The following is a 121,770-nucleotide window of genomic DNA, read 5'->3' on the forward strand; positions in this document are numbered from 1 at the left end:
ACTTCGGATTCTCTTGTCAACATAATGACACTGGGGACAGGTTTGCATACTTGCAACTGTCGTGGGTGGCGATGCTGCACCGTAGCACCTTGCAGGGTTCAGTATCATGCGTTCCAGCCTGTTAGAGGTTTCTGACTGCGGCCAGGATTTAAGGAATCGCAGCTCCTCATATCCAGCTTGTAAGAAGTTGCTGTTTTACTGTTCTGTCCTCCTTATGTGTGAAGGTACATAGCTTGACAGACAGCTAAACCTTTCCCGGCAATGAATTGACAATGGAGTAACGTCCAACTTCGTCTTTATTGCAAGGATATATATCAGGTAAAACTGAGGAACTGAAAAATAATGCACTTACTAATGAAGTCTGACATACAGTCCTGATCAAAAGTTTAAGACCACTTGAAAAATGGCAAAAAATCTTATTTTACATTGTTGGATATTAACAAGGTTCCAAGTAGAGCTTCAACATGCAACAAGAAGAAATGGGAGTGAGACAAAACTATTTTTGAGCATTCAATTAATTGAAAATAACGATTAAACTGAAACAGGCTGTTTTTCAGCTGATCGAAATTTTAGGACCACATGCCTTTAAAAGGCCAAATCTGTGCAACAATATGGATTCATTGTCATTTTCTGTCAGGTAGTCACACGTTGTGATGGCAAAGGCAAAAAAACTCCCTTTTTGAACGTGGTCGGGTTGTTGAACTGCATAAGCAGGGTCTCTCACAGCGCGCCATCGCTGCTGAGGTGGGACGCAGTAAGACAGTCATTTGGAATTTCTTAAATGATCCTGAGGGTTATGGAACAAAAAAGTCAAGTGGAAGACCCAAAAAAATGGCTGTCCGTCAAGACACTGGACGATTCTCAACCCAAATTAAGGCCCTTACTGGTGCTGACTGCAGCCCCATAACCATCAGGCGGCATCTGAGACTGAAGAGCTTCAAAAAACAAAAAATGTCTTCAAAGACCTTGTCTCCTTGAGCGCCACAGAACTGCTCGTTTGGACTTTGCAAGAGAGCACCAAACATGGGACATTCAAAGGTGAAAGAAAGTTTTATTCTCTGATGAGAAAAAATGTAACCTTGATGGTACTGATGGTTTCCAACGTTACTGGCATGACAAGCAGATCCCACCTGAGATGTTTTCTACGCGCCACAGTGGAGGGGGCGCCATAATGGTCTGGGGTGCCTTTTCCTTCAGTGGAACAATGAAGCTTCAGGAAGTGCAGGGGCGTCAAACGGCCGCTGGCTATGTCCAGATGTTGCAGAGAGCATTACTCATGACTAAGGACCCTCGTCTGTGTGGTAACGGCTGGGTTTTTCAACAGGACAACTCTACAGTACACAATGCCCGCAGGACAAGGGACTTCTTCCAGGAGAATAACCTCACTCTTTTGGCCCATCCTGCGTGTCCCCCTGATCTAAATCCAATTGAGAACCTTTGGGGATGGATGGCAAGGGAAGTTTACAAAAATGGACAACAGTTCCAGACAGTAGATGGCCTTCGTGCTCACACTCACCTCATGGAAACGCTTGCATCAAGCATGCTGAAACAAATTTTTGAAGTGATAAACAATAACGGCGGAGCTACTCATTACTGAGTTCATGTTTGGAAGTTGGATTTCTGTTTTGGGGGGTTTAGGTTTTTTTTGGAGGTGTGATCCTAAACTTTTGATCAGCTGAAAAACAGCCTGTTTCAGTTTATTCGTTGTTTTCATTAAATTGAATGCTCAAAAAATGTTTAGTCTCACTCCCATTTCTTCTTGTTGCATGTTGAAGCTCTACTTGGAACCTTGTTAAGATCCAGCCATGCTGAATATAATTTTTTGGCCATTTTTCAAGTGGTCTTTGATCAGGACTGTATGACAATACACATAATACAATATGCATACAGATGCAAACCATGTGAAACATACCAGCGATGCTACTGTAAGCTTAGATATAGAGGATGGATCAGGACACTACCAGACCATGTGGATACCTCTGTAATGGTGGCAGTGCATGAGGGAAATGGCTGCTATGGACAGGGCTGATGCTGTCACTAGAGTTCATAGGCTACAAGTTATGGAAGCTGAAGCGGGTCAAACTTCTAGTGTGAAGAGCTGCAGTGTATGTAAACGGCCACTAGATGGTGCAGTTACACAATGAACAGAGAATTATGAATTATAAAGCATATTAACGATGAATAAATTAACAATAACAACCACTGAAGGCATGACAGACACCGTCTATTGAAAAAGTACACTTTATGTCAGATACATTTTTTCTTCCTACACGCTACACTGCAGATGTAGCACTGGTAATCTCACGGTCAGAAGCGTACACCGTCTATGGAAAAAGTACACTGTATGTCACAGATAAAAAAAATCAGCGCACACGTTACACTGCAGATGTGGCCCTGGTAATGTCACTGTCCGCAGCAGACACCGTCTACGGAAAATGTACGCTGTATGTCACAGATATTTTTTGGATGTGCACACTTTACACTGGAGATGTGGCACAGCTAATGTCACTGTCTGCTGTGGACACCGTCTACGGAAAAAGGACCCTGGATGTCACAGATATTTTTGGGATGAGCACACTTTACACAGGAGATGTAGCGCAGATAATGTCGCTGTCTGCAGCTGCCTAACTATTGCAAGCTATTTAGCGCAGGATACAAACAGTGTAGGGATTGATATACGAATATATTTATTAGAAAAACTTTTCAGAGACTCAAAAGTCCTTTAAAGGACTATTGTGTGTGGCAGCAGTAATATATATTTTTAGCGCATCCTGCACTAAATAGCTAAAGACTGAGCCGAACACGCGTCATCATGACGTGTTCCGGCTAGCCCATCAAGGTTATGCCAGTAACCAACATGGCTACGGCATTATAGTGAGGGCAGTACTTACCTGCACGTTTATTGGCTGCGTAGCAGCCAAGAAACGTGCGGGAAGGTGACTCCTGCATTGCGCTAGCGCACACGCAGTATTCAGCCGAATCCCGCCATGTGCCGAGCATTGAGATTCTCGAGCCGAATTAGTGTTCGGCCGAGCATGCTCGATCAAGACTACTCAGTAGACATAAGTATAAAAAAGTTATGGGCGTCAGAATATGGTGATGTAAAAAAATAAAATGTATCAAAGTTTAAATTTATTTTTACACTATTTAGACATAAAGAACCTATACATGTGGGGTATTGTCATAATCGTACTGACCCAGAAGAGCATAACCCGTAAAACGTTGGAGGAATAGATTTTTTTTATCAATTCCATCCCATTTGGAATTTTTTTACCGCTTCCCACTACATTTTATGCCATATTTAATTGTGGCATTAGAAAGTACAACTAGTCCCGCAAAAAATAAGCCCTCGTACAGCTATGTGACCCGAAATATAAAAAAGTTATGGCTCAAGTAAAATAGGGAAGAAAAATGAAAACACAAAAGTCTAGTCAACAGGAGATCCTGAGTTCCAATCTCAGCAGTGCCTACTCTTTTGAACAATTATTAACATTCCTGATACAGCTTCACCTTCTTATAGCCCTATTTGGGGGAAGGGGGGGTGAGTAATATCCCTCCCACAACAGGCGCTGACGTGTGTGTGTATTATGGGACCTAGAGCCTTCGCTGAATGGAAGAGTGGGAACATAAGTAAAGTATATCAGTGCCTCCACCCAGGTCGGAGCCTCTGTATTACAGGGAGGATCTCTTCCTGGGACTTACATATGAAGTATAGTTAGTAGCCTTAACAAGGATTACTGTGCTAATCTCACAGTCTGGAGAATACATATAGATACCACATAAGGTTTAACAGTAACTGCTCAACCCCAAACACTGTTGCGTGTTTATAATCAGGGGAGCAATTCCTCCGCGAGTGATCCGTTTCTAATGGATATCCCCAGCAAAAATGCATACAATGGAGGATGCCGGCAGCGGACCACATGCACCACAAAAACATCCTGCACAAGATGAAATAATGTGTGGATGAAAATATAACCATGTTGATGCTTTCAATTGAAGTTGTATAATCTCAGACCTACAGGTGTGACATGTTGTAATTCAATGGAGTGCAGAACTCTGGTTGTACCCTTTGTATTCATACAATTTGTTATTCACTATTCTTTGAAAAATTTCTATAAAATTGAATTTACAGAAAATATAAGAATACATAAATCACTGAAAAAAGGTGCACCACAATAAAATGCGACTGACCATACTGGCTAGACCCTCACGCTGATGTTAAAAGCTGAGACTCAGCCAGTCAGGAACATATCGGAGCCCTGAGCACCCCGTCAAGGTATCTCAATGTGGCGTGGATCCTACCGCTAAACTACCTATCCTGTGTGAACACAGTCTGATAGGTGCTAAGGACCGACTCACAGCCAAGCTCCTACATACCTCCATAGTAAGATCACTAATACAATGGGAGGGAGGAGGAGGCTGCGAGCCCCACGTATAACAGGCCATGTGACACAGGCTACCAGGTGCACCAGAATGTTACCAATGACAAGCATTAGCACATTCAATACATCAGGGCCATCTTTAACGCGGGGCAAAAGGGGCAGCTGCCCAGGGCCCAGTTGCTCCTGGGGGGCCCAAGGCAGTTCCCTCTTGAACCCTGCTGGCCACTGCCCGGGGTGTCAGGCTGTCAGCTACAAAGGGGGGTGCTGCCATGCCATGCCTGCCGGCACTCCAGGCAGCGAACTGTGAGAGCTGTGATTCTCTTAGGAGAAAGGACCTTAGATGACATCATCACCATGTGACCAGTAACCTACCAATATTGCTGGTCACATGGCTATGAGGTAATCAAAGGTCCTTTCATTTCTTTTCAATTATCTTTTTATAGATTTTTTTTAAAGTAGACAGAAAATTGAACAGGTGGTACAATGTTGCCAGGATGGGCAAGTGGCAGGAGTAACAAAGACATCATGTATCTAAGTATGTTGACACTGCACACAGATATAATAGACATATTGTACCAAAATGTTGAAGGCTATAAATGTGGGTGAAAGGGGGGGGGGTGCTAATAGGAGAGGTGGGAAGAGGACAGCATAGGAAGGGGGAGGGGAGGGAGGGCTCATAATTAGGGATGAGCGAACCCGAACTGTATAGTTCGGGTTCGTACCGAATTTTGAGGTGTCCGTGACACGGACCCGAACCCGGACATTTTCGTAAAAGTCCGGGTTCGGTGTTCGTCGCTTTCTTGGCGCTTTTTGAAAGGCTGCAAAGCAGCCAATCAACAAGCGTCATACTACTTGCCCCAAGAGGCCGTCACAGCCATGCCTACTATTGGCATGGCTGTGATTGGCCAGAGCACCATGTGACCCAGCCTCTATTTAAGCTGGAGTCACATAGCGCCGCCCGTCACTCTGCTCTGATTAGCGTAGGGACAGGTTGCAGCTGCGACAGTAGGGCGATATTAGGCAGTGATTAACTCCTCCAAAAGACTCCATCCATTGATCGATCTGCAGCTGTGGATGATTGAACTGCTGCTATTGAATTGCTCACTGTTTTTAGGCTGCCCAGACCGTTTTTCAGTCACTTTTTTCTGGGGTGATCGGCGGCCATTTTGTGTCTTGTGTTGCGCCAGCACAAGCTGTCACCAAGTGCATTTAACCCTCAATGGTGTGGTTGTTTTTTGGCTAAATCCTACATCAGGGTGAAGCTGTCACACCAAGTGCATTTAACCAGCAATAGTCTGATTATTTTTTGGCCATATACTACATCAGGGGCAAGCTGCGCCTGTCACCAAGTGCATTTAACCCTCAGTAGTGTGGTTGGTCAAGCTGTCACACCAAGTGCATTTAACCATCAATAGTGTGTTTTTTTTTTTGGTCATACCCCAGTCTAATTCTGTCAGTAAACGTATACCTGTCACCCAGCGCCTAAATACTAGGCCTCAAGTTTATATCCAGCTAAATCTGTCGTTACTGCTGTACTGTTGTGGCTGGTCAAGTTATTTAGTGTCCGTCAAAGCACATTTTTTGTTGTGGGTTGAAATACAATTCCCAATTTAGCAATTTCCTAATTTAGTGGTTTCTGCTGTATCAGAGCTATTTGAAATCTATCCCTAAAAGGGTATATAATATTCAAGGTGCACATAGGGTCATTCTGAATAACTTCACACACACGCTACTGTGCATTTCCAAGTCTAATTCTGTCAGTAAATCCATACCTTTCACCCAGCGCCTAAATACTCGGCCTCAAATTTATATTCAGCTAAATCTGTCGTTACTGCTGTCCTGTTGTGGCTGGGCAAGTTATTTAGTGTCCGTCAAAGCACAGTTTTTGTTCTGGGTTGAAATACAATTCCCAATTTAGCAATTTCCTAATTTAGTGGTTTCTGCTGTATCAGGCCTACTTTAAATACATCCCTAAAAGGGTATATCAGAATCAAGGTGCTGATAGGGTCATTCTCAATAACTTCACACACACGCTACTGTGCATATCCCAGTCTAATTCTGTCCATAAAACGTATACCTGTCACCCAGCGCCTAAATACTAGGCCTCAAATTCATAGTCAGCTAAATCTGTGGTTACTGCTGTGCCTGTATTAGTGTAATACGGTACCTAAATAGATAGCCATATAGTGTTAGGTGTCTGTAAAAAAAGGCCTGAATTTGAATTCAATACATTGGGCCAAATAATATTTTTGTTGTTGTGGTGAACGATAACAATGAGGAAAACATCTAGTAAGGGACGCGGATGTGGACATGGTCGTGGTGGTGTTAGTGGACCCTCTGGTGCTGGGAGAGGACGTGGCCGTTCTGCCACATCCACACGTCCTAGTGTACCAACTACCTCAGGTCCCAGTAGCCGCCAGAATTTACAGCGATATTTGGTGGGGCCCAATGCCGTTCTAAGGATGGTAAGGCCTGAGCAGGTACAGGCATTAGTCAATTGGGTGGCCGACAGTGGATCCAGCACGTTCACATTATCTCCCACCCAGTCTTCTGCAGAAAGCGCACAGATGGCGCCTGAAAACCAAACCCATCAGTCTGTCACATCACCCCCATGCATACCAGGGAAACTGTCTTAGCCTCAAGTTATGCAGCAGTCTCTTATGCTGTTTGAAGACTCTGCTGGCAGGGTTTCCCAAGGGCATCCACCTAGCCCTTCCCCAGTGGTGGAAGACATAGAATGCACTGACGCACAACCACTTATGTTTCCTGATGATGAGGACATGGGAATACCACCTCAGCAAGCCTCTGATGATGACGAAACACAGGTGCCAACTGCTGCGTCTTTCTGCAGTGTGCAGACTGAACAGGAGGTCAGGGATCAAGACTGGGTGGAAGACGATGCAGGGAACGATGAGGTCCTAGACCCCACATGGAATGAAGGTCGTGCCACTGACTTTCACAGTTTGGAGGAAGAGGCAGTGGTGAGACCGAGCCAACAGCGTAGCAAAAGAGGGAGCAGTGGGCAAAAGCAGAACACCCGCCGCCAAGAGACTCCGCCTGCTACTGACCGCCGCCATCTGGGACCGAGCACCCCAAAGGCAGCTTCAAGGAGTTCCCTGGCATGGCACTTCTTCAAACAATGTGCTGACGACAAGGCCCGAGTGGTTTGCACGCTGTGCCATCAGAGCCTGAAGCAAGGCATTAACGTTCTGAACCTTAGCACAACCTGCATGACCAGGCACCTGCATGCAAAGCATGAACTGCAGTGGAGTAAACACCTTAAAAACAAGGAAGTCACTCAGGCTCCCCCTGCTACCTCTTCTGCTGCTGCCGCCTTGGCCTCTTCTGCTGCTGCCGCCTCGGCCTCTTCCTCCGCCTCTGGAGGAACGTTGGCACCTGCCGCCCAGCAAACAGGGGATGTACCACCACCATCTCCGTCACCAAGCATCTCAACCATGTCACACAGCAGCGTTTAGCTCTCCATCTCACAAACATTTGAGAGAAAGTGTAAATTCCCACCTAGCCACCCTCGATCCCTGGCCCTGAATGCCAGCATTTCTAAACTACTGGCCTATGAAATGCTGTCATTTAGGCTGGTGGACACAGACAGCTTCAAACAGCTCATGTCGCTTGCTGTCCCACAGTATGTTGTTACCAGCCGCCACTACTTCTCCAAGAGAGCCGTGCCTTCCCTGCACAACCAAGTATCCGATAAAATCAAGTGTGCACTGCGCAACGCCATCTGTAGCAAGGTCCACCTAACCACAGATACGTGGACCAGTAAGCACGGCCAGGGACGCTATATCTCCCTAACTGCACACTGGGTAAATGTAGTGGCAGCTGGGCCCCAGGCGGAGAGCTGTTTGGCGCACGTCCTTCCGCCGCCAAGGATCGCAGGGCAACATTCTTTGCCTCCTGTTGCCACCTCCTCCTTCTCGGCTTCCTCCTCCTCTTCTTCCACCTGCTCATCCAGTCAGCCACACACCTTCACCACCAACTTCAGCACAGCCCGGGGTAAACGTCAGCAGGCCATTCTGAAACTCATATGTTTGGGGGACAGGCCCCACACCGCACAGGAGTTGTGGCAGGGGTATTGAACAGACCGACGAGTGGTTGCTGCCGGTGGGCCTGGTGGTGTGAGATAATGGGCGAAAGCTCTGGGACTAGCCGGTTTGACGCACATCCCTTGCCTGGCGCATGTGCTGAATTTGGTGGTGCAGAAGTTCATTCACAACTACCCCGACATGTCAGAGCTGCTGCATAAAGTGCGGGCAGTCTGTTCGCGCTTCCGGCGTTCACATCCTGCTGCTGCTCGCCTGTCTGCGCTACAGCGTAACTTCGGCCTTCCCGCTCACCGCCTCATATGCGACATGCCCACAAGGTGGAACTCCACCTTGCACATGCTGGACAGACTGTGCGAGCAGCAGCAGGCCATAGTGGAGTTTCAGCTGCAGCACGCACGGGTCAGTCGCACTGCGGAACAGCACCACTTCACCACCAATGACTGGGCCTCCAATGCGAGACCTGTGTGCCCTGTTGCGCTTTTTCGAGTACTCCACCAACATGGCCAGTGGCGATGACGCCGTTATCAGCGTTACAATACCACTTCTATGTCTCCTTGAGAAAACACTTAGGGCGATGATGGAAGAGGAGGTGGCCCAGGAGGAGGAGGAGGAGGAGGAGGAGGAAGAGGGGTCATTTTTAGCACTTTCAGGCCAGTCTCTTCGAAGTGACTCAGAGGGAGGTTTTTTGCAACAGCAGAGGCCAGGTACAAATGTGGCCAGCCAGGGCCCACTACTGGAGGACGAGGAGGACGAGGATGAGGAGGAGGTGGAGGAGGATGAGGATGAAGCATGGTCACAGCGGGTTGGCACCCAACGCAGCTCGGGCCCATCACTGGTGCGTGGCTGGGGGGAAAGTCAGGACGATGACGATACGCCTCCCACAGAGGACAGCTTGTTCTTACCCCTGGGCAGCCTGGCACACATGAGCGACTACATGCTGCAGTGCCTGCGCAACGACAGCAGAGTTGCCCACATTTTAACGTGTGCGGACTACTGGGTTGCCACCCTGCTGGATCCACGGTACAAAGACAATGTGCCCACCTTACTTCCTGCACTGGAGCGTGATAGGAAGATGCGCGAGTACAAGCGCACGTTGGTAGAAGCGCTACTGAGAGCATTCCCAAATGTCACAGGGGAACAAGTGGAAGCCCAAGGCCAAGGCAGAGGAGGAGCAAGAGGTCGCCAAGGCAGCTGTGTCACGGCCAGCTCCTCTGAGGGCAGGGTTAGCATGGCAGAGATGTGGAAAAGTTTTGTCAACACGCCACAGCTAACTGCACCACCACCTGATACGCAACGTGTTAGCAGGAGGCAACATTTCACTAACATGGTGGAACAGTACGTGTGCACACCCCTCCACGTATTGACTGATGGTTCGGCCCCATTCAACTTCTGGGTCTCTAAATTGTCCACGTGGCCAGAGCTAGCCTTTTATGCCTTGGAGGTGCTGGCCTGCCCGGCGGCCAGCGTTTTGTCTGAACGTGTATTCAGCACGGCAGGGGGCGTCATTACAGACAAACGCAGCCGCCTGTCTACAGCCAATGTGGACAAGCTGACGTTCATAAAAATGAACCAGGCATGGATCCCACAGGACCTGTCCATCCCTTGTGCAGATTAGACATTAACTACCTCCCCTTAACCATATATTATTGTACTCCAGGGCACTTCCTCATTCAATCCTATTTTTATTTTCATTTTACCATTATATTGCGAGGCTACCCAAAGTTGAATGAACCTCTCCTCTGTCTGGGTGCCGGGGCCTAAATATATGCCAATGGACTGTTCCAATGTTGGGTGACGTGAAGCCTGATTCTCTGCTATGACATGCAGACTGATTCTCTGCTGACATGAAGCCAGATTCTCTGTTACGGGACCTCTCTCCTCTGCCTGGGTGCTGGGCCTAAATATCTGACAATGGACTGTTGCAGTGGTGGCTGACGTGAAGCCTGATTCTCTGCTATGACATGCAGACTGATTCTCTGCTGACATGAAGCCAGAGTCTCTGTTACGGGACCTCTCTCCTCTGCCTGGGTGCTGGGCCTAAATATATGACAATGGACTGTTGCACTGGTGGCTGACGTGAAGCCTGATTCTCTGCTATGACATGCAGACTGATTCTCTGCTGACATGAAGACAGATTCTCTGTTACGGGACCTCTCTCCTCTGCCTGGGTGCTGGGCCTAAATATCTGACAATGGACTGTTGCAGTGGTGGCTGATGTGAAGCCTGATTCTCTGCTATGACATGCAGACTAATTCTCTGCTGACATAAAGACAGATTCTCTGTTACGGGACCTATCTCCTCTGCCTGGGTGCCTGGGCCTAAATATATGACAATGGACTGTTGCAGTGGTGGCTGACGTGAAGCCTGATTCTCTGCTATGACATGCAGACTAATTCTCTGCTGACATGAAGACAGATTCTCTGTTACGCTACCTCTCTACTCTGCCTGGGTGCTGGGCCTAAATATATGACAATGGACTGTTGCAGTGGTGGCTGACGTGAAGCCTGATTCTCTGCTATGACATCCAGACTAATTCTCTGCTGACATGAAGCCAGATTCTCTGTTACGGGAGCTCTCTCCTCTGCCTGGGTGCTGGGCCTAAATATATGACAATGGACTGTTGCAGTGGTGGCTGATGTGAAGCCTGATTCTCTGCTATCACATGCAGACTGATTCTCTGCTGACATGAAGACAGATTCTCTGTTACGGGACCTCTCTCCTCTGCCTGGGTGCTGGGCCTAAATATCTGACAATGGACTGTTGCAGTGGTGGCTGACGTGAAGCCTGATTCTCTGCTATGACATCCAGACTAATTCTCTGCTGATATGAAGACAGATTCTCTGTTACGGGACCTCTCTCCTCTGCCTGGGTGCTGGGCCTAAATATCTGACAATGGACTGTTGCAGTGGTGGCTGACGTGAAGCCTGATTCTCTGCTATGACATGCAGACTGATTCTCTGCTGACATGAAGACAGATTCTCTGTTACGGGACCTCTCTCCTCTGCCTGGGTGCTGGGCCTAAATATATGCCAATTGACTGTTGCAGTGGTGGCTGACGTGAAGCCTGATTCTCTGCTATGACATGCAGACTGATTCTCTGCTGACATGAAGCCAGATTCTCTGTTACGGGAGCTCTCTCCTCTGCCTGGGTGCTGGGCCTAAATATATGACAATGGACTGTTGCACTGGTGGCTGACGTGAAGCCTGATTCTCTGCTATGACATGCAGACTGATTCTCTGCTGACATGAAGACAGATTCTCTGTTACGGGACCTCTCTCCTCTGCCTGTGTGCTGGGCCTAAATATATGCCAATGGACTGTTGCAGTGGTGGCTGACGTGAAGCCTGATTCTCTGCTATGACATGCAGACTGATTCTCTGCTGACATGAAGCTAGATTCTCTGTTACGGGACCTCTCTCCTCTGCCTGGGTGCCGGGGCCTAAATATCTGAGAATGGACTGTTCCAGTGGTGGGTGACGTGAAGCCAGATTCTCTGCTATGGGACCTCTCTCCAATTGATATTGGTTAATTTTTATTTATTTTATTTTTATTTTTATTCATTTCCCTATCCACATTTTTTTGCATGGGATTTACCTACATGTTGCTGCCTTTTGCAGCCCTCTAGCCCTTTCCTGGGCTGTTTTACAGCCTTTTTAGTGCCGAAAAGTTCGGGTCCCCTTTGACTTCAATGGGGTTCGGGTTCGGAACGAAGTTCGGATCGGGTTCGGATCCCGAACCCGAACATTTCCGGGAAGTTCGGCCGAACTTCTCGAACCCGAACATCCAGGTGTCCGCTCAACTCTACTCATAATGAATAGAGGTCTTAGAATAGTTAATCATTTGTATTCTGAGATTCATCAGCTAATTGTTGGAGGGCAAATGAGGTTGAGCGGAAGGTAACTCAATCTTTCCAGATCGATTGGAACTTTGTGTGTAAACGTAATTCCCAAGCCGAGAGTTCCTCCATGAGGAATATATAGTTGACCTTTTGTAGCCATTGAGATATGCTGGGGGGGCTCTGATGATTCCATCGCAGCCGGCTTAGCGGTTTCACAGCTGCCGCGAGATAATGAAATAATATCCGTTTTGTGTGCGGTATATCTTCAAATTTTATGTTACGTAAGATAGAGATAGGGGAGGGATCTTTATCTAAAGAACATATACTCTTGGTTAGCTTTATCACTTCCGACCAAAAAGGTGTCAGCACGGGACAGTACCACCACATGTGGAAATAAGAACCTTGCGAAAGGTGGCACTTCCAACATATATCAGAGCAAAGGTCCTTTCTACCAGGAGTGTTGCTGCAGGAGAAGTTTGCCATAATTGTGGAGCTTTTTTTGTGAAGATTACATCAGGAAAAGGTGACAGGGGCTGTTATACTAATATACTGTAAGCTACTGTATACTGTGGGGGCCTGTATACTGTGGGGTTCTATACTGCTATACTGTGGGGTACTGTATACTGTGGGGTGCTATACTGCTCTACTGTATACTGTGGGGTGCTATACTTCTCTACTGTATACTGTGGGGTGCTGTATACTGTTGAGTGCTATACTGCTTTACTGTATACTGTGGGGTGCTGTATATGGTGGGGTGTTGTAGTGCTTACTGCATACTGTGGGGTGCTGTATACTGTGGGAGGCTGTATACTGTGGGGTTCTGTATACTGTGCTGTACTATACTGCTCTACTGTAAACTATGGGGTGCTGTATACTGTGGGGTGCTATACAGATCTTCTGTATTCTGTGGGGTGCTTTATACTGAGGGGGGCTGTATACTGTGGGGTGCTATACTGCTCTACTGTATACTATGGGGTGCTGTATACTGTGGGGTGCTGTATACTGCATACTGTGGGGTGCTGTATACTATAGGGTGCTATACTGCATAGTGTGGTGTGCTGTATACTATAGGGTGCTATACTGCATACTGTGGGGTGCTGTATGCTTAAGGGTGCTATACTGCATACTGTGGGGTGCTGTATACTTAAGGGTGCTATACTGCATACTGTGGGGTGCTGTATACTATAGGGCTCTATGCTGCATACTGTGGGGTGCTGTATTCCTAGAATGCTATATGGATCTTTATCTAAAGAAGGGATCTTTATCTAAAGAACATATACTCTTAGTTAGCATTATCACTTCCGACCAAAAAGGTGTCAGCACGGGACAGTACCACCACATGTGGAAATAAGAACCTTGCGAAAGGTGGCACTTCCAACATATATCAGAGCAAAGGTCCTTTCTACCAGGAGTGTTGCTGCAGGAGAAGTTTGCCATAATTGTGGAGCTTTTTTTGTGAAGATTACATCAGGAAAAGGTGACAGGGGCTGTTATACTAATATACTGTAAGCTACTGTATACTGTGGGGGCCTGTATACTGTGGGGTTCTATACTGCTATACTGTATACTGTGGGGTACTGTATACTGTGGGGTGCTATACTGCTCTACTGTATACTGTGGGGTGCTATACTTCTCTACTGTATACTGTGGAGTGCTGTATACTGTGGAGTGCTATACTGCTTTACTGTATACTGTGGGTGCTGTATATGGTGGGGTGCTGTAGTGCTTACTGCATACTATGGGGTGCTGTATACTGTGGGAGGCTGTATACTGTGGGGTTCTGTATACTGTGCTGTACTATACTGCTCTACTGTATACTATGGGGTGCTGTATACTGTGGGGGGCTGTATACTGTGGGGTGCTGTATACTGTGGTGTGCTATACTGATCTTCTGTATACTGTGGGGTGCTTTATACTGAGGGGGCTGTATACTGTGGGGTGCTATACTGCTCTACTGTATACTATGGGGTGCTGTATACTGTGGGGTGCTGTATACTGTGGGGTGCTGTATACTATAGGGTGCTATACTGCATAGTGTGGTGTGCTGTATACTATAGGGTGCTATACTGCATACTGTGGGGTGCTGTATACTTAAGGGTGCTATACTGCATACTGTGGGGTGCTGTATACTTAAGGGTGCTATACTGCATACTGTGGGGTTCTGTATACTATAGGGCTCTATGCTGCATACTGTGGGGTGCTGTATTCCTAGAGTGCTATATGGCATACTGTGGGGTGCTGCATACTATAGGGTGCTATACTGCATACTGTGGGGTGCTATATACTATAGGGTGCTATACTGTATACTGTGGGATGCTGTATACTATAGGATGCTATATTGCATACTGTGGGGTGCTATATACTGTGGGGTGCTGTATACTGTATACTGTGTGGTGCTGTATACTATAGGGTACTATACTGCATGCTGTGGGGTGCTGTATACTATAGGGTCCTATACTGCATACTGTGGGGTGCTGTATACTATAGGGTGCTATACTGCATACTGTGGGGTGCTGTATACTATAGGGTGCTATACTGCATACTGTGGGGTTCTGTATACTGTGGTATGCTGAATACTGTCAGGTGCTGTATACTATAGGGTGTTATACTGCATACTGTGGGGTGTTGTATACTATAGGGTGCTATACTGCATACTGTGGGGTGCTGTATACTATTGTCACCGCCAGCTCTCTGAGAAGTTCTGGCAGACGTTCTTCTGTACCTCTTGCATGATGTTCTTTGTTTTTGGTTTCACTTTGTCATCTCCTTTCCTTCTCCCAGCTGTCACCTATTCAAACTAATTGCCTCCCTTTATATTCCCTCCCATACTGCCTCACTTTGCGGTTTATACTACTTCCTGGATTGAAGTGATCACTGCTGGAGACTTCTGTTACTGCTTGTTCAGATAAGTCCTTTCTTGTATTGTGTTTCCTTGCTGGCTTGATTCTAGGTGACCCTGACTCTCTCTGTATTAAGTACAGGGAGCCGGTGGTCGTGTCCCCTCACTATTATAGGGTGTTCAGGTGTCACATAGTATTAGGTACGTGGACATGCAATTGCCTACCTCTGAGACCCTTGTATGTGCTTAGCAGTCCGGGTGAGCTCTTAGGGTTTTACAGGGGTCACCTTTATGCTCCTTAGTTTGGGATCAAGCCAGTCGGATGTTTATCCATAACTTCCAGCTATCTGCAATATCATCCGTGACATTATAAACCGCCATTACCGTCTTAAGCATGGATCCGGTTTCAGCCTTGATTGACCGCATGCAGGGTCTTTCACTGGAGGTAGTAGATCTCCGTAAAACTGTGTCTCAGTTTCAGGTGACCGGTTCTGCTTGCGTTCATGGAGTTTGTTCAGAGCCTAAGATCTCGCTTCCGGATACGTTCTCTGGGGGTAGTGAGAATTTTGTTCGCTTTAGAGAGGCTTGCAAACTCCATTTTCGCCTTCTTCCCCATTCCTCTGGTGATTAGGAGCAGAGGGTGGGGATCATCATCTCGCTGCTCAGGGATAACGCTCAGTGTTGGGCCTTTTTGCTGCCGGTGGGGGCACGGCCTCTCCGATCGGTGGATGAATTTTTTGTAGCCCTGGGGCAGATATATGATGACCCGGATCGTATTGCTCTGGCTGAATCTAAACTGCGTATTTTATGCCAGGGTAAACAGTCCGCAGAGATATATTGTTCTGAATTTCGGAGATGGACAGCTGATACTGGTTGGAATGATGCTGCACTCCGAAGTCAATTTTGCGATGATCTTTCGGAGGAATTGAAAGATGCATTTGCGTTTCATGAGAGACCTGCCTCGTTGGACTCTGCCATGTCTCTAGCTGTCCGTATTGACAGGCATCTTAGAGAAAGAGGAGAGACCACTCCTTCATGTCATATTCAGTCCAAGGACAGTGGGGCTGTCTCATTCAGTGCGCAGGGGCCTCAGTCTCTCTCAATCCCCTCTGAGCAGGAGACCATGCAGCTGGGTTTGCTTGCCTCTGATAGTAGAGGATTCAGCTCTCAGAGGAGGGTTTGTTTCTCTTGTGGGGGGATAAATCATCTGGCTAATGTTTGCCCCTCTAGGAGATTCAGGGAGTTTTCTGAGGGTAATGAAGAAACAAAAAGAAAAAAACCCTCTAAAAACTTTCCATTTGCTACTATTGGCAAGGTTGATGCGGAAATGTAAGGTTTGCCGTTTGCTTGTAGTTCCCGTTTTGTCCTACCTGCCAGGGTGGCGCTAGATAGCAAGAACATTGTTTGTGAGATTTTTGTAGATAGTGGAGCAGCTGTCAATCTCATTGATAATCAATTTGCTATAACTCATGGTTTCCAGGTATGCACTTTGGAAAAGGATATACCTGTTTTTGCTATCGATTCCGCTCCACTTTCTCAAAAATCATTAAAAGGCATAGTTCACAATATCCGTTTGACTGTGGGTGATGCTCATGTTGAGGATATGTCATGTTTCGTCCTAAGCGGATTACCTACTCCTCTAGTGTTGGGGCTACCCTGGCTCACTAAACATAACCCCACCATTGATTGGCAAGCAAGGCAAATAAATGGTTTTGCAGAGAGAATTGCCTCACGGCGTCTCTTTCAGAGGTTTCTACCAAGACTGTACCATCTTTTCTCTCAGAATTTTCGGATGTGTTTTCCGAGAGTGGTGTCCAGGAGCTGCCCCCTCACCAGGAGTACGATTGCCCTATTAATCTCATCCCAGGCGCCAAGCTGCCAAAATCTCGTTTATACAATCTCTCCCAACCTGAAAGAGTCGCTATGCGTACTTATATCTCTGAGAGCCTGAGAAAGGGACACATCCGACCCTCGAAGTCACCTGTTGCCGCTGGGGTTTTTTTTGTTAAGAAAAAATTGGTGATGCATATCCGCTTCCTCTGATCCCGGACCTGTTTAACCAGATTGTTGGGGCTAAAGTTTTTTCTAAGTTGGATTTAAAAGGGGCATACAACCTGGTCAGGGTCAGGGAAGGGGACGAATGGAAGACGGCCTTCAATACCCCTGAGGGTCATTTCGAAAATTTGGTTATGCCATTTGGTTTGATAAATGCTCCAGGCCGTCTTCCAACATTTTGTGAACAGCATTTTTTATCATTTAATGGGGAAATTTGTACTGGTGTATCTAGAGGACATTTAGATTTTTTCTCCTGATTTCAAAACTCATAGGGACCTCCTACGTCAGGTCTTGCTCATTCTGAATAGGAGAATAAATTGTATACTAAACTGGAAAAATGTGTGTTTGCGGTTCCAGGGATTCAATTTCTTGGTTTTCTTCTCTCCGCTTCTGGTTTTCGCATGGACCCTGAGAAGGTCCGCGCTGTGCTTGATTAGGACATTCTTGAGAATCAGAAGGCACTGATGCGGTTTTTGGGTTTTGCCAATTATTACAGAAAGTTCATTTTGAAATATTCCTCTGTTGTTAAGCCACTCACTGATATGACTAAAAAGGGGGTAGATTTTTCCTCCTGGTCGGTAGATGCGCTAAAGGCCTTTTCTAGTATCAAAAAAAGTTTTGCTTCCGCTCCCATTTTGGTACAACCTGATGTCTCTCTACCTTTTATTGTTGAGGTGGATGCCTCTGGGGTGGGTGTGGGTGCGGTCTTATCTCAGGGTCCCTCTCCTGCCAAATGGCGACCGTGTGCCTTTTACTAAAGGAAACTCTACTCCGCAGAGAGAAATTACGATGTGGGAGATAGGGAGTTGTTGACCATCTAATTAGCTTTTGAGGAATGGCGTCATTGGCTAGAGGGAGCCAGACACCCTATTACCGTGTTTACCGACCATAAGAATCTGGCCTACTTGGAATCAGCCAAGCGTCTGAACCCGAGACAGGACAGATGGTCTTTATTCTTTTCTAGGTTTAATTTTGTTGTCACGTTCCACCCTGGCGTTAAAAATGTGAAGGCGGATGCCCTGTCACGTTGTTTTCCGGGAGGGGGAACTTTGAAGACCCGGGTCCCATTTTGGCTGAAGGGGTGGTCGTCTCTGCTCTTTATCCTGATTTGGAGGCAGAGGTTCAGGCAGCCCAGACAGAGTCTCCTGATCTTTGTCCTCCTGGGAGGTTGTTTGTGCCTCTCGCTGTACGACACAAGGTTTTTAAGGAGCACCATGATACTGTCCTTGCTGGGCACCCGGGGAGTAGAGCCACAGTGGATCTCATTGCTCGGAGATTCTGATGGCCGGCTCTTCGTAAGATGGTTGAGGGTTTTGTGGCAGCCTGCGAGACCTGCGTTTGTGCCAAGGTCCCTCATTCACAGCCATCGGGTTCTCTCCTCCCGTTACCCATTCATTCCCGTCCTTGGACGCATCTGTCCATGGACTTCATTACGGACCTGCCTCGTTCCTCGGGGAAGACTGTGATTCTGGTAGTAGTGGACCGTTTTAGCAAAATGGTGCATTTCATTCCCTTTCCAGGGTTCCCAATGCTAAGACGCTGGTGCAAGCATTTGTTGATCACATTGTCAATTGCACGGTATTCCTTCAGACATCGTTTCTGATAGGGGCACGCAATTTGTTTCCAGATTCTGGAAGGCCTTCTGTTCTCGCCTTGGGGGTTCGGTTGTCATTCTCTTCTGCTTTTCACCCGCAGTCGAATGGTCAGACCGAACGCGTCAATCAGAATCTGGAGACATATCTGCGCTGTTTTGTGGCAGAGAATCAGGAGGATTGGTGTTCTTTTTTGTCCCTTGCTGAGTTTGCTTTAAAAAACCATCGCCAGGAGTCCTATGATAAGTCACCATTTTTTGGTGCATATGGGTTTCATCCGCAGTTTGGGACATTCTCTGGAGAGGGGTCTTCTGGTTTACCTGATGAGGAGTGTAATCACAGGAAAACAACCTGTTATAAAACGTAGCCTTTAATCTAATTTACAAATAAAATAACAAACTCCCACAAACAAATATAGAAAAGGAACAAAAAAAGAGAAAAAAAGAGAAAAAATATCACCATGACGACATGAGGGATAATGCTGTAACGCTCAATGGCATGAGTCAATAATAAACAGGGTGGACAGTCGTGGATGATGGTCTGTCCCTGAGTCTAGCCCTAGACTCAGTACCCCTGCCTGTAAATGGGACTACCGTCCTGACAAGGACGATCCCGTGTTCTGGAACCTCCTAGTGGGTCCTGGATTGACCCTAAAACGTTGGTGAGTCCCTGATGGGGGCCTACGCTAGGTATACAGAACAAAAGAAAAAGATATTAAATGTTACAGTATACAGAGCATTAAACCGCCCTTGCTCGTGGATGCTGCGTCTGCGGGCGGATAACTGCTCAAAAAATTACGTCATGGAAGATACTGAGACAACCACAGGTGTGATTATCTATAGTTATATATATCATCAAAGTAAAAAATATATTAATGTGTGATGTTCACACACCAGAAGATATTAATGTGTAATGTTCACACACAAGAAAACTGCCGTACATTTGTACATACGGGTGTATTTTATATATACAAAGTTGGCACCAGAGAACTGCCTCCTAGATTGGTGGCGTATAGTCAGGTGCCAAAGATCCAACGCGTTTCACCCTAATTGATTGCCGGGTTCCTCAGGGGACATATTCTAGTACAGTGCTATTTTTAGGCATCAGTAATCATTGAGAAGTGGCGAAGCAATAGGCCGAGCCCTCAATTATGATTACATAGTTCAGCTGGTTTTGATAACCTAGTAAATTCAATCATTCAAGCTATAACGGGTTAGATGCAAAGCCCGCAGAATAAGGACCATCCCAAAGCATATCATGTCCAGATTATTCTGGGCGTACAATACATGAAAAAGTGGCCCTATAGAGTGCACACTCCCACAGGGATAAACAAACCAATATAGGTATGTAATCCCAGTGTGGATAGTAGGAGTAGCGACCTCCAGGGACAACCATACACGTGTAATGACACGTAAGATAATGAACAAGTAATCAGATGCTACTTGCGTGTCTGGACACTGCCAGGCCGGCTCCGGACTGTCCGTGGGATTAGCAGTGTACCCACTGCCGCTTAAGCCATGGCCCGTGTGCATAAGGTAGTGGAGCCTCACTTTAAATAACCATCGCCAGGAGTCCTATGATAAGTCACCATTTTTTGGTGCATATGGGTTTCATCCGCAGTTTGGGACATTCTCTGGAGAGGGGTCTTCTGGTTTACCTGATGAGGAGAGATTTTCCTCGTCTTTGTCATTTATTTGGCAAAAGATTCAGGATAATCTGAAGAGGATGAGTGAGAGATATAAATGTGTGGCGGATAAGAGACGTGTGCCTGAATGTGGGTGATCTGGTGTGGTTGTCTACAAAGAATATCAAACTGAAGGTTCCCTTCTGGAAGTTGGGTCCTAAGTTTATTGGGCCTTACAAGATCTTGTCCGTCATCAATCCCGTTGCCTTCCATCTTGATCTTCCTCAGACTTGGAAGACTAGCAATGTTTTTCACAGGTCCCTATTAAAACCTTTTGTCCAACCCTCTCCTCTTTGCCTCCTCCTCCGATTGTTGTTGACGGTAATCTTGAATTTCAGGTCTCTAGGATTGTGGATTCTCGCATTATCCGCGGTTCTCTACAGTACCTCGTTCATTGGGAGGGTTATGGTCCTGAGGAGAGGATGTGGGTCCCAGTGGCGGACATTAAGGCCACTCGTCTCATCAGGGCTTTCCATGGGTCCCATCCTGAGAAGGTGGGCTCTGAGTTTCCGGAGTCCACTCGAAGAGGGAGGGGTACTGTCACCGCCAGCTCTCTGAGAAGGTCTGGCAGACGTTCTTCTGTACCTCTTGCATGATGTTATTTGTTTTGGTTTCACTTTGTCATCTCCTTTCCTTCTCCCAGCTGTCACCTATTCACACTAATTGCCTCTCTTTATATTCCCTACCATACTGCCTCACTTTGTGGTTTATACTACTTCCTGGATTGAAGTGATCACTGCTGGAGACTTCTGTTACTGCTTGTTCAGATAAGTCCTCCGTATTAAGTGCAGGGAGCCGGTGGTCGTGTCCCCTCACTATTATAGGGTTTTCAGGTGTCACACAGTCTAGGTACGAGGGCATGCAATTGTCTACCTCTGAGACCCTTGTATGTGCTTAGCAGTCAGGGTGAGCTCTTAGGGTTTTACAGGGGTCACCTTTATGCTCCTTAGTTTGGAATCAAGCCAGTCGGATGTTTATCTATAACTTCCAGCTATCTGCAATATCATCCGTGACAACTATAGGGTGCTATACTGAATACTGTGGGGTGCTGTATACTGTGGGGTGCTATATACTGTATACTGTGGGGTACTGTATACTATAGGGTGCTATACTGCATACTGTGGGGTACTGTATACTGTAGGGTGCTATACTGCATACTGTGGGTGCTGTATACTATAGGGTGCTATACTGCATACTGTGGGGTGCTGTATACTGTATAGTATGGGGTGCTGTATACTGTGGGGTACTGTATACTGTGGGGTGCTATACTGCTCTACTATATACTGTGGGGTGCTGTATACTATATAGTATGGGGTGCTGTATACTATATAGTATGGGGTGCTGTATACTGTGGAGTGCTTTATACTGTATAGTATAGGGTGCTATACACTATAGGGTGCTATACTGCATACTGTGGTGTGGTGTATACTATAGGGTACTATACTGCATACTGTGAAGTGCTGTATACTGTGGGATGCTGTATACTGTATACTTCCATGTGCTGTATACTTTAGGGTGCTATACTGCATACTGTGGGGTGCTGTATACTATAGGGTGGTATACTGCATACTGTGGGGTGCTGTATACTGTGGGGTGCTGTATAGTATAGGGTGCTATACTGCATACTGTGGGGTGCTGTATACTATAGGGTGCTATACTGCATACTGTGGGGTACTGTTTAGTATGGGGTGCTGTATACTGTGGGGTACTGTATACTGTGGGGTGCTATACTGCTCTAATATATACTGTGGGTGCTTTATACTATATAGTATGGGGTGCTGTATACTGTGGGTTTATGTATACTGTGGGGTGCTGTATACTGTATAGTATGGGGTGTTGTACACTATAAGGTGCTATACTGCATACTGTGGGGTGCTGTATACTGTATACTGTCGGGTGCTATACTGCATACTGTGGGGTGCTGTATACTGTAGGGTGCTATACTGCATACTGTGGGGTGCTGTATACTGTGGGGTGCTGTATACTGTGGGGTGCTATATACTGTATACTGTGGGGTGCTGAATACTATAGGGTGCTATACTGCATACTGTGGGGTGCTGTATACTATAGGGCAAAATACTGCATACTGTGGGGTTCTGTATACTATAGGGTGCTTTACTGCATACTGTGGGGTGCTGTCTATTATAGGGTGCTATACTGCAAACTGTGGGGTGCTGTATACTGTATAGTATGGGGTGCTGTATACTATATAGTATGAGGTGCTGTATACTGTGGGTTGCTGTATACTGTGGGGTGCTGTATACTGTATAGTATGGGGTGCTGTACACTATAGGGTTCTATACTGCACACTGTGGGGTGCTGCATACTATAGGGTGCTATACTGCATACTGTGGGGTGCTGTATATTGTGGGGTGCTGTATACTGTATACTGTTGGGTGCTGTATACTATAGGGTGCTATACTGCGTACTGTGGGGTGCTGTACCTATAGGATGCTATATTGCATACTGTGGGATGCTATATACTATGGGGTGCTGTATACCATGGGGTGCTTTATACTGTGGGGTGCTGTATACTGTATAGTATGGGGTGCTGTACACTATAGGGTTCTATACTGCATACTGTGGGGTGCTGCATACTATAGGGTGCTATACTGCATACTGTGGGGTGCTGTATATTGTGGGGTGCTGTATACTGTATACTGTTGGGTGCTGTATACTATAGGGTGCTATACTGCGTACTGTGGGGTGCTGTACCTATAGGATGCTATATTGCATACTGTGGGATGCTATATACTGTGGGGTGCTGTATACTGTGGGGTGCTTTATACTGTATACTATGGGGTGCTGTATACTATAGGGTGCTATACTGCATCCTGCGGGGTGCTGTATACTATAGGATGCTATGCTGCATTCTTGTAGGGTGCTGTATACTATAGGGTGCTATACTGCATACTGTGGGTGCTGTATACTATAGAGTGCTATACTGCACACTGTGGGGTGCTATATACTATAGAGTGCTTTACTGCATACTGTGGGATGCTGTATACTATAGGGTGCTATGCTGCATACTGTGGGTGCTGTATACTATAGGTTGCTATACTGCATACTGTGGGGTGCTGTATACTATAGGGTGCTATACTGCATACTGTGGGGTGCTATATGCTATAGGGTGCTATACTGCATACTGTTGGGTGCTGTATACTATAGGGTGCGATACTGCATACTATGGGGTGCTGTATACTATAGGGTGCTATTCTGCATACTGTGGGGTGCTGGGATGCACTGTAACGCTAGGGTGAGCTGAGCCCCGGTCTCCATCCTGCAGAGCGGTGCCCACTTCCTGCCTGAGCCCAGCTGCCCAGAGCACTGATCCTGAGCCGCTGGAGTCTTCGGAACTGGAAGTATTTACAGTAATTCACTGTACTCTACCAGGGGTGTGGATTTTTGTGTGTGTTGTGGTGGAGGGCGTGATTGCATGCCAGGGTGTGGGAAGGAGGGATCCAGGGGGCCCAAGTAAATTCTTGCCCAGGGTCTAATCAATATTAAAGACAGCCCTGCAATACATGTAAGGGAAAATCACTGAATAGAGTGGCCTAAATGGGAGGAAATGCTCAACCCCAAACACTGTAGCGTCTTTATAATCGGGGGAGCAATTCCTCCGCAAGTGATCCGATGCTAATGGCAATCCCTAGAAAAAATGCATACAATGGAGGATGCCGGCAGCGGACCACATGCACCACAACGGCATCCTACACAAGATGAAATAATGTGTGGATGAGAATATAAGAATACATAAATCACTGAAAAAAGGTGCAGCACAGTAAGATGCTGGACCCTCACGCTGATGTTAAAAGCTGAGACTTTAGCCAATATCTTCGAGTCAGGAACATATCGCAGCCCTGCGCACCCCGTCAAGGTATCTCAAGGGCTCCGATATGTTCCTGACTGGAATATATTGGCTAAAGTCTCAGCTTTTAACATCAGCGTGAGTGTCTAGCCAGTATGGTCAGTTGCATATTATTGTGGTGCACCTTTTTCAGTGAATTATGTAACTTTATAAGGGTAAGGCTACATGCACACGACCGTATGTGTTTTTCGGTCCGCAAATTGCGGATCCGAAAAAAAAAAACGGATGACATCCATATGTCATCCGTTTTTTTTGCGGATCCATTGTAACAATGCCTAAAACGGACAAGAATAGGACATGTTCTATTTTTTTGCAGGGCTACCGAACGGACATACTGACATTTTTTGCGCACCCATTGTAATGAATGGGTCCGCATCCTATCCCCAAAAAAAAAAGGAACGGACACAAAAACAAACAACGTTCGTGTGCATGTAGCCAAAGAATGATAATAGTACATACATGCAGTATACTGAGAACGCAGCAGTATTGCAACAACCAGAGATCCTGCAACCATCTTAAGGTATATACCCGGGTATATATATATATATATATATATATATATAGAGAGAGAAAGAGTCCTGTGCACGATACCTCCAGACAACAGAAGAGATGATCCAGGTGCAGGGGCCCCTGTGGATGACTGTAGAACGGAGCCCGTGTATTGCGGATCCTCAAATGCGGTCCGCAATATGGGAACAGGACACCAACGGTCGTGTGAACGAGCCCTAACACAGAGCAAAACTACCGGCTCTGTGTGAGGGAGATAAAGATGAGCGGGTGGCAATCTATTCTTATGCACTCCAGCCTCACTAGCTGATCTTAAGGATATAGATACTCGAAGCCCTGCTCATCTATTCCTCCTAGTTATAAAGATTACACATGCCACTTGCCTAAGGCTACTTTCACACTTGCGGCAGGACGGATCCGACAGGCTGTTCACCATGTCGGATCCGTCCTGCGGCTATTTCGCCGTGCCGCCGGACCGCCACTCCGTCCCCATTGACTATAATGGGGGCGGAGCTCCGGCGCAGCACGGCGGTGCACGGCGAAAGCCGCCAGACTAAAAAGCCTGACATGCAGTAATTTTAGTCCTTTCGCCGTGCACCGCCGTGCTGCGCCGCAGCTCCGCCCCCGTCCCCATTAAAGTCAATGGGGACGGAGCGGCGGTCCGGCGGTCTGGCGAAATAGCCGCAGGACGGATCCGACAGGGTGAACAGCCTGTCGGATCCGTCCTGCCGCAAGTGTGAAAGTAGCCTTAGACTTCTGGAGACATAAGATGTCTCCTTCCTGCAGTTCTGTCCCTCATGGCTCTGACTGTGTTTACAAAACAAACCTTGTACTGAATCTCTGGGGTTTCTCAAGCAAACACACTACATCTCAGCAGTATTAGCAGTTCCCTACATTCTCCCATCAAAGACAACATAAAGTCATGGTATACAGTCAACATTACCAATGACAACATCAATATGGTTGCTTTTTGCATTTACAGAGGCACAACAGGTTAATTGGTATACAAGCCAACAGGTGCGAAAATTGGTAACATATTGACCAAAGTGGACACTGCACCCAAGCATGATATAAATAAGGCTGAGTAGTAAATCTGGGGTCCCACAAACTATCATATGTCAAAATAGGTGGTGGGTGTCTGATTCTCTCTCCTCTCCGTACCTCTCTCTGAGGTAAACTAGTATGTCCAGGCCCTAAACTAGGGCTGTTTGCCATGAGAAGTGATGGTGCTGGTGGCATGGGAGAGCTAGATCTCTGCTCATCCGTAGACACAGATCGAGGCACGAATTATGGAGTTTGAGGGTTCATAGATCTCCCTGAAGGAGAAGATATTGGTGAGCTAGGAACTTCAGGAGCCACAGTCCAATCACTCTCAAGTTTAAGGAAGGTCAGGTGGAATATCGGCCAGGGACTGGGGAGAATCGCAGGCTGAATAATCACTGGAGATATATGTGCCATCAATCTGAGGTATAGGCAATAAATGATTCCTATGCCAAGTTCTGATCCTCCCTTCCCGTCCTTTAATTTTGTAGACTCACTGACGGATCCAGGGGGGAGAACTTCCCAGGCTGTGAGCTCTGCGCTGCGATTGGACAGCACCACAGCCAGGGAGAAGGAACGCCCATGGAGAAACAGGGTAGACTCCTCCCTGGTGTTCCGATAGTAGCAATTACCATACAGCGCGGGAGAAGGTAACGGGGCCACAGCAGGTGAACGGAGCGGCGCCCAGGGTTAATAGTAAGTGCAGTGAAATCCCTGGGCGCCGCGCTACATATACATATAGTTATCTTACAATGTTTGGACCCATTAAAGGTCCTCTTTAATAAGTTTTTCAGGGCCCCTTCACATACACTGGTGTGGTGGCGGTGGTGCCGGCGACAGCGGTGGCCCACCCTGCCCCTCCCACCACCCCCCGTGCATCCTACTGCAAGCCAGCCAGAATCAAGCAGCTACAAGCAGGTGCCGTTCTAATTAGGCCCGCCCACCAAGTTCCGGGCCCAGGAACTGGAAGTCTGGAACAGAGGAGCGCCGCACAGGAGTCAGGACAGGGACGGGACCTCACAGGTTGCGGACAACTGCGGTGGTGCAAGTGACAGTCTGACAGACTGTGCCCCTCCTGAGACCAGGCACTGTATCTGCCACTGGTATCCCAAGCAGTTGATCCACCACTGTAAAGAGTTCACTCTGCCATCTATCGGCCAGCCTATGTTTTGCAGATGCTCACAAATTCCGTAGCAGAACACAGTCACCAGGGCTCAATTCTCGGTATCTTACCCGAATATCAAATCTCCTTTTATTTCCCTCATTCACTTTGGATGCATTCTCCTCAGACAGCTGATAAGCACTCTTAAGCATTTCTTTCAAATGTGCCACATATTGACATATTGGTAATGATTTTGATGACTGATACCATTGGTGGAGACCCCCAACAAGATGTCAATAGATAACCTAGGCTCTCTTCCAAACATCAGAAAATATGGTGAATATCCTGTGCTCTTGTGCCTTGTACTATTATAGGCATTCACCATAGCTTCCGCTTTTCGACTCCAGGAACGCTTATGGTCAATTCGTAAAGTACCAAGCATATCAAGCAAAGTCCTGTTAAATCTTTCAGGAAGGGCATCTCCATCCAGATGGTAAGGCGTCGTCCGGCTTTTGCGGATGTTCAACAACTGAAGCAACTCTTTGATCAGGTTACTCTCAAAATCTCGGCCTTGATGAGAATGCAACCGATGTGGTAGGCCATAAAGGATGAAATACTTTTCCCAAAGCACTCTTGCAACGGTAACTGCTTTTTGATCCTTAGTCGGTAAGGCTTGAACGTATCGTGTAAAGTGGTCAGTCACCATCAATACATTCCCAAATCCTCTGGAATCATTGTCAATACAGAGGAAGTCTATGCAGACAAGATACTTAGGGCCCGAACTCTTCAGGTGTCCCATAAGAGCTGCTCGACCAGGGATAATCTTCCTCTGCAAACATCTGAGACAGCACTTACACAGATGAGTCACAGTATCTCTCATTTTGCGCCAGTAGAATCGGTCTTGTATTAGGCCAGGGATGGCAAGCCTGAGGCTCTCCAGCTGTTGCAAAACTAATACTCCCAGCATGCCCAGACTGCCTACAGCTAGCAGCCTATAGCAGGGCATGGTGGGAGTTGTAGTTTTACAACAGTTGGAAAGCCGCAGGTTGGCCATGCCTATATTAGGCCATAAGTCTTCACAGGTCCCAAATGACCATGATAATCATGCAGACTTTGGAAAATCATTTTCTGAAAGCAACTTGGGATAACTAACTGGAGCCTTCCAGGGTGATCATAAAACAAAACCACACGATAAAGTAGGCCCTTGTCTATTTCAAACTTCTCCCAGTCTCATAGAAATTGACTGCACTTAGATGGTAGAGATACCTTTAACATTTCTCTATCTTGAGAACTCACTGCTTGATAAAGAGGTCCAATTAAAGCATCAGTCTTTTGACTCCAGATCATTCGCTTTGAAGATATAGAGCAACTCTCAAAGGACCCTAAAGCGGCAGGGTATGCAATCATGTCTGGTACAGCTTCGGTACCTCCTCCAAAAGAGTCAATAAGTCGAGTTTCAGACAAAGTTACTTCAACTACAGCAGTCATGGCACACAAAGGTCCTACTCCCAGACTTGGTACTTCTTCCCATTCATCCACTTCTTCTGGACTAGGTAATCCCGGACGTCTTGACAGAGCATCTGCCCCAATGTTCTTAGGCCCTGGTTTATACTTGAGTGTGAATTGGTAGTTGGATTAAGCTACCAACCAGCGATGTCCTGAAGCATCAAGTTTAGCGGTTGTCAAGATATAGGTCAGTGGATTGTTATCTGTTCTTACTTCAAATGTAGCTCTGTATAAGTAGTCATGTAATTTATCAACAATGGCCCACTTGAGGGCCAAAAACTCGAATTTATGCACTGGATAATTTTTCTCGCTGGGGAAAAGACTTTGACTTATGAAAGCTATGGGTTGTAACCCAGCTGGGTATTCTTGGTGCAGCACACCACCTATTCCTTCAAGGCTGGCATCTATATGTAGTACATATGGATTTTGTGCATCAGCATAGGCCAGAACAGGAGCTTCTGTCAATTTCTTCTTCAACGACTTAAAGACTTCTTCACAAGCCAAAGTCCACCTATTTCCAAACAGGCTTTTGGAGGAACTCTTCTTCTTTCCCGGATCTCCTGCATCACTTTTCAACAGGTCGAGAAGGGGTTGAGCAATTTTTATATATCCTTCCACAAATCTTCAATAGAATCCACGGAACCCCAAGAAGGATTGCAATTCCACAATATTTTGCGGTCGGGACCAATTCACCACAGCTTCGATCTTATGAGGATCAGAAGCAACTCCTTCAGCAAAAACAATATGACCTACATAGGTGACTGAGGATCTACAAAACTTACTTTTCCTGATCCTCAGCTAGTATCCAGATCTTAGGTACAACACTGTGAACCAACAGTTCCCATTTAGAGCTTCCAAAGCTTCTTCAATTCTCGTCAGTGTATACTGATCAGGTAGGCTTCTTCGGTTCAGAGTTCTGTAATCCACACATAGGCGAATTACCACCACAATAGGTGAGGCATAGGGACTTTTACTATCCACGATGATCCATTGATCTTTTATTTGCTGTAGAGTTTGTCTTAACTCATCAACGTCCTTTGGAGCAACTCTCCCAGTCAATCGGAAAGTGTGTTGAGCACTCCTTGCACAACCTACATCTGCATCATCAATGGAGAATACAATGGATAATTCTGACAACTTCTGTGTCAATCGCTGATTCCACGCCTCTGGTAACTGTGGATCACTCAAATCAAGATTGAGATTAAGGATTGCATCTCTGATTTGAATCCTGCACACTTCAGCGTATGAATTTACTCCAAGCACAGGGTAGCAGCGCATTCTGGTATGGTCCAATTACGATTGGGAGCGGTGAACAATTCCTCACTGTCACACACGTGGATAACTCCACTTTATTCCTCCAGTCCTTTCCCTTCGGGATCACCATCCAGCCATTCTGGTTAATCATTTCTTCAGGGGTTTCCATAATGACATAACTCCCCCCTTCAAGCAAGTCGGGAGCAATGCTGGAGGCTACTCTCAGAACTCTCTCTCCGCCGGCGGGAACTTCTACGTTTCTCTCACCAATAATATATACTGTTCCATGTCGATAGCCGGCAGACAGGGCATCACAGAGTTCTCAGAGATCAGAGGATATATTCACAGGTCAAACTGCAGGGTTCCAATCTCCTCCAAGAAACTTCTGAAAAACATGATGCACTGCGGAACAATTAGTGCCAAGTATCACAGGAGCTGCACTGGAATCCCCTGTGTCAGGACAGACAAGGGCTGTAATCTTCATAGGAGCAACACTCTGATCTTCTAATTCAGGAATAGCTAAAACTACTAGTAAGCTCCCATCCACAGGATATGAAAAGAGCCCTTTAAGGAGCATGAGATGCTCCAATGCTAACATCAGGGTCCTACCTGGGTCAAAATAAGGGTATGTCCGGGTTCAGCTTTAAACCCAGACAACCCCTTTAAGGACACTGACTACCCTACCGATGATGGCCAAGTGGTTACACTATCAATATGTCTGAACAATGTCTCTTGCCGCAGATTCAAATCCTGTTCATGTTATGTATAGTAATTTTTATCATTTTACAAGGCATGTGGCATTGGCAGATATCAACCAGGTAGGTAGAAGAGCTCCTGATGGCATACGAGTCTCCTGCCTTGATTTTAGAGTTGCTATTTCAAGGTGTATTCAATGAGCCGGTTGAATGCGAAGTTATAGTGAAGCTAGTCATTTTTTTTTTCCCATTGTGAAATACAAATGCTCATAACTGGGTTGAAATGCAATCACGTTGAATAACATTGTACTGTAGAAAACAAGCAATGTAAAGAAAGTAATAAACAAAAAATTTTAAGGATTAGGTCCCACCGAGATTTGAACTCGGATCGCTGGATTCAGAGTCCAGAGTGCTAACCATTACACCATGGAACCCTTGGTGCTCAAACTTGTTGACCCACCTCCAGAGCTTGTCACAGTGTATGCGCCTACTTACAGGAGCTTTAGAATAGTTCTATAAAACATTACAATCCATACTACTACTTTCAAGCCTGTCTTCACCTTTGACAGCCCTCTACAGATATCACCTTCTTCTATATACTGGCGTCTCCTTATGTAATAGAGAAGCCTCTGAACCTCCTCCGACATCAAGGCTGGAGTGAGACATCATCTGAATTGGAGCAGCATGGCTGGTATAGTTTGTGAGCGAGAACTTCAGACACTGATGATACTGAATACAACAGTGACCTCTGAAGGCCAGGAGGAGAAAGAGCAAGTATCTGAAGAAAGTGGTGGATTATGTTTCCCAACCAGCGTGCCTCCAGCTGTTGCAAAACTACAACTCCCAGCATGCTCGGACAGCCTTTGAGGCTCATTATTACACAATTTGATCAACTATATGAAGTCAATTAAGTGCATTAGCAAAACTAGACGTAATTCCACAGGTTCCTCGTGGTTCTTTATTCTCTATTCCCTTAAAGTTGTTGTCTAGGATTTGGATGTTAATGGCCATTCCGCATGATATGTCACCAGTATCTAGTCAGCGGGGGTCTGACACCCCACACCCCCACCAATCAGCTGTTTCTAGTCAACCAGAAGTAGGAGGAACTGCACAGCCTTGTCCATTGTGTAGATGATTGAGGTGGTAACTGCAGCTCTGCTCCCATTCACTCCAATAGGAGTTTCAGTTACCAGTTCCGTCCACAACACGATGTGCTGGGGTGTGTAGTTCTACCTCCTAATTCCAATGCGAGACCTACAACAAAACAGCTGCTCAGCGGGGTGCAGGGGGGTCAGGCCCCCATTGATCAGATATTGATGGCCTATATTTCATTGCCCTTTGGGATCACTGTGCGGTTCAAATCACATGTTAAAGGGGTTGGTAAGTAAAAAAAAAAAAAAAAAATGGAGATTTTGTTTAATTAAAACAAAATAAAATGTAAAAGTGCTACGCATTTCGAGAGTCAACCATAACAAATGAATAGAACCACCACGACTAATGTAATCTTCATAGGAGCAACACTCTGATCTTCTAATTCAGGAATAGCTAAAACTACTAGTAAGCTCCCATCCACAGGATATGAAAAGAGCCCTTTAAGGAGCATGAGATGCTCCAATGCTAACATCAGGGTCCTACCTGGGTCAAAATAAGGGTATGTCCGGGTTCAGCTTTAAACCCAGACAACCCCTTTAAGGACACTGACTACCCTACCGATGATGGCCAAGTGGTTACACTATCAATATGTCTGAACAATGTCTCTTGCCGCAGATTCAAATCCTGTTCATGTTATGTATAGTAATTTTTATCATTTTACAAGGCATGTGGCATTGGCAGATATCAACCAGGTAGGTAGAAGAGCTCCTGATGGCATACGAGTCTCCTGCCTTGATTTTAGAGTTGCTATTTCAAGGTGTATTCAATGAGCCGGTTGAATGCGAAGTTATAGTGAAGCTGGTCATTTTTTTTTCCCCATTGTGAAATACAAATGCTCATAACTGGGTTGAAATGCAATCACGTTGAATAACATTATACTGTAGAAAACAAGCAATGTAAAGAAAGTAATAAACAAAAAATTTTAAGGATTAGGTCCCACCGAGATTTGAACTCGGATCGCTGGATTCAGAGTCCAGAGTGCTAACCATTACACCATGGAACCCATGCTGCTCAGACTTGTTCACCCACCTCCAGAGCTTGTCATAGTGTATGCACCTACTTACAGGAGCTTTAGAATAGTTCTATAAAACATTACAATCCATACTACTACTTTCAAGCCTGACTTCACCTTTGACAGCCCTCTACAGATATCACCTTCTTCTATATACTGGCATCTCCTGCCAGTATAAAGGTTCAATTTGTTTGCGGAACGGCCATTGAGTGAATGCATCCGCATACGGACAGCAAAAACATGGAATGGACACGTAAAAAGAATACCTTTGTGTACATGAGCTCTTCAAACACAAGAATTCCGTGAGTTATCCAGGAAATGATAGTGATAACCTATCCTCAGGATAGGTTATCATTATTACATTGGCAGGGCTACTTGTCCTATCACCACCACCGATCGGCTGTTTCAGGGAACCGCCACACTCACCGGAGCTCTGGTGAGAGCGATGGACCCCCATTAGCTCACCAGGCACAGCGCTGTACATTGTATAGCGGCTGTACTTGGTATTGCAACTCAGCCCCATTCACTCCAATGGGGCTGAGCTGCAACTAGGCCAGGTGAACGATGTATGGTGAAATCACTTGGCCTAGGAAGAGGCTGCAGCGGGGAAACCCAGGATCCCTGCTGATCTTGAGGATAGGTCATTTATATAATTTACATCATTTACCAGATAGCCCCTTTAAAATTGCCCAGTCAGGACAGGCATCAACCTGGTAGATGGGCTCCTGAGGGTGTTTGAGTCTCCTGGCTTGATTTTGCAATTTCAGTTTTCAAGGCTGTATTCAGTGAGCTGCTTTAATGCAAATTTATGGTGAACTTAGTAAAAAAAAAAACTTTTGTTTGTGAAATATAAAAGCTCATAACCGGGTAGAAAGGTAAGTGTGCATAACATCATTCTGGCACTTATCTCCATAAAAACAGATGCTTTATTAATCCTTGATTGAAAATGCCATCCGTAAGTATAAAAGTGGTGATTATAACAGACCTACCAACAACAACCAACCTATCCTTACTCACGGTCTTAACCGGAGCCAACGCGGAGGTCTGAAGCACCACTCTGATGCATGGGGAAGATTGTGGGATTATAGCCAGGGAAACATTTATCTATATCTGTAAAATGTAATCACATTGAATAGTATTGTACTATAAAAACAAGCAATGTAAAAGAAGTAATAAAGAAGAATTTAAAAAACTTAGGTCCCACCGAGATTTGAACTCGGATCGCTGGATTCAGAGTCCAGAGTGCTAACCATTACACCATGGAACCTTTGGTGATGGTTGTGGCTGATGCAACTCCAAAGTTGGTCATAATAACAATACCAGTTTGTAAGGCTGGAAAAAAGCCCTTTGTCTATCCAGTTCAGCTAATTATTATTCAAGGTGGGAATAAGTGAGGGCATGATGTGGCCCTGTGTGTGGCCTTCAGGATAAAGAACAAATATGAGGAGCAGGTGAGAAGGAGGGAAAGATAAATAGTTTAAGGGTACTTCAGGAAGTACCGGGGTGACAACTATCATAAGCAGAGACATTATTTGCCGTAACTATTTCTTTAGTTACCTATACTTCTGATTCTATTCTGGTATAATTCGATTATGTGCACTTGAAGAGTTGCTGGGGGAGGGGGGCCTATTAAAAAATTTGCTGTGGGGCCCAGTCATTTCTACTTATGTCACTGACTGGTGTCATATTTTGTAATCTGTCAGAAAGTTGTGTACGTGGTTGGAGGAGTTTACATGGGTCTGGCATGATTGGCTGAAGTCAGGAGATCATCTGCCAGTTTGTCTCTCACGTTGATCATGAAGGGTCCCTCATAGGATGTATCGGTGGCACACCAGCTGATGTTTATCTTCTGTGTATGGCCGGCGTGAGCATTTTTTAGGGTTGTGCTAACCCCTTTAAGATGAAACAGCATGACCCCAAAACATGTTGTGCAATCAAATGACTTATTTCAGGTGAGTCTTCTCCATAGGCAGCACTGCTACTGCTGTTTCTTTACTTGGCTTTCCTTCTTTTATAGCTAAGTGCCTGAGTAATGGTTATTCTACCAAAGTGGCATCACCTACCACGGTGGGAAACAACAAGACCACTAGACCCAATGTCATGCCTTCAGACATCTACTATGTGTGCTAGTATTTATGCTGTTTTAGCTGCAACTAGTGGTTGTTTATGCTAATACATTCTAGTTAGTTGGCATTTAATATTAGAGCTGTCTTATGCCAGCCACCGTCGCCGCTCCCTCTGACCTTGCAGACATCATCAGCTCAGCCCATAGCGGCCGCCCTCTTTTCCAAGATCAGTGAAAGACATACAGCATCCATTACCATTCTCCTCACCCAGTCTAACGTGGCATCACTGGTGTGTAAGATTGTCTAGTTTACGATTGCATCTTCATGTACATTCATATGATATACTATATGTTTCCTGTATTTTATGCTCATGTTCTACTGTGATGTGTTAGCATATTGCCATGTGCTCATTCGCTATAGTATGTACATCCCTTTCTTTCTGTTCTCTATTTCACCCTACCCTCACAATCATTGGCTGACAGTACTGAAGCTCCAATGGACCATGGAAGTCAAGTGGGCGTGTGGACATCTGCGCCTTATGTCCACACGGCCACTTGACTTCCATGGTCCAGTGGAGCCTCAGTACTATTGTTCACCCGGTTGGCGGTCTGGCCCCCGCCTAAGGAGATTTCGGACTAAATCGGCAGCACCAACCAGTTACTTTTTCCAGTTGGCTTTCATTGTGGTTGCGCCCAATATTGGTGCGACCTGAACAGGTGAGTTTAATTAAACCCACCTTTGTTTGGACGACACTGTTTATTTGACATACTCACCCTATGAGCGCCTTTCTCTCCCTGTGGCCATTTTTTGCTGAATCATTGGCTGAAGCAGTGACCGAACTCAGTTGGTGATTGGCTGAACAGGCATCTCCAGGCAATTTTTGAGTTGGGACCAAGAAGCAGAAACCAGCAGGATGCAGTAATCTTAGAAATAGCCTTGGCAGTGACCATTTTGGATATCAAGTGTAGTTATGATGATAATGAGTGTTTTAGGCGGGGAATGCAGTATTGTATGGATACTGCCAGAGGTGCTGTGGCTTAGTTGGTTAAAGCGCCTGTCTAGTAAACAGGAGATCCTGAGTTCGAATCTCAGCAGTGCCTACTCTTTTCAACAATTGTTTTTTTGAATGAACATTCATGATACACATTCAACTTCTTTTCATCTCTAAAATGGACTTGTAAGCCCAGAACCCTGAGGTGCCCTTACTTCAGCATGTTGTGTATATTGACATTAGTTTCAAAGAACGTCCCCGGTCATCCTGCTTCTCACCTAACCTTATCGGCTCCCCTGTTCTACTGTAACCTGACACTGCCTTGTTATATACTACGAGGTTGGCCTTTTTTACACAAAGCGTATATGCAATCCGTATATGTCGTGTATTTTCTGTACCGGAATCTGCTGCTAATGTTAATGACTAGGGCTACGCACAGGGGCGTACAATGTCCCTCAGTATTTGAAGTTTGCAGCATGTCCTAGATTTGCTTCCAAATACACCAATTATAGTCTCTGGAAGTGCATCAAAACGCAGGATGAATTACTGAACCAATACTGAAGACAATTCAGATAATCAATAGGACGTTCACTAGAAAAGTCAGGATCCACATTCAACTTCAATTTATCTGTAATATAGTCTTCTAAGCCCAAGGTACCATCTATAGATACCCCTACTTAACCATGAAGCACCCATTGACATTAGTTTGAGAGAACATCCACCTCCATCTTGCTTCTCGCCAACCTTACTAGCTATCCTGTTCTACGTTAACCTGACACCCAACCTGTTATGTGCTAGGAGATAGCAGCAAGATGACCCCCAGCTTCTAATCCTGCCCAGATGTCCTGCTCTCTTTATAATCCTTCGTCCTCTTATCTCAAAACCGTTTGTCTTGTCGGAAAGACAAAGTTAAAGAGAGGCCGATTTCCAAAAGATCTCTATATTGACTGTCCAATGCAAAAAAAAAGTAGGGTGATTGATCATCCATCAACCAAGATTGCAGTAGAAACTCATGACTGGATCTTAAAGGGGTTGTCTTAAAGGCAGCCCCCCTGACTTGAGCATCAGAGCAGTTCATGCTCCGATGCTCTCCTTATCCCTGCACTAAATCATGCAGGGCAAAGGCATTTTCTGGAGTTCCGGTGACAAAACTGGCTCACTATGGGGCTGCCAGGAAGCCCAGTGGTGGGCGGGCTTTAGTGCTGCCCTAGCCAGTCAAATGGCTAGGGCAGCGCTAAAGCACACCCATCGGAGCCGGTGACGTCACCGAACACACTGCTGGGAGGAAGCTTCCGCCCGGCAGTGTGTTATTGTAAACAAAATAGCCCGTGCCCTGCGCAATCTAGCGCAGGGCAAGGGAGCGCATCAGGGCATGAGATGCTCCAATGCCAACATCAGGGGGGCTACCTGGGTGAAAATAAGGGTATGTCCGGGTTCAGATTTAAACCCAGACAACCCCTTTAAAGGGAGTCTGTCACCTCCATATGGCCATATCCAGTGCTTACATGGCTCTGTAGCACACCTATACAGGATTGTAACGGTACCTTTGTTCTTTTCTTTAGACTTGCACCAGCAGGAAAAACGAAGTTTAATTCATATGCAAATGAGCACTCGCAAGTGCCCAGGGGAGGAGTTCAGTGTGTAGGTGCCCAGGTTGCTCCGCCTTCTTTTCACTTTACTCCTCCCCAGCCTCTGCCTTTGCCCGCCCTCCAAGTCTCTTGCCTCATCGATAGGTCTAGACTTGGAGGGCGGGCAAAGGCAGAGGCTGGGGAGGAGTAAAGTGAAAAGAAGGCAGAGCAGCCTGGGCACCTACACAGTGAACGCCGCCCCTGGGCACTTGCGAGTGTTCATTTGCATATGAATTAAACTTCGTTTTTCCTGCTTTTCCATCACAATCCTGTATAGGTGTGCTACAGAGCCATGTAAGCACTGCATATGGCCATATGGAGATGACAGACTCCCTTTAAAGACACTGACTACCCTACTGATGATGGTCAAGTGGTTACACTATCAATATGTCTGAACAACATCTCTTGCCTCAGGTTCAAATCCTGTTCATGGTATGCATAGTAACTTTTATCATTTTATGTGGCATTGGCAGGTATTAATCAGGTATATGGTTGGTAGAAGAGCTCCTGATGGCATACGAGTCTCCTGCCTTGATTCTAGAGTTGCTATTTCAAGGAGTATTCGATGAGCCAGTTGAATGCAAAGTTATAGTGAAGCTGGTCATTTTTTTTTTCCATTGTGAAATACAAATGCTCATAACTGGGTTGAAATGCAATCACGTTGAATAACATTGTACTGTAGAAAACAAGCAATGTAAAGAAAGTAATAAAAAAAAAAAAATTAAAAGCTTAGGTCCCACCGAGATTTGAACTCGGATCGCTGGATTCAGAGTCCAGAGTGCTAACCATTACACCATGGAACCCTTGGTGCTCAAACTTGTTGACCCACCTCCAGAGCTTGTCACAGTGTATGCGCCTACTTACAGGAGCTTTAGAATAGTTCTATAAAACATTACAATCCATACTACTACTTTCAAGCCTGTCTTCACCTTTGACAGCCCTCTACAGATATCACCTTCTTCTATATACTGGCGTCTCCTTATGTAATAGAGAAGCCTCTGAACCTCCTCCGACATCAAGGCTGGAGTGAGACATCATCTGAATTGGAGCAGCATGGCTGGTATAGTTTGTGAGCGAGAACTTCAGACACTGATGATACTGAATACAACAGTGACCTCTGAAGGCCAGGAGGAGAAAGAGCAAGTATCTGAAGAAAGTGGTGGATTATGTTTCCCAACCAGCGTGCCTCCAGCTGTTGCAAAACTACAACTCCCAGCATGCTCGGACAGCCTTTGCCTGTGCGGGCATGCTGGGAGTTGTAGTTTTGCAACAGCTGGAGGCACGCTGGTTGGGAAACACTGCCTCATTATTACACAATTTGATCAACTATATGAAGTCAATTAAGTGCATTAGCAAAACTAGACGTAATTCCACAGGTTCCTCGTGGTTCTTTATTCTCTATTCCCTTAAAGTTGTTGTCTAGGATTTGGATGTTAATGGCCGTTCCGCATGATATGTCACCAGTATCTAGTCAGCGGGGGTCTGACACCCCACACCCCCACCAATCAGCTGTTTCTAGTCAACCAGAAGTAGGAGGAACTGCACAGCCTTGTCCATTGTGTAGATGATTGAGGTGGTAACTGCAGCTCTGCTCCCATTCACTCCAATAGGAGTTTCAGTTACCAGTTCCGTCCACAACACGATGTGCTGGGCTGTGTAGTTCTACCTCCTAATTCCAATGCGAGACCTACAACAAAACAGCTGCTCAGCAAGGTGCAGGGGGGTCAGGCCCCCATTGATCAGATATTGATGGCCTATATTTCATTGCCCTTTGGGATCACTGTGCGGTTCAAATCACATGTTAAAGGGGTTGGTAAGTAAAAAATAAAAAATAAATGGAGATTTTGTTTAATTAAAACAAAATAAAGTGTAAAAGTGCTACTCATTTCGAGAGTCAACCATAACAAATGAATAGAACCACCACGACTAATATAGGGGCAAAACAGGAAGTGACAACACAAGGGTCAGCCCATAATTGTAATGCAAACTCCGCCCACAAGCAAATTATTCATAATTTGACATCATCAATAGTTTTATTTAATCCAAAGGGAACTAAAGTATTTAAATAAAAAATCCAAAAAGACCCCTGACTGATGAGGGCATGAAATCTATTGTTAATAGAGTCATCAATACGTTCTAAAATAATTAATCGGAGGTTGGACGTCTCCTTTTTATGGGCTGACGAAAAATGTCTTGAGACACTGTGATTGGTAACACCCCTTAAGATGTTAGATCTATGTTTGTTCCTACGCAATCTCATGCTCTGTATCGTGCGGCCTACACGTTGAAAGCCGCATAAACATTGCAGGAGATGGAGAACACATGTTAAAGTGGTTGTCTGAGAAAATTTGAAATCTTGGACCAGCCAAACAAAATCTTTTTAAAAAAAACATCCTATACTACGATCTACACAGTGATTGGCTGCAGCGGTAATGTACTGTATGCCGGCAGGTCACTGCTGCTGGTTTCTAAGCAAATAACGTCAGAGGCACCGGACCATCACATGGCTTCAGGTCCTCCATCTCATGGACTCAGCACTGTCCTGCATCTCATGGCCACAGCACCGTCCTGCATCTCATGGCCACAGCACCGTCCTGCATCTCATGGCCACAGCACCGTCCTGCATCTCATGGCCACAGCACCGTCCTGCATCTCATGGCCACAGCACTGTCCTGCATCACATGGCTTCAGGTCCTCCATCTCATGGACTCAGCACTGTCTTGCATCTCATGACCTCAGCACTGTGCTCCATCTCATGGCTTCAGGTCCTCCATCTCATCTAGCTCAGGTCCTCCAAACATCGTGTCTCAGGTGTCCTCCAAACTGTTTATGCTGTTGTCTCTCCCAGTACCATTGGGGAGATTTATCAAAGTGGTGTAAAGTAGAACTGGCTTAATTGCCCATAGCAACCAATCAGATTCTATCTTTCATTTTCCAATGGAGCTGTGAAAAATGAAAGGTGGAATCTGATTGCTTGCTATGGGCAACTAAGGCAGTTCTACTTTACACCACTTTGATAAATCTCCCCCTATGTCTGTTGCCCTCCAATACTATGGGCCTCGCTTATCAAAACTGTCTTAGTTGCCCATAGCAACCAATGAAAGCGGACCTTTCATTTCCCTTCAAGTGTTCTGAAAAAATGAAAGGTGAGCTCTGATTGGTTGCTATGGGGCACTAAGACAGTTTTGATAAATGTGGCCTGTGCACTGTGCAGACCCTAAACACTAAGCATCCTGGGTCCAACCAGAAGTCTTCCCCCAGTTTCTATGAATTCATATTGTCAGTTTACCTCACATTTTCTCAGCAATGTACGACCAGTTTTATTAAAGCTCTAAAAAATCTTCACATTTTAATAAAAATAATGTGTAATAATAATTCACCACTTTCTCTTTCTTACCAGATACCTGCTCTTTCTCCGCGTGGCCTGCAGGTGTTGCTGTTGTACAAGTTTTGTCAGGGTCTGATGTTCTTGTCCACAAGCTACAGTTTCCATGCCGCTCTCATTCAGAAGCTGAAGTCACACCACAGACTTGATATCGGAGGAGGCTCAAAGGCTCCTCTGTTACATAAGAAATGCTAGTACATAGGAGAAGGTAATAGTAGAGGGCTGCCAAAGGTGAAGACAGGACCAGAGGTACTTCGCTGTGTCCCGCCGTCACAGGTGGGCGCGATGATGTCATCAGGCACACATGCACAGGCAGTGAGTTACTACCTCATAGGCCTCAGGCCTACTAAGCGTGAGGCACATGAGGGTGATCAGCAGCAGGACAGGGAACCATCGGCTTCCGTGCATCGCCACAATACCCAACTGCAGAGCGGCAGCAGCGGATCTAATCGCAAATGGCGACAAGACTAAAAAGTCTTGTCGGCATTTGCAAATTCTAAGTTGCATTGGCGACCATTTATTTGTTATATGTGATAGGCGATCAGTAGTGGCTCTACTGTGTGTAGAAGACATATACTGTGGTAGACAGGGGTCCTTGACTGAAATACCAACAGTAATAAAGCAAAATACCGCCACCGTCTTTTTGAACAATATACCAGCTAGGCCGGTTCAGTGCTGGCCAGGTGAGAATACCCTATTAACGCCCCCACACAATAGCGATGTCCCTTTGGTTCTCACTTCATAATAGAATTTAGTGCCTCAACACAGTAGTTATGCCCAGGGGCTGACTGGAAACTTATAGTGGCCCTGGGGGGGGGGGGGGGGGGAAGTGGACCCCAATGTTGTAGATGGGTCCAAATTGACAGCAGGTGGGGCAACACAAGTTGGCAGGGTCAGTAATACCATCGTGCAGCACAGAATACCATTCCACAGAACCAAATACCACAGGGCAGCACAAGATACCTCCCAGAAGCTGTCCCTCTGTGGTGGCCATCAATAGCTGCCATGTTCAGTCCTCCTACTTCAGTTGTCTACAATATGGATCTGGAGCAGGGGGCTTAGGAGGTGGGTCCTAACACCAAGCCAGCACTACCTTCAGCATGACGCCTGGACTTCCTCTAATAATGATCCCTATAGTTCTACCATTAGTATTTACTCGACAGCGGCAGTGAGGAGATCATGGGAGGCCCTATAGGCATAGGCGTGCGCACGGGGTGTTCCGGGTGTGCCTGGGCTCACCCTAATCACACCTCTGTGCTCCTGCACTGCCGCAGCTGCCTCTTGAACCCCGGCTGCCCCGCACACTCGCACAGCTTCAATGACATCTGCTCGACTGCTCCTGGGGAGTCCTGTGCTCCGTGTCCCGGCGGCCGGCTGCGTAACGTCACTCACTCCGACGTCACGCGCCTTCTCCGCCTGCTTCATTAATAAAGTAGGAGGAGCAGGCGCGTGCGGCGTGACGGAGTGAGTGACGCCACGTTATGCTGCAGCCGGCCTAGTTTGAGTGTTTGAGAGCCCGCCCAGTGCTTGTGTGAATACTAGCTGGAGGGAGGCCCACTGTCCCAGTAAGTTAGTAATAGTAGTACAACTACAAGTTCACAACACTTTACATAAGGAACGCAGCGGGCTCTAACAATAGTTGCCGGCCAGAGGTCTTCACCCCCTGTTGGGGGTCACTGTCAGGGACACTGTTATGGGGGGGGATCTATGGATGATGACACAAAAAAAGCACAAGATGCTGCTATATATGTGTCATCCTCGAATCCCCCCCCCCCCCAGCATCTGTGGAATATGACACTGTTATGGGGGATCTGTGGATGACACTGTTATGGGGGCATCTGTGTGGAATATGACACTGTTATAGGGGGGATCTGTGGATGATACTGTTATGGGGGGATCTGTGTGGAATATGACACTGTTATGGGGGATCTGTGGATGACACTGTTATGGGGGATCTGTGGATGACACTGTTATGGGGGCATCTGTGTGGAATATGACACTGTTATGGGGATCTGTGGATGACACTGTTATGGGGGCATCTGTGTGGAATATGACACTGTTATGGGGATCTGTGGATGACACTGTTATGGGGGCATCTGTGTGGAATATGACACTGTTATGGGGGATCTGTGGATGACACTGTTATGGGGGGGATCTGTGGATGACACTGTTATGGGGGGGATCGGTGGATGATACTGTTATGGGGGGATCTGTGTGGAATATGACACTGTTATGGGGGATCTGTGGATGACACTGTTATGGGGGGATCTGTGGATGACACTGTTATGGGGGCATCTGTGTGGAATATGACACTGTTATGGGGGATCTGTGGATAAAACTGTTATGGGGGGGGATCTGTGGATGATACTGTTATGGGGGGATCTGTGAGGAATATGACACTCTTATGGGGGATCTGTGGATGACACTGTTATGGGGGCATCTGTGTGGAATATGACACTGTTATGGGGGATCTGTGGATGACACTGTTATGGGGGGATCTGTGGATGACACTGTTATGGGGGGGATCTGTGGATGATGCACTGTTAATAACAGTGCGTCATCTACAGATGCCCCCATAACAGTGCATTTTATTTAGCATTCTGTTTTAAGATTGCTATTATTTTCCATTATAACCATGTTATAACGGAAAATAATAAAATCACCCAAACACCGAACCCGAACTTCAGTGAAAAAGTTCGGGTTCGCTCAACTCTAGTAGAGATCTTTTTGAAATAATGTCTCGTAGCTGACTTAGATTTCAGTCTGGCGCATGGACTGCCGGAGGAGGTGGTCATAAATGAAATGTCTGCTCCGGCAGCCCATCAATACTGACATAGCACACACCGGTCTTGCTAAATTAGGACCATATGGGGTCATTTATTAGGACTGATGTTTTAGACGCCGGTCTTAATAACCCTGCACTGGTGCTTGATGCGCCTACGTTATGTAGAGGTGCCAGCCTTTAGGCGCATCCACTGCCGGTCTAAACCTACGTAAGCTCCCATAGTAGTGTAGTTTAGACAATTTTATACGCTTAAAACAGGCGTAGAAAATGATAAATTAGATGGCCCTTCCCCGCCCATTCTATGCCCCCTTTTTTTTTTAGAACTGGTGTACATGGCATGGATGGGGAAGAAGTTGCAGATTCGGCCTCAAGCCCCCTTCGAGACCGAATCTGTGACAGATATACACACAAAAAAATGGTGTAGATCTATTCATAAATGATACCCATAATTTCTAAACAATTTTTTTTCAAAAAGTTGAAGAAAGATCACAAAAGATGACACATTACTTAGAGTGAAAAAACTCAACAGCCATGAGGTGCTGTGGCTTAGTTGGTTAAAGCGCCTGTCTAGTAAACAGGAGATCCTGAGTTCGAATCTCAGCAGTGCCTGCTTTTGAAATCCTATGTGGTCTCCCTGCAAAAATGTTAATTTATTTCAGTAACTTTTTATCATTGTATGTATAAGGCATACGACACGAGCATGAGTCCTGGCTTGATTTTAGGCACCATTTGTCGTTTTAATTTTCAAGGGAGTAGTCAATGAGCTGGTTGAAAGCAAAGTCATCATGATGCTAGCAATTAGTGAGAAACACAAACGCTCATAACTGGGTAGAAAGGTAATCATGTTTAATAGTATTGTAGTGTAAGAAAAAGCAACGTAAAAAATGTAATAAAGAAGAAGAATCTCAAAAGTCAGGTCCCACCGAGATTTGAACTCGGATCGCTGGATTCAGAGTCCAGAGTGCTAACCATTACACCATGGAACCTTGATGTTCAGGTCAGATCAAGGCATGAGTGATGTGAGTTTTGGATCCTAGATCTGAAGTCACTTCTCTCCAAACTTTGTTTGAATGCCATCTCCATCAGGGGCGCAACTAGAGTTCTATGGGCCGCAGGACAAACTTTGAATTGGGGCCCCCCTCACGAGCCTCCGCCCCCCCATCCCACACCAGCCTCTGCCCCTACCCATACCCTCCCCTGTATGAAGCCATACATTAAAAAATAATAATACTCTAGTCAATAGAGTATTTTTTATTAATTTTTTAATCTATGGCACACACTGGCTTCATATGAGGGATGAATAATGATCAGCGGTGCCGTGTGGCAATGTGTCTGAATTCAGATAGGGGGGGCCCGCGCCGGCCATATGAGGACAGCCAGGGGCAGCAAATAATGAGGGGGCAAAATGAAATACTCTGTGGGCAAAAAAAAAATAATATATAGAGGGAATGGGGGCAAAATGAAATATAGTGAAACTCTTACCATATTTCATGTTCCCCTCGCCCTCTCCCTGTATACATTTTGAGTTTTGCCCACAGAGTATTTCATTTTTATTTGCCCCGGGGCCCTTCATTATTTGCTGCCCCTGGCTGCCCTATTATGGCCGGGGCGGGCCCTTCTGAATTCAGACACACTGCCTTACGGCACCACTGATCATCATTCATGTGCCCCCTCCGTATGAAGCGTGTTCCATTTTTTACATAAAAACAAAAGACTACCTACTCTTGTTTGTTCCGCTCTCCTCACCTGAGGGCTGAGGCAGCCGGCAGGCTCGTCATTCCTGGCTGCTGTGATCCCGCGAGACCCACCGCGGAGGTCACGGGTCTCGCTCTGACAAGTAAGCGCAGCACAGCCACACAAAATATAGGGAGGGCCCGCCGCACTTAATGAAAATACACTTGTTGATCGTGCTTTACTCCATCTCTCCTGGGAGGCCCTATGGGCCCCCTTGACTTAGGGGCCCGGTCGCAATTGCGACTGCTGCGACCCCTATAGCTACGCCACTGATCTCCATATAGCATTAAGATGTATGGGCTCCAGTGAGGCCAAATTAGTCTTGCAGGACTTCGGTAAATAACTTCAGCATTTGATTATTAAACATAAAAAACATTTTAAAACAGGTATCCAAAGTCTGCTTCGGATCCAAGTTTTAAAGGGAACCTGTCACCGGGATTTTAGGTATAGAGCTGAGGACATGGGTTGCTAGATGGCCGCTAGCACATCCGCAATACCCAGTCCCCATAGCTCTGTGTGCTTTTATTGTGTAAAAAAAACGATTTGATAAATATGCAAATTAACCTGAGATGAGTCCTGTACGGTTCCCTTTAAAATGGTTTTCAAGTTGAGAGTTCAACTTCGGTGATAACGAATTTGCCTCGCCGAAGCCCAGACATTATAATGCGGTACAGAGACGGATCTCCGTACAGAAACAAAACAAAGCTTGGAGCGAAGTGACCTCGGATGTAGGATCCGAAGCTCGCTTGGCTCATCCCTAGTTCTGATAATGAGTCGGTATGAACAAGTTTGTGTTTTCAAGTTCGGCATACAAGGTTCGGGTTATCTAAGAATTCCGTCATGGATTCCACTACCGAAGAGCATAACTTGGTCTGTCGTAGCGGAATCCATAATACAATTCTTAGATAACCCGAACCTTGTAGGCCGAACTTGAAAACACAAGTTTGCTCATCCCTAATAATGAGGGTTGTCCAGTTTCAGAAGGAAACCAGACAACACAGGGCTACGGCCCGCAATAAAGAAGCGATCATTACTTACCTGGCAGATCCTGCTTTGCTGCTCCGGTTCTCATGTCAACAATATGTCACCACTGCAGTCAATTATTGGTCTCAGGTGTGACCACAGCTTATGAATGGAAGCAGCATGAAAGCTATAAGGCCTCTTTCACACGGGCGTCGCGGGTTCAGGGAAAATCGTGAGAGTAGGCTTGCAATTTCAGTCAGTTTTGACTGCGAGTGCGTTCCGTTTTCCATGCGAGTGCAATGCATTTTTCACGCACGTGAGAAAAAGCTGAATGTGCTACCCGAACCCAGACTTCTTCACTGAACTTCGGGTTTGGTGTTCTGTAGATTTTATTATTTTCCATTATGACATGGTTATAATGGAAAATAATAGCATTCTTTAATACAGATTGCAAAGTCCAATGTCAATTGAGGGTTAAAAAATAATAAAAACATTACTCAACTCATCGAGCAGCCGGGATCCTCTTCTTTGTTCTTCTTGAGGGACCTGCAAAAGGACCATCGCTGACGTCATCGCGCTCACCACACAGAATACATGAACTAATGAATACAGGGAGACTAGGCTTCAGCATATCCTGATTTCAACTGTATCATAGGAGGCATGGGGATAGGGGAAAAGTTTACTAGAACTTGGAGACTCCCTCAAAAATGATAGAGAGCTAGATTACACCTGCAGCTTTTGTGGTGGTATCTGATTCTGTTTTTGAATCAAAAACAGCAGTGGACACAAAAAAAGGAAAAAGTTACAATTCTGAGTTTACAGCCCATCCACTAGCTCTGATAATCTTCTACAGGTCTTGCTGTAGTGTTGGAGGTCTCCTTTTTCCAAAGGAAAATTTAGAGCCTCCATGGTGGAGCAGCTAACTAAAACAATTTAGTTTAATATTGCATTGTTGAGCGGTTAATGAAAAATGTTTAGCCTCCCCGTCGGGGAATCGAACCCCGGTCTCCCGCGTGACAGGCGGGGATACTTACCACTATACTAACGAGGAAATGCTTGTGCTTCCTGGCATGCTGAAATCTTCTTAAAGGGGCAATGCACAAAGTGCATGCTCTGTTTTCATTCATAGGAATAAGTGCTCATTGACACCATCTTACAGAATTAGGGTTTAAACTTGTGCGGTAAGGGACTACTGCATTTCAAGACCAGCGTCTTAATACTCCCTATATGCTCACTATATGAAAAAAGGTGAGTAATCAAAATCATTTGCACCCATCCACCATGGCGAGGTGACCTCTTTTGGATAAGAACCTATGCAAAATAATACCTCTTTTGGTTTTGACCGTCTTCCAATGAATTTTGGGAAATCACACAAGGCGGCTGAGAGACGTTGTCGATACCCCATACCGAATGGAGAAGATCTACATCGGAGGAGACGTCACCTGGGAGGTCCTGGATGTGACAGGTATGTGCTGCTGTATAGCAAGTACAGCAAAATGTCTTCAGTGCTAGTGTTTGCAGAGAATGTGGCCAGTTGATGGTCTAACCCCCAACTTCCCTGTTCTCATTGTAATCTGACACCTGACCTGTTATGTACTAGGAGATAGCAGCAAGATGGCTGCCAGCTTCTATACCTGCCCAGATGTCCTGCTCCTCTCATTATCCCTCCTCCTCTTATCTTAAAACTGTTCCCGTTTCAGTTTTCAAGGGTGAATTCAATGAGCTGGTTGAACGCAAAGTAAGTAGCTTTTTCCCATTGTGAAATACGAAAGGTCACAACTGGATAGAAATGTTAACACACCTCCAGAACTTCTCCTACTGAAAGTTATTCAGGACTACTTAGGGTTACTTTAGAATAGCTCCATAAAACATTACAATCCATACTACTACCTCCGGGCCCGTCTTCACTTCTGATAGCCCTATATACAGTGGAGGAAATAATTATTTGACCCCTCACTGATTTTGTAAGTTTGTCCAATGACAAAGAAATGAAAAGTCTCAGAACAGTATCATTTCAATGGTAGGTTTATTGTAACAGTGGCAGATAGCACATCAAAAGGAAAATCGAAAAAATAACTTTAAATAAAAGATAGCAACTGATTTGCATTTCATTGAGTGAAATAAGTATTTGAACCCCTACCAACCATTAAGAGTTCTGGCTCCCACAGAGTGGTTAGACACTTCTACTCAATTAGTCACCCTCATTAAGGACACCTGTCTTAACTAGTCACCTGTATAAAAGACACCTGTCCACAGAATCAATCAATCAAGCAGACTCCAAACTCTCCAACATGGGAAAGACCAAAGAGCTGTCCAAGGATGTCAGAGACAAAATTGTAGACCTGCACAAGGCTGGAATGGGCTACAAAACCATTAGCAAGAAGCTGTGAGAGAAGGTGACAACTGTTGGTGCGATTGTTCGAAAATGGAAGGAGCACAAAATGACCATCAATCGACCTCGCTCTGGGGCTCCACGCAAGATCTCACCTCGTGGGGTGTCAATGGTTCTGAGAAAGGTGAAAAAGCATCCTAGAACTACACGGGAGGAGTTAGTTAATGACCTCAAATTAGCAGGGACCACAGTCACCAAGAAAACCATTGGAAACACATTACACCGCAATGGATTAAAATCCTGCAGGGCTCGCAAGGTCCCCCTGCTCAGGAAGGCACATGTGCAGGCCCGTCTGAAGTTTGCCAATGAACACCTGAATGATTCAGAGAGTGACTGGGAGAAGGTGCTGTGGTCTGATGAGACCAAAATAGAGCTCTTTGGCATTAACTCAACTCGCTGTGTTTGGAGGAAGAAAAATGCTGCCTATGACCCCCAAAACACCGTCCCCACCGTCAAGCATGGGGGTGGAAACATTTTGCTTTGGGGGTGTTTTTCTGCTAAGGGCACAGGACAACTTATTCGCATAAACGGGAAAATGGACGGAGCCATGTATCGTGAAATCCTGAGCGACAACCTCCTTCCCTCTGCCAGGAAACTGAAAATGGGTCGTGGATGGGTGTTCCAGCACGACAATGACCCAAAACATACAGCAAAGGCAACAAAGGAGTGGCTCAAGAAGAAGCACATTAAGGTCATGGAGTGGCCTAGTCAGTCTCCGGACCTTAATCCAATCGAAAACCTATGGAGGGAGCTCAAGCTCAGAGTTGCACAGAGACAGCCTCGAAACCTTAGGGATTTAGAGATGATCTGCAAAGAGGAGTGGACCAACATTCCTCCTAAAATGTGCGCAAACCTGGTCATCAATTACAAGAAACGTTTGACCTCTGTGCTTGCAAACAAGGGTTTTTCCACCAAGTATTAAGTCTTTTTTTGTTAGAGGGTTCAAATACTTATTTCACTCAATGAAATGCAAATCAGTTGCTATCTTTTATTTAAAGTTATTTTTTCGATTTTCCTTTTGATGTGCTATCTGCCACTGTTACAATAAACCTACCATTGAAATGATACTGTTCTGAGACTTTTCATTTCTTTGTCATTGGACAAACTTACAAAATCAGTGAGGGGTCAAATAATTATTTCCTCCACTGTACCTGCATCTTCTATACCTGCTTTGAGCCTCCTCTGATATAAGACTGCTGCTTCTGAATGAGAGCAGCATGGAAGCTATAGCTTGTGCACAAGAACTTTAGACGCTGACAATATCTTATTGTTGTGTACAACAGTGACCCCTGCAGACCAGGAGGAGAAAGAGCTAGTATCCGGTAAGAAAGGAAAAAGTGGTGGATGAATAGTCCCAACCTTTATTTATCCCTTCTCCTGTAGATAGGGGATAATTTCCTAATGGTGGATTTACATGGCCAGAGGAGCAATGGCCAGTCGATGGTCTACCCCTCAACCAAGATGGCAGAAACACTCATTACAAGGTCTTAGAGTTGCACTACTCATGGGCTGTGATGGCCGAGTGGTTAAGGCGTTGGACTTGAAATCCAATGGGGTCTCCCCGCACAGGTTCAAATCCTGTTCACAGCGGTTCTCCTTTTGTATGGCGTTGGCAGTTATCAACTTGATATTTGGTTGGCAGATGGGCTCCTAGGGGTATATGAGCCTCGTGGCTTGATTTTAGGTACGTGTTTCTATTTCATTTTTCAAAGGGGGAATTCAATGAGCTGGTTGAAAGCAAAGTTATGGTGAAGCTAGTAAGTAGTTTTTTTTCCCATTGTGAAAAATTATAGGTCACAACTGGATAGAAATGTTAGCACACCTCCAGCACTTATCCAATTGAAAGTTATTCAGGACTACTGGTTAGGGATGAGCGAACCCGAACTGTATAGTTCGGGTTCGTACCGAATTTTGGGGTGTCCGTGACACGGACCCGAACCCGGACATTTTCGGAAAAGTCCGGGTTCGGTGTTCGTCGCTTTCTTGGCGCTTTTTGAAAGACTGCAAAGCAGCCAATCAACAAGCGTCATACTACTTGCCCCAAGAGGCCGTCACAGCCATGCCTACTATTGGCATGGCTGTGATTGGCCAGAGCACCATGTGACCCAGCCTCTATTTAAGCTGGAGTCACGTAGCGCCGCCCGTCACTCTGCTCTGATCAGTATAGGGAGAGGTTGCAGCCGCGACGTTAGGGCGAGATTAGGCAGTGATTAACTCCTCCAAAAGACTTCATTCAGAGATCGATCTGCAGCTGTGGATGATTGAACTGATGCTATTCAATTGCTCACTGTTTTTAGGCTGCCCAGAGCGTTTTTCAGTCACTTTTTTCTGGGGTGATCGGCGGCCATTTTGTGTATTGTGGTGCGCCAGCACAAGCTGCCAACAAGTGCATTTAACCCTCAGTAGTGTGGTTGTTTTTTGGCTATATCCTACATCAGGGTCAAGCTGTCACACCAAGTGCATTTAACCATCAATAGTGTGGTTATTTTTTGGCCATATCCCAGTCTAATTCTGACTGTAAACGTATACCTGTCACCCAGCGCCTAAATAATAGGCCTCAAATTTATATTCATCCAAATCTGTTGTTACTGCTGTGGCTAGTCAAGTTATTTAGTGTCCGTCAAAGCACAGTTTTTGTTCTGGGTTGAAATACAATTCCCAATTTTGCAATTTCCTAATTTAGTGGTTTCTGCTGTATCAGACCTACATTAAATCTATCCCTAAAAGGGGATATCAGATTCAAGGTGCACATAGGGTCATTCTTAATAACTTCACACACACGCTAGTGTGCATATCCCAGTCTAATTCTGTCAGTAAACCTATACCTGTCATCCAGCGCCTAAATACTAGGCCTCAAATTTATATTCAGCTAAATCTGTCGTTACTGCTGTGCCTGTATTAGTGTAATACGGTACCTAAATAGATAGCCAGATAGTGTTAGGTGTCTTTAAAAAAAGGCCTGAATTTGAATACAATACATTGGGCCAAATAATATTTTTGTTGTTGTGGTGAACGATAACAATGAGGAAAACATCTAGTAAAGGACGTGGACGCAGACATGGTCGTGGTGGTGTTAGTGGACCCTCTGGTGCTGGGAGAGGACGTGGCCGTTCTGCCACATCCACACGTCCTAGTGTACCAACTACCGCAGGTCCCAGTAGCCGCCAGAATTTACAGCGATATTTGGTGGGGCCCAATGCCGTTCTACGGATGGTAAGGCCTGAGCAGGTACAGGCATTAGTCAATTGGGTGGCCGACAGTGGATCCAGCACGTTCACATTATCTCCCACCCAGTCTTCTGCAGAAAGCGCACAGATGGCGCCTGAAAACCAAGCCCATCAGTCTGTCACATCACCCCCATGCATATCAGGGAAACTGTCTGAGCCTCAAGTTATGCAGCAGTCTCTTATGCTGTTTGAAGACTCCGCTGGCAGGGTTTCCCAAGGGCATCCACCTAGCCCTTCCCCAGCGGTGGAAGACATAGAATGCACTGACGCACAACCACTTATGTTTCCTGATGATGAGGACATGGGAATACCACCTCAGCATGTCTCTGATGATGACGAAACACAGGTGCCAACTGCTGCGTCTTTCTGCAGTGTGCCCCGACATGTCAGAGCTGCTGCATAAAGTGCGGGCCGTCTGTTCGCGCTTCCGGCGTTCACATCCTGCCGCTGCTCGCCTGTCTGTGCTACAGCGTAACTTCGGCCTTCCCGCTCACCGCCTCATATGCGACGTGCCCACCAGGTGGAACTCCACCTTGCACATGCTGGACAGACTGTGCGAGCAGCAGCAGGCAATAGTGGAGTTTCAGCTGCAGCACGCACGGGTCAGTCGCACTGCGGAACAGCACCACTTCACCACCAATGACTGGGCCTCCATGCGAGACCTGTGTGCCCTGTTGCGCTGTTTCGAGTACTCCACCAACATGGCCAGTGGCGATGACGCCGTTATCAGCGTTACAATACCACTTCTATGTCTCCTTGAGAAAACACTTAGGGCGATGATGGAAGAGGAGGTGGCCCAGGAGGAGGAGGAGGAAGAGGGGTCATTTTTAGCACTTTCAGGCCAGTCTCTTCGAAGTGACTCAGAGGGAGGTTTTTTGCAACAGCAGAGGCCAGGTACAAATGTGGCCAGCCAGGGCCTACTACTGGAGGACGAGGATGAGGAGGAGGTGGAGGAGGATGAGGATGAAGCATGGTCACAGCGGGGTGGCACCCAACGCAGCTCAGGCCCATCACTGGTGCGCGGCTAGGGGGAAACGCAGGACGATGACGATACACCTCCCACAGAGGACAGCTTGTCCTTACCCCTGGGCAGCCTGGCACACATGAGCGACTACATGCCTTACCTTACTTCCTGCACTGGAGCGTGATAGGAAGATGCGCGAGTACAAGCGCACGTTGGTAGACACGCTACTGAGAGCATTCCCAAATGTCACAGGGAAACAAGTGGAAGCCCAAGGTCAAGGCAGAGGAGGAGCAAGAGGTCGCCAAGGCAGCTGTGTCACGGCCAGCTCCTCTGAGGGCAGGGTTAGCATGGCAGAGATGTGGAAAAGTTTTGTCAACACGCCACAGCTAACTGCACCACCACCTGATACGCAACGTGTTAGCAGGAGGCAACATTTCACTAACATGGTGGAACAGTACGTGTGCACACCCCTCCACGTACTGACTGATGGTTCGGCCCTATTCAACTTCTGCGTCTCTAAATTGTCCACGTGGCCAGAGCTAGCCTTTTATGCCTTGGAGGTGCTGGCCTGCCCGGCGGCCAGCGTTTTATCTGAACGTGTATTCAGCACGGCAGGGGGCATCTTTACAGACAAACGCAGCCGCCTGTCTACAGCCAATGTGGACAAGCTGACGTTCATAAAAATGAACCAGGCATGGATCCCACAGGACCTGTCCATCCCTTGTGCAGATTAGACATTAACTACCTCCCCTTAACCATATATTATTGGACTCCAGGGCACTTCCTCATTCAATCCTATTTTTATTTTCATTTTACCATTATATTGCGAGGCAACCCAAAGTTGAATGAACCTCTCCTCTGTCTGGGTGCCGGGGCCTAAATATATGCCAATGGACTGTTCCAATGTTGGGTGACGTGAAGCCTGATTCTCTGCTGACATGAAGCCAGATTCTCTGTTACGGGACCTCTCTCCTCTGCCTGGGTGCTGGGCCTAAATATCTGACAATGGACTGTTGCAGTGGTGGCTGACGTGAAGCCTGATTCTCTGCTATGACATGCAAACTGATTCTCTGCTGACATGAAGCCAGATTCTCTGTTACGGGACCTCTCTCCTCTGCCTGGGTGCCCGGGCCTAAATATATGACAATGGACTGTTACAGTGGTGGCTGACGTGAAGCCTGATTCTCTGCTATGACATGCAAACTGATTCTCTGCTGACATGAAGCCAGATTCTCTGTTACGGGACCTCTCTCCTCTGCCTGGGTGCCTGGGCCTAAATATATGCCAATGGACTGTTCCAATGTTGGGTGACGTGAAGCCTGATTCTCTGCTATGACATGCAGACTGAACCTCTGCTGACATGAAGCCAGATTCTCTGTTACGGGACCTCTCTCCTCTGCCTGGGTGCCTGGGACTAAATATATGACAATGGACTGTTACAGTGGTGGCTGACGTGAAGCCTGATTCTCTGCTATGACATGCAGACTGATTCTCTGCTGACATGAAGCCAGATTCTCTGTTACGGGACCTCTCTCCTCTGCCTGGGTGCCTGGCCCTAAATATATGACAATGGACTGTTACAGTGGTTGCTGACGTGAAGCCTGATTCTCTGCTATGACATGCAGACTGATTCTCTGCTGACATGAAGCCAGATTCTCTGTTACGGGACCTCTCTCCTCTGCCTGGGTGCCTGGGCCTAAATATATGACAATGGACTGTTACAGTGGTGGCTGACGTGAAGCCTGATTCTCTGCTATGACATGCAAACTGATTCTCTGCTGACATGAAGCCAGATTCTCTGTTACGGGACCTCTCTCCTCTGCCTGGGTGCCTGGGCCTAAATATATGACAATGGACTGTTGCAGTGGTGGCTGACGTGAAGCCTGATTCTCTGCTATGACATGCAGACTGATTCTCTGCTGACATGAAGCCAGATTCTCTGTTACGGGACCTCTCTCCTCTGCCTGGGTGCTGGGCCCAAATATATGACAATGGACTGTTGCAGTGGTGGCTGACGTGAAGCCTGATTCTCAGCTATGACATGCAGACTGATTCTCTGCTGATATGAAGCCAGATTCTCTGTTACGGGACCTCTCTCCTCTGCCTGGGCCTAAATATATGACAATGGACTGTTGCAGTGGTGGCTGACGTGAAGCCTCATTCTCTGCTATGACATGCAGACTGATTCTCTGCTGACATGAAGTCAGATTCTCTGTTACGGGACCTCTCTCCTCTGCCTGGGCCTAAATATATGACAATGGACTGTTACAGTGGTGGCTGACGTGAAGCCTGATTCTCTGCTATGACATGAAGACTGATTCTCTGTTACGGGACCTCTCTCCTCTGCCTGGGTGCCTGGGCCTAAATATATGCCAATGGACTGTTGCAGTGGTGGCTGACGTGAAGCCTCATTCTCTGCTATGACATGCAGACTGATTCTCTGCTGACATGAAGCCAGATTCTCTGTTACGGGACCTCTCTCCTCTGCCTGGGTGCCGGGGCCTAAATATATGACAATGGACTGTTACAGTGGTGGCTGACGTGAAGCCAGATTCTCTGCTATGGGACCTCTCTCCAATTGATATTAGTTAATTTTATTAATTTTATTTTTATTCTTATTCATTTCCCTATCCACATTTGTTTGCAGGGGATTTACCTACATGTTGCTGCCTTTTGCAGCCCTCTAGCCCTTTCCTGGGCTGTTTTACAGCCTTTTTAGTGCCGAAAAGTTCGGGTCCTTATTGACTTCAATGGGGTTCGGGTTCGGGACGAAGTTCGGGTCGGGTTCGGATCCCGAACCCGAACATTTCAGGGAAGTTCGGCCGAACTTCTCGAACCCGAACATCCAGGTGTTCGCTCAACTCTACTACTGGTATCTGGTAAGAAAGGAAAAATGGTGGATAAATAATAATAGCCTTTATTTTTCCCCTCTACTGTATATAGGGGATAGTTTGCTAATGGTGGATTTACACGGCCAGTGGAACAGCGACTATCGGGAAGGAAGCGTTCCTTCCTGACAACTGCCTGACCGTTCAGTGGGGGGCACACTGCATTTACAGATCACCTGTGGCAATGTTCACCTCCATATTATGAGAATGAGCAATCACTACTGCAATCGCTCATCCTCATACAGCTACACTGCTTCTGGGCACCAGACCGCACAATCTACTGCCCAGAAATGATAATTTCGCTGCACCTTTAGACGGGCCTTTTATTTCCCACGCTGTCATTTATCAGGCATTATGAGGTCTATTTAAACAAGTCATAGGTTTGGTACACTGATTATTAAACGGTAGCAAAATTGCAACAGTTTTTGGGGTAAGAAATACAGGCCCAATTACACGTCTCCTGGATGAGAACACAATCCGTGTGTGTTTTGCGGATCTACTGATCCGCGGGTCCGCAAAACACGGACACCGGCCATGTGCGTTCCGCATATTGCAGATCACACATCGCCAGAACTTAATAAAAAATGCCTATTCTTGTCCGCAATTGCGGACAAGAATAGGACATGTTCTATTTTTTTCGGGATCAGAATTGCGGACCCAGAAGTGGGGGTCCACATTTCCGGATCCGGGCCGCACATCGTGCAGCCCCATAGAAATAAATAGGTCCGCAATTTAATTCCGCAAAATGCGGAACGGGATTGCGGATGTGTGAATGGAGCCTAAGCTGGTATTGAATTACCAAAATGCAATTGAAGCGCCCTAGAGCAAGGGTACTTTGGAGTATGGACTTTTGTGTACATTTGCCCCTACGGCTAAAACAGATCAAATACGGAAACCATACGCATATGTTTTGTGCAATAACGGAACGGAAGAGGACTTAAATCAGGGGGAAAAAAAACTCAGATACGGGACAACAGATCAGTGAAAAACGGACAGCAAAACAACAACGGTCGTGTGCATGAGCCTTAAGGGTCCATTCAACACGTCCGTGGTGTGTTGCAGATCCGCAACACACCCGGTTGGCACCCGCTATAGAAATGCCTATTCTAGTCCGCAGCGGCGGACAAGAATTGGACATGTTCTATCTTTTGCGGAGCTGCGGACCGGAAGTTCGGGGCCGTAACCTGGAAGTTTGGGGCCACGCTCCGCAAATGCGGAAGTGGAGAGCACATAGTGTGCTCTCCGCTTCACGTCCGGGCCCATAGAGAATGAATGGGTTCGCACCCGTTCCGCAAAATTGCAGAACGGGTGCGGACCCTTTTGCGGACGTGTGAATGGACCCTAAGGCTGTGTTACTCCCACTAGAAGGTTCTAGTTCAGTTAGAAACTGTATAAAAGAAGAGCAGTCAGAGTTCCTAGTTGTCTGCAGACTGGGCCCAGTGGCGCACCTACAGGGGGGGTCCAGCGGGTCTGGACCCCCCCTAGAACAACCAGCCCAAATTTTTTTTTTTTCCACCTCCAGGGCCGCACCACAGGCGGCGCGGCCCTGGATGTAAATTGCGGGCATTTGCGGCGGCGGTGGTGGGGGGCCGTAGGAGATGAGCGCTTCCATTGTGGAAGCGCTCATCTCCATATCTAATGCATCTATATCGCTGTCCTTAGGACAGCGATATAGATGCCTGTGCTGCGGCAGAGCAGGGGAGGGAGAGGCGTGTCCCTCCCCTGTTCTTCTGATAGGCCGCAGGCACTAATGCCTGCAGCCTATCAGAGGCCGGCTCTAGCAGCGCGATGACGTCATCATCGTGCTGCCTGAGCCGGGCAGCACACAGCAGGGACACAGACCGGAAGAGGCTGCTGGAGGTAAGTATCAGTGTATTTTTTGTTGTTGTTTTTTTGGAGGGGGGGAGCTGGCACTATGGGGGCACCAAAGGGGAGCTGGCACTATGGGGGCACCAAAGGGGAGCTGGCACTATGGGGGCACTAAAGGAGAGCTGGCACTATGGGGGCACTAAAGGGGAGAACGGCACTATGGGGGCACCAAAGGGGAGCTGGCACTATGGGGGCACTAAAGGAGAGCTGGCACTATGGGGGCACTAAAGGGGAGAACGGCACTATAGGGGCACTAAAGGGGAGCTGGCACTATGGGGGCACTAAAGGGGAGCTGGCACTATGGGGGCACTAAAGGGGAGCTGGCACTATGGGGGCACTAAAGGGGAGAACGGCACTATGGGGGCACTAAAGGGGAGCTGGCACTATGGGGGCACTAAAGGGGAGAACGGCACTATGGGGGCACTAAAGGGGAGAACGGCACTATGGGGGCACTAAAGGGGAGAACGGCACTATGGGGGCACTAAAGGGGAGAACAGCACTATGGGGGCACAAAAGGGGAGAACGGCACTATGGGGGCACTGGAGGGGAGCTGGCACTATGGGGGCACTAAAGGGGAGAACGGCACTATGGGGGCACTAAAGGGGAGCTGGCACTATGGGGGCACTAAAGGGGAGAACGGCACTATGGGGGCACTAAAGGGGAGCTGGCACTATGGGGGCACTAAAGGGGAGAACGGCACTATGGGGGCACTAAAGGGGAGCTGGCACTATGGGGGCACTAAAGGGGAGCTGGCACTATGGGGGCACTAAAGGGGAGAACGGCACTATGGGGGCACTAAAGGGGAGAAAGGCACTATGGGGGCACTAAAGGGGAGCTGGCACTATGGGGGCACTAAAGGGGAGAACGGCACTATGGGGGCAGGGGCACTAAAGGGGAGCTGGCACTATGGGGGCACTAAAGGGGAGAACAGCACTATGGGGGCACTAAAGGGGAGAACGGCACTATGGGGGCACTAAAGGGGAGAACGGCACTATGGGGGCACTAAAGGGGAGCTGGCACTATGGGGGCACTAAAGGGGAGAACGGCACTATGGGGGCACTAAAGGGGAGAACGGCACTATGGAGCATCTGGTGGTACTTTTTTTTTGGGTGGCACTTCTTACTGGCACATTATGGGGGAGAGGAGCACTATGGGGCATCTGGTGGCACTATAGGGGCATTATTTGGGGGCACTAAGGGGAAGTGGGGGCTCTAAAGGGGCCTTTATTCTTATTGGCACATTATGGGGGCATTATGGCATCTGGTGGCACTAAGGGGGCATTTTTTACTGGCACATTATGGTAGGCACTATGGGGGAGAGGAGCACTATTGGGGCATATGGTGGCACTTAGAAGGGGCATTTTTTACTGGCATATTATGGGGGACACTATGGGGAAGGGGGAGAGGAGCACTATGAGGGCATTTACTGGGGCACTATATAGGGGTATTTTATACTGGCATACATTATGGGGACATTAGCTCAACAGCGGGCACTAAGCGGGGGTATTTCATGTACTGTCATATTGTAGGGAGAATTATTAGTACTAGGAGGTATTATGCGGAGCTTTGCTAATACTGGGGGGCTATGAGGAACATGATTACTAGTATGGGCACTATAGGGGCATTATTACTACTAAGTGTGCTCTGGCAGAGAATTATTTCTATTTTGGGGAGCCCTGTTACTTTGGGGGCACCCTGCCACGTTTCAGCTTAGCACAATAATTTTTGGGGGACATTATCTTTATACTATTAGAGTCTGGGCGCAGTTATTTTTTTAGAGCACTGTGTGCCAATAATTGTTGAAGGGGGCACTATCTGTGTGGTAGTAGTATTTCCAGGGGGACTGTTTCTGCAGTATAGTATTGGGGGCACAGCGGGCACAGTATTGGGGGTGGCAGGAAAGGGTGTTCAGAAGATGTGAAGATGATGGAAATGTGGGAAACTAATGTCTGTTTGTTAATCTCTGCAGAGACGGGAGATGGCTGAAAAATCATCATGGCGGTCTGGTCTGAATGGAGAAGATGAGGAAAGAGAACGTCTACAACAAAGGTGACATCACTGGATGTAAGAGGTATGAGGCGCTATGTAGTAGAGGAGATGCTCCGGCTCCCCCTGCCATTTGCAGAAGGAGGATTCAGAGCTGGGTGAGGACGGCCAAAGGGGGCAGCAGTCCACGGGTGGGTGGCAGATGGTGGGGGGGGGCCACAGGCCTTGAGCAGGGTCTGGAGAGGGAGGAGAGCGGAGGAGCTTCCTGGCTGTAGCCGGCTGTTTATTGTATAATGTGAAGCAGGCAGTGCAGCCAGGACAGACCCTCCCCCTCTCTCCATATGGTGTGTAGAGACAGGCCGCAACTATGTCAGCTGTACAGTGTTTGTTGGGAGTGGCCTATTATATGTAGGAGGGGCTTTTAATAATGGGCGGGGCCAAAAAATTATTGATTTCCTGCTGAGCTTTTAGGATCGCCAAGTAAAAGAATCAGCACAACACACTACACCCCCTCCCTGCAGTTTTAAATATAAAGGGGGCTTTGAAAAATTGAATTAGCACAGCACACTACACATCCCACATTTTTTTGCCTTTCGGACCCCCCCTAGACAAAATTCCTGGGTGCTCCCCTGACTGGGCCCAATGTTTAATAGGAGAGACTCTGCCAGACTGCACGGGTGACCAGAATAAGACGCTGAGATGGAGATACTCTGCCACAGACCCTGCGTCACCAGCCTTTAGAGCAGGGAGCCCATCAGACAACTTAGCCACAGACCCTGGGCCACCAGTCCTTTAGCCAGGGTAACAGCCTTCTGAGAGGGATAGCAAATTCAGGCCTTTCCTCCGCACTAAAATTTCTTCCGCCAGGGAGGAGAATGGAGAAGCAGCTCAGTGCGCTGCCTGTATTGTTTTGCACTTCCTCCAGTAAAGAAACACACTGGTTTACTGCAGACTCTGACTTTCTGGACCAGTGGCGGATTATAATTGGAGCGCTTGGGTCTGTAGCCCTGGGCCCGACATCGCTGGGGGGCCCAACGCCGACCCAAATGCCCACCAACTCTGGCGGGACACGAGAGTGCATAGTTCCCTGCCCCGCCGCCGTCCGCCGATCACCGCCATAGGCCTGAAGCCTATGCGGTAGTAAAATCCCGATGCAGGCAGGCGTGATGTCATCACGCCGCGCCTGTGCCCGGACGCAGCACACTGAAGTGTGTGTGCAGCGCGCCTGCACCATCTATGAGTGAGCGTTGTGTGCCAACTGCCAACTTTGGGGGACATTACTGAATGGAAAGTGGGGGGCAAACTACTACGTGGGGCAAATTACTAGTGTGGGGGAAATGAATACTGTGGGGGACAATTAATATTGTAGGAGCAAATTACTACCATGGGGGAATTAATACTGTGAGGACAGTGTGGAGAAATGAATATTGTGGGGGGCAGTGTGGAGAAATTAATACTGTGGGGGGCAGTGTGGTGGACAAATTACTTAATGGATGGCAGTGTCAGGGCAAATTATCTAATGGGGGCAGTGTGTGTGGTTATTACTTGATGGGGGCAGTGTGGGGGCAAATTACTTAATGAAGGGCAGTGTGGGACAAATTACTTAATGGATGGCAGTGTTGGGGAAAATTATCTAATGGGGGACAGTGTGTGGGGTTATTACTTGATGGGGGCAGTATGGGGGAAAATTACTTTGTGGGAGGAATTACTACATGGGAGGCAGTGTTGAAGAAATTACTATATGGCTCAGTGTGGGGGAAATTATTACATGGGGGTAGTGTGGGGAAAATTACTATATGGGGACAGTGTGGGGGAAATTATTATATGGGGGTAGTGTGGGGAAAATTACTATATGGAGCAGTGTGGGGGTAAACTGACACCCAACCAGCTGATCAGAACAATTCCCAGAATGCTTCATTCACTTCTAAGGGAGTTAGAGGAACAGCCAAGCATGTTTGCATGCTGGGAATAGTAGTTTAACAGCAGCTGGAGTGCTGAAGGTTGCTGATCCCTGTTCTAGCAGATGGCAGAGAGATGGCTTCCAGCTTCCATACCTGCCCAGATGTTCTGCTCCCTTCACAATCCCTTATTCCTCTTCATTTCAAAACTGCTTATGAGTTTAGAAAGAAAAAGTTAAAGAGAAGCCAGTTTTCAAAAGATCTCTTTATGTTGACTGTCCAATGCAAACAAATTGGGAGGTCAGGCCCAGGGAAGAGGGTTGTAGGAAGCAAAAATTCCTTAGGAACTCAACACTCAACGCACTCAACGCACTCAACACTCGTAAGCTGTGATGGCCGAGTGGTTAAGGCGTTGGACTTGAAATCCAATGGGGATTCCCCGCACAGGTTAAAATCCTGTTCACAGCGATGCATGGTATGTTTTTGGTAGGTCTCCTTAAAGGGGTTGTCCAAGTTATATTTATTGATGACCTATCCTCAGGATAGGTCATCAATATCAGATCGGAGGGGGTCCGACACCTGGCACCCCCTCCGATCAGCTGTTTGAAGAGAAGGCGCGTGCCGTACCAGCGCTGCCTCCTCTTCACTGTTTACCTTCTAGCCGTTGCATCTGCAGTGGTGAGCAGGTGTAATTACACCCAAGCCTTCCTATTGAAATGAATGGGACAGCTTGGGTGTAGTTACACCTGCTCACCACTGCAGATGCAACGGCTAGAAGGTAAACAGTGAAGGGGAGGCAGCGCTGACACCGCGCACGCCTTCTCTTCAAACAGCTGATCGGAGGGGGTGCCCGGTGTCGGACCCCCTCCGATCTGATATTGATGACCTATCCTGAGGATAGGTCATCAATAAATATAACTTGGACAACCCCTTTAAGGAGACCAGTTTTGTGGGAATTGTTTTAGTAATGCTCTATGGGTAGATAATGTGTAAAGAGTCATCTCCCAAGGAAGGAGAACCATCTCCCTAGTGCAAACTTTTGAAAGTGACTCCCTATGAGTCAAAATCCAACTTCTTAACAAGCCTTGGGACATGACAAGGGTAATAGTCAAGCCTTGGTAAATTTTATAATGCATATGACATTGGCAGGTGGGCTTCTGGGTGCATATGAGTCTCCTACTTTCATTCTAGGCTCTTCAGGTTTCAAGGGCATATTCAATAACCTGGTTTAACGCAAAGTTATAGTGAAGCTAGTAAGTACTAGCTTTTGTCCTCTTGTAAAGTACAAAAGCTCACACATTGTTAGAAATGTAATCACGTTGAATTGTATTTTAGTGTAAAAAACAAGCAATGTGAATAAAGCAATAAAGAAGAAGAATTAAAAAAACTTAGGTCCCACCGAGATTTGAACTCGGATCGCTGGATTCAGAGTCCAGAGTGCTAACCATTACACCATGGAACCCTTGGTGCTCAGACTTGCGGACACACCTCCAGAGCTTGTCATAGTGTACGTTATCTGAGCCTACTTCGGGGAGATTTAGAATAGCTCCATAAAACACCACAATCTATAGAACTACTTCTGGCCCCATCTTCACCTTTGATTGCCCTCTACAGATATTACCTTCTTCTATATACTGGTATCTTCTTATAAATCAGAGAAGCCATTTATCCTCTGCCGACATCAAGGCTGGGGTAAGACTGCAGCAAGAACTTGAGACGCTGACAAAATCTTGTTGCAGCTCTATACAATTGTGACCCCCGCAGTCTAGGAGGAGAAAGAGCAGGTATCTGTGAAGAAAGAGGTGGATTACTGTGTATTATACAATATTTTGATTGATTGTGTGAAGAATCTTGCAATGTTTTAGCAAAACAAGACGTACAGTTCTGAGGAAGTATGAGATAAACTGACAATATGAGTTTGTAGAAGACTTCTTTTGGCCTCAGGATTCTTAGTGTTTGTTAGAGGAGGCAGCAGATCTGGTATTGGGGCAGGAACAGTATTGAGGGCACCTGGGTAACAGAGTTTGGAGGACCTGGGCTATACGAGGTACAGCATTGAGGACAACAACTCAGCATTAGGTGCATCGACCCAGAAGGGCGGTGAGGACGGCGGTGGGAGGAGTGGTAGTGCCTATGATAGTGGTAGTTGTACTCACAGTTTGCAGTGGCAGTCTCCACTCAGCTATGCAGTAATAGGAGAATGCACCCTTTCTTCCCTGGAGGCACTCCCTGGTATTAAGGCTCCTGTCCGGAGGTAGTTCAAGTGCCCTCGATGGAGTATGTTTGGCAGGGTGCAAGGTGGAAATGGGTGACAATAATCTGTCCAGCTGGTTGTAATAAATAAAGTCTTTTTTTCACTAGGTTGATGATAGGGATTGTAGTATCAATAGCAGCAAAAGGCACAGTTCCAAATTATATCACAGTGCGATATTCTCTCAATAGCAGGGTAGGGACAGCAACAATGATGGTGGTTATAGTACTCCCTCTCTCTATAGACCAGGCATGTCCAAACTGCAGCCCTCCAGCTGTTGCAAAACTACAACTCCCAGCATGCCTGGATAGCTTACAGCTATTAGGGCATGCTGGGAGTTGTAGTTTTGCAACAGCTGGAGGGCCGCAGTTTGGACATGCCTGCTATAGACACTTTGCAGTCTCCCAGCAGAACCACAGGCATGCAATAAGGTTCTTGTCAAAGGGGTTGTCCCATCTTGGACACGCTGACAACCTACCATATCGCTAGCATATGCCCCCAGAACGGAGGCCACCTCTTGGACCTGCACCTATCAGACATCGAGGGGGGGGGCATATCCTAGTGATATGCCCGCCATGTCCATTATGGGACAAGCCCTTTAGGCCTTTCTGCAGTTACCAGACTGAGGGGTGCAGAACCGAGTTACAGGTGGCCAGTCTTGCTCAAGGTATGGTGGATGCTTCAGCAATATTCCCTTCCACAGCAGCAGAGCCTTTCAGCCATTAGGCTCGGGCTACACGACAAGATGGATTTTTCTGCGACTGTCGCAGCAGGTCACAGTGCGACACCATAAACTATCATTAAAAAAATTGTCACCATGTAGCCCTAGCCTGAACAAGCAAATGACCTTGCCGTTAGAGTCCAGCGCATGGCCTCGTGGGAACTAGACCTTCTCAGATGTCTGGACTCTCTTTGTCTCCGGAGTACTGTGATAGTATGGGCAGTTGTATGCTCAGAGAAAAAATAAAAACAGAACGGACACGAAAAAAAAATTCAGTCGTGTGAATGAGCTGTAACTTTTTTAATAGTAATTAACCCTTTGCAGTAGTCCTTTTGGGCTGCTACACTGACTCAGAAGACAAGAGTATGGAACTGTTGTTTCTTCGGTAAATGGTCACTCTATCTAATATTAGAGGGTTTTTTCCGACACTTTTTAACTGACGACCTCTTCTCTGGATAAGTCATTAGTATTTGATGGGTGGGGGTCTGACACCTTGGACCTCCGCTGATCAACTGTTTGAGAAGGCAGCGGCTCTAACCGTAGCCCCACGGCCTTCTCTCAGTTTACCCCCAGTCCACTGACGACACTTTCACCAGTCACATGACCTAGGCGCAGCTCAGCCTCATAGAAGTCAATGGGGCTGAGCTCGACAACAAACAACCGCTATACAATGTACGGAGCCGTGCTTGAGCAGGGTGAAGGCCACTACGGCAAATGCCGGAGCCTTCTCAAACAGTTGATCGACAGGAATCCTGGGTGTCGGAAAACCCCTTTATTCTTTGCATAGCGGTTTTATTCTATCGCTGTATCCAGGGCCGTCTTTAATATTGATTGGACCCTGGGCAAAAATTTACTTGGGCCCCCTGGATCTCGCCTTCCCACACCTTAGCAGGCAATCACACCCTCCACCACAACACACACACAAAAAATCCACACATCTGGTAGAGTCCAGTGAATGACTGTAAATACTTCCAGTTCTGAAGACTCCATCGGCTCAGGATCAGTGCTCTGGGCTCAGGCTGGAAGTGGACACTGCTCTGCAGGAAGGAGACCAGGGCTCACCCTAGTGTTACAGTGCACCCCAGCACCCCACAGTATGCAGTATAGCACCCTATAGTATACAGCACCACACAGTATGCAGTATAGCACCCCACACTATACAGTACCCCACAGTATATAGTAGAGCAGTATAGCAGCCCACAGTATACAGCACCCCACAGTATACACCTCACAGTATACAGCACCCCAAACAATACACAATACGGCCCCCCACACTATACAGTACAGCAGTATAGCACTCCACACTATACCGCACCCTCAGTATACATTATACAGACCCCCACAGTATACAGTACAGCAGTATAGCCCCCCCCACTATACAGGCCCCCCCCCACACTATACAGCCCCCCACAGTATACAGACCCCCACAGTATACAGCCCCCCCCAGTATACAGGTCCCCCCACAGTATACAGGCCCCCACACAGTATACAGCCCACCACACAGTATACAGCCCCCCCACAGTATACAGACCACCACACAGTATACAGCCCCCACACAGTATACAGCCCACCACACAGTATACAGCCCACCACACAGTATACAGTCCCACACAGTATACAGCCCCCCACAGTATACAGCCCACCACACAGTATACAGCCCCCACACAGTATACAGCCCACCACACAGTATACAGCCCACCACACAGTATACAGTCCCACACAGTATACAGCCCCCCACAGTATACAGACCACCACACAGTATACAGCCCACCACACAGTATACAGCCCCCACGCAGTATACAGTCCCACACAGTATACAGGCCCCCACACAGTATACAGCACCCCACTATACAGTAGTTTACAGTATATTAACATAACAGCCCCTGTCACCTTTTTCTGATGTAATCTTCACACAAAAAAGCTCCACAGTTAACTTCTGCAACACTCCTGGTAGGACCTGTGATGACCTCATAGCCATGTGACCAGCAATTGCTAGGTTACTGGTCACATGGTGATGATGTCATTAAGGTCCTAAATCACAACTTTAACACAGTACGATCATGATGCCTGGACTCCTGGTAGAGCTGACAGCCTGACACCCGGGGCAGCTGCTCCTTTTGCCCTTTGGTAAAGACGGCCCTGGCTGTATCATGGTCACCATGTGGCTGTAATATTTCAGTTTTTGGTTGGTGTGCATTATTTTATGCTGTCATGGTAATGGTTTGTCCTGACAGGTGGTATTAGTGGTATTACTGGTCAGTGTAATGACGGTATTATTTACTGGTGTACTATTACATATTCATTGGGACACATATCTAAATAGCCTACGTATTTATAGGAAATACTCACTATTATCAGGAGCCATGAGTCAGGTTGCAGATAGCGTTTGAAACATGTTGGCTTATTCCCATGGGCAGGGCCGGCTCCAGGTTCATGTGGGCCCTTTGGCGATAAATGTCAGTGGGCACCCCTTGTGTTATTTTTTACATTTACATATCCCCCTGTGGCTCCCACACCATATAATGACCCCCGGCACCCCCAGAAAGTATAGTGACCCCCAGTGGCCTCCATACAGTATAATGACCACTAGTGGCCCTTCACACAGTATAATGACCCACAGTGTTCCCCACACAGTATAATGACCCCCAGTGTCCCCCCCCCCCCCCACACACACACAGTACATTACGTATATCTCTACAAAACATACAAGGTAATACAACACCCCATACCTCTTACATCCAGTGATGTCACCTTTAATGTAGGCATTCTCTTTTCTCATCTTCTCCATTCAGACCAGACCGCCATGATGATTTTTCAGCCATCTCTCATCTCTGCATTTTGACAGAAGGACATCTTAGTTTCCTCCTTTCCCATCATCCTTCAACCTTCTGGACAAATCATCCTACCACCCCCCAATACTGTGCCGCTGTGCTCCCCAATACTATACTGCAGAAACAGTCCCCTTGATAATACTAGTACCATGCAGATAGTGCCCACTTTAATAATGATTGGCACACCGTGCCCTAACATAACTGCACCCAGTAAATTGTGCCCTGGACACCAATAGTGTAAGCATAATGTCCCCCAAAAATAACTGTGCTAAGCTGATACTGTTCCAAGGTGCCCCCACAGTAATAGTGCTCCCAAAAGTCCCAACAATAGGAATAATTCTCTGCTAGAGCACACATGGTAGTAATAGTGCTCCTACAGTGCTCCCAACATGTCCCCACTGTGCCCCAGAAGTAATAATGCTCCCATAGTGCCCATACTAGTAATATTGTTCCCCAGTAGTAATAAAGCCCACCATAATGCCCCCCCTCCCCCCATAGTAATAATTCTCCTTATAATGTAACAGTAGAAAAATGCCCCCTTATAATGTGCACTACTACAAAAATGTCCCTGTTCTGTGCGCCAGTTCATAAAATACCCCCTCTTATTGCACCCAATTGACCTAATGTCCTCATAATGTATACCAGTATAAACTACTCATATATAATGCCCCCAAGTCAATGCCTCTATAATGCTTCTCTCCTCCTTCCCCATAGTGCCCCCCATAATGTGCCATTATAAAATACCCCTAAATAGTGCCCCCAGTAAATGCCCCATAGTGCTTCTCTTCCCCCTTCTTTCTAGTGCCCCCAATAATGTACCAGTATAAAATGCCCCTATATAGTGCCCCAGTGGATGCCCCGAGTGTCTCCCATAATGTGTGCCAGTATAAAATACCCCTTCTTAGTGCCCCCAGTAGATGCCCCCATAGTGCTTCTGTCCTCCCTTCCCCCATAGTGTCCCCCATAATGCGCCAGTGAGAAATGCCTCTGCCTCCTAAAGGCGGCGATACAGATGAATATATAGATGGGTGCTTCCACAATGGAAGGGCTCATCTCTCCCTGCCCTGAACCTCTGCCGCCAACCCCCCACTTATCTCCAGGATGGCGCCACCTTAAGGCCATCGCCTCACCTCGACTAATTGGCGGTGCGGCCCTGGTGGGCCCCCCAGGACGTTTGCACGTGTATGCTGGGTGCTAATGCTGGCCCTGACCAGGTGTTCAAGTCACACTTCAGGGAAGAGTGAGGGACACATGTTACAGATCCTTCCAGCACACTTCTCATCAGAAGACAAATGGAAGATGCCAAGTAAAGAACACTGAAGGTCCACAGCCACCAGATGGCTCCTGGAAGGTCTCCAGGCTAGGAGATCTCCCTTCTAAGTACAGTCCTCTAAGAAGAAACCAAAGAAACAACCCTCTACTATAAGATAAAAGGAAGACACTGTCCTTACATCATTACCAGGAGAGCTGGAACTTTTTTGTAGAAGTTTTGAAAAAGGTTAATAACTGACTTTTCTGTATCCAAGCATTGGTGGTTCAGTGGTAGAATTCTCGCCTGCCACGCGGGAGGCCCGGGTTCGATTCCCGGCCAATGCAGGATATTTTTATTTTCAGAATTTACTTTATTATTTGGAATATGTGAAGAATTGATCTCCTTCATGATGTAGTGTCTTATAGTAAATCCCTCCATGTAGATGCTGGTGACTTATAGACTATGTATGTCAGGCAGACATCTCTCCACATCTGGACAGAAGATCCTGGCTCTGGGATTACACTGAGATTACATTGCAGGATTTCATTTTCAGGAGTTGCTTAGAATATTCCTCACTGTAATTTCTCCATATTTTATATTACCTATGTACATGCCACATTATGTTCCGGACCAGCAGCCATGACTCTTGTCTTCATTCTCTGTCCATTACCGGTGTTCTTCCTTATCAGTAGAAGACAGTCAGATTCATATCTGTCCACCCAGTGCCTTTTTATGTTCCTGATGTCCAGAGATACTACCCTATGTAGCCTTTCTTTTGCCTTAGGCCTGTATTACAACAACAGATTATCTGATAGATTTTCTGACCTCTCATTGATCAGATGGCCAATTACACATACAGAGCTTTTGTTATACCCAACAACTGTCGGTCTGATTGGACAGATATTGGTCAGATAAAATGTTGGTGTAATACAGGCCTTTCCTGTTTGATTTTTCTAGAAGTATGACGACATTTCCTGGTAATTGCACGATAACATAATCCATACCTTTTGTCTTACCAAGCAAGCTGTGATCCGAATCTGGGACACCCATGACTCTAAGAACTAACAGTCCCCATACATATTAGACAATGGTCAGCTGGCTCCCAATGTTTCCCCAACACATGACTCCCCACTTAACACACATACAAACATGGGGGAGTCGAAGCGTTTGGACAACATATGGGGGTTGTAGCCCCTTCAGTTTGGTTGGGAGTGCATTATGTAACATTGTAGTTCCTTTATTTGAAGACATCAGTCATATAGGAACAAAGGCATTACTCTAAGAAGAAACCAAAGAAACAACCCTCTACTATAAGATAAAAGGAAGACAATATCCTTACATCATTACCAGGAGAGCTGGAACTTTTTTGTAGAAGTTTTGAAAAAGGTTTATAACTGACTTTTTTTTATATCTGAGCATTGGTGGTTCAGTGGTAGAATTCTCGCCTGCCACGCGGGAGGCCCGGGTTCGATTCCCGGCCAATGCAGGAAGTTTTTATTTTCATAATTTACTTTATTATTTGGAATATGTGAAGACTTGATCTCCTTCATGATGTAGTGTCTTATAGTAAATCCCTCCATGTAGATGCTGGTGACTTATAGACTATGTATGTCAGGCAAACATCTCTCCACATCTGGACAGAAGATCCTGGCTCTGGGATTACACTGAGATTACATTGCAGGATTTCATTTTCAGAAGTTGCTTAGAATATTCCTCACTGTAATTTCTCCATATTTTATATTACCTATGTACATGGAATGAGGCCGTCACAACGTGCGGTAGAAATAATGGGAAAAGCAAACCTAAAAAACAAGCAAAAACTTTCTGTAGGTATAGTCAGAAGGCGACTTCACATTGGATGTTAGACGGCCAGTAAAAGTCTATGGGGCTATTGGCTGCCCATAAAATGTTATGTTTTACTACATTGTTCTAGAAACAACCACTTCCTCGTTCCTCATGGTTCTTTATTCTTTAATCCCTTAAAGGGGATGTCCACTATTTGGATATTAATCCCAAATCCTCAGCCCTAATATGTCCTAAAATGTCTTAATATTAAAATAAAAAATGTTTTTCTACTATCTTTGGACAATGATTGGCTGCACTGGTCATGTGGCATATCGGTGCTGGAGAACGGGGGTGAGTATCTTATTTTAAGACATTTTAGGGCATTAATATTGTGTCTGTTATTCTCCAGTACCTGCTACCCTCAGCAATGCATCTGATAGAGTTTAGGTCCTCCAAAACACTGTGCCTCAGGTGTCCTCCATACTGTTCCCAGTACTACCTCTGCTGTCCTTTGAGACCTATCCAGAGTCCAACAGAAGTCTTTCCCCAGTTTCAATGAATCCATATTGTTAGTTTATCTGATAGTTTCTCAGCAATGTACGATTGGTTTTACTAAAAGAGTAAAAAAATATCTTTACATACTTAATCAAAATATGATTAATAATAATCCACCACTTTCTTATCAGATGCCAGCTCTTTCTCCTTCTGACCAGCAGGTGTCACTGTTGGATACAGTATCAACTAGACCTTCTCAGTGAAGTTCTTGTTCACAAACTATAGCTTCCATGGTGCTCCCATTCAGAAGTTGTAGTTCGGACCAGGCCCAAAGGCTTCTCTGTTACGTAAGAATATGCCAGTGTAGGAAAAGGTAACATCTGTAGATGGCGAAGACAGGTCCAAAAGTAGTAGTATGGATTGTAATGTTTTATGAAGCCATTCTAAAACTCCCCATACACATAAGAGAAAAGCTCCCATAGAGAATGAATGCCTGACCTGCCGCTCCATCAGATTAGGGGAACAGGACCCCTGTTCTTAGGATTGGTGTGGTTCCAGCAGTGAGACCCCCCCAAGCAATCAGCTAGGGATAGGGGATAACTTCTAAACTTGGCACATCCCCATTAACGTGGCTTTCCTTCTTTTATTGCCTACAAATGCCACATTATGTTCCGGACCAGTAGCCATGACTCTTGTCTTCATTCTCTGTCCATTACCGGTGTTCTGGCTTATCAGTAGAAGACAGTCAGATTCATATCTGTCCACCCAGTGCCTTTTTATGTTCCTGATGTCCAGAGATACTACCCTATGTAGCCTTTCTTTTGCCACACCAATAACATAATCCATACCTTTTGTCTTACCAACTGTGATCCAACTCTGGGACACCCATGACTCCAAGAACTAACAGTCCCCACACATATTAGACAATAATCAGCTGGCTCCCAATGTTTCCCCAACACATGACTCCCCACTTAACACACATACAAACATGGGGGAGTCGAAGCGTTTGGACAACATATGGGGGTTGTAGCCCCTCAGTTTGGTTGGGAGTGCGTTATGTAACATTGTAGTTCCTTCATTTGAAGACATCAGTCATATAGTGGGAACAAAGGCATTACTCCATGCCAACCATGTGCCATTTATAATACTGGTGTCTTCAGGGGCATTTTGGCCAGATCAGATTCTTAGGCCCGGGGTTGACTCCACATTCTACAGCTAAGTGCTTGATTGATGGATGGTTATTCTAGCAATATGGCATCACATACTATGGTGGGTGCTTCCACAATGGAAGGGCTCATCTCTCCCTGCCCTGAACCTCTGCCGCCACCCCACCACTTATCTCCAGGATGGCGCCACCTTAAGGCCATCGCCTCACCTCGACTAATTGGCGGTGCGGCCCTGGTGCACCCCCCAGGACATTTGCACGGGTATGCTGGGTGCTAATGCTGGCCCTGACCAGGTGTTCAAGTCACACTTCAGGGAAGAGTGAGGGACACATGTTACAGATCCTTCCAGCACACTTCTCATCAGAAGACAAATGGAAGATGCCAAGTAAAGAACACTGAAGGTCCACAGCCTCCAGATGGCTCCTCGAAGGTATCCAGGCTAGGAGATCTCCCTTCTAAGTACAGTCCTCTAAGAAGAAACCAAAGAAACAACCCTCTACTATAAGATAAAAGGAAGACACTGTCCTTACATCATTACCAGGAGAGCTGGAACTTTTTTGCAGAAGTTTTGAAAAAGGTTTATAACTGAATGTTCCGTATCCAAGCATTGGTGGTTCAGTGGTAGAATTCTCGCCTGCCACGCGGGAGGCCCGGGTTCGATTCCCGGCCAATGCAGGAAGTTTTTATTTTCATAATTTACTTTATTATTTGGAATATGTGAAGAATTGATCTCCTTCATGATGTAGTGTCTTATAGTAAATCCCTCCATGTAGATGCTGGTGACTTTATAGACTATGTATGTCAGGCAGACATCTCTCCACATCTGGACAGAAGATCCTGGCTCTGGGATTACACTGAGATTACATTGCAGGATTTCATTTTCAGAAGTTGTTTAGAATATTCCTCACTGTAATTTCTCCATAGTTTATATTACCTATGTACATGGAATGAGGCCGTCACAACGTGCGGTAGAAATAATGGGAAAAGCAAACCTAAAAAAAACAAGCAAAAACTTTCTGTAGGTATAGTCAGCATGCGACTTCACATTGGATGTTAGACGGCCAGTAAAAGTCTATGGGGCTATTGGCTGCCCATAAAATGTTATGTTTTACTACATTGTTCTAGAAACAACCACTTCCTCGTTCCTCATGGTTCTTAATTCTTTAATCCCTTAAAGGGGATGTCCACTATTTGGATATTAATCCCAAATCCTCAGCCCTAATATGTCCTAAAATGTCTTAATATTAAAATAAAAAATGTTTTTCTACTATCTTTGGACAATGATTGGCTGCACTGGTCATGTGTCATATCGGTGCTGGAGAACGGGGGTGAGTATCTTATTTTAAGACATTTTAGGGCATTAATATTGTGTCTGTTATTCTCCAGTACCTGCTACCCTCAGCAATGCATCTGATAGAGTTTAGGTCCTCCAAAACACTGTGCCTCAGGTGTCCTCCATACTGTTCCCAGTACTACCTCTGCTGTCCTTTGAGACCTATCCAGAGTCCAACAGAAGTCTTTCCCCAGTTTCAATGAATCCATATTGTTAGTTTATCTGATAGTTTCTCAGCAATGTACGATTGGTTTTACTAAAAGAGTAAAAAAATATCTTTACATACTTAATCAAAATAGGATTAATAATAATCCACCACTTTCTTATCAGATGCCAGCTCTTTCTCCTTCTGACCAGCAGGTGTCACTGTTGGATACTTTATCAACTAGACCTTCTCAGTGAAGTTCTTGTTCACAAGCTGTAGCTTCCATGGTGCTCCCATTCAGAAGTTGTAGTTCGGACCAGGCCCAAAGGCCTGTTACATAAACCAAAGAAACAACCCTCTACTATAAGATAAAAGGAAGACACTGTCCTTACATCATTACCAGGAGAGCTGGAACTTTTTTGTAGAAGTTTTGAAAAAGGTTTATAACTGACTGTTCTGTATCCAAGCATTGGTGGTTCAGTGGTAGAATTCTCGCCTGCCACGCGGGAGGCCCGGGTTCGATTCCCGGCCAATGCAGGATGTATTTATTTTCATAATTTACTTTATTATTTGGAATATCTGAAGAATTGATCTCCTTCCTATAGTAAATCCCTCTGTAGATGGCGAAGACAGGTCCAAAAGTAGTGGTATGGATTGTAATGTTTTATGAAGCCATTCTAAAACTCCCCATACACATAAGAGAAAAGCTCCCATAGAGAATGAATGCCTGACCTGCCGCTCCATCAGATTAGGGGAACAGGACCCCTGTTCTTAGGATTGGTGTGGTTCCAGCAGTGAGACCCCCCCAAGCAATCAGCTAGGGATAGGGGATAACTTCTAAACTTGGCACATCCCCATTAACGTGGCTTTCCTTCTTTTATTGCCTACAAATGCCACATTATGTTCCGGACCAGCAGCCATGACTCTTGTCTTCATTCTCTGTCCATTACCGGTGTTCTGCCTTATCAGTAGAAGACAGTCAGATTCATATCTGTCCACCCAGTGCCTTTTTATGTTCCTGATGTCCAGAGATACTACCCTATGTAGCCTTTCTTTTGCCACACCAATACCATAATCCATACCTTTTGTCTTACCAACTGTGATCCAACTCTGGGACACCCATGACTCCAAGAATTAACAGTCCCCATACATATTAGACAATAATCAGCTGGCTCCCAATGTTTCGCCAACACATGACTCCCCACTTAACACACATACAAACATGGGGGACTCGAAGCATTTGGACAACATATGGGGGTTGTAGCCCCTTCAGTTTGGTTGGGAGTGCGTTATGTAACATTGTAGTTCCTTCATTTGAAGACATCAGTCATATAGTGGGAACAAAGGCATTACTCCATGCCAACCATGTGCCATTTATAATACTGGTGTCTTCAGGGGCATTTTGGCCGGATCAGATTCTTAGGCCCGGGGTTGACTCCACATTCTATTCTAGCAATATGGCATCACATACTATGGTGGGAAAACACAAGACCACTAGACCCATAGCTCCTTAATTGAGGTTCTCACAAATGTCAGACCGAATCCAGAATCCTACAAGTCATTTATTTTTCTAATTCATCAAATATTCAGTATAAAAAAACATAAATAATACTGTACACAGTTATTACATCATACCTTCCCACCCCCCACTGCCGCTTCAATACCTACCGGATCCCCTCTGGTCTCTGCTTCCTGGTCCTGATTTGACACACAGAAAATCGGTGGCCGGTGCCGTGACCGAACTCAGTCATTGATTGGTTACTCAGGCATCTCCAGGCAATTTGTGTGTGTAGAGCCGGGACCAAGAAGCGGAGACCAGCAGGATGCAGTAATCTGAGGAGCGGGGGATCAGTGATTTTATCAGTTCCACCCCTCATTTTTTTTAAATGATTACATTATCCCACCTGACAACCCCTTTAAAACTGATAGTCTGGACAGTGCACTGACAATGGATGCACTGGATGTTCTGCATGGTGGGTACAAGTAATTCTCATTATCTGGGTTATGCTAGTATCAAACTAGCGTTAAAATGTCTCCGTAGAGGAACAGCCTGCCGGAGTTCGTCATACCTTTCCCCACCCAAGCCCATTGACTATAATGGGATCCAGCCTGTTTCCGGCATTTAATGACCGGTCAAAAAACACTGCTTGCAGCCCCATTTGTCCAGCTGAATCTCAGCACTAATGGTAGAAACAGGCTGGATCCCCATTGGGTCCCATTACAGTCAATGGGGCCTGGTGATGCTCCAGCCCCTTCCGGCCATGCCAGATGCGATGAACTCCAGCATTTTAACGTTAACATGAAACTAGCCTTAAATGGTAATATTAGCCACATGGTGGACATTACAATCCACGCTAGAGGCATTTGTGTTACTAACAATATTACAGACTCTCCAGGCCAAAGTCCTCAGATTCTTCAGATTTTCTGAATATAGAGGGCATGTTAAGTGCCTGTTTAGGGGCAAATTTCATTCCCATAGCACAGAAACCTTTGGGACTACTTAAGTACAAGGGCTCAGATGTAACTGCTACTTCTGCACCCCCTATAGCTCAATTTCTTCAATATAACTTCAGAGAAATCGCCCACTTACAGCCATGGTCTCCACGACCTAATCATTTGGTTAGAATGCCAGTTACTTTGGATATCAACATTATTTGCAGCAGGGGTGTAGTTATGGTGATGATTAAGGCATTTAGATGTTTCATGAGAATTGAAATGCAGTCTATGGACATGGCTGGAACTTTGATCAACTCTAAAAGACGTTCTACAAAGATTTGTGGAAAACAACTTTCGGAAGAAGTCCTTTTTTGAAGGAGACAGTTGTTGATTTCGGGTGATAAAGCTCAAGGTGGTTTGAAGACATTCCTGAAAGCCACATTGGTATTCCACAGATTGGAAATCTTCATGGAACCTCTCTGTGGACGTCATCTTGGACCGAAGAAATTCAACTGTATACTCCAGAATCTCTGCTTTCTCCATCTTTGGATTCTTTAGCTTCTGCTGTAGTAAAACAGAACCAAAGGATTGCATTTCATATCTTTATGAACTCAACGTGTAAACTCACATCTTCCCAATTTGTTAAGTGGCTGATGGAAAAATTTTAGATACTAGATACAAAATGTTTGCCTAATAATTTCATCATCCATTTTGGCTTTGGCCCCAGTAGCCCATTTAAAGGACCACCAAACCTCATGCATGAGACTGGAATTAGTAATTCATGTTATAAAATGTATATCTATAAGCTTTATTCTAAAGGTTGAGAAGAGCCATAAGAGCCAGTGTATGTGAGGTGGTTATTCCCACCATTTTTACCTCATTTTTCATAGCTTCAGATAAGAGAACTCTTAGCATCTCCAAACAGCTGTTAATCCTCTCTCGTCTTCGTCGTTCTACTTGTGGTTTCAAAAGCTGTTGAGTTAAATATTTTATTAGAAATTATTAGGTTTTATTTATTAGATTATATTAGAAACCCAGCCTCCATATTGACAAGGTAGAAACTTAAGACCCCCTCCCATAATTTATCCTGATATTATAATGGGACATTAGATAAATTATTAAAATAAACAAAATATGTGGAACCATCTAACATTGAACTCCATATATTATCAGACTGGGGGATCACTCCAAAGGGTCGGGACCAAGCCCATTCATTCTCAAGATTTTAAGAAGTTAGACAATCTCATCATGGTCTTCAAATTTATGTTCTTGGTTCATGTTCACAAAATACATCCTTAAAGGGGTTGTCCCATCTCAGCCTTTCATGGCCAAGATGGAAATAACCCACAGTAAAGGTGGGTTTACACCAAATAATTGTCGGGCTGATTATTAGGAAAGGAACATTAGTACGAACGGTCGTTCCTGATAATCAGCCGTTGTAAAGGTGTCGCTGATTACCCGGTTAATGAGCAAAACATTCAGGTGAGTTCATCATTTATGCAGCATATGACATCATTGTTTCCGGACAGCAGATTGTGCTGCATGAACAGGGATCTGCGGCCCAGAAACAATGAGTCTTTAGGAGAAGGAATGATAGCAGTAACCATTGCTTGTCCCCATACTGTGGAGGTGCTCGCTGCATACTGCTCTCACCTCCTCTGATGAGCAGGCCATTATCAGGAAGGAACATTTCCTTCACAATAACTGCCTGTTTATTTGGGGTTTTCTGAGATTTTTATATTGATGGTCTATCCTCAACTACATGAAGGACATTTGCGAAGCTCAAAGAGGATTGTCTATACTATACTACAATTGTAACAAACCCTCTGTTATGATAAGAAATAGGCGAATATAATGAATGGTGGCTCATCCTACACAACTAGTGGACATTGGTGCTCTTGTGCCAGGACTGCCCCAGTCCTTTTGAGGAAACAAATCAAATAAGTGTATAGGGTGGAACAGGCACTTAATCACCTGAGGCTGCGAAGAGGTATTTATGTAGATAGGTGTAGTGTGGGTACACTATATCCACACTACACCTATCTACATAAATACCTCTTGGCAGCCTCAGGTGATTGAGTGCCTGTTCCACCCTATACACTTATATGATAAGAAATAGGTCTCTACAAGCCAGAAGTTGTACCTGAGCTTAAATCTATCTATAAGAAAGTCTGTTTTGGTCTCTTTACCTTTCTTTGAGCCCCTGGCGGTGACTTTGCTTCCTTATCGCCTCTCATCCTCCGAACGTGACCCAGTACAAAGTCTCCTTATCTCACAGGAACATTGAGAATTTCCCTAAAGGAACCAAACACAGCCCATTTATATCTAGTTCGCTTTATCTACACATTGTGTCCTCTTTACAAATGGGATGGCCAATAGGTAGTGAGCATCCCTGACCCGTCACCGGAGGACCTGGCCTGCCCAGTAATCCTATTACTCGCTCCCCAGTCCTAGCTCCCCCTCTCTTTTCACATGAGTAATTAGTTAATTAATTAGATATTGAGCCTTGAAGCTGTGAGGTCTGAAAGTGATGAATATTGGGCTGGTGTACTGTAGTAAAGGAGACCATAGGCAGGAAGGTCTATCTCTGATCCTCCCAGCCTGTAGATGGTATGTCTTCTCATCATAGTAACCTGTCACTAAGGTGTGTACAGGATGTTTTAACATAACTAACATAGTGCCCAAATCTCAGGGCTGGACCTTGACAGAGGACATTGAGGCCCCCTGGTAGAACATCTGACTCCAGATGAGAAGTGTGTGTGACAATTTGATTGTAATAAATGTATTTTATAAACAATAAATACAAAAAAATCTGACTACAGATGAGAAGATAAGATTGTATCCAGATGATGTTTGTTTTCACTAATGGGAAGAAAAGCAGAACAGTGGTGTGAACAGGTACCTACATTGTGATGGGGCTTTTCTCCTCTATGTATATTAGTAGAAGGAACCAAATTTATTCTATCTAAATATCTATCGTATTCATCTAATTGTATCTAACATCTATTAAACTAAAGTTCTGATTCCAGAACATTTTTCCGTCTTTGGTCACTGACAGGTCAAACATTATTAAAAACTACAAACCATAGTGGTCGGAGGGATTCCCTTTAGTAGAGCTGATTTAGAGATTTTCTGGAATAATGGTTGTTTATGGCTGGATCATGACTGATCACTATTTTGCTTCTAGCCAGCTTAAAATGTTGTATTCTAGTAAGATGTTTGATTACATGACCCTCAACTATGGTCTGTGGACCTTTGGTTTGATCTGTATCATTCTATATGTCTTCTTAGTGATGGTCCCTATCTTCTCATCTGAAGGCATTTCCTCTTTTGGAGGATTTTTGGCTGTAATCTGTGGTTTCTATGGAATCCTGAGCCCCTTTTATGGACTTTATCAGGCGGATGAAATGAGTTAGAAGAAGCTTGATGGGGAATTAAGGCACCTTGAATATCTAAGCAGCTGCCGGACCAAAGGAAGAGATAGGATTTAACGGCTTTAAAGCCAAAAATGAGAGTCACAAAAGACCCCACAGATAAAATGGATTAGGAGGATAAGCTGTGATTAAATCCCTTATGGATGGGTCAAAGGAGAGGACAATAGATTTTACAAGTGTCCCACCTTTCACTTCTACTGCTCTGTCCAAATGCTAATATTTTACTATCTGCTAAATCCAATTATGTCTGGTTCCATGAGAAAGAAGACAATTAAAAACATATGCATACAATCTAATCTATCATCTATCTACCTATCTATCTCATATCTATCTATCTATCTATCTATCATCTATCTATTATCTATATATTATCTATCTATTATCTATCTATTATCTATCTATCTATCTATCTTATATCTATCTATTATCTATCTATCTATCTATCTATCTATCTATCTATCTATTATCTATCTATTATCTATCTATTATCTATCTATTATCTATCTATTATCTATCTATCTATCTATCTTATATCTATCTATTATCTATCTATCTATCTATCATCTATTATCTATCTATTATCTATCTATTATCTATCTATTATCTATCTATTATCTATCTATCTATCTATCTTATATCTATCTATTATCTATCTATCTATCTATCTATGTAGAAATTCACAAAACAGGGCAGCACTCCTTGGATACAGCAATCTGGGTGCCAGCGTTCATCCCTTGATCCTGGGTACAAATATATGCAAAACAGTCCGCGCCACTCCTCTGTAGATGGTGAAAAAAGTGAATTACAAAGTGCATGTGTTCATATATCCCATGATTAATCAAATACTAATCAGTATAAACAGGACATAATTTGTATCTAATGTGAATACAATTCTATTCAAATATAATTCACACATGTGCACTCATTTATATACAGTATATCCAATAAAGTGCGATAGCGCCTGTGTATATCAGATAAAAACCGCCTGGCCATCCGAATATTATAGATAATATATAAACATCTATAAAGAAAAAGAAGAGGGGGGAAATCATAGTCATAAATACTGTCAAATAATCACCATTTTCGGACATGTTTAATTTACTTGAAAAGCGCGCCGCAACCTCAGCGTTGTCCTCCGTCACTGCGCAGGCTCCGCCTCTATTCTCCTCCTATGTTCACCAACAGTAATCGCCATCTTAATTAAGGGCGAATTTATGGGCAACTTCATATTAATACTTTATGCTTCTACAGCTACCTGGTGCTGGTCCGAACTTGGAGGGGACGCACAGCAGACTGCATGTCAGTTCTCTTAGCTGAGCGGAGCAGGCAGAGGAAGGATCCCGCTCCGCTCAGCTAATCCTGGCATAGTACATGGGTACAGGGTACGCATGTGCTATGCCAGCAGTTAGTAATAGTCCAGGGAGCACGGGCAGGACCAGCAATATTCGCTCGCACAAGTGTCAACCATGAAGACGGAGCCAGGCGACCGTCCATGACTGATGACAACTTTGAGGCTGCACTGGAACTGATTCCGGGGGATAGACGAGTGGCAGTGGATTATGTGGCAAATCATTTGCAAATTAGCCGTTGCTCAACCTATCAATAATCCATGACAGACTTGGGTTTTAAAAAGTTTTTGTGAGATGGAAGAGCTCAAACTGAGGCCTTTAGATATCTGCAAACACAATTTGGACAGATACTCTAAGGAAGGTGAAAGCCTCTTAAGAAGAATCATTACTTTTGACGAGACATGGATTCATCACCACGAGCCTGAGAGTAAACATTAGAGTAAGGAATGGAAACATCCTCCAAGAAAGGCAACCATCAACTGGAAAATTGATGCTTTGGAGACGAAGATTCACATCTGATGAATAGGTGAAGACAGAGGTGCATTAGTGGCTCTCAGCTCAGCCTAAAATATTTTTAGTGAAGAAATACAAAGGCTTATTGACAGACGGGCAAAGTGTATTGAAAAGCAGGGAGATTACGTTGAAAAAATATGTATTTGTCTTTTCTGAAAGCTAATTAAAATAAATTCTAGAGCCAGAGTGTGGATAATTTTGGACTCATCCTAATATAAGCTCCTGGCAGTGCCATCTTGAGCAGAATGGACATAAGCCCACTTGGCAAGCCATACCACTCCCCCAATGAGGTTGGACACCAGAAAAAGGCCTGCTGCAGGAACAACTTAGTAAACACAGAGAGCTGGAGGGGAGGGGGTCTTCCTCTGGCATGTGTATTCCTGGTGGAGTGGAGCCATAACGCCAAGAGCAGCATGCATCCCACTGGTGGGTGTTTCACAAAGAAGAAAAGGACCAAACAGATAATGGGGACTTGGTGCATGCCTTGCGTTAGAGAGGCCTAAGAGAAGGAGTCCAGGGCTAAACTATCTTCCCTGGCTGTGGACAAGGTGTGGTGGTCACTGCTGCTTTGGTGAATAGGAGATGGACACAGACAGTAATGGCCTGCAGACAATGCAGGAAAAGAGGGGAGTCTATCTCCTGTAGACTTTCCACAGTGAAAGAGTTGGCAGATGTACAGGGATTTTCTCTCCCACATGAGAGCTAACCACAGAGGCCACAAATATGGAGGAGTTGTCAGAGAATATGGAAGGAGAGGAAGTCTCCCTACACCAAACATGCCAACCAATTTCAGAAACCAGAATGTTCTCAGGCAGACCATCCAATTAAGTGACAGAGGCCTAGGAGTAGTAATGTCCAGAGGCGATGATGAGAGACCTCCAACTGGAGTGAGAGTGGTCCATGAGCTCAGAGAGTCTGGTGAAGATGTGGACAGGAGCTCCTCTGCAACACGCTACAGCAGAAGCAGGCAATACTGAGGACTCTGATGAGAGATCCTAGGGAGGTGTCACATGTAAGAACATCACCTTTGTAAAAGGAAGGGCCCTCTAGGCAATGGTGAGACTAGGCAGAGTTAAAAGGACTGCCTCTTTAAGAGACTTTAATGGCTATGAGAAATATTCCCTTATAATGAGGGACTTAAACCACAAAGCATATGAACTTGTAGACATGTTTTATGCAACGGGAACGAGTTTTGTAAATATTATATGTGCTTCCTTCTGCCATTATTTCCTTGTCATCTCAACAACCTGTTCTCCACATTCTTGAGAGCAAGGCTCACTATCTTGAATAAAGATGCCATTGCCATTAGGGAGCACCTCTGGCATTTAAAGAGATTCTCGTTTGTACAATGGTTAGGTAGGTGGTGTCACATCCCAAGGTGTCCAGCAGAACATCACACTGCTTCCACCGACTTGTCTTCTTACCATAATGTGTTCTGGTGCCATCTCTTCCCCAGGTAAGTGATGCATACAGCTGTCCACCTAATGTACACGTGATTCATCAGACCAGGCCGCCTTCTTCTAGGGCTCCATAGTCCAGTTCTGATGCTCAGGTGTCTAATGCGCTTCCATTGGTGGACAGGGATCAGCAAAAACACTCTGACCAATCTATGGCTAGTCAGCCTCATATACAACGAGCTGTGATGTCCACCATACTATCCTCGCCCTGAGGAACGTTTACCGCAATTTGCTCTAGAGTAGTTCTTATGAGGGATTGAGGGATTGAACTAGACAGGATGCAAGCTCAAGACACAAACATCCCAAAAGCACCAAAGTGCAACATCAGCGTGCAGATGGCATCTAATGCACCCAAACGAGATGGTTTGGAATGCAAGTCTGTTCAGAATTGCCGCTGATCAGCATTTTGGTAAAGAGACATCTGTACCAAGTACCAGTTGACCTCGTGGCGCAACGGTAGCGCGTCTGACTCCAGATCAGAAGGTTGCGTGTTCAAATCACGTCGGGGTCAGGTTCTGTTTTTTTTGTGTTTTATGCTTGATTCCAGAAACGTGTTCTGATATCTGCAAAATTCAATACTCTAAACCAGCAGCCAAGAAGAGGTCCATGGTCACCCTCGAGGAGCTGCAGAGATCCACAGCTCAGGTGGAATAATCTGTCCACAGGACAACTATTAGTTGTGTACTTCACAAATCTGACCTCTATCGAGTGGCAACAAGAATTGTGGTCATTTTTGAGAGCAAGCCATCAGAAGTCCCACTATATAGAGGCATTTTATACTTGCACACATTCTATAATACTGGTATCTTCTTATGTGGCACAAGGGTCTTTGGGCCCCCTCAGGCTCCTGGGACCGGTAGCGACTGCTACCTCTGCACCCCCTATAGCTACGCCCCTGGGGGGCACTATGGGGAAGGGTGGAGAGGAGCGCTAAAGAGGCATCTTCTGGGGGCACTAAAAAGGGGCATTTTATACTAGCATATTTAGGGGTGTTACTATGGGGAAGGGGTAGAGGAGCACTATGGAGGCATGTGCTGGGGGCACTAAGATGGTGTATTTTATACTGCCACATTATGGGGGACACTATGGAGAAGGGGGAGAGGAGCACTATGGGGGCTCCTACTCCGGGCATGATATAGGGGTATTTTATACTGGCACACATTATGGGGGCACTCTTGGGACATTGGCTTTATTGGGGGCACTAAGATTAGGTATTTTCGTGTACTGGCACACAACAGGGCATTTTTTGTACTGCACACATTATAAGGAGAAGTATTACTACTAGGGGGGCATTATGTTTTGCTCAAGACAAAAACATCTTAAAAGCACCAAAGTGCAATAACAGCGTTTAGATGGAATCTAATAAAGATACGGACAGAAAATATTACCCAAATGAGATGGTCTGGAGGGCAAGTGATCAGCATTTTGGTAAACAAGACAGTAGTATCAAATAGGGTTAGAAGCTGCACCATCAGTTGACCTTGTGGCGCAACGGTAGCGCGTCTGACTCCAGATCAGAAGGTTGCGTGTTCAAATCACGTCGGGGTCAGGTTCTGTTTTTTGTGTTTTATGCGTGATTCCAGAAACGTGCTCTGATATCTGCAAAATTCAATACACTAAACCAGCGATCAGCAACCTCCGGCACGCCAGCTGCTGTTAAACTACAACTCCCAGCATGCTCTATATATGTCTATGGGAGTTTTAAAGAACAGATGAGTGAGTGCGTATTCTGGGAAACGTAGCTTCACAACAGCTGGAGCGCCGAAGATTTCAGATCCCTGCACTAAACCAAAGGTCACCAAGCTGCTGGGGAACTACAACTCCCAGCATGCACATTTGCTGATCTAGATAGATAGAAGATAGATGATAGATACAAAGATTATAGATAGATATATACAGGGCCATCTTTAACGCTGGGCACAAGGGGCAGCTGCCTCTTGAGCCCCGCTGGCCACTGGTGACGTGGGGGCGGCGGCGGGGCACAGAGAGATGAGCGTTTCCATTGTGGAAGCGCTCATTTCCATAGTCATCTGTATCGCCGTTTCGGCAAACATGGCTTTATCATGATATATTCTGGAATATTCTGGAATAAACTGAATTTGCAAAGACACAGCTGCTGGGATTCATTACTACATGCAGAGTATTAGTGGCCGGTGCAGGCGGGACACAGGCTGGAAGAGGTCTGCATCGCATCTCTGCCAGCCTGATGGAGGTAAGTATAAGTGTTTATTTTTTTTATATGGTACTACTACTGGCACATGATTGGGGGGCATCTATGGGGCACTTGTAACTGGCACATGATTGGGGGGCATCTATGGGGCACCTGTTACTGGCACATAATTGGGGGCATCTATGGGGGCACTTGTTACTGGTACATGATTGGGTGGCATCTATGGGGCACTTGTTATTGGCACATCATTGGGGGCCATCTATGGGGGCATTTGTTACTGGCACATGATCGGGTGGCATCTATGGGGCACTTGTTACTGGCACATTATTGGGAGGCATCTATGGGGGCACTTGTTATTGGCACATGATTGGGGGGCATCTATGGGGGCACTTATTACTGGCACATGATTGGGTGGCATCTTTGGGGCACTTGTTACTGGCACATGATTGGGAGGCATCTATGGGGGCACTTGTTACTGGCACATGATTGGGAGGCATCTATGGGGGCACTTGTTACTGGCACATGATTGGGGGCATCTATGGGGCACTTATTACTGGCACATGTTTGGGAGGCATCTTTGGGGCACTTGTTACTGGCACATGATTGGGAGGCATCTTTGGGGCACTTGTTACTGGCACATGATTGGGAGGCATCTATGGGGGCACTTGTTACTGGCACATGATTGGGAGGCATATATGGGGGCACTTGTTATTGGCACATGATTGGGGGGCATCTATGGGGGCACTTATTACTGGCACATGATTGGGTGGCATCTATGGGGGCACTTGTTATGGGCACATGATTGGGGGGCATCTATGGGAGCTCTTATTACTTGCACATAATTAGGTGGCATCTATGGGGGCACATTTTACTGGCACATGATTGGGAGGCATCTATGGGGGTACTTGTTACTGGCACATGATTAGGGAGCATCTATGGGGGCACTTGTTACTGGCACATGATTGGGTGGCATCTTTGGGACCACTTGTTACTGGCACATGATTGGGTGGCATCTATGGGGGCAATTGTTACTGGCACATGATTGGGTGGCATCTTTGGGGCACTTGTAACTGGCACATGATTGGGGTGCATCTATGGGGGCTCTTGTTATTGACACATGATTGGGGGCATCTATGGGGGTACTTGTTACTGACACATGATTGGGGGGGATCTATGGGGGCACTTGTTACTGGCACATGATTAAGGGCATCTATGGGGGCACTTGTTATTGGCACATTATTGGGGGGCATCTTTGGGGGTACTTGTTACTGGCACATGATTGGGGGCATCTATTGGGGTACTTGTTACTGGCACATGATTGGGGGGCATCTATGGGGGCACTTGTTACTGGCACAATATTGGGGGGCATCTATGGGGGCACTTGTTATTGGCATATTATTGGGTGGCACTATAGGGGCACTCCTTACTGGCACATTATTGGCGGCACCATGGGACATCTACTGAGGCCACAAAGAAGAGTTATTTCATATGGGGGGAACTGTATAGGGGTATTTTATACTAGGGCACATTATGGTGGGTAGTATGGGGAAGGGGGAGAGGAGTACTATGGGCTCATCTATGGGGGGCACTAAGAAGGGGTATTTCATACTTGCAAAATATGGGGGCATCTACTGGGGCACTATATATGGGGCATTTTATACTGGTACATTATGGGGGGCACTAGGAAGAAGGGGGCAGAGGAGCACTATGGGGCATTTACTTGGGTCACTATGTAGTGGTATTTTATACTGGCACGTTATGGGGGCACTATGGGGACATTAGCTCAACTGGGGGCATTAAAAGGGGTATTTTTTGCACTGGCACATTATAAGGAGAATTATTACTTCTGGGGGGCATTATGATGGGCTTTATCACTACTGGGGGTCTATGGGGAACATGATTAATAGTATGGGCACTATGGGAGCATTATTACTTCTGGGGCACAGTGGGGACATGTTGGGGGCACTGTAGGAGCACTATTACTACCAAGTGTGCTCTAGCAGAGAATTATTCCCATTGGTGGGACTTTTGGGAGCACTATTACTGTGGGGGCACCTTGGCACAGTATCAGCTTACCACAATTATTTTGGGGGACGTTATGTTTACACTATTAGTGTCAGGGGCACTATTTGCTGGGCACAGTCATTTTAGGGCACTGTGTGCCAATAATTATTGAAGGGCACTATCTGCACGGTACTACTATTATCAGGGGGTTTATCTGTTTCTGCAGTATAGTATTGGGGAGCTCAGCGGCACAGTATTGGGGGTGGTAGGATGGTTTGTCCAGGATGATGGAAAAGTAGTAAACTAAGATTTTGTTTGTCAAACTGCAGAGACGAGAAACGGCTGAAAAATGGTCTCTGATCTGAAGGTCTGAAAGGAGAAGATGAGGAAAGAGAACATCTACATCAAAGGAGACGTCACTGGATGTAAGAGGTATGTGGGGCTGTATTACCCTGTATGTAGGGTGGATGGAGGGGGTAGTAGTACAGTACTATCTGCACATTGTAAAAAAAAAGAAAATCATCTGCAAAATACTATATATTTGTGTCAGAAGTTGTGCTTTTTTAATTTTTAGAGTAATGATACAGCCATTTTATTTGATACTTTTGTGCTGATTCTTTTTCCCCTCTATAGTAAGGGACACAATAGTCACCAGAACCACCACAGCTGAACGTCGTAGTTCCGGTGTCTATATCTTGTCTCTGCAAGCTTTCTAATGTAAACCCTGCCAAGGAACACCTCAAGTGGCCACTCATCATTACTAAAGTTACTACTCTACCAGGTGTGTGGATTTGTGTGTGTGTTGTGGTGGAGGGTGTGATTGCATTCTAGGGTGTGGGAAGGCGGGATCCAGGGGGCCCAAGGAAATTCTTGCCCAGGGTCCAATCAATATTAAAGACGGCCCTGGATATATAGATAGATAGATAGAATTCCAATCTCTGTGAATGTCATCCTCTCCTTCTTCTTTTCACCCCCCCCCCCCTTTGATCTTCGGACACTGACCGCGGCTTCCAGGCCTGGAACAGATTGTGACTTCTACCCCCGGATTAGGCACAAGTCACTGCGGCTGAATGTTTGGGCAGGAGGCAGAGTGTGAATGACTTGTTGGGGCTGCCTGGCAGGTGGGCGCGGGGCACAATGAGGAGGAGGCAGGAGCGGAAGGGCAGGGGGTAATCAGCCGTTGAATGACCATCTGAATGCTCCTGAAGACTTCCTGGAGAGAGGGAGGAGGATGAGAGGAGTAGTGAGGCGGAGAACGGCCGGCCTCACTAATTACCTCCGCACCACAGGGAAAAGGCTGCTGCGCCGTATCACATATGCTGGGCTTAGATACAGCAGATCATGTGGACACAGTATCATGCATGAAAGGCTTAGCTGCTGCAGTTCAGCAGACAGTATCACAAGCTTAGATACCGCACATTATGGGATTTAGTGCAACAGCTCAGCAGATATCATATGTCATGACAAGCTTAGATACATCAACTAGGCAGACAGTATCACACATGAAGGCTTAGATACTGCAGTTCAGTAGACAGCATGTGACTTGATATCCTGAGATACACAGCTCAGCAGTCAGTATCACACATGAAAGACTTAGATACAGCACTCCAACAGACAGGAATATACATGATAGGCTTAGATACTGTAGTTTAGGAGACCGTATCACACATGATAGGATTAGATACACAGATCAGCAGACAGTATCACACATGGTAGGATTAGATACACAGCTCAGCAAACAGTATCACACAGGATTGGATTAGATACACAGCTCAGCAGACAGTATCACACAGGATAGGATTAGATACACAGCTCAGCAGACAGTATCACACAGGATAGGATTAGATACACAGCTCTGCAGACAGTATCACACAGGATAGAATTAGATACACAGCTCAGCAGACAGTATCACACAGGGTAGGATTAGATACACAGCTCAGCATGCAGTATCACACAGGATAGGATTAGATACACAGCTCAGCAGACAGTATCACACAGGGTAGGATTAGATACACAGCTCAGCAGGACAGTATCACACAGGATAGGATTAGATACACAGCTCTGCAGACAGTATCACACAGGATAGAATTAGATACACAGCTCAGCAGACAGTATCACACAGGGTAGGATTAGATACACAGCTCAGCATGCAGTATCACACAGGATAGGATTAGATACACGGCTCAGCAGACAGTATCACACAGGGATAGGATTAGATACACAGCTCAGCAGACAGTATCACACAGGATAGGATTAGATACACAGCTCAGCAGACAGTATCACACAGGATAGGAGTAGATACACAGCTCAGCAGACAGTATCACACAGGGATAGGATTAGATACACAGCTCAGCAGACAGTATCACACAGGGATAGGATTAGATACACAGCTCAGCAGACAGTATCACACAGGGATAGGATTAGATACACAGCTCAGCAGACAGTATCACACAGGATAGGATTAGATACACAGCTCAGCAGACAGTATCACACAGGATAGGATTAGATACACGGCTCAGCAGACAGTATCACACAGGATAGGATTAGATACACAGGCTCAGCAGACAGTATCACACAGGATAGGATTAGATACACAGCTCAGCAGACAGTATCACACAGGATAGGATTAGATACACGCTCAGCAGACAGTATCACACAGGATAGGATTAGATACACAGGCTCAGCAGACAGTATCACACAGGATAGGATTAGATACACAGCTCAGCAGACAGTATCACACAGGACTAGGATTAGATACACGGCTCAGCAGACAGTATCACCACAGGATAGGATTAGGATACACGGCTCAGCCAGACAGTACCAAGTATCACACAGGATTAGGATTAGATCCACGGCTCAGCAGGACAGTATCACACAGGATAGGATTAGATCCACGGCCTCAGCAGACAGTATCACACAGGATAGGATTAGATTACACGGCTCAGCAGACAGGTTATCACAACAGGATAGGATTAGTATACACAGGCTTCCGCAGGGACAGTATCACCACAGGATTAGGATTAGAGTACACAGCTCAGCCAGGACAGTATCACACAGGATTAGGATTAGCTACACAGCTCATCAGCACGTATACACAGGATCGGATTAGATACACAGCTCATCAGTCAGTATCACCCAGGATAGGATTAGATAACATCAGCTCAGGTCACACAGGTAGGATAGTATACACAGCTCAGCAGACAGTATCACACAGGATAGGATTAGATACACAGCTCAGCAGACAGTATCACACAGGATAGGATTAGATACACAGCTCAGCAGGACAGTATCACACAGGATAGGATTAGATACACAGCTCAGCAGACAGTATCACACAGGATAGGATTAGATACACAGCTCAGCAGACAGTATCACACAGGATAGGATTAGATACACAGCTCAGCAGACAGTATCACACAGGGATAGGATTAGATACACAGCTCAGCAGACAGTATCACACAGGATAGGATTAGATACACAGCTCAGCAGACAGTATCACACAGGATAGGATTAGATACACGGCTCAGCAGACAGTATCACACAGGATAGGATTAGATACACAGCTCAGCAGACAGTATCACACAGGATAGGATTAGATACACGGCTCAGCAGACAGTATCACACAGGATAGGATTAGATACACGGCTCAGCAGACAGTATCACACAGGATAGGATTAGATACACGGCTCAGCAGACAGTATCACACAGGATAGGATTAGATACACGGCTCAGCAGACAGTATCACACAGGATAGGATTAGATACACAGCTCAGCAGACAGTATCACACAGGATAGGATTAGATACACAGCTCAGCAGACAGTATCACACAGGATAGGATTAGATACACAGCTCAGCAGACAGTATCACACAGGATAGGATTAGATACACAGCTCAGCAGACAGTATCACACAGGATAGGATTAGATACACAGCTCAGCAGGACAGTATCACACAGGATAGGATTAGATACACGGCTCAGCAGACAGTATCACACAGGATAGGATTAGATACACAGCTCAGCAGACAGTATCACACAGGAGTAGGATTAGATACACAGCTCAGCAGACAGTATCACACAGGATAGGATTAGATACACAGCTCAGCAGACAGTATCACACAGGATAGGATTAGATACACAGCTCAGCAGACAGTATCACACAGGATAGGATTAGATACACAGCTCAGCAGACAGTATCACACAGGATAGGATTAGATACACAGCTCAGCAGACAGTATCACACAGGATAGGATTAGATACACAGCTCAGCAGACAGTATCACACAGGATAGGATTAGATACACAGCTCAGCAGACAGTATCACACAGGATAGGATTAGATACACAGCTCAGCAGACAGTATCACACAGGATAGGATTAGATACACAGCTCAGCAGACAGTATCACACAGGATAGGATTAGATACACAGCTCAGCAGGACAGTATCACACAGGATAGGATTAGATACACAGCTCAGCAGACAGTATCACACAGGATAGGAATTAGATACACAGCTCAGCAGACAGTATCACACAGGATAGGATTAGATACACAGCTCAGCAGACAGTATCACACAGGATAGGATTAGATACACAGCTCAGCAGACAGTATCACACAGGATAGATTAGATACAAGCTCAGCAGACAGTATCACACAGGATAGGATTAGATACACAGCTCAGCAGACAGTATCACACAGGATAGGATTAGATACACGGCTCAGCAGACAGTATCACACAGGATAGGATTAGATACACAGCTCAGCAGACAGTATCACACAGGATAGGATTAGATACACAGCTCAGCAGACAGTATCACACAGGATAGGATTAGATACACAGCTCAGCAGACAGTATCACACAGGATAGGATTAGATACACAGCTCAGCAGACAGTATCACACAGGATAGGATTAGATACACAGCTCAGCAGACAGTATCACACAGGGTAGGATTAGATACACAGCTCAGCAGACAGTATCACACAGGATAGGATTAGATACACAGCTCAGCAGACAGTATCACACAGGATAGGATTAGATACACAGCTCAGCAGACAGTATCACACAGGATAGGATTAGATACACAGCTCAGCAGACAGTATCACACAGGATAGGATTAGATACACGGCTCAGCAGACAGTATCACACAGGATAGGATTAGATACACGGCTCAGCAGACAGTATCACACAGGATAGGATTAGATACACGGCTCAGCAGACAGTATCACACAGGATAGGATTAGATACACGGCCTCAGCAGACAGTATCACACAGGATAGGATTAGATACACGGCTCAGCAGACAGTATCACACAGGATAGGATTAGATACACGGCTCAGCAGACAGTATCACACAGGATAGGATTAGATACACAGGCTCAGCAGACAGTATCACACAGGATAGGATTAGATACACAGCTCAGCAGACAGTATCACACAGGATAGGATTAGATACACAGCTCAGCAGACAGTATCACACAGGATAGGATTAGATACACAGCTCAGCAGACAGTATCACACAGGATAGGATTAGATACACGGCTCAGCAGACAGTATCACACAGGATAGGATTAGATACACAGCTCAGCAGACAGTATCACACAGGATAGGATTAGATACACAGCTCAGCAGACAGTATCACACAGGATAGGATTAGATACACAGCTCAGCAGACAGTATCACACAGGATAGGATTAGATACACAGCTCAGCAGACAGTATCACACAGGATAGGATTAGATACACAGCTCAGCAGACAGTATCACACAGGATAGGATTAGATACACAGCTCAGCAGACAGTATCACACAGGATAGGATTAGATACACAGCTCAGCAGACAGTATCACACAGGATAGGATTAGATACACAGCTCAGCAGACAGTATCACACAGGATAGGATTAGATACACAGGCTCAGCAGACAGTATCACACAGGATAGGATTAGATACACAGCTCAGCAGACAGTATCACACAGGATAGGATTAGATACACAGCTCAGCAGACAGTATCACACAGGATAGGATTAGATACACAGCTCAGCAGACAGTATCACACAGGATAGGATTAGATACACAGCTCAGCAGACAGTATCACACAGGATAGGATTAGATACACAGCTCAGCAGACAGTATCACACAGGATAGGATTAGATACACAGCTCAGCAGACAGTATCACACAGGATAGGATTAGATACACAGCTCAGCAGACAGTATCACACAGGATAGGATTAGATACACAGCTCAGCAGACAGTATCACACAGGATAGGATTAGATACACAGCTCAGCAGACAGTATCACACAGGATAGGATTAGATACACGGCTCAGCAGACAGTATCACACAGGATAGGATTAGATACACGGCTCAGCAGACAGTATCACACAGGATAGGATTAGATACACGGCTCAGCAGACAGTATCACACAGGATAGGATTAGATACACGGCTCAGCAGACAGTATCACACAGGATAGGATTAGATACACGGCTCAGCAGACAGTATCACACAGGATAGGATTAGATACACAGCTCAGCAGACAGTATCACACAGGATAGGATTAGATACACAGCTCAGCAGACAGTATCACACAGGATAGGATTAGATACACAGCTCAGCAGGCAGTATCACACAGGATAGGATTAGATACACAGCTCAGCAGGCAGTATCACACAGGATAGGATTAGATACACGGCTCAGCAGACAGTATCACACAGGATAGGATTAGATACACAGCTCAGCAGACAGTATCACACAGGATAGGATTAGATACACAGCTCAGCAGGCAGTATCACACAGGATAGGATTAGATACACAGCTCAGCAGACAGTATCACACAGGATAGGATTAGATACACAGCTCAGCAGACAGTATCACACAGGATAGGATTAGATACACAGCTCAGCAGACGGTATCACACAGGATAGGATTAGATACACAGCTCAGCAGACAGTATCACACAGGATAGGATTAGATACACAGGCTCAGCAGACAGTATCACACAGGATAGGATTAGATACACAGCTCAGCAGACAGTATCACACAGGATAGGATTAGATACACAGCTCAGCAGACAGTATCACACAGGATAGGATTAGATACACAGCTCAGCAGACAGTATCACACAGGATAGGATTAGATACACAGCTCAGCAGGACAGTATCACACAGGATAGGATTAGATACACAGCTCAGCAGACAGTATCACACAGGATAGGATTAGATACACAGCTCAGCAGACTGTATCACACAGGATAGGATTAGATACACAGCTCAGCAGACAGTATCACACAGGGTAGGATTAGATACACAGCTCAGCAGGCAGTATCACACAGGATAGGATTAGATACACAGCTCAGCAGACTAGTATCACACAGGATAGGATTAGATACACAGCTCAGCAGACAGTATCACACAGGATAGGATTAGATACACAGCTCAGCAGGCAGTATCACACAGGATAGGATTAGATACACAGCTCAGCAGACAGTATCACACAGGATAGGATTAGATACACAGCTCAGCAGACAGTATCACACAGGATAGGATTAGATACACAGCTCAGCAGACAGTATCACACAGGATAGGATTAGATACACAGCTCAGCAGACAGTATCACACAGGATAGGATTAGATACACAGCTCAGCAGACAGTATCACACAGGATAGGATTAGATACACAGCTCAGCAGACAGTATCACACAGGATAGGATTAGATACACAGCTCAGCAGACAGTATCACACAGGATAGGATTAGATACACGGCTCAGCAGACAGTATCACACAGGATAGGATTAGATACACAGCTCAGCAGGCAGTATCACACAGGATAGGATTAGATACACAGCTCAGCAGCAGTATCACACAGGATAGGATTAGATACACGGCTCAGCAGACAGTATCACACAGGATAGGATTAGATACACAGGCTCAGCAGACAGTATCACACAGGATAGGATTAGATACACAGCTCAGCAGGCAGTATCACACAGGATAGGATTAGATACACAGCTCAGCAGGACAGTATCACACAGGATAGGATTAGATACACCGGCTCAGCAGACAGTATCACACAGGATAGGATTAGATACACGGCTCAGCAGACAGTATCACACAGGATAGGATTAGATACACCGCTCAGCAGGCAGTATCACACAGGATAGGAATTAGATACACGGCTCAGCAGTACAGTAGTCACACAGGATAGGATTGATACACGGCTCAGCCAGACAGTATCACACAGGATAGGATTAGATACACGGCTCAGCAGACAGTATGACACAGGACAGGATTAGATACAGAGCTCAGCAGACAGTATCACAACATGATGGATTAGATACACAGCTCAGCAGTCAGTATCACCAGGATAGGATTAGATACACAGCTCAGCAGGCAGTATCACACAGGATAGGATTAGATACACGGCTCAGCAGACTGTATCACACAGGATGGGATTGGATACAGCAGCTCAGCAGACAGTATCACACAGGATAGGATTAGATACACGGCTCAGCAGACTGTATCACACAGGATAGGATTAGATACACGGCTCAGCAGACAGTATCACATAGAATTAGATACACGGCTCAGCAGACAGTATCACACAGGATAGGATTGGATACAGCAGCTCAGCAGACAGTATTAGACATGATCGGATTAGATACACAGCTTAGCAGACAGTATCACACATGAAAGGCTTAGATACACAGCTCAGCAGACAGTATCACACAGGATAGGATTGGATACACAGCTCAGCAGACAGCATCACACAGGATAGGATTAGATACACAGCTCAGTAGGCAGTATCACACAGGATAGGATTAGATACACAGCTCAGCAGTCAGTGTTACACAGGATAGGATTAGATACACGGCTCAGCAGACAGTATCACACAGGATAGGATTAGATACACAGCTCAGCAGACAGTATCACACAGGATAGGATTAGATACCCAGCTCAGCAGACAGTATCACACAGGATAGGATTAGATACACAGCTCAGCAGACAGTATCACACATGAAAGGCTTAGATACCACAGTTTAGTAGACAGTATCTGACATGATAGGCTGAGATACCGCAGCTCAGCAGAATCATACATGATGATTATGATGACTTGTCCAGGGCCGCACTGCACATTAGGCCAGGTGAGGCAGTCGCCTCAGGCGGCACATCCCTGGAGATTACTGGGGGCGGTGGCAGGGCTGAGGGAAATAAGCACTTCCATTGTGGAAGCCCTCATATATCTATATTCGACTGTATTGCCGTTGTCAGGATGGCGATACAGTTGAATGCCGCGGTGGGGCACGGGAGCGAGGTCTCCCTGCCCCATTCCTTCTGATAGGCTTCAGGCCTAGTGTCTGTAGCCTATCAGAGGCCGGCGCAGGTGACGCAATGACGTCATCGTCATCGCACTGACTGAGCCGCGCAGCATACAGAGCAGGACACAGGCCGGAGGATGCCTGCATCACATCCTGACAGCCACATGGAGGTACAGAGCCTTGAAAAAGTATTCATACCCCTTGAACTTTGACACATTTCTTCACGTTGCACCCACAAACTTAAATGTATATATTGGGATTTTCTGTGATAAACCACCTAATTAGTACATACAGTCCACCTGTGGGTACTGTATTCTCAGTATAACTACAGCTGTTCTGTGAAGGCCTCAGAGGTTTGGTAGTGAACATTAGTGATCAACCAGCATCATCAAAAAACCAAGGAACACACCAGACAGATCAGGGATAAAAGTTGTGGAGAAGTGTAAAGCAGGGTTAGGTTATAAAAAAATATCCCAAGCTCTGAACATCTCACGGAGCTCTGATGAATCCATCGTCCGAAAATGGAAGGAGTATGGCACAAGTGAAAACCTACCAAGACATGGCCGTCCACCTAAACTGATTGCCCAGACAAGGAGAGCACTAATTAGAGAAGCAGCCAAGAAGAGGTCCATAGTCACCCTCGAGGAGCTGCAGAGATCCACAGCTCAGGTGGAATAATCTGTCCACAGGACAACTATTAGTTGTGTACTTCACAAATCTGACCTCTATCGAGTGGCAACAAGAATTGTGGTCATTTTTGAGAACAAGCCATCAGAAGTCCCACTATATAGAGGCATTTTATACTTGCACACATTCTATAATACTGGTATCTTCTTATGTGGCACAAGGGTCTTTGGGCCCCCTTAGGCTCCTGGACCCGGTAGCGACTGCTACCTCTGCACCCCCTATAGCTACGCCCCTGGGGGGCACTATGGGGAAGGGTGGAGAGGAGCGCTAAAGAGGCATCTGCTGGGGGCACTAAAAAGGGGCATTTTATACTAGCATATTTAGGGGGGTTACTATGGGGAAGGGGTAGAGGAGCACTATAGAGGCATGTGCTGGGGGCACTAAGATGGTGTATTTTATACTGCCACATTATGGGGGACACTATGGAGAAGGGGGAGAGGAGCACTATGGGGGCTCCTACTGGGGGCACGATAAAGGGGTATTTTATACTGGCACACATTATGGGGGCACTCTTGGGACATTGGCTCTATTGGGGGCACTAAGATGAGGTATTTTCGTGTACTGGCATACAACAGGGCATTTTTTGTACTACACACATTATAAGGAGAAGTATTACTACTGGGGGGGGTATTATGTTGGGCTTTATTAATACTCGGGAACTATGGAGAACATGATTAATAGTATGAGCACTATGGGGGCATAATTACTTCTGGGGCACAGTGGGGACAGTATTACCCTTGGGGGAACTGTAGGGGCACTATTACTACTAAGTGCACTCTGGCAGAGAATTATGTGGGACTTGGGACCAGACAGGATGCTCAAGACAAAAACATCTTAAAAGCACCAAAGTGCAATAACAGCGTGTAGATGGAATCTAATAAAGATACGGACAGAAAATATTACCCAAATGAGATGGTCTGCAGGGCAAGTGATCAGCATTTTGGTAAACAAGACAGTAGTGTCCAATAGGGTTGGAAGCTGCACCAGCAACTGACCTCGTGGCGCAACGGTAGCGCGTCTGACTCCAGATCAGAAGGTTGCGTGTTCAAATCACGTCGGGGTCAGGTTCCATTTTTTTTTTGTGTGTTTTATTCTTAATTCCAGAAATGCGAAACTATATGAAAAGTAGAAGCTATTCACGCATATTTTTGATCAAGAATGTGTCGGGCCCATCTACTAGCGACAAGGTGGCTTCTATCAGACGGGACCTACACTAACACAGGCCTCCTGGGCTTTAGGCCTACAAGTTTCAGGGCAAAGTAGGACCCAACTATGAGATACTCTGATTAAAAGCACCAAGTAGATGGGCAGGAGTTCAGAGGGGACACCGCTCCCCCACATACATAGCACATCTATCTATCTAGATCAGCAAATGTGCATGCTGGGAGTTGTAGTTCCACAGCAGCTTGGTGACATTTGGTTTAGTGCAGGGATCTGAAATCTTCAGCGCTCCAGCTGTTGTGAAGCTACAGTTCCCAGAATACGCACTCACTCAGCTGCTCTTTAGAACTCACATAGACGTGAATGGAGCATACTGGGAGTTGTAGTTTAACAGCAGCTGGCATGCCGTAGGTTGCTGATCGCTGGTTTAGTGTATTGAATTTTAAAGATATCAGAGCGCGTTTCCAAGAGGATGTATTTTTACTACTGGAGGACTACTGGGAACATTACTAGTATAGGCACTACGGGGGCATAATTACTTCTGGGACACAGTGGGGACATTATTACGGTTGGGGGCACTATTACTATGTGGTAGAGAATTATTTCTATTGGTGGGACTTTGGGGAGCGCTATTACTGTGGGGGACTATGTTACGGCTATAAGTTTCAGGGACACTATTTGCTGGGTGCATTTACTTTTTGGGGCACTGTGTGCCAATAATTATTGAAGGGGGCACTATCTGTGTGGTACTAGTATTATCCGGGGGATTATCTGTTTCTGCAGTATAGTATTGGGGAACACAGCGGGCACAGTATTAGAGGTGGCAGGATGGGATGTTGAGAAGGTGGGAGGAGGATGGAAAAGTAGGAAACTAAGATGTCTATTTGTCGAACTTTGCAAAGACAAGAGATGGCTGAAAGAAACCATCATGGCGGTCTGGTCTGAATGGAGAAGATGAGGAAAGAGAATATCTACATCAGATGAGACATCACTGGATGTAAGAGGTATGTGGTGCTGTATGACCCTGTATCTTTGGTACTCTGTGTGTAGACTCAAGATCTCTTCTTGCTGTCAGCGAATGGGTATATTCTTGATTCCATCCAGAGGCTGAACCTAAACCTATTACTTCTCACAGCAGAACCTAATACTTCACACATCTCCCTCCTGTCCTGTTGCGGTTACAGTGTATCAGTCTGGAGAGCTGGTCGCTTAGCTGACAGAGGACTGTGTGTGCTGGATACAATTGTAACGACCCATCAGCTGTGACAACTAGTAGATCTGGAAGGGGTTCTCAGCTTCTGGATTTCCAGGATCTTAGGAGATTATTATTAGGACTTCAGAATTGGAAGATCCTCAAAACGTGTCAGGGACAGCTACAGACATACGCCTTAAAATGAAGGTTATTTAATGTCCGCCCTCCTTCAACACCCTGCAACAACACTTTTCTCCACATGTCAACACCCAGTTTAGATTATGGTGTTTTTAAATCCAGAAGGACATGGTCAGGGGTGTGAGGAAGGACACTGGGACACACTCAGCAGGGAGGAGATAAGAGACACATGGGATGATGACCCTTCTACCCTGTCCCTCTGCTCCCTCTGAGAACTCACCTGCTCCTCACTACTAGAGATGGCCTTGCGGTTGGCCCAGCTGTCGTTTCGCAGCGAACTTTCACAGCGATTCGCCGAACATGCGAACGTATAGCGATATCTTAAGTGAAAAGAAGTGGCGCACTGGATTGGTGCTAACAACTGGAGAGGTGCTCTCAGTAAAAAGGACTCACCCTTCCTTTGGTACAATAAAGAAAAATGTAAAACAGATACTGGGCACTCTCTTAATACAGGAACCTCATAGTTTATTGATAATAACACACATAAAAAATTATTATTATTTTTTTTTTTTTTTTTTTTGTGCAATTGACTACCTATGATAATAAAACATGCAATATAAATAAAACAAATACAATATAGATAGCGATATCTGCCGGCGCCATATTCTTTTGCATTGCGCCGAACTTTGACCCATGAAACATCCATCAGGTGGGAAAGGACAGCCACTTAAGACGTTTCAGCACATGGACATACCCCCACCCTATCACAGAACCCGATCTGGCAGCCATTTTACATTATCTGTTTTGCCAGTGTAGGGAGAGGTTGCTTTGTGGATTAGGGACAGACTGTTAGGAACACCAAACGCTAGCTAATAGGGGTATAAAAGTCCTTTTCAGGACTAGTATAGGTGTGCTATCGATAGGTGTGACTTACTGAGGGGTGTGATATACTTATAATATACTTTCTAACATAGAAAGTATATTATAGTGCAATTGTATTGTGCAGCAGTTGTGTGCGGTTCTGCTGCGATACCGAGTGACAAACGCTATTGGAACAACTGATTAAGGGGTGTAATATACCTGCTTCCACAAAATACTGATTGGGGGCTGCGATACACCTGTGGTGTGATATAACAGGGGTGTGATATACCTGCTTCCACTAAATACACTGATTAAGGCTGAGTTCACACTTTAGTTATTTAGTCAGTTATTTCCATCAGTTATTGTGAGCCACAACCAGTAGTGAAGCCTACACAGCGATAAGGTATAATGGGAAAATGTCCTATGTTTTTGACCTGCACCTGGTTTGGGCTCACAATAACTGATCAAATAACGGAAGTGTGAACTCAGCCTAGTAGTTCAATATACCTGCTTCCACCAAATATTGATTGAGGGGTCCGATATACCTGCTTCCACCAAATATTGATTGAGGGGTCCGATATACCTGCTTCCACCAAATATTGATTGAGGGGTCCGATATACCTGCTTCCACAAAATACTGATTAAGGAGTTTGATATCCCTGTTTACACAAAATACTGATTGAGGTCTGCAATATACCTGCTTTCACAAAATACTGATTAACGGGATTGATATTTATACCTGCTTCTACTAAATATTGATTGAGGCCTGCGAGATACCTGAAAAATGAAATAGATGAACTGGGCACTCTCTTGGAACCATACAGAAGTTTATTAATCTTTGAAACAACCTTAAAAACAACAATAAAAAGGATATAACCCACATATTAAAATCACTATAAATATTCAACAGTACGTAGCATAGAATATAGATGAATGGTGGTCTATAGGCTGGATAGTATACCAGTACTTAAAACTAGATGGCATATATAACAAATAAAATACAAATGCAAAAGTACTATAGATCGATCAATAAATAGATATTCGCATAAATATTCAAATCCGAAATAAAAACTATTAGATCTTCGCAGGGAACGTATTGGCTACGATTTTCGTATAGCTCTCTGTCACAAATTACTCCCAGAAAGAAATAATGCCGACAGTGTTCATAATGTCCCGAAAAATCCAGTACAAAAATGATTAAAGGCAACGTTGATTATTTCCTGTCCCACACCGGCAAGATGTAGCGGCATCCCGCTATATATTCAAACCAGCGGTGTCCCACTGGGTTAATAACACAGCAGTTTTGATAAATATCCTACCGGTAAATGTTCGAAAGTGGTTCGAAGATAATATTATCGTATATGTTTCCTCACCAAATCGCTACAAAATTGCTCTGCTGGTTCTTTCTTTTTTATATAACAGCCAATTATACTCGAGCGATCGTAGTGTTCACTTCCCATGTTGGTAAATGTTTGACACGTGCAGTCCGATCTTTGCTGTAGACTGTGGTCTTTCAAGGTTTCTTTCTCATTTACCCTTTCCGCAGTATTGAACAAAATGCTGTGAGGATTCGGCAATATCTTTCAGTCTCCAATCTTTAGAGGTTCGGGGTCCTGTAGACACGTTTCGGGGCATTTGATCGCCCCTTCCTCAGTAGCTACCAGTCCCCCTTAAAGTACTTCCTTTTATAGTCAGCGGATACATTCTCAAGTCCCGTCATGGATCTTCTCCGGCTTTAGAATGCAACCTTTTCTAGGATTTGCATTCGAACCTATAACACATTCTACTCTTGATTTCAAATACATTGTTTTATATATGCCATTACTCCATAATTACATACTGATAGTTTGTTCATTTAAAACTAATAAAACCAATAATATAATTAAAAACTTTCCATACAGATTATACATCTAACTCTGCTGGTTCTTCCTCTCTAAAAAGTGCATCAAAAGCCATGCGGTTTTGATGCGGTTTCCATGCGTTTTTTTCAAAATCGCTTCTTTATGCTACTTAATATCTGTTGGGTTATGGGCTGAGCTATAAAAATGGAGTCATCTGTACCTAAAGTTAAAATAGAGTTAAAAATAGAAAACTTTCAGATCCATCTTTCTACTCTAGGGTCCTCTACATATACTTGGGGTTCCTATGTTTTATGCATTTTCAATGTTCGAGATACCTGCTTCCGCAAAATACTGATTGAGGGCTGCGATATACCTGCTTCCACAAAATACTGATTGAGGGCTGCGATATACCTGCTTCCACAAAATACTGATTAAGGGGTTCGATATACCTGTTTCTACCAAATATTGATTGAGGCCTGCGAGATACCTGCTTCCACACAATATTGATTGAGGGCTGCAATATACCTGCTTCCGCAAAATCCTGATTAAGGGGATTTATGTACCTGTTTCCACCAAATATTGATTGAGGCTTGCGATATACCTGCTTACACACAATACTGATTAAAGGGGTTTGATATACCTGCTTCCACAAAATATTGATTGAGGTCTGCAATATACCTGCTTCCACAAAATACTGATTAAGGGGATTAATATACCTGCTTCCACAAAATACTGATTGAGGGCTGTGATATACCTGCTTCCACAAAATACTGATTAAGGGGATTTATATCTCTGTTTCTACAAAATATTGATTAAGGCCTGTGATATACCCTGAGCAGGACTCAGGGCTCTCCACCACTTCCAATTTAGTGCAAATGGGGGCCTTCCTGCTTCAGTGTTTGAAGAGGGACCCCCGTATAAAAAGCATAAAGGGCAAGGACCAGTACTGGGTGGCAACATACTTAGACCCTTGGTACAAACACAAAATGGTGGACATGTAATAAGCATCACAGAGGGCTGGCAGAATGCAGCATTTCCAGGCCTTGCTGCGAGAGATGCTACATTCTTCTGTTGGGGTGCTGGCAGAGGAATTTCCACCCACAGTGAAACAGTTGCTAGTACCAATCCTACCACGCCTGCAAGAAGAGGGTGGTTTGAAGATGTGTTGGTCACTTCAAATATGAGATGATTCTTTCAGCCAACCCATCGACAGCTGCCCTCCGTATCCAGCCTCAGGGAACGCCTAGACCGACAGATGTCCCACTACATCGGGTTAACAGCCGATGTGGACGATCTGAGAAGCGAGGAACACCTGGACTATTGGGTGTGCATGCTTGACCTGTGGCCAGAGCTGGCACAATTTACCATGGAACTCTTGGCTTCCCGCTCGTCGAGTGTCCTGTCCAAAAGGACGTTCAGCGCAGCAGGGGGGATAGTGACAGATAAGCGCACTCGCCAAGCTCACGGCAGTGTGGACTACCTCATGGATCTCGTAGGAATTCAACACCTGTGACGACCACGTGTAATTGAATTTCCTCATGCCAGCCCACATATATCCACCACCACCCAGAACAAAGAATGGTCCTTCTCTTATGTATATACAGCAGCATAAAAGACCTTTTATGTCAGGTGAATGCCTTATTTTTGGGGCCTGTACTGGCCGACAGTAAAATTTGTATCCAGTGACCGCCTAATGTACCTCTACCCACATCATCACTTGTTCTTTTCTGTCAGGTGACTGCCTAATTTTTGGGGCCTGTACTGGCCTACAATAAAATTTGTATCCAGTGACCTCCTAATGTCCCCACAGCCACATCATCACAAGTTCTTTTCTGTCAGGTGAATGCCAAATTTTTAGGGCCTGTACTGGGCAAACTTTTTGACTCGTGGGCCACAATGGGCTTATATATTGGACCCAGGGACCGGACCAAGAGTAGATGGATGGGGTGTTTTTTCGTGAATTAATATAAATTAAATTTAAATTTCGTAACATTAAAGGTTTAGTTTAATTCAAGCTAGAAAAGCATAAAAAGAGTTATTGTACAAAACTTTTATGCAATGCATTTCTTTCATAACATAGTATGTATAACTCACCTTCAATTTTAGTGGGAACAGTGTTGTTGGTCTCCCTTTTTTGCTAAGGCTACTTTCACACTTGCGGCAGTGTGATCCGGCGGGCAGTTCCGTCGTCGGAACTGGCCGCCGGATCCGCCGATCTGCTGCTGACTGAAAGCATTTGTGAGACGGATCCGGATGCGGATCCGTCTCACAAATGCATTGCAAGGACGGATCCGTCTCTCCGCTTGTCATGCGGACCGACGGATCCGTCTTGTACATTTTTCTCATTTTTACCGATCTGCGCATGCGCATGCCGGAACGACGGATCCGGCATTCCGGTATTCTGAATGCCGGATCCGGCGCTAATACATTCCTATGGGAAATAGCATGTCTTCAGTTTTTTTCGCCGGAGAGAAAACCGTAGCATGCTACGGTTTTCTCTTTTGCCTGATCAGTCAAAACGACTGAACTGAAGACATCCTGATGCAAACTGAACGGATTACTCTCCATTCAGAATGCATGGGGATAAAACTGATCAGTTCTTTTCCGGTATAGAGCCCCTGTGACGGAACTCTATGCCGGAAAAGAAAAACGCTAGTGTGAAAGTACCCTAAGGCATCAAAGTCTGGAGTTATCTTTGTTGTTGCAATTCGCAAAATAGATACTGTGCCAGTATATAGGGCCCCCATAGTGTCCCCCATAATGTGCCAGTATATAGGGCCCCCATAGTGCTTCCCCTCTTCTCCATAGTGGCCCCCATAGTGCTTCCCCCTCTTCTCCATAGTGCCCCCATATTTTGGCAGTATATAGGGCCCCCATAGTTCTCCCCCTTTTCTCCATAGTGGCCCCCATAGTTCTTCCCCTCTTCTCCATAGTACCAATCCATATTGTGCCAGTATATAGGGCCCCCACCCCCCTTCTTGCCACAGTATACTATAAATAATAAAAACAATAAACACATATACTTACCTTATGCTGCTGTCAGGGATGCGATGCAGGCCTCTTCCGGCCTGTGTCCCGCTCAGGCGGCGCGCCTGCACCGGCCTCTGATAGGCTACAGGCACTAGGCCTGTAGCCTATCAGAGGAACGGACAAGGGAGAAGCCTCTCCGGCCTCTCCGAAGGCGATACAGATGAATATGGAGATGAGCACTTCCACAATGGAAGTGCTCATCTCCACTCCTGCTGCCTCCGGACAGCTCTGCGGGCCAGATAAAAAGGTCCGCCGGGCTGTAGTTTGCCCATCACTGGTCTAGGCCGTCCGGAGCATGTTCTCCATGTGTGCATTCCCTCACATAACCACTGCCCCCCATAACTCCTAACAGCTAGGTCCGACAAGATGATTGGAAATTTCATTGTACAGTTTTTCTCAATAAACTTCTCCTTTTGCTGTAATATTACAATCACTTCCATATATCATCACATAGAAAGCTTCATTCCAACAACTCCTCCTTGGTGCAGGATTATTATTTTTTTGGCAGTGAGTGTCTAGAGAGTTTTCTGTGTTATTACTTTTATCTATTGTCTGTCTATTTCTCTGTGATCATTTCACCCAGAAAGATGGATTCTGAAACAGAGAGATAACTTGAAACATTTGGGCCATAATGCAAAATCTATAATGGAGTCCATCAGCTGCTATGTGCCATGAATTAATGCTGTTGTCTTCTTATCTGGCAGGGGGACCTTAGGGCCCGACTGATACCTCTACACCCCCTATAGCAATTCTCCTGGTCTTGTGTCAATGTGGGAACCTGGCACTGTGACCTTGGAAGACAAACAAAGGGCAATTCTCAGGTTGGTGTGAATTGTGTTAAGACTGTTCTAGGACAAAAGGCCAAGTGTGTCAGTCTGCACCTAGAGCCGTCTTGACCAGTTTCCCACCAACTCCTGCCATAGTGACTAATCTTAAGTGATTTTATAACTATATAAGATTAAGTCATATAATCACCATTAAGGTAGATATATGTATTTTGGATTAGTATACTGACCAGTGTGGTCACCATGAGTGTGTGTGGATAGATTGGATGTGATCTCCCAAGCTTGGATCCATACATATTACACATTTACCTAGGTCTCATGATGTCCTCATACACATCCTTGATTCGCACTGCATAACCCTCTTTTCCATGACTCCTTTTTACCACCTGCAAACACGTTTGTGTATTGGTGTAATTGGTATGATAATGTTATATGTGGAGTGTGCTGTGGCAGGAGCAAGGAAGGACATGGGCGGGCAATGAGTGCTTGGGCCTCTGGGTGTGAACTAAGCATGACTTCACAAGCAATACAATAGTGACTGAGGGGTGAATCCAAAAACTCAAGGGAGTGGTCTAAGTACTACTGCAGGAGGAGTGTGTGGGTTAACATAGCAGGCAAGTGTCTTGTCCCTTTAGACCAGTCTTCACTCTTGGACTGAACAGACCAACACCAAGATGAGAAACACATACCTCTCGAAAGATGATAAAAAGGTAACTGACCATCTAATAACACAACTATAATATATTTATATTTTATATTATTTAATCCTCTCCTTTTAAACAATTTTTATGATTTTGAGAGACTTTTTCCAAAAACATTTTTACTCTCACTATGTGCTGTGTTTTTGCTCTTTCATTCAACTACTATAGTTCTACTTTGTCTAATAGATTTTTGCCTTTGACCCAGTTTATTACTCTTCAAGACTTTTTCAAAAAGATTACTATTTTTTTCCAACTCACTCTACTCCCATTTTTTGACTCTTTGACCATGACTATGGTCATTTCCTTCTGTACTGTCTGTACTGTATAATGCAATGTTCTAGGTCAGCTACTTACTTCGATGATTCTAAACAAATCCCCAAAACTCACTCATCCCACATCCTCTCAACAGCTGATGAAGCCCGTCATAGAAAAGAGAAGACGGGACAGGATAAACCAGAGTTTAGAGAATCTCAGGACGCTTCTTCTAGACGCCACACAGGATGAGGTTGGGGCTTTTTTCATATTTAATGTTTCATAGGTTATATCTGTTTGTGAAAGGTTGTAGAGATTTCTGTTGAGGTTCTTTAGGGTCAGGTTCCCACCATTTAAAGTACAGGCAGATGTACTGGTGGTGAGGACTTTAAAGTTCTGGAGGTGAGACAGCTAAGAGTAATTTCCTGGTGACATTAGCAAGTTCACGTCTTTCAAGGGTGAGGTGTTACTAGCATGAATAGATGCCTGCAGTTGATGACTAAGTCATGCTAAGTAACCCCAAAGTTAACAATTTTTGAGTTCTGTCCAGAAAGATAGCAAGTATATATGACTTTCCAGAAGTTTCTAGAGTATGTATACTTAAGTTTTAATCTTACAATGTACACACATCTATGTTGCTTGGTTCTGCATAGAAAAATTTGAGATTCCATCAAAATTTATTAGAAAATAAATTCAAGATAGAATACCATTTTTAGTATATAGTTATACTATTTACATTTTTTTACAGTTTTTTTTACATTTACATTTTTACATTTATTTTTTATATATTTTTTTAGTTTTAAATACATTTTTATATTTTGGATATGCAGCATAATTTACCAACAAATAGACAATATCCTCAATGTAATCTTATGTATTTTAGAACTCCATTTGTGTGATTTATTTTTTTTGTAACAATTTCTTAAACTTTCTTTTATCGTTCTTTTAGTCATTAAAGAATCCTAAAACAGAGAAAGCTGACATTTTGAAAAAGACTGTGCAGTTTTTAAAACTGTGTCATAATTCAGGTGAGAGAGATCCAAGGTTATTTTCTGATTATACCGTCACAGCTTATTTGCTTTTATTATTCATTTGTTCCACTGTAGGCTCTTTTCACACTAACATGATGCAATACAAAATCTATTTCAGGGTCTCCCCAAGGCCATGTGCTATTTATTTTATCAGTGTTCTCTTATGTGGCAGAAGGACCATTGGCCAAAATGCAACAGCTACCTTTTCGCCCCCCACCCCCCCTCCATTACTATTCCATTGACACCAAAGTCATGACAGTTATGTTAAGTCCATTGGTGTAAAATCCTGGTGGACCTTACTGACAAATCAAGGGGTTCTAATATTTTTGACAGACTGCACTGTTCTTATCTTGAAAAAATATTGGAAAGATTGACAGAAACCCTACTGGATCCCATTAATGCAAGTGTGAACAGAGCCTTAATAGAGCATTCTCATCTCATTCCATGATCCTTTTACCCTTCTCTTGCCTGGATGTGGTGACCAGAGGTGATCAGAAACAAGTAGCGTATCCAGCTATGCTGTTTCCATAACTTATATGATGTTGAAACTGCATAGCTCACTGTTCTACCCTGTTTTCCATAACTCCCATTCACTTGTATCGGATCTATGGAAACAGCATAGCGCAGGCTGCACAGCTGTTTCTGCAGTTCCGACCACCTATGACTGCTACATCCAAATGGGGTTGAGGGGCCATTCCCAGAGGTAGGAACCAGTTAGCCATTTCCTGTGTATAGGCCATAAATGCTTGAGTGTGCCTTTATTTAAGCAACTGGGTAATATATATATATATACACTGCCTGTCCAAAAAAAGAAAAAAAGGATTCTCAATGGGGTTAAGGTCTGGACTCTGTGGTGGCCAATCCATGTGTGAAAATGATGTCTCATGCTCCATGAACCACTCTTTCACAATTTGAGCCCGATGAATCCTGGCATTGTCATCTTGGAATATGCTTGTGCCATCAATGAAAAACAAATCCATTGATGGAATAGCCTGGTCATTCAGTATGTTCAGGTAGTCGCTGACCTCATTCTTGGAGCATATACTGTTGCTGAACCTAGACCTGACCAACTGCTGTAACCCCAGATCATAGCACTGCCCCCACAGGCTTGTACAGTAGGCACTAGGCATGATGGGTGCATCACTTCATCTGCCTCTCTTCTTACCCTGATGCGCCCATCACCCTGGAACAGGGTAAATCTGGACTCATCAGACCACATGATCTTCTTCTATTGCTCCAGAGTCCAATTTTAGTAGTTTCTGCAATCTCCTTAGATGTTTTCTCTGCTTGATGCATGCCAATGATTTGACCCTTCTCAAACAGACTAACATCTTTTCCACGACCACGAGATGTGTTTTTCGACATGGTTGTTTAAGAAATGATAAGCAACTCATTGCACCAGTTAGGGTTAAATAACTTGTTGCCAGCTGAAAGATAATCGTCCATGCAGTAATTATCCAATAGGAGGCTCATTACTATTTGCTTAGTTAAATTCAGGTGGTGACTTTTTTTGGGGGACAGGCAGTGTATATATATAATATATAATTCAATGCTTGATAAGTTTAATAAAGTTTATTCCAATTTAGGTAATATTCACAAATTTATTTTATACGAAATTGCTTGTAGGACCAGAAGATGCCAAAAAGGCAACGTCTGGGTTCAATAATGGATTTCAGGAAGGCCTGAGCCAAGCTACCAACTTCATAAGCTCCAGGTCTACTATCTGTGAGAAGAAGAGAGACTATGTTGTCGGAAAACTTTGTCAGCACATAGAAGAGAGGAGTCCCAACGAGTGGGAAGAATCGGCATCTGATGACTCGTTTTGCGTTGACCAAAGCCAACTTATACCAAGTCCTCCTCAAATCTCCAGGATCCCTGAACATGCCTTAACCATGAATCCAGAAAGACTCCATTGTCAACCCTTTCTTCACTACCCCTCACCCACCATTTCAACAGAGGCCCAAACTTTTGGCCAAGTTCAACAGTCTTCCACACACAAGTCGAACCAGTCCATACTCCAAGCCAACAGCTGTAGAAAGTCTGTTCAAAGGACTCTTTTCCCCCCAGTTGCCCCTAGCCCAGTTCTTTCTTCAACTCTTGTATGGCGACCTTGGCCTTAAATTTAAATGTCTAATTTATTAACTTTTTGTACATAAGCATTGTAAATTTAAATTATATTTTGTTTACTTTGTATTTACGTGCTTGCTATCTGTAAGTCTTATTGTAAATTAAATCTATATAATGATTGGGAGGTTTTTTTATTACATTCATTTTAACATGCATGTAACGGAGGCCAGTATGGCACCAGTTAATGTGGTATTTAGTGTTAGGTTCTCGTCTTACTAAGATCGCCTTGACGTTTGGCAGACGGGCCCAAATAATTTTGTACAAAATATATTTTCCAAGCATCTCAAATGTAATAGCGTAGCATTTGCACTAGAATACTTTCTATTATTTTGGCATTATTGCACTTTATTTGGTTTGCAGAGTGCTGTTGCATTGTATATATTTTTGCCTCTGTGCTTTCAGCCATGGCAACATGCACCTGTGCACTGGATGTGCTGAATGACCCCCAATTTTTTTTGCAGTTTGTATTGGAGGTGTGGCTGACTCTGCTGGTCGTGCACTTCTGATTAACCTTTCTGCCCCATAGGCTGATTTTAATTAGTGTAGCTATAAAGCTGTAGCCTACTCTCCCTGTATGTATTGGAGGCCATTTGGCACCAGGTAAGGTGGAATACAGAATGGGCTCAGCATGCTAGTGGAACCTGCATTCCCTGAACAAAATGGAGGCCAGGCACCAAAGAGGTATTATATAGTGTGGGTGCAGCATGCATGTGGAGCCTGCATCTCCTGAATATATAATGGCGGCCGTTTGGCACCATAAGAGACATAATACAATGTGTGCTCAGCATGCATGTGGAACCTGCATTCCCTGTATGTAACAGAGGCCAGTATGGCACCAGTTAATGTGGTATTTAGTGTTAGGTTCCCGACTTACTGAGATCACCTTGACGTTTGGCAGATGGGCCCAAATAATTTTGTACAAAATATATTTGCCAAGCATCTCAAATTTATTAGCGTAGCATTTGCACCAGAATACTTTCTATTATATATAGGGCTTTATATGAAAAACTAGACAGATTTTTTTTGGGGGGGGGAAAATTGACCTTTTTTCCTAGCCCAAACAACCCTCCTCAAGTTTTTCATTAAAGTTATAATAAAGATTGACATATGTACTATAAATCAAGTATTGTATAAACCAGTTAAAGTGGTATTCCGGTAAACATAATTTTTTTAAAAACTCCTGCAGCATGACCATTGAAACAGAAGATCCATACTTAACTACTCCATGCTACAATGTTCCTCCGCTTTCTTCGTCTTCCGGTCGCGGCACTGTTTACATCCAGCAGGTTATGGGCATGTTCATATACAACGCTCCAGCCAATGATTGGCTGCAGTGGTGACATGCTGCTTGTGACCATATCACAGCTGAAGTCAGTCCATGCATGTGACCATAGCCAACCAGAAGACGTAGAAAGTGGAGGACCGCTGTAGCATGGAGCAATTACATATGGATCTTTTGTTTCAGTGGCCATGGTGCAGGAACTTGTTAAAAAATTATTTTTTACCAGAAAACCCCTTTAAAGGGGTTGTCCGGGTTAAGAGCTGAACCCGGACATATCCCTATCTTCACCCCTCCGGCCCCATTAATATGAGCATCAGTGCATTTCATGCTCTGATGCTCTCTTTTTGCACTGTGCTGAATCGTGCAGGGCAGAGCCTTTTTCTGGAGATCTGGTGACATACCGGGCTCTCCAACTAGAGATGAGTGTATTTCCCAAAATTATCTTTGGGTCAGATTCAGTCAAATCGGCCATCAGATCTAATTCGGTCAGAGCTTCAGATACTACATCCAAAGTCGCTTTGTTCAAAACTTCAGATTAAGGGCTCATGCACACAGCCGCAAAAAAAATTAACAATTTTTTTGTGGTACAGGCAGATAGCAAACCAATTCAAGTTGATTGGGGCTGCATCCATCTGTGAAAACCGCATGGATGTTATCTATGTATTGGAGACCACAAATTGCAGTCCCCAATGCACGGAACGGCCAGAACACATTCGTGTGCTTTAGCCCTAAAAATGTACGGAGATCTGTTTCCATACAGTATTAAAATTTATGGGTTCCGATGACCTGAAGTCAGTTATTCGTGAAGTTGCCCATTACTTCTTTGAAATAGTGGATTTGTAAAGTGAAAAACCACTTCAAAACTTGGAACCAAACTCGGCTTTGGTTCCGAGCTACCAATTGGAACCAAAGCCGAGTTTGGTTTCTGAGTTTTAAAGTGGTTTCCACTTTATTAAGGAAAGTCACGCGTGACTAACTGACTTCGGCTTATTGGAGCCCATACATTCTAATACTGTATGAGATGGATATCCATACAGTATTAATCTGAAGTTTTCGCTTATCACTAGTCAGAAAGACTCAATTGCCCTAAAGTAGTTTATGACACTTTAGGGTCTCCAAGGACTGTAGTCAACCCCTTTTAAGCTCTTTAACCTAAGACATTGTTGGTGATGGCAAAATGACACCAACATATGTGGCTATGGGTAAACGAAGGGTGGAAACAAACATTGGTGGCAAAAAATGTTCTAAAAATGATCTCTTTCTGGTGAAAGATGTCTTCTCTGTCTTTTTAGCTGTAAAATAGTGGCTCCCATTTTGTGCAATTTCTGTAGGACTAACTCCACAAAATTCGGATCCATGAAACCAAAGGATTTGGCAAATTTGTAACACATTTATTTCATTCAACTCTTCACATATATGAGGCCACGGTCAGAGGTATCACCATCGGTATTTCCGGATGGAAAATTCATACAACAGACTCCAACTTATGCCACATCATGGCTTTATGGTTACGTCAATCAGTAACCTATGGGGATACACCGTGCGCATGCACTAGGTTCCATGTGCAGTATGTATCTTTCGAGGTTGCTGACTGATGTGTGTAATGATGTGCCTTTCCATTAGTGGCCATAGTATGACTGCAGCAGAGCTCTGTCAGAGGAAGGAGATACAAAGGGGGCATCACTTTACCGTTGAAATAAATTGCACAGAACCTCAAAACACTATATATGGGTAAGCTGTTGCAATTAATATTTCCAACACATTTGGAAATATCACACTCAAAGTGGCCAGCTCCTTTAAGATCAGTACAGCACAACCACAGGATCCTGATCTTGAGTCCGTAATATGGACACTAAAATGTATTTACAGAAGGTGCAAAACTAAAACCCAACCTAATATTGACTATATGCAGACTACAAGGTCAGAAAACTCTAACATAACATGATAAAAAGTCTACACAACTTTTCCCAGGATTTTCCATGGATAATTGGGGAGTGTGTCAGGGACAAATGTCAGAAGCCATGAGCTGTGATGTTGTCACCTCCCCTAACACCTCTCCATACATCCAAGTGTCACAAAAGCAAAAGGAGAGGTAACATCTCTAAAGGGACATCAAAAGAGACCAGGCTCAAGAAGATGGTCCTTGTGTTATAATCTTTATTTGAATGCACCTTGAAGGACCATCCATAATATGCATACATATATAGCAAAGCAATGAGAGATGTTAGACCTCACATTCATAGAAGATGAACAACCACCCCAAATTCCTTGTTGATATATGAAATTAAAACCAAATTAGGTTTCCACTACAATGAAAAGAACCTGCAACTTTCAAGCCTTTAATGTCAAAAATTCAAGACCAGTTCTTTGAAAGAGCATGTCCTTTAAAGAAATGTTTCAATATTACCTAAAAAAAAGTTAAAGCAAATGTAGTTTTTATCCATTTAGAACAGTTATGGTGTGAAAATCAATCAATTAATACATTTCATCTGGAGTGAGAATTCCCTGTGTCTGGGTGTTGAGAATTTCCCACAGCTTAGTGTAAAAATACCAACGAAACTCAAATTATGGAGATAGTGTCACCTCTATTGTGATGTGAAGTGTGTTCTTGGGAAAGACACACTTCTTGATCTCCAAGAGTCCTCCCTTTTGGTTTCTCTAACACTTTGATGTCACAATGTACTTCAGAGGTCTACCAGAAGCCAATTAATGGGTTCTACCCAAATATCACTATAAATTATAGGCTGTATATTGTAATGTAAGAGGTTTCCTTAGACATACCTCACTGGATGTCTTCTCAACTCATTGGCATATAAGCTTAATTTCTCTGTATGCAAAATATTCAATATTAATATTGCGTCTTGTGTCCATTGAGTTTGTGGTCAAATAAAAAAAAACAATTAAGCCAAGAGATTTCCCAGTTTGAGGGAAAACAAGAACAGAATAAACTAAATCACTATAGAGACAATGGTCGGGGGCAGGTTCCATTCACTGAGCCACAGGCAATGTTGACGATTAACCATTTTAATGTAACTCTTGCTTGAGACTTGAATTGAAATGCTGATTCCCTGAGTATCTACATAATAATATCCTGAAACTAACTGTGGTATCAATGAGTGAGAAATCAAAGAAGGAAAGAATCAGACTTGCCCAGTACCAGAAAATCCTTCAGTGGGCCCAGACATGATAATTGCCGCATAGGTTCAGCAGAAGACAATCCAATTTGGGGGTGATCAGTTACCACTAGGGTCCTTCTTTTTTGGGTTCATTACCCAAATAAACTATTAGACTTTATTGAGGGTGGTCTTCACAATGATTTCTTCTGCTGGACCCAAGCAACCCTAGGCTGAGACGACAGAAGGTGACTCTGGGTCCTGATGACACAGCTATTTATAGACCCTGGACATTACTTCCAAATAATGATGCTTGCTCAAGATTTCTTTCAGTTTCCTGGCAAGTGATAGATACAATGAGCCCATCACCTACAGAATTCCACAAATTAAATAATTCCATCAATTTACAGTAAGATTTTCACCTCTTTATATGTGTGACTTTTTAATAGTCCTTCCTGCTCAGTCTATGTACTCAAAACATCCACTGAATGTTCTATTACTATGTAGATGAGCTCTGTATGTATTGCATACACATCATGCAGAGAATCAGAGAATAATCTCCTCATTCTAAGATGTTTATGGGACAACACAAGGATACGAAGGGCAGGAAACTTGAGGACAAAGAAGGAAGTTTTGGGACATGACTATTGGGCTACAAGGTTAGCTGATAGGATCTCCTTTATCTAAAGACACATTTACACAAGCCAAGCAGCAGCAGATTTTTGGGAAAGGAAGAGTTCCTTCTCGAGTGTCAGCTGCTCATTCAGTGGAGGTGACTGCTGCACTTACATGTAGCGATCACCTCCACAGTATGAGAATGAAGGATCGCTACTGCGATCGCTCATCCTCATACAGTTGCATTGTTTAGACCGCACGATCTGCTGCAGAGAAATGATAATGTAGGTGCCTACACAAACGACAGGATCACCTGATGGACGAGCATCTAGCTCGTTCATTTGGTGATCTGGGGCACTTTTAGACTGGCAGATTGTCGTGAACGAGCATTCACAGGAACAAACTATCTGCCCGATTATCTGGGTGTCTAAATCCACCATAATTTATGGAAAGTACAATGTCCTACAGGAACTTCTTCAGAGTCCTTAACACTAGGGATCCCCATTCTGCTCATACCAAAAATGTAGACACAGTTTCAACCAAAAGAAACCATCAACAGGTATTAAATTGAATACTTGTCAAATAAGAGAGGTATGAACATAGTACAGTATGAAGCTTCAATGGATGTCTTACTTTTTATGATAGAACAGTTAGAAATTTCTGAAGGAAATGTCACCAAAACTCAATGTTTTTGGTCAATTCCTGCTAGTGGGTCCATAAAACCTTAGGGAGTCTCTACCTCTGTGTTGGTGTAAAAGTAGTTCCACATGGCCACCATTTTCATGTAATTGATGAGGTCCCGTGGAAGAACCCTCAGTGCTGGAGTAGATTATTCGACCCCCTGGCATCTTTTGACGCTTAAGACCCTTTTACATGGACGGACTAACATGGCAATCATCGGAAACCAAGCAATATGCTGCAAAGTAGAGTTTTTGGTGGAGCATTACAAATGAGATAACCTGACTAAACGTTTAGCCTTCAAACAATCTATGACATGTAATAATAATAATAATCTTTATTTATATTCCAGTGCACTTTACAATCAGCTATAGCGTAATAGACCCATAGATTATCTGTACAAGAATATATTATCAGTTACATCTCAGAATGACTGCTTCATGTATGTGCAGTGACCCACTGGTTCACTGCTAAATAAAAAAATGCTCTAATCTAGTATGGTTGATTGCTAAGAGAGTTATTGTATGCTGACTATGCACTTTCAGTGGTACAAATGATTAATGTAGTTAACTAGTTATGCACTTTAAGATCTAAAAAGACTGTATATGGGAAGGTAATAGTCAACTGGCAGCCATAGTGAGCTGGTCCTGCCCCCCTGGTTAGTGAGTCTTCTGGTGAACAAGCCAGTATTGAAGCTGAAGTTATCCATGGAGACACCAGCCCTGTGTGATTTAAAGCTGCCAGAAAAGCAACTGGGCTAAAAAAGAACCTCTTGGGGAGAGAAGCACTGGATTTTCTACAGATGGTTGAGGACCAGTTAAAATGCATTGTACATGGACTAAGACAGTAAAAGTAACGCACATTTATGGGTTTGGACTTTACTGCATTTGGTTTGAGTTATGTTGCTTCTGATGCCCACCACATTTTTGAGACGGACTGGCCATCCATTCTAGGACTGCACCCCACAGTTGGGCAGTGCAGATATTTGGAGAAAGGACTTACACTCCTATGGTCAATTGGGAGTATTGCATTGCATACCTACCCCTTATACACAGCCTTTTAGGAAACGGCTACTGTGTGATATACTTGAGAACTGTGCCTACTACTTATATTCACACTGTGCCACCTATTATCTCGAAGTAATGAGACTGTTGTTTGCTATAGCCTCTTCATTGACTCCACCATCCACCAGCCCTGTACCTGTCCTCCTGCCTTGCACCCTGCTACGTGTTTATCATCAAGGCCCCCACAGTCACTACCAAGCAGGAAGCCCCAAAATCCAAGGTATGCCTGGTGGGAAAGAAGGACAGACGGTTTGCACCCCTCCATTCTGCATGCGCTGCCTGGCAGAGTGCTCGAGGAGCAGCGTTAGCCACAGTGAGGACCATGATCACAGCTCCCTTGAGGGAGAACTCATTGCGTATGGTCATCTTATGTTCTTGGAGTCCTACTGATGTTTTATATACTGACCTACAAAAACCAAGAAAGTAAGTACAGCCAGTGATGGACTGTGTGACACAAGGTGACGTCTAGTAGACTAAATGTCACAGTGGGTTTTTGCTACATGGACATTTTAATAACTGAAAACTGTTATTTTGGTAGTGATGGAACAGTACACTTAGTTTCCTATGAATGGTCTATGATTGATGGTCTCCAAATTGACAAAATCCTCTATTCTGAGCAATGGAGAACTAACTGCTTTCAGCCTAATTCTCTGATTCATCAAAGTTCCGTATAAACCCAAAAGTTCAGATCTGAAATAATCCAAATCCTAGTTCTGCAGTCTGATGAATATTACAACAGCCGCCTGGGAAACCGTCCTCCAGTTACAGGACAGAGCGCTCATACGAGTTAGGCTTTGCACTGTTTGACAAGTTACATAAGTGAATTCCTGATTAAAAAATAGCAAATGGCAAAAAGAACACAAGATCCAAGTAGTCTTGATGTAGGTAAACTTTTTTATGCTCAATAGTATAAAAGCCTGAGAATTCTACCACTGAACCACCAATGCTTTGGATAGATACTTTGTGCTCCTTTAAGGACTTCTAGAACGTGATAAATACTTATGGCACAGGGAAGATCTGGAGGTTCAAATGTACATGATATCTATGTCCAGTGCCAGCCCCTCAAGGTAGGTATCCTAATATCTGCATTCTTTGCATGTTATTCTACATACTGTGTACTGCTACAGTACTTATAATCTTGTACATAGGAGCAGTATTATAGTAGTTATATTCTTGTACATAGGAGCAGTATTATAGTAGTTATATCCTTGTACATAGGAGCAGTATTATAGTAGTTATATTCTTGTACATAGGAGCAGTATTATAGTAGTTATATTCTTGTACATAGGAGCAGTATTATAGTAGTTATATTGTTGTACATAGGAGCAGTATTATAGTAGTTATATTCTTGTACATAGGAACTGTATTATAGTAGTTATATTCTTGTACCTAGGAGCAGTATTATAGTAGTTATATTCTTGTACATAGGAGGCAGTATTATAGTAGTTATATTCTTGTACATAGGAGCAGTATTATAGTAGTTATATTCTTGTACATAGGAGCAGTATTATAGTAGTTATATTCTTGTACATAGGAGCAGTATTATAGTAGTTATATTCTTGTACATAGGAACTGTATTATAGTAGTTATATTCTTGTACCTAGGAGCAGTATTATAGTAGTTATATTCTTGTACATAGGAGGCAGTATTATAGTAGTTATATTCTTGTACATAGGAGCAGTATTACAGTAGTTATATTCTTGTACATAGGAGGTAGTATTATAGTAGTTATATTCTTGTACATAGGAGCAGTACTAAAGTAGTTATATTCTTGTACATAGAAGCAGTATTATAGTAGTTATATTCTTGTACATAGGAGCAGTATTATAGTAGTTATATTCTTGTACATAGGAGCAGTATTATAGTAGTTATATTCTTGTATATAGGAGCAGTATTATAGTAGTTATATTCTTGTATATTGGAGCTGTATTATAGTGGTTTTATTCTTGTGCATAGGAGCAGTATTATAGTAGTTATATTCTTGTACATAGGAGCAGTATTATAGTAGTTATATTCTTGTACATAGGAGCAGTATTATAGTAGTTATATTCTTGTACATAGGAGCAGTATTATAGTAGTTATATTCCTGTACATAGGAGCAGTATTATAGTAGTTATATTCTTGTACATAGGAGCAGTATTATAGTAGTTATATTCTTGTACATAGAAGCAGTATTATAGTAGTTATATTCTTGTACATAGGAGCAGTATTATAGTAGTTATATTCTTGTACATAGGAGGCAGTATTATAGTAGTTATATTCTTGTACATAGGAGCAGTATTATGATAGTTATATTCTTGTACATAGGAAGCAGTATTATAGTAGTTATATTCTTGTACATAGGAGCAGTATTATAATAGTTATATTCTTGTACATAGGAGGCAGTATTATAGTAGTTATATTCTTGTACATAGGAGCAGTATTATAGTAGTTATATTCTTGTACATAGGAGGCAGTATTATAGTACTTATATTCTTGTACATAGGAGCAGTATTATAGTAGTTATATTCTTGCACATAGCAGCAGTATTATAGTAGTTATATTCTTGAACATAGGAGGCAGTATTATAGTAGTTATATTCTTGTACATAGCAGCAGTATTATAGTAGTTATATTCTTGTACATAGGAGGCAGTATTATAGTACTTATATTCTTGTACATAGGAGCAGTATTATAGTAGTTATATCCTTGTATATAGGAGGCAGTATTATAGTAGTTATATTCTTGTACATAGGAGGCAGTATTATAGTACTTATATTCTTGTACATAGGAGCAGTATTATAGTAGTTATATTCTTGTACATAGGAGCAGTATTATAGTAGTTATATTCTTGTACATAGCAGCAGTATTATAGTAGTTATATTCTTGTACATAGGAGGCAGTATTATAGTAGTTATATTCTTGTACATAGCAGCAGTATTATAGTAGTTATATTCTTGTACATAGGAGCAGTATTATAGTAGGTATATTCTTGTACATAGCAGCAGTATTATAGTAGTTATATTCTTGTACATAGGAGGCAGTATTATAGTAGTTATATTCTTGTATATTGGAGCTGTATTATAGTAGTTATATTCTTGTATATTGGAGCTGTATAATAGTAGTTATATTCTTGTACATAGGAGGCAGTATTATAGTAGTTATATTCTTGTGCATACTTTTAGAGGCGTTACAGTTACATAGGGCACAGAATAATGGTATCTCGTTTTATTTAGTAGAAATATTCTCTAGTGATGTCAGTCTTAGATACTTTTGCTCACCATACCCAGTGCTTAGATACTACAGTTACAAACAACAGAGAAAGTACAGATGTGGAATGTGAGCTAAAGACTTGGAGCTTGTATTTGACACGTTGACAAAAATCACCAGTGATCTTTCTTCTCCTCCCTGTAATGTCTGCTGCCAGACCGGAGGGCGGGTGGGGGAAGCAGAGTCCTGTGTATCATCCTGAAACGCTTTAACTGTTACAGGAACATATAAAGTGACGCTGAGATCAGAAATATTGCTATTTCTATTATGTATGGTATTATTATTATTTGGATGCTGTATGGTGGTATTATTTAGGTATTGTATGATGTGTTATATTTTATATATGCACATGTTCAAAATGAGAAAAATTGGTTATAGAAGTGACCTTGTTGCCCACAACCCTATTTTCTACACAAAGGCCCTGAGACTAAGCCTCATGCACCCGACCATATTTGTAGGCTGCATACATCTGCTGTCCACATCCATTATAGAGCAAGTCGTATTCTTGTCTGTTTTGCAGATTAGAATAGTAATTTCTATAATAGGGATATAGGAAAGTGCGGGATGCACACAGCCAGCATCCGTATTTCGGAGATCCACGGTTGGTTGACTGCAAAATATGTACAGTCATATGTCTGAGGCCTGAAAATGACAGATTTTATTAACATGGAGATTCCAGGGATATTAGGGCCACCCAGGACCTGGACGATGGATAGACAAGGGTAGGCGTCCACCTAGGGTGCCACCTCGCTACCTGTAAGGGACAATCAGAGCCGTATCTGCGGTCTCTCAGCCTCATAGGCCTCAGGCTTATGTAGCAGTAGAACAATTCAAGAGGTTACAATGACATCACTGTTACCTCCTGTGATGGGTCCCGCGCGATCACGTTATCGTGTAAACATTCAGCGGTGATGTCATCGGGGCCACCTGTACAAGGGCGTGGCAACTCAGGCCAAGATCGGAAGAGGTCTGTGGCCCGCATCGCAGAATGTGGCAAGGAACTGGAGGCCCCATGGAAGAGGGGTGCATTATATACTGACACTACAGGGGGGTGAGCATTATCTACTGGAACTACAGGGGGGAACATTATATACAGGTACTACAGGGGGAGCATTATATATTGGCACTACAGGGGAGTATTATATACTGGCACAAAGGGGTAGCATTATAAATTGGTACTACAGACGGGAGCATTATATACTGTCCCTACAGATGGGAGCATTATATATTGGCACTAGGGGGAGCATTATTGACTGGCACTACAGGGGGAGCATTATATACTGGCACTACAGGGGAGCATTATATACTGGTACTACAGATGGAAGTGTTATATACTGGCACTACAGAGGGGGTACAATATAGCTAGCACCACAGACGGGAGCATTATATACTGTCCCTACAGATGGGAGCATTATATACTGTCCCTATAGACGGGAGCATTATATACTGTCCCTACAGACGGGAGCATTATAAACTGTCCCTACAGACGGGAGCAATATATACTGTCCCTACAGACGGGAGCATTATATACTGTCCCTACAGATGGGAGCATTATTAACTGGCACTACAGGGGGAGCATTATATACTGGCACTATTGGGGAGCATTATATACTGGCACTATGGGGGAGCATTATATACTGGCACTACAGGGGGAGCATTATATACTGGTACTACAGATGGAAGTGTTATATACTGGCACTACAGAGGGGGTAAAATATAGCTAGCACCACAGAAGGGGGCATTATATACACATTTACCATGTGCCATATATTAATACTTGTCTTCTTATGTGGCAGAGGGTCCTGCACACCTCTGACCTCTGCCTGTGATGATCTGGACCAAATTTGAGAAGAAAAGTTGTGGAGACATCACCTGTAAGTCACTGGATCTGCCCTTTTTTTTGCCTCTTTTAAAATATGTTTTCATCTTTTTATTAGAAGGTAAGGTCAC

At 44.9% G+C, this 121,770-nt stretch overlaps 1 protein-coding gene and 18 non-coding genes across 19 annotated transcripts; 12 read left to right on the forward strand and 7 right to left on the reverse strand.

Annotated features, from left to right (window-relative positions):
- Positions 1 to 30,789: 30,789 nt before the first annotated feature.
- Positions 30,790 to 30,861, reverse strand: TRNAQ-CUG. Its single transcript has one exon. It is a non-coding gene; the product is annotated as a tRNA-Gln (tRNA).
- Positions 30,862 to 32,510: 1,649 nt separating this feature from the next.
- On the reverse strand, positions 32,511 to 32,582 carry TRNAQ-CUG. The gene has a single exon. It is a non-coding gene; the product is annotated as a tRNA-Gln (tRNA).
- Positions 32,583 to 33,786: 1,204 nt separating this feature from the next.
- Positions 33,787 to 33,858, reverse strand: TRNAQ-CUG. The gene has a single exon. It is a non-coding gene; the product is annotated as a tRNA-Gln (tRNA).
- Positions 33,859 to 35,683: 1,825 nt separating this feature from the next.
- On the forward strand, positions 35,684 to 35,757 carry TRNAT-AGU. Its single transcript has one exon. It is a non-coding gene; the product is annotated as a tRNA-Thr (tRNA).
- A 2,250-nt stretch (positions 35,758 to 38,007) lies between these two features.
- TRNAQ-CUG lies at positions 38,008 to 38,079 on the reverse strand. Its single transcript has one exon. It is a non-coding gene; the product is annotated as a tRNA-Gln (tRNA).
- A 5,902-nt stretch (positions 38,080 to 43,981) lies between these two features.
- On the forward strand, positions 43,982 to 44,055 carry TRNAT-AGU. Its single transcript has one exon. It is a non-coding gene; the product is annotated as a tRNA-Thr (tRNA).
- A 305-nt stretch (positions 44,056 to 44,360) lies between these two features.
- Positions 44,361 to 44,432, reverse strand: TRNAQ-CUG. Its single transcript has one exon. It is a non-coding gene; the product is annotated as a tRNA-Gln (tRNA).
- A 2,690-nt stretch (positions 44,433 to 47,122) lies between these two features.
- Positions 47,123 to 47,194, reverse strand: TRNAD-GUC. The gene has a single exon. It is a non-coding gene; the product is annotated as a tRNA-Asp (tRNA).
- Positions 47,195 to 50,043: 2,849 nt separating this feature from the next.
- TRNAS-UGA lies at positions 50,044 to 50,125 on the forward strand. The gene has a single exon. It is a non-coding gene; the product is annotated as a tRNA-Ser (tRNA).
- Positions 50,126 to 61,752: 11,627 nt separating this feature from the next.
- On the forward strand, positions 61,753 to 61,834 carry TRNAS-UGA. Its single transcript has one exon. It is a non-coding gene; the product is annotated as a tRNA-Ser (tRNA).
- A 922-nt stretch (positions 61,835 to 62,756) lies between these two features.
- TRNAQ-CUG lies at positions 62,757 to 62,828 on the reverse strand. The gene has a single exon. It is a non-coding gene; the product is annotated as a tRNA-Gln (tRNA).
- Positions 62,829 to 68,694: 5,866 nt separating this feature from the next.
- TRNAG-GCC lies at positions 68,695 to 68,765 on the forward strand. Its single transcript has one exon. It is a non-coding gene; the product is annotated as a tRNA-Gly (tRNA).
- A 1,071-nt stretch (positions 68,766 to 69,836) lies between these two features.
- TRNAG-GCC lies at positions 69,837 to 69,907 on the forward strand. Its single transcript has one exon. It is a non-coding gene; the product is annotated as a tRNA-Gly (tRNA).
- Positions 69,908 to 72,471: 2,564 nt separating this feature from the next.
- Positions 72,472 to 72,542, forward strand: TRNAG-GCC. Its single transcript has one exon. It is a non-coding gene; the product is annotated as a tRNA-Gly (tRNA).
- Positions 72,543 to 73,811: 1,269 nt separating this feature from the next.
- On the forward strand, positions 73,812 to 73,882 carry TRNAG-GCC. Its single transcript has one exon. It is a non-coding gene; the product is annotated as a tRNA-Gly (tRNA).
- Positions 73,883 to 82,973: 9,091 nt separating this feature from the next.
- TRNAW-CCA lies at positions 82,974 to 83,045 on the forward strand. The gene has a single exon. It is a non-coding gene; the product is annotated as a tRNA-Trp (tRNA).
- A 966-nt stretch (positions 83,046 to 84,011) lies between these two features.
- On the forward strand, positions 84,012 to 84,083 carry TRNAW-CCA. The gene has a single exon. It is a non-coding gene; the product is annotated as a tRNA-Trp (tRNA).
- A 13,610-nt stretch (positions 84,084 to 97,693) lies between these two features.
- TRNAW-CCA lies at positions 97,694 to 97,765 on the forward strand. Its single transcript has one exon. It is a non-coding gene; the product is annotated as a tRNA-Trp (tRNA).
- Positions 97,766 to 104,965: 7,200 nt separating this feature from the next.
- Positions 104,966 to 109,813, forward strand: LOC122926452 (transcription factor HES-2-like; the record flags this gene model as incomplete). Its single annotated transcript, XM_044277829.1, has 5 exons — positions 104,966 to 104,980; positions 106,372 to 106,419; positions 106,820 to 106,915; positions 107,612 to 107,690; positions 109,320 to 109,813. Coding segments are annotated over 5 exons (732 nt in total), but the record flags the coding sequence as incomplete, so codon positions are not given.
- Positions 109,814 to 121,770: the final 11,957 nt, after the last annotated feature.

Source organism: Bufo gargarizans, chromosome 2 (genome assembly GCF_014858855.1).
Source record: "Bufo gargarizans isolate SCDJY-AF-19 chromosome 2, ASM1485885v1, whole genome shotgun sequence".
NCBI classification, from domain to species: domain Eukaryota; kingdom Metazoa; phylum Chordata; class Amphibia; order Anura; family Bufonidae; genus Bufo; species Bufo gargarizans.